This window comes from Anser cygnoides, chromosome 1 (genome assembly GCF_040182565.1).
Source record: "Anser cygnoides isolate HZ-2024a breed goose chromosome 1, Taihu_goose_T2T_genome, whole genome shotgun sequence".
Lineage (NCBI taxonomy): Eukaryota > Metazoa > Chordata > Aves > Anseriformes > Anatidae > Anser > Anser cygnoides.
The window spans coordinates 153565599-153709777 of NC_089873.1; the positions used below are offsets into that span (position 1 = coordinate 153565599).

Here is a 144179-nt window from a genome sequence, read left to right on the forward strand (position 1 = left end):
GCTGTCTCATACAAATACAGGGGATTTTGTCTCATCATTCCTCCCCTGTCAGAAACATAGGTCTTGTTCTCCTTTGTGCTCAGTCAAATCCCAAGATCATCTACAACTGTGTTCAATCGATACTGCTGCAACATTACTAGTGCAAACCCTGTAGAACGGGAGGCTGAAGGCTTATATGACTCCCAAATGACTGTTTAAGTGTGGAGCTGGAGACATCTTAAGGAACACATTCCAAGAAATGGGACCTCTGTCAGGTTCAGAACAGTCATTCAAAGCTGAGGCTGCTTAAATAACAAGTCTTTTTTTGCATTATATACATCCAATTCAACTTTTTTCTTTATTTGAAGAGACACTTGGTATATATTATAGTCTATACAATATATGGAAAAATAATATAAGTTATAGTAGGTCAATGTCCAAGGACCTCTCAACAGAAACACCAAGGGCTCTGAGCTTTTTCAAAATCACCTGCAACTGATTGCATACAAGACAAATATCTTTTGGTCTTAATCTCCCAAAAAAGCATTTGTTAGATAGAAAAAAGGACATTTTCATCTCAAACGCATCCTTACAACATCACTATACTTAATAAGCTTGCACATATGCAATTAACAGAAGAACTTGGTCCATTGCCTTCTGCCAATTTTAATGACGATCCTTGACCTGTAACAATCCTAATAAAACTAGCACACAAATTATGTAAAGATATTCCCGAGAACAAAACAGTAAAACATTGTTAGACATACTTTATTGTATGTTATAAAATGAGTGAGAAAGAATTTACTAAACTACTGCAGCTCATCATAATCTTATCTGCTTAGAGAGACAGCTGGCAATGCTTTCCCTTACCAACAGCAATGAAAAGCAGCAAGGAGTACAAAGATAAATTCTTCCTCGGATGCTTTGCTTTATAAATCTATATTAAGCTCAAAATTTTGAAACCTGGATATCTGAAGTCAAGGATCCACATCAATATGTAAACACCCTTGAAAAAGCAACCTGTTTTTCAATTAATGTTGAACACCCACTGGATTCTCTGAGCAAAATTTAGGCACTTACCACTGATTTTGTTGCAAGGTGCCTATGTTAAACATATCTGAAAATCAGACCACTTATAACGAAATGTATAAACTGTTGGTTTGAGATAACATATCATTTACAGGAAATAATTCACAGTTTTATAGTATCATTTCCATCACATTGCTAAAAGTCTGTAGAGCATGGATGGTGATGTTAGAAGCCTCCCACTGTTAAGGACATTCCCCTATTTTTTGTCCTCATAATTTGTCCTATAACTACTTCACAAAGCTAACCCTTTTTTTTTTGTTTGCTTTGTTTTGTTTTTCCCCTGGACCTAATTCCAAGATATTTCTTGTATGGAAGATATCATCATCCTTTTGCTATGATACCTGTTGTGTTTGGGGATTTACTTACATTTTTAATGGAAATTAAATATCTCAACATCTGAGACAGAAATGCAAAAATGAACACAACAATCCATAAATAAATAAATAAATAAATAATATCCTGGTAAAGAACTCCAAAAGTTTTGTTTTCAGCACTGAAAAATTATGATTTTCTTACATGTCCCTTTCTTTTTCTCTACCAAATTCCTCCTGACTGTACATTTCCCACACAAAGCTGTGCTAGTGCTTTCTGGATCTTGTATTCCCAGCAGCCAGGAGGACAGCTTATTACCTTTACCAAAAGCATTCTTATTGAACTCAAGAAAAATATAAATAAAAAATAGACAATGTCATTCCTGGTCAAGCTCAGCTGTTTCCACTTCTTTTTTTTGCAATGGTGTCCCTTTACATAGCTAAAACATAAAACCCTAAAGTATAGGAAAATACTTTCTCTTAGGGGAAGTGCCAGCATATTTATTTTCAGAGCTCACATTTTCTCTCCCTCTAAAAGAAGCCTGGGCAGCATTCTTGTCAAAGCATTTTCCTGTTCTGGTTTTCTGATCCACCCTTTTTTTTTTTTTTTTTTTTTTTTTTTTTTGCAACTTCTACAGGGCTAATTGTCTCTGTCTCAGAAAGCTTTCAAGGTGTCAGTACTGAAGTTTTTATCTTTCTGCCCATAAGCCTTAGAACTTGTGATCCTAATAAATCATCCTGAAATGTGCTACAGTACTCTCACAATGTTGTATACAGTTTTTTTGAAACTTCCAGGACAATTTTTAAGACAAGTGCATTGTACTGAATTGTTTAATAACCAGTTTGAATTTTACACTATACCCTTGAAATAATGAGCCTAAATGATATTTTTAAATATTCTCCTGAATGAGTTACCAACCTATTACAAAAACACCAGGGACTTCCTATGAAGCACAGAGCAATGTAGAGTCAGCAAACACATATTCTTCAATGCATTGGAAAACATCCATTTCTATACGATGCTGCAGGTAAATCTTCTTTAATTCAGGAAGATCTGCAACAGTCCTGAACCAAGAACAAACAGAATTCTCAAAGTATTTCATTCTCCATTTTATCTACTGTTATTTTATTTATTAAAACAATTAGCAGTTGCAGCTTGTATCATTTATTTACAGCAAGAGTGAAATATTTTTGCTTTTTTCTTTAGGTGAAAATAGGAGGTATGCTTTGAGTTTCTGACCAGTTTCCACAGAATCCCCTGCTATTTTTACCCATGTGGTCCAAAAAATGTTGTTAAGCTTGGAAATATTTGAGACTTTTCTGCTGGTCATTCATTTAGAATAACTCTCCTAAGCTTTTACACAATTAGATCATTTTTCATTTCCAGCTTAAGACATTCAAAATCATTCCTAGGAATTAATATTAAATGTGTCTTACTTTCTTCAAATTCCTTTTTCATATCTCTTGAATTTTACTATTAACAGTTATTTTTAAAATATTGGGTCCACTGCAAGAGGACTCATGCACATATTTCTAATTTAATGAAGTAGAATTTTTTGAAGTCTACAAGTCTTGGAGACAGTATTCAGCAGTTTGCACAATAAGAATTTTGAGGGCTTATACTCTTTTTCTTCTCTAGATCTTCTTCACTTCTCTTGTCACCTATTAATAGTTTAAAAACTAACCCATGATGAAACTACAAAAGTGAAAACAAGAACCAAAACAGTTGATGTTGATCAAAACAGTTTTAGTTGATCACTAAAATTATTCAAATCTAATTGCACTGTTCTTCTGTTGCTAAAAATATTTACCATTCAACTCCTGGCACTAAGTGGCACACAGTGATGAAAATCACTAGTAACTTTTAAAAATATGCTGATCACATAAATAAATAGATATTTCCATACATAATGCAAGATGGATGTTCAAACAGCAACAATTAGAAACATTAATTTATTTAGGTAACAGATCTGAAATTTCTGGCTGTAAGTCTAAAAAAAAATTTTTAAAAATATTATTAAATTAAGACAGGGAGAGGAAGGAGGAATAACATAGGGAAAAAAAGAAAAAAAAAGAAAAAAAAACACTCAAGCAGTTGATAGAGTGAAACCTTTTATCTGAAAGAAAGACCGTAATTATCCTCCTGCAAGGACAGGGACAGGGTTGTGCAGAGCCTGTGCTCAGGCTGATATGTCTGTGCCTTCTGGGGACTCTGTGGCCTCTTGGGTCACATTTGGAGGTGTCAAATCCCACCAGGCCTTTGTGTGGGACCTCTGCACTACAGCATTGCCCAGCAATGTGGGACAGGACAGGAGAAGCCTAGGGGAACTTGGCGTGAGGAGCTAGCTCCAGCAGTAGATGGCGATGGGCAGGGGACGCATACACCATTCTGCAGCTTGCTGTCACAAATGGACACATCAGACATTTCTGAAAGAATCTTTAAATTGCACATAGCACCCTTTATGGTTCTTAACTGTGAGGAAAGTCAAGCATCATTTTTTCATGGAGCACTGATTAGACTATATGTAAGCTGGTTTGGAAAGAAGCAAATGCATCAATCAACACAGATTCCCACTTTGTGCCAAAAGGACAAAAATTCATGTCTATGAATTAGCACAGTCTTAGCCTACTAAAATCCAGTATTGTAGTTCGTTTTGATTCCTGGTCTTGCATAATCTTTCTATTATCTCTAGATAATACAAGAGTGTTCTGGCACTCATGCCTTGAAATTTGCTTACGTCATATCTGGTGTGATCAAAAGATGTTTGCATATGACTCAGTGCAACACACTGGCTTTCCCATAAAACTTCTTCCTCCACGCTCTTCTCCAGAACTGAATGCACAGATCCTCCTTAAATAAGAAAGAGGACTACAGCCATTTAAATAATTAATTCTAGTACATAAAAAGAGGTTATAGTAGTAAATAGGTGTTAACTTTATAATACTTTTGCGAAAGTACATTCGATTTCAAATAAAGGACACAAAGGCTGAAGACTAACATTTAATGTACTATTAGTACATCCAAACCTGGTTTTCCTAAACACACTGATGCATAATGGAGAGATAAAGGTATTGCCACATTGAAGCTCTCCCAGTTTCACTTCAGAGCTCAAGGAGACCAGGAGTAATACCATGTGACAGTTGTAATCCTGTATGCAACCTCAAAACACTGAAAAAAAAAATGCTTTATATCACCCTCTACAGTAGACTGTCTGTGTCTAAACTGAGTCCATAGGACTGATAGGACACTCTGCCTCCTTGCTTAGGCTGCGTACCTCAAGTTATAGTACCCTAAATTAGAAAGTGTAAACCTATCCTTGAGTTTCAAGAGAGAAGGGTTTCACAGTGCCCACTCAGAAATTACACAGAGAAAGTAAAGCATAAATTTGAAACTTCATTTCACAAAATTATTCAATACTTCCTCTTATTACTTGTTCCTCTCATGGATGCATCCAAAAAGAAATAAATTTTGGAGCAAATTTCTGCTGTTCACTTTAAGGGTACGTCATCAAGCTAATCATTACACGAGTTCCAGCAATACTGCCTACACTGTACAATTCTAATTTCGTCAACTGTTAACTCTATAAAATCTAAAAGGGATAAAGTTCAAGATAATCATTGATAAATGAGTACTACATCGTGAAATAAAAGAGTCCAGTAGCTACTGTTCATTGGAATCTAGAGAATTTAGGGGTCAGAACTGCCCAAAGTTTACATTCTCAGATACATTATAAGCATTGCCTTTGAGCCAAATAAAACTCTCAAGGACTGTATCAGTTTGTACCACTCTCAGTTGTGAGTAGTTAAAGAGCATACGAGAATCTTAATTGAGCCTCCCTGCACCTCAGGTAGTTACGAGTACCACACCCCAGTGCCCTCCTCACAAAGTGCTTTAAATGAACTGTGTAAAACGAAGAGTCCATCCTTATTTGTTGTCACAGCATGCCTTTCATTCCCATGGGATCTGGAGCTCGATGTATCAGCCACAGGGATGGGAACTAACATTTTGTTACGTGGATTTTCTTTGACCCCTGCGACACCTGGGTCAGAGCAAGAAAGGAGGAGACAGGCTGTGGATTCCAGGATAATTGTGGTGCAGGGTGCTCATCTGGTTGCAGGCACATTGGTACGCTTCAAGAGGAACTAATGAGCAGGCTGCAATATTGCAGTATTACCAAATGAGTAAGAAGGGAAGAAGGTCAGTGTTGTATAAGGCTTACATGAGATGATCTGGAGCCTCTAGGGAAATCGTCCTTCTACCTATTGACCACAGTCTTTAACTGAGAAGTTGCTATGTCAGAAGTAAGCTTCAAAGCATCTTCAAAATGAGAACGCAGACTTCGGGTTAGATTTGGGATTTTACAGAGCGCTATACACTACAGAGCATCTGATTTGTTCTGATTTGCTGATGAGTCAGGACTCCAGGTTTTTATTAAGATGGGGTGAGCAACAGCCACAGTATATTTCAGAAACATCTCTCTTCTTTAGAGGGCCTTAACACGTCAAAGGCCTTCCTTCAACTTTCTTGACTTTTAACCCTGAACCCAGATGCTCAGACAGTAGTTTTAAGCAATAAGACAGATATCTCTCTGTACTTCAGCTCTGATTCTCCTTTAATCCTTGTAGTTTTTTATCAGCACAATAAGGACCCCTGGCTGTAACTGATGCCTATCAAACACTCCTTGGTAGCCAGTACAGAGGTCTGTTGCCCCTGCAAATTATAAATGTACTCATCTGGGTATAGTGAATATTAACTTGCCTTGAGTATGAAGGTAAGCACTGAAATAGCATAACTGGAAACAGCACGTCTTTTGTAACATGGTGATGGCATAGCCAGACATAAGGCGCAATGATTTTACCTTAAATACACAAGCAATGAGATCAACAAAAGGACAATGAAAGATGGGTGTTGCTGTAAGTAAGATGAATATAAGTGACAAAAAGCTGCTAGATAAAAGGCAAGAAAAGCCCAAGGGGCTGCAACTGGCAGGACATCCTCCCAGACACACAAGATGGATGACTGGCAAAATCCAAGCCACTAAGTGCTAAGCCACCATCCATCATATTTGAGAAGTTGTGGCAGTCCAGTGCAGTTCTCATTGACTGGAAGAGGGGAAACATAACCTCCATTTTTAAAAAGGGAAAAAAGGAAGACCCATGGAACTACAAGGATTGGATGGACAAGGATTAATGGTTTTAAACCTAAAAAGGGTAGATTTAGATTAAATATAAGGAAGAAATTCATTACTCAAAGAGTGGTGAGGCACTGGAACAGGTTGCCCAGAGAAGCTGTGAATGCCTCATCCCTGGAAGTGTTCAAGGCCAGGATGGATGGGGCTCTGGGCAACCGGGTCTGGTGGGAGGTGTCCCTGCCCATGGTATGGGGCGGGGGGGGGGGGGGGGGGTTGGAGCTGGATGGTCTTTAAGGCCCCTTCCAACCCAAACCATTCTATGACACTATGACTCTATGATTCTATGAAAGTCAAAACCATGATAAACAGAATCAGGAGCAGAGAAAACCACTTTCTGGAGTGAGGAATGGGGACAACAGCAGAAAGACAAATAAATAAATAAATAAGGAAAAAAAAAAAAAAAAACATAAGCAGGATAAATTGTAGAAAGCAAGCTCATTTCAGTCCTGACCTTTCTCATGGACAAGCTTTCAAGCTTGATCATTTCAGCCTAGGTGACAAAGGAACATCAGCAAACATAGGTACCTATGCTGACTATTCAGCATCAGCTCCAAGGTTCTGCATACTCACAGCAGATTCAGGATAGGTGTTAAAGACTAACAGGCTGGTATATGCAATGTAGATGATTAATATTGTGTAAGATTTAGCCATTATCAAGAAGTGTGCTGTTAATGAATGAATTTAGTAAAGATAAATTTTAAGGTTTAAAGGTGCCCTGATGTTTCTAAACAGTCCTAATAAAATGACCTTTAATTCTCTATGGATATATGTTCATTTACTATGTTATCTTTGCCTTTGGCTTTGTCCTATTCCATGAAGTAGGCAGGAGTGTTACCATTAAATTAAAAGGAAGCAGATCCAGAGATTGCTCTCTTGGATATTAAGCAATATCCACTTGATATCCACTTTTTCCTCACTTTAGCAGTCTTCTTCCTCTCTCTCTCTCTCTCTCTCTCTTATATATGAAAGATTTCTCATGCTTTTTTCTTCTCATTTTTAAAATGGATGTGCTTTTTCCCCTACTCAACCAAAAAGAATCTCAATTTGTATCTTTTGGGGGGGGGGGGTCTTTTTTTTTTTTTTGAGGGGGGGGGTCTTTATTCTGCATGAAAGTCTGCAGAGGAGCCATGCCATATACATGGGCTGTGTCTTTTATTTAGCCACAGATCCCATAAGGAACAGGCAGGTGGAGGACAAGCCCCAGTCAGGGTGTTTAAAACAGCTGAGATAATCACACTGTGAAGGTGGCTATTTCTCTTCATTAACTGGAAAGGTAATCCAGTCATTTAACTTTGAGGTGGTTCAAGTTAGTGGAGGTGATTCAAGTTAGTGAAACAAGCACTGCTGAGAGAAAAGGACTGATGAACACTGTGTCATAATGCTGCCTGGAGTTCAAAGTTCTTGCTTAAGTGCAGAATAATGCAGGGACTGGACTGAGTTGTATAGGCTCATGATAGATCTCTTCATTTCCTCCCCAAGCTTCTTGCCAAGAAATGCTGGAGACTTGAGCTTTGAAGTCCTGACTTAATTGGTGTTGGAAAATATGAGACACAGAGATTGTAGATTGCACGGTACTGAAGATGATAGATAGCAGGAATGAAAATTATTTCTTGCTGGGTGAAAATGCATTGATATCTTTCTTTTTTATTATTTTTATTTTATGTGACAAAAACTGACTGGGCCATACAATCTTTCTTTCACTGCTACAGAAACTTACTTGAATAGCTTTGAGATTCCTCTGCTTTTATTACAAACAGATTTGTCTACTGTAACAGAAAGGTGTTTCTTTGTAGCAGAAGGATACAAACTTCCCAGTAGGGTTGCCTATTGCCTCTTCTAATTTTATTTGTGTAGCTTTCTGCAAGCCCACATTTCACCTGAACTGAGAAACTAGGATGTTTCCATAAGATTCAACCCTTCATTTCTTCTAAAGATATAGAAACATATACCTAGCTCAGAAAAGCAGTGAACAGTACAACATTTGTGTACCCGATAAACAATAAGTAGGTGAACTAATCTTTCTTGTTCTCCTTCAGCAGTGTAATGACATAGCAATTTTGGTAGATGTTTTCCACTGAAATGCTAAACCATCTCATATTTCATGATCCTCAGTTCTGCATGAATTATGCTCTATAAAGCAAGCTTTTGCTGATATACATATCTGGAAATGCAACAAAATGAATTTCTACACTATGTTCGGTTCTCTCCTAAGGAAAATGACAAATGTTAGTCACTTCTTTTAATGCATTAAGGAACAACACTGGAATGGTACAACATTTATTTAGTTAAAGCAGACTCAGACAGAACAGAAAAGCTACATGCATGCTTTCCTCAGCCAAAAAGAAGACAGAAGCAAATAGCTTTGGGGACTGATAAAAAGTGCCTAGAGCAATAAGAATTGTTGCAACGTACATATTCTGCAAAATGAGAAGTCAGCTACAGAGATTCATCCTCACTCGATTTTCCAGCACCTACAATTTACACCTGAGCTGATCATGCCAACTGTCTAATTAGTGGATGTATTTTCAGACATGTTTTGTCTGACCTATGTTTGACATCTCAGTGAGGATGAGATGAGTTGCAGCCTGGACATGCTTGTACTTCTCTGTTGGATAGATAAGGAAGAAGACTCAAGGAACCCAGAGGTAGATGTCTTCAGGGTACACATGCATCCTGAAGATACCTGATCCCATTATGTAGGTGAGTTTAAAATAATCTGCACATTCTAATTTGTCATTCTTGCCTTCTCACACAAAGTATTCTTGAAAAAATTCATATCACAGAGAGAGTGGCAATTTGGGAAGACATTGTGTCTTGGATCATAGGTGATAATTTGCCAGTGATATAGTCTATCAGTGCAGAGTGTTTGTAGGGTCACGGATCTAATGTTTATATATATAGCTCTCCAAGGACAGTGGAGGACCTGAAGCTCAATGTCTCTTGCCATATGTTCATTTACTGTAAAGTTCAGAATAACCATAAAACTATCCATCTCTCTTAGGTATTACCACAGTGCTGAAATTAGTGCCGAGATTTGTCTTCTTAACAAACATGTAAATATTTATACACGCTTCATCAGCATTTTTATCACAGTGAAATTTTCTCTAAATGGCTTTTAGGTGACTTTTAAATACGATGTTGCATTTCAAGAGCTGTCTCATATTAGAAACACATTAGCAAGCCATCTCAATGATGTCTGTTTCACTGGTACTAGGTGAGATTTGATTTATTAATACACAATCCATGAAGCCCAATTTGACTTTTAATTTGCCTTGTTCTTTAACAGGTAGGAGAGGAGCACTCTGGAAGTGCCCGTTAATTGAAGTATTTTTTGCTCACTGACAAAAACAAGAGTGCATATTAACGAGAGATTTTTTGGTCTCTATAATCATTGCCAATACTTCAGAGTTTCTGAGATCTGACTGAGAGTAACCACTCTCATTTCACAGACCTGAAACTCATGATTTACTTCCATCCTTGTAGCCAAAAAACACAGGAAACCAGCAGAGACAACAACTGCACTACATTGGATCATCGAGCTGCAAGTTTAGTGGCATTTTGCAAGGGCAGGCCTCGACAGGACTCTAGGAAGGGTCTGCGGATCATATGGTGTTGCTAAATCTGAAGAGAGGCAGTGGAGAAGATAATGAAGAGATGTTTGTGTGTACCTGGCTGGTATTTTGTCTGAGAAAATGTCTTTTTTTTTTCTCAAGGTGCTGTCCATATAGCTTGTCTTTTGGGGGGGTTGGCATCAAACTAAAGCCTATGACAAGAAAGTGTGGCTTGCTGGTATGAAATTGGAGACTTCAAGCATGGAACAGAGGCAGTGGGAAGAATTCCTCAGCAGTCACTATCTCTTCCTTTTTTTTTTTTTTTTTTTAACGAGGAGACTATGAACCAAATCTTCTCTCTGTATTTTGCATAAGTTACCATGTCTAAAGTCCCAAGAGAAAACAGAGTGCCAAAAGTTAATTTATGTGAGTTCATTGGCCCAAGGTTTCTTCCTCTCTTTTATGGACTGGACTGACCTTTCCCTGAGCTGGCTTGATGCCTGCCTGGCCTGCTGTCACTACCTCCTTGATTTTCTAGTTTTTCATGTTGCAGCTGTATTTTTCGCTATCTTTCTTGTTCCAACAGCAAGCTCACCCCCTGCATTAAATTCACAAGCAGTATCTTAGCACTCAGAAGGGTAAACCATGAACATCAGGTAGTCAAGTCAAGTCAATAAATGCTTGCAGTTCAGCAGCAAAGGTCGGCCATGTGGGCAGTCTGTAAGGTCTCCCTAACTTCCTTCATTCTGGAGTCACACCAGGTGAAGGCAAGGCTCTGCCCCCAAAACACTGCAGTCACAAAGAGGGTTGGCATGGGGTTTTCTTTCTCAGGAGGCAGTGGTAAAGGAACATTAGTTTGTGTGTGCCTCTTAACCACTGTGCAATCAGAATATAACCATAATGCACATTCAAACTAGCCAGTGATATCAGATAATTTAAAAAGATTTTGAGTTAAGGACAGCAATGTGATCAAAGTGCTTAAATACCTGAAGGGAGGGTGCAAACAGGACAGAACCAGGCTCTTTCCAGTGGTGCCCACTGCCAGGACAAGAGGCAATGGGCACAAACTGGAACACCAGAAGTTCCCTCTGGACATCTGGCAGCAGTTCCTGCTGTGTGTGTGACAGAGCATGGGCACAGGGTGCCCAGAGAGGCTGTGGGGTCTCCTTCTTGGAGATCTTTGATGGCCACCTGGACATGGTTCTGGGCAGCAATGGGATTTTCCGAGAATCCATACTGAAAGTTTCCACAGTTGAATAGATAGGAAAAAAACATGCAGAACAAGACCCTTTGGCAAAAGTAAACTGTTTTAAAAAATGAGGACACTGTGCGGTAAGAATGTTTTTTTCTTCACACTCCATTCTCTCTTTCACACCAACTTCTTACACATGCTTATCAATTTATGTCTAAAATTATATAGCAAATACTGTATATCATGAATTCCCTTGCTGTTAAGTACCTGTCACTCTTCTAGGTGTTGAATACAAATGTCAGTAGTTAGAAATAATTTTGTGTAACTGATAATAAGTAGGTGAACAAATATCTATTATTCTCTTTTTACTGAAATATACATGTTTAAATATTTGATTATTCTTTAATTAGAGCAATCAGCAAAAAGCTATTTCAGTTTCTACCAAACTGAGGTTTAGCATCCATAATTTTGAGTAGAAATGTCTGCACATCTATTTTATATTTCAGGTTATTTATATGCATTAATAAAAAAACCTTTATAAAATAATTCAAAACACTGAACAATTTCACAAGTAATGGTAAGGTGTTTCCTAGTGATAATATATAAACTGCATCAAAATTAATAAGGAAGGAAATTATTAATATATAGTTGTAAACAGATGTATACATCAAAGTTAACAGCTGATATACTAGAAATTATTGAATATCTAAAATTAAAATGCCAAAGCTGGATCAGCTAAATAATGAGAAACTGATTGCCTCAATTACCTCAGAGGAAATGAGTTCAGCAGTATAGAAATAAGCAACTGGGTCAATGGGTATCAAATAGAATATTTTATAGATTTTTTTTTTGAGAGAGCAGCCTTTCCGATGAGGAGTATATTGCAGAGCACTGCATGGCCAATGAGATGAACACCTACAGCTGTGTTTCCTGAGATGAGTAAGCTAGAACTTCATTCAGAGTGATGTTTGTCCCATTTAATTAATTAATTGTACTTCAAAATCTTATCAGGTAGCTTAAAACGGGTCACAGACAAACTAATTCATAGAGATCAGGTTGATTTCCTCCATGGCCAATTTATGGCTGATAATTTGAGTAAATTATCTAATTTAATACGGCAAGTAAATAAATTAAACATCTCCCCTACAGCAATGCCTGTTGATGCACAGAAAGTCTTTAAAAGGCAATTTACTCACATTCCCCAATGAACTGATTTCCCAAGATCTCTTACTAATATTTTACTACAGTATTTTAATGTCACTGCATCTCCTTTTTCTAGCATTTGCCTATGCATATGGAATAGGTGGGAGAAGAGTATTTGACCCTCCATCCTTAGACATTCATCTTGCATATAGATGGGATCAGCACTGACAGAAGCAGTCCTTCTCCCCTGTAGCAACTCTTTATTCTCTGTGTAGTTAATGGGGATCATTAGATGCTTCTTAAAGCCTTACCAATGCTGGCTGCTTAGCCTGAGATACCTCAGATTACCCTGCCTTTTGTGAGTGGAGTTTGAAAGCTCTGCAATGACTGCTGCTCATTATTTCACACACAGCAGTGTTGCTGGGGATGGAGCCATCCAACGCGCCAATCCTTGTCAAAACAAGCCAGCAAAACAATAGCCCTGAAAAATGTGCTGTCATCCTGACATTTGCTCTCTGGAGGAAAAAAAGGAAAAGGAAATGAAAACAAAGGGCTGGACTCACAGCCTACTGAAGGAGAGGGCACGCTTTCTGCCCAGCAGCTCAGCAGCTACAGGACCCACGCACAGACTGTGTGGGTCCCACGTGAGGGACTGGCAGGAGAGCTTCCTAACAAGCAAGCCTCTGACCATTCTTGATAGGGTCATAATCCCTCGTGTTGGGGCCTCTTTGCTTTTTGTAATATTCTGATGCTCAAAGCAGATCAAGAACGACTGTATTACTGGATACTCGGTAAGAGGGAAACTCAAACCCCAATCCCCTCTCTAAACCAGGTCTTTCTTGGCTGATATGTACAAAGGTACCAGCATCAGCAGAACAGGCTGAGGCAACACTGTCAGATGGTCTTTGTGTTTATCCCACATTCCTGGGAAAGAAGAGAAGTGATAACTTTTAGGTACTGGAAGAAGGTGAACATTTGTCTGCAGCAACCTGAGTGAGGCAGAGATGCAGAGAGGCCAGCCCTGCCTCTAGTGAGCTAATGTCTGCTCTGAGGCAGCAGGTGAATAAAAACAAAACAGTGACAGAGAGAAACAGCGCTAAATGGCAAGATAAAATACCTTCAGTACTTAAGGGGGCTTATAAAAAAAAAAAAAAGATGGAAAGCACCTTTTTACTAGTGCAGATAATGATAGGACAAGGGAGAATGGTTTAGACTAAAAGAGGGAAGATTTAGATTAGATGTTAGGAGGAAATTCTTTACTCAGAAGGTAGTGAGGCACTGGCATAGGTTGCCCAGAGAAGCTGCGGATGCCCCATCCCTGGAGGTGTTCAAGGCCAGGCTGGATGGGGCTTTGGGCAACCTGGTCTGGTGGGAGGTTGATCTTCAATCAGCTGATCTCCTCATCTAGTGGCAGGTGTCCCTGCCCATGACAGGGGGGTTGGGACTGGATGATCTTTAAGGTGCCTCCCAATCCAAAACATTCTGCGATTCTACGATCCTATGTACCACAGCCTTGGTGTACCAGCCAACTGAAAGACTAGGAGGCTTCTAATGAGGATCTGAAGGAGGATAAAGAGAATAAGGCTGAATGACTAGAAGAAGGCAAGCTGCAGATGTGTGAGAAGAAGAGGCAGCACATTTTTTCTTCTCTGGCAGTGGTGACTGTCCCTTTTTGCTCCTGTCAATATGGGAACCCCACACAGTCAACAAGTGTGAGGAACAACCATTTTGAAAATGTCTGACTAAACTCCTTTGCCTTTCCTTTATAGCTTGCTGTCACTTTTACATAACCCAGTCTTTTGGCAAAACTGAGACAAGTATCATGAATTATTTTCAGCCACCTTGAAACTGTAGGGCTTTTTGTAAATACGTTATTCAGAGAAAAACACTTTGCCTGAGTCTAATCAGAAACTAATTAGAATCAGCATATGCTTTTCTGCACAGTTACTGTGTCATCTGCAGCAGCTAGATATACAAACCCCAATCTAATCAAACTGAGATGCTTTGCATTAGGAGCATTATCAGCTGAAGAGTCTTCTACTGTTGACAGAAGAAGAAATAACAGCATGATTCAACTTACCTAGTATCTGAACCACCCTTTAAAATGATTATTGCTCCCCCTTGATTATAGAGGGGGGTCTCAGAGTGTGATTTAGCTGCCTGAGCACTGGTAGCCAGTGCTATTTTAGGTACCCCAGAGTACCCACCTGGCCTCCACCTGCCCATTTGGAAGAGCACAGATCTCTCTTAAGTCCTGTGGTATTCCTGCCAGGAATGTGCAGGTGTCTCAGGTGCCTTACAGAGTCCCAAACGGCACCAGACACCTATGAGCTACACCTAACAACTTCTGCATGATTCAGGTAGGGCCTGAAGTCATTAAAGGTGAGTCTGGGCCCCTGGGGCACTGCCATAGCCATGAGTGAAGGGTAGCAGAAGTGACAAAACTAAGGCCATGATGAGGCTGAAATAGAGCTAAACAGTGAGGGAGCTATCACAAAGTGAGCCGTGAGAGCGGCTTTTCTGATCCTGAATGAGGATACTATACTATTAGGAGGTAATTGCTCAGATATTATGGTTATGTGTCAAATTTGCCTGAAATTACTCCCAATATATATAAAGACATAATGCCATCACACAAAAACAGTTCTCTTCAGCATTTTTTTTCAGATTTATTCATATTGATAGTTATACAAATTACACTTAATGGGAGGCATGCAACCAAAGCACAAGTCAGCATCTGCAAAACTGGAGTTTTTAGTCACCATAAAATTCCTTTCCCAAATTTTCCTGCCTATCTGATGAACTTCCCACTTGTAATTTTGGTGTTTTCTTGTGGATAGAGCTAAATGTTTTCCTGTAGCATAAAAAATTCTTCAGTTTTATCATTCATCATAGAACTAAGACATTCATATGAAACAATTCATTTTATGTCAACACACAAGGCTTTTAAAAAGAGGTGTGAGAGGTTTTTCATCTTATGAGGATCAATGTCGTTGTACAACCAAGAGCAATTTTAGTCCATTTTTCAAACTATCTGAAGCCCCATGTATTGAAGAAAAATCATTCAGCAAATATAGTTTCAACTCAAGCGGTAATTTATGATTCTATCTGACTGCAATGACATTTGTAACAGTGGCCACCAAAGTTTATCACCAAGACTTTGCCAAGAAAAATGCAACAATCTGCCATTCTAATTGCAGGCTTTCATTTAAACAAATGTGCAAGATTAGACAGATTATTTTCATGACTGAAAACTGTTACACTTTTAGAGTAGAAAATAACATATCATTAAACATGTTTAACAACTGAATAACTTTGAATAATACAGTGAACTGTCCTATTCTGCTGTAACAAAATCCAGCTTAAGGAACACAACGCAGGTTCCTGAGCTGTAAACCAAGGCTGCCTGCACAGAGAAGCAGCCTCTTAAGTCTTTCTGGACTGCCTATGCTGATCCCTAACTTAGGCACTTACATTAAATATCTAGTTAGATCGTGGTGTAACCTCTACTATCTGTAATTTTGAGGCTGAGAGGGAGGTGGATGGAGGTGTTGATATTGAAAGAGATGTAGGAAATATCTGGAGGGCTACAAATAAGTAAGGATAACAATAATTTGAAATTATATACTATGTCGCTTAAGGATGCCAAATTACAAAATCCCAAGATGCAGAGAGATGTGCTGATAACATTCAAACCTTTTTTCAAGACAAACTATGACTGACTGGGAAATAAGCAGACAGACAGAGAAGACTATCATTCATTTACCTCATACAAATATACTACCATTTCTGTGTTCCATGTTTGGCAATGCCAAAACAGCACCCAGGTATTACATGCAAATCAGCTCAATTAATCAACAAGTGCTCCAGCATGTTCTACTTGCTATGGCCAGTACACATCTGATGAAGGTGAGTGTGCTTTCTTTGCAAGGTGCATGAAAGATCATTTGTGCATGGTATTAAGGAAGTGGAAGAAATATTGTGTTTGTTCAGGTCGTGTTTTCACTCAGCTGGACAGCTGAGGTACACCACAACCATTCTCTCACTCCCCCTGGCTCAGCTCTGGCCAGCAGTGGGTCCCTTTTCAAGTCAGCTGGAGCTGTCTCTGATCTGACATGGGGCAGCTGCTGGGCTCTGATCACAGAGGCCACCCCTGCAGCTCCCCCCCCCCAAAAAAACCTTGCTGTGTAACCCAATACAGCCTGATATTGAACAGGCACAATCTGAGGAATCAGCCAAAGAACAATGGGTCTGTAGAGGTCTGGTCACACCCATCAGCATGTGATAAGAGAAACAACAGCAGTGCATGACTGGTCTTAAACAGCAGAGACACTCCTGATAGGGCTAAGAAAGAGTGTCACCCTTGATAAGGATGAGGGAGAGAGATACTGCTGAGAAGTTTCAGAAAAAGCAGCACTGTTGGAGGCCAAAAAGGAAGGGGTTTTGATGATGAACATGTTGCTGGATGTGCATCAACAGATCATCCAAGCGTGTTGGACAGAAGCCCAGTTCCACAACCAAGGGCCTTGGCTGTCCACCAAGCAGCACTGTGGACAACCAGGTCAGGTTAACTGCTGAGACTAAGAGAAAGTATGAGTGAATGCATAATTATCTGCTCACAAAGAAATTTCAGCTAATGAGAACACTGATGCTCTTCCCCTTGTAACAGACACACCTAAAAAAAGACAAACTAAATAGTAATAACTAACATGTTGATATATACATATATATAACTGTATAACATACCTTAATTCTCCTGAAGTGGAATATTTGTGCACCATGAATGAGATAGTCTGAGTAGATTTAGTTTTGCCTTTATAAATGTTTATACAGTTATTCTAAAACTTGCCCCTTAAACAAACAGAAACTTAAGGGGAAGAAAGCAAGGTCAATCCAAAGCTAACAAGAGCAGGAAAAAGAAATTCCTTTGACTAGACCTTGAAGTTGAATGATATGTTAGAGCTACTTACCAGTGAGATATGCGGTGCCTGCACTTGATGGCAATAATAATGCTGCTATCAACGTGGAAATGCTGGATTTAAACTTAATCTTTTCCCTGATAAACTCTCCAGCCCAAGGATTTATAGCCTAGACATCTAAAAGCATTTCAGACTCAAACTTGGGGCTAAATTGTGCATCTGTTTGTCCCAATTTCTGTAGGGATTGGAAGACAAAACATTTTAATGTAAATACTTAAATTCCAGAAGCTAGGAGCAGAGCCAAAGGAGCTGAGGAGGCCTCCTGGGAGCCGCACTGTCTGTGTGAACCAAGCACAGCGGCTGGGCTGAAATCAGGCCCAGGGCTGAGCAGGAAGCTCGGGCTAAAGGAGCAGCAAAGGTAGGTGTAACAGCATCCACCTGGCTGCAGCAAAATAAGGGAAATAAAAGTAATGAACAGATACTTGGTGCTCTCACAATATCTATAAAATTGTAAGGAAAAGTAAAGCCCTTGGGTAACAATTCCAAAAATAGAGGTTTGTTTGTGTTTGGTTTTTTTTAGAAATATGAGTTTAACTTCTTCCCAATCCCCTCAGATTAACATTAATTTTGAAAATCATGGATAACATGGATATATTTATGTTTCAAATGTTTACAGTGTTGGGGACACTTTGGTTAAAGAATCAATAATTACTGTAAACAGTTATAGAAAGGATATTTTGGTTTTGGTGGTACAGGATGCATTCAAAACAGCTGAAATCAAAAGTGTGATTTTTGTACACATCATTTTCAGGAGCTTTTCCATTATTTCAGAGTATTTTCCTGTGCTTACCAAAGTGACAGACTCTTGTGACCAAAAACAGTGATTGGCATGGTGTGACAAAAGCCTCAGAGGTAAGCCAGAGCTATGGCAGAAGACACAAGGACAGAGAAAACTCTGCTTTCAGATGGAGAGTCAGTGATCAAAGAATCAGTTAACCTCATGCAATGGCCATCGAGGCCTCACTATATGCTTTGCACATGAGGATAGAGCAAAATTCATATTTGGATGGTAAGAGCCAAAAGTGAAAATGGTCACTTGGGTTTTGTTGTTGATTTGGCAGTAGTAACATCTGGGTTGCAACATGGAGCTTTATGATACAATAAACTTTATTTCATATAATATCTTTTATTAAAAACTGCCTTCCAAGTTGCTTTACTAAGTAACGGACAAGTCTCAGTTAAACAATAAATACAGTAGCAGGAGTGGAGAGCAGTTCAGAGCTTTAGGCAAAAAAAACAGTATTTCAATGCAGTTTGAGCACAAGGGAGGGTTTTTACCCTTCATATATTATAAGTGAGGTCTCCTTTCAGTGCATTTGTGCCCATTGGCAAGCAATTAGAATGCGTTCATAGGAATAAAAAGAGTTTTCCAAGGAGAATTTTGCTCTCTGTGACATGTAATTTGCTTTGTCTCAAAACAGCAGATGTCATGTGTCACCTTCCACATAACTCAGTGCAGCAGAGGCCAAGGGAATCGAGAAGGAATTCGGACCCCCCCAGCAGAGGACAGCAAACCCTAGCCTTCACATCACCTGCCCAGAGTCCACAGGCAACAGGGCAAAGGGGAAGGATTGGTGCCCTCATTTCATAGTGCTGTTTAGTGCTCTCATCATGTGTACAAGATCTGGGATATCTGGCTTTCAGGCCAAAGTGTTCAGATTTATATCTTCCCTGTTCTTCTACCCAAAAGTGGAAAAGCTGGTCATTATCCCACATTCATGCTTACGGAGAGAGCACTTTGTAGGAAGAGAGCATAAGTAATGCCATGTCTCTTTAAAAAAGTCCCCTGAAGCACACGGTATAAATCTATATAAATAAAAAGTATTAAAAAGTCTCATGGAGCTTTTATGCAGAGGTCAACAGATGTATCCAGTCCCATATAAACCAAAGAGACTTTCACTGCTACTCTCAAATTTGTCAGTATACAGTGCCTCCAGATATACACACAAAATGTTCCCTATGCATTTTCATATATATGTAAAATATTCACTACGCATTTTCAATTTCAGACAGAATCCCTGCTGCATCCAGTGCCAGCCATCTCAGTACTAATTGCTGTTATGCTGAGGCAGAAAACATCACATTTCCTTCTGCTTATGTGCGTAAGAAACACACACAAGAAGAGAGTCATTGCCACTAGGAGCTCTCCATCAAGGTAGTGAAAAGACAAAGGAGATCTCCATCAAAGCAACAAATAGGTGGGACCAAGAAGCCCAGCCAAAGAGGCCCTCTTTTGATAAGTGTAATGCTCTGCACCTAGAGTCTTAGAGTGACAATTTTTGCTCCAAAACCCCCAGCTGTCCAGGCGCTCTTCCTCTCCACATTCTCCCTCAGGCAAAGGAGACCTTCCCCCCCTGCCTGTGCTTCCTTCTGAGGGCTCCCAGCCACGCACATGCTTGTAGCATGTTCTCCGAAGAGATTTGGCATCGAGGGCATTTTAAAAGGTAACCTTCACAAGCAAAAAGAGGCAGCATGGGAGAAAAAGAAGTTTCTTAATGTCATGTTTGTCACAAAATGATACATTTTTAATAAGATTAGAAAAATATGGGCAAAGTCTCCATTCAAACTGATTCTATTTAAGAGGTTGTAATATTTTTTTGTTGCTGTTGTTGGTTGGTTGGTTTTCTCCCTGGGGACACAGCCAAGACAAAATTTAATAGAGCATAGTTTAATTTTATTTGCAGTGTGTAGTCTTAACAGAAGCCGATAACAAACATTTCTTGTTTCAGTTCCTCTTATGGGAATACCCTTGACACGCCCCATAGCAGCATGTTAAAAACAAACTAGGTAATCAATATATATGTCATCAACAGAGCACTGTTTCCACTTTATAAAACATCAAGGAATTCTTTATGACAAGACTCGATATTTGAAACTGTTTATAAGGGTTCCTCACTTTTCCCTTTTTATTAAAAAATAATATATTTTAATGCATACTTTGGGACTGCTAAGGTGAATAAAATTAAGCATTTGCGCAAACAGTCAAAGAAAGCAAGACCTCAGACTGTGAAATCCTTGGACACATGCTGAGCTCTGGAAAGTCCAAAATTAGTGACTATCAAGTGGCTCATGGTGCTCCCGCTAAAGCTAGCCTTCGTTTTCTGATGCCAACTACAGAAAAATAAGAACTTATAAATGGCTAACTCTGGAGGATAGATTAATAGCTCTGTGGCACTTTGAAGTCTAGATCCAGGAGTGAAAATAAAGTGCAGTTAAACTCTGAGTATCATGGAAGTCACCAAACATAATTCTTTCCCAGTTCTCTTCAAAAGCAAGTTTAAAAGTTGAAATGGGGAATTAGCTTCAGACTGGAAGTCTGTATTTAGACCTAGCAAGAAATCACTGAAAAGAAAGAATGGCAACCCTGAGACACAAATGAAATGAACTGCCAAGCAGATTTTTCACAGTCATGATAATTATTTTTGAAATCTCGCAGCTTGCTTTTCTCCAAGCATAAAGCAATTCTCCTCACCATTCTCTTTCATGACAACTTGGGCATCAGCTCTCTCAAAACTTATTTTCACTTGCAGTGGTATTGTTAATTATTATAATGAGGTATGTAAGAATCTAAGGCTTTAAAAAAAAAAAAACATACGGTGCCTTATTATCTATTTAATTAGAACACAATAAAGTGTAGAATTTATTCTTTTAAATGTTTTGCAGGCAATTTTCACACATGTAGTAAGTCTGTTCAAATTTTCATGCATAGTTAGCTTTAAAGCTTCCCTGATGTTTGTCAGATACAGCTGAAGCAGTGATTTTGTGTTGTAGATATAATTAGGTGGCATATTGCCATAAGCTTCCTTTTTTTCACTCTTGTTTTCACAACTCAGATGTCAAAGCAAATTATTGATCAACTGTGAGATGTGAGGGGCCCAACTATAGGAAAGAAAAGTAAGGTTAAATTTTCTTCTGTTTTGCATTGAAACTTGAAAGTTTCTAAATTATATTCTTATCTAGATGGACTGTGTCCCCTACACTGCCCTTGCTGCTCTCTATTTCTAAGGCAGCCTGTCATTGAAATGTCCTCACCTGTGAAATACTACTTGTTTCCATCAAGTTCTCAGTGACCGTGTGTCCTCCTCACAAGAACTATCACCCTGGTTGGGCTGTTTGGATTCTCTCAACAACAGAAAAGCCAAGAATTAAAAGAACAAGAAATATGCCTGTATCATTTTTGTGAGCTGGCCCACAACCACACTTTACAAAGAGCCAAAGTCCTTGCAGACAGAAGCTGAAGGGCACCCCGGTGAGGAGGACAGACCCACCTGGGGATAGCTCAGCACCACGTCTCTGCCACGCAGAGGAGCTGCCTGCCATCTGTGGGCCAGAGAGCCAAGTGGACCAAGATTTTGGGCAGGCCAAGGAGTACCTCATGCTAGCAAATGCTCTCACAGCCACTCATCAGAGATTGCGTGGACCTGACTGGAGAAATTATCACAGCATCACAGGATGGCTGAGGCTGGAATGCACCTCCGGAGGCCATCTGGTCAAACCCCTGCTCAAGCAGGGCCACCCAGAGCAGGCTGCCCAGGGCCATGTCCAGGTATCTTTTGAAGGTCTCCGAGGAGGAGACCCCACAGCCTCTCTGGGAAACCTGTGCCAGTGCTCCAATACCCACACAGCGCAGAAGTGCTGCCTGAAAAATTAAATTGCCCTTTCTTCCCTTCTACATAGCTTTTAAAATCCAAGGGCAAGAGAAAGTGGTAGGGTACTGGGAGAAATGTTGCACTTTCCTTTCCAACTGTGCCCACTGTGTGGGGACTCAGAAAACAGAAAGAATGGGTTCACTTGAGCTTGCTGCATCAATTCCCTTTGCTGTCGAGCAAAAGAAGCAGACACCTCTAGAACATGGTTCCCCTCATCCATAGGTGGACATTTATCACAGGACGGGTGAAACACATTTCCAAGCACCTATTTTAAGGAGCTCAGGAAGTCTGCTAGATAGCAGACAATGTAGAAAATGATAAGATAAGTGTCTGAAACTAAGCAAGATAAATCCCAGTCCAGGTTCCATAGATAGTGACCTAACCCTTTCCTGCACACACCATGCAAGTGTTTTGGGAAAAATACATTCATCAGAGCATCCCATAATGGCAGACATAAAATGGAAGTGAAAGATAATCTACCCTTGCTCTTGTTTTAAAATTTTAAAGGTTTTAAACCCTTTTCTTGTGCTGTTTAAATCTTTGGTTCTTTCATGAAGAAGATGAATTCCCCGATTGTATAACCAGTGTAATTCTTTAAACTGTAATTAACACGGGAATTTGGTATTTCTTTCAATGCCTAAATCTGAACATTTAAATGCTTCTTAACATCTAAATGATATTGCATCCTATAAAATATATATATTCCTATATTAAGATAATTACATATATAATGCTAAATAATAAAAATTCACTTAATAATATGTACATTTCCAATTCCCTGCTCAGAGAACAAATCCTTAAACTATTCTTGTTGCACCTCAGTTGCTTGGACAGTTCCAGTATGCATAATCGGAAGGTTTCAGCTGGGTTAAATCAAGCCCTCAGAACCCTGAGACTTGTCTAAAAAAGTAAAACAGTGGCTCTTCTCGTTTCCTGTATTTGAGCATATTGACTTGGACTTGAGCTGTTTCAAGGTGCACTGCACCAGACTAATCCTAATGTCCTTGCAGTAACCTATCTCCTGGTGTAACAACATCATCCAAATGTTATGCTCATTTCTGCAAGGTGAAGAGCAGTGTTGAATAAATCCTACAGGAAAATCTAATCACTAAGTTATGTGATGTTTAAGCAGTTGCAGTGTGACAACACCACCTCCCCAGGCCACAGCTATTATTCCCTGCTCTGAACACGAACAGGGTAATGATTTTTCTCTTTACCTATTTCTTCATACATCTGCGGCTTGCCAGTGAATCCCGTAACGTTTCTAATATTACAACCTTCTTGCTCTCAGTCTCCTGCTGAACAACATGTCAGTAAGTGGCAGGCCATGGCTCATTAAGGCAGTTCTGTGGTGCTAAATTCATAGCAGAGTCTGGATTTACAGCTTTTTCTGTGGACAATTCATTATTTTAATGCCTTTTTCCTCTGTCTGTTATACTGGGAATGATGGAGACTAGCAGTAATGTGTCTAAATCCAAATTTTACTGCAAATTGCCCAACTTTGTTCTCTAAACTGTGGCCCACAGTCAGACAGTGTTATTTACTGTGTACAATGTGCAGTAAAAGATAGGCTGTAGCATCTGCCATGGAGAAGTGAGAACAGCAGTCCAGAATACAGCCCTCAGCAATTTTTTAACAAAACAAGCAGGAATATTTATTCCGTTTGTTTGGTTCTGAGAAAATAAAGCAAAAGATGAAATTCCCTTGTGACCTTTTAATTCCAAGAGAGGAGCTTTCAGAAGCACGCCCAAAATTGTGCGTATTGCAACCAAATTTCCAGTAGCTAGAAACAAGCCCTGCTAATTGCCCACCCTCTGTGACTTAAGCAGACACAACACCATAAGCAACCAGAGAAAATGTCTCCATTGCCCACACCAGATGAGTAAACCTGGGAAGAGAGCTTATACCAGAGCAAGGAGCTAAGCACAACATAAGAACATGAATAATTGCAAGTTATGTGTCTGTCTGCACCCTCTTTCTGGGTCTTTGTACACTCACTGCCACATGGCTGAACCTTGTCAAGGTGAGGGGGGTGGGAATGAAGTGTCCTAACTGATGGTTAGCTCAGGTGTAACAGCTGTTCATTTGGGGGCGGTTTTGTTTTGATTTAATAGCAAATAAAATTGTTACTGTTAAAGATAAGAATGGGCAAATTGCAGTAGAGTATTGCCACATTTCTCAGCTCATGGAAGAAACAAGTTCCAGCAGAGCAAGATCCAAATGCAAAAGAGCATTTGGTGGCTGAGAAAAGGCCCAGAGCCTCAGAATAGCCCCAGCAGGAAGGTGAAAAGGGGAGAAAGTGGAGTCTGTCAGTGTGTCCTGGCAGGTCTGTCCTGCAGAAAAGGAGCCAGCCTTGGAGGGCAGAAGCACTTTTCCTTCTCTTGGTTTGTACAGAGCTGCTCTGACAGAAAGTCAGGACAGTCCTTCCACCTCTGCACGAAGCACAGAAACAAGGCCATTCTTACCACAGAAGCACGCTGGCAAAGACCATTGCAATGTTCCTGCATTTTCTGGCAGTGCTTCAAGCATCTGCAGCAGCCATCGGATCAGGCTCACCTGTTCTGACAAGAAAAGGACTTCACACAGCCCTGTGTCACTGACGTGCCTGTCACCTGGAGCTGAGCTGAGCTCTGACTATGACCTCTCCTAGAGAACAGTGAGACCCCCCACAACCTGCCTGTGTTTCAAGGTTATCCTGGTGGAGACAACGTACTCCCAGAAAGTTAGAAAGGAATAAAAAGAAACTACAAATCAAGTTCCACAGGACTGAGCCTACTAAAGGGGAAGAGAAAGCCAGAGACTGAGTTGTTCCTTTGAAAGGAACCTGACATGAAGGAGCTAAGAAAGGACTTACTGACACTGTAGGCATGGATTGAAACATCCAGCTTGCACTCTCTTATGTCTTATGACCCATAATAGCTCAAGCTTTTTGCCAAACTGGACTCATGGGTGTATACAAAGATGACTTATTCTAATCTGCTCGTCCTTATCAGTTAAAGATTGGGTAGAAGTTACAGCTACCATGTCATTAAGATCTGTACTGGCAGAAAATGCAGGGAGAACATGAGCAGATTGAAGATACATATGAACAGGTCTTGGTTATTGCTTTCAGATGTGCTACCATGGTGAACATGGGTCCACGTGAAACAGGAGGTGCCACTCACAGTTGCAGAGAGTGAGACACATTATAGGCTACTCAGGACAATCTAAGAGGGAAGGCAGCTTACACCACAGCTGTGTCAGATAACACACTCAAACATATGGCAACAGGTCAAGACGTGGTTCTGCAAAAACAGAGGGAGGGTGTACATCATAGAGCTCAACAGGAAAATAACATTTGACTTATTGGAAAACAGAGGCAGGAATGCAGAAGCTTGTTCAAAATCACTGTCAGTTACAAATAATTAGCAAAGCTGAGCTCCAGGTACGTCAGTCTGCATTCGGTCCTGCTTCTCTTAGAGAAGATGATGTGGTGTTAGAGACAGACTGATGGATAATGTCTTTAAGGTGCCAGGTGTCCTGTCTGAAGCATGGCTGCTTTTTATAGAGGTGTCAGCCACACTTTCTAATCAGCAGCTAGAGAGGTGATTTTCCAAATTACACTGGAGGTCAGAATGAAATGTTAACTGTTCTAAAAAAATTCCCTTTAAGAATTTGTTCTACAGTGATTCCCTTGCAGTGAACCCCTGGAAACTACATTCTCTTCCTCCAAAATCCTGTTCTCTTTCTGATATTCAAGTTGTTTGGTAGAAAAAGGATACAAAACACTCTGAAAAAAAAAAAAAAAAAAAAAAAAAAAAAAAAACGAGTTGCCTGATGAGTTAAGTGCATGACTTTCATGTTCTCTCTGGAGAGGAGTGAAGGAGGCTCCTAAATACTAGGCAGGGGCACCAGCACCCTCTTCTCAGGACTCTCTCAAGTGCATGGTGTTGTCTTTCTGCTGCACCTGATGGCTTCTTTGTCCCTTTTTCTCCAGGTCTGTCCTGGAGACCCAAGTACAGCATGCAGGCTCAGCCCTCCGACTTCATCCAGCCCAGCCTCCTTTTCCTGACAGCCCTCCAAGCAAACCTGGTGTCACTGCCCTCTGCTTGTCTCCGATGGGCATCAAACATAGGTTCACACAGTGGAAGGAAAATTGCAGCCCCCAAATAGGTTCCCACACTTGACTTTCAAAGGAACAAACTCGGAAGACTAGTAAATCAGATCAAACTTCAAAGTCAGCATTTAAACCTCTCCAGTTCCTGCCAGCTGGAAGCAGCAGAGCACATACCTTGACCCTCATGTAGTGTCCTTTGTACCAGCCTCTCCCTTCTGTCTATAATCCTGTCAGGACAAGCATTGTGGCAGGCAGGAATTTAGTAACTCCTTTGTGCCAAAGGATCCTTATGGGTTATGGTGCCATTGCCCAGCAGTGCTATCAACCAGGAGCTCATTCCCGTGCTTTTCCATTTTCCCCTGATGTCTTCTCGGGCATTTTTACACTACCTTTTGTACATGATGGGACACATGCAATGAACTGTCCTGGAATAGCATTTCTCTATGCTCCTTCAAACTCTAGCTCAGTATTCAATTCTAACAATGTATTGATCTCATTTACATGCATAGGAAAAATGAAATATGTCAATATTAATGTACTAACAGCTCCTTAGTTGAGGAAGACATACTGTAGGAGTCCATGAAGACACCAAACAACCCTAGCAGATAACTTCGGCCTTAAAAACATGTGGCCTACATGGCAATAGTCTTAAGGGAGTGGTCAACAGGACACTCACAAAAGCCCCATTCACAATAAATCTGAGCATATCTAACTGGAAACAAAGAGGCTTAGCCACTTTTTGGACATTCTCTCAACAGGCAATGCACCACCTGAAATGGAAATATTAAAATCATAAGCTCTTTCCAAATTCATGGCCTCTTTGTTGAGATATGCTGTGATGCAGACATAAAACAAGCGGCTGCAGAACAGTCACAGACAGATTACGTGCCTACCCCAGGTACATCGTAGGGCTGTTGTTTGCTGTGTGAGCCCATTACAAGTGTGATTCACACTGGCTGTAGGCAGGCTAAGTATCTGTGCAGACAGATGAATCAACAGGTGTCAATTGTAGGATTTAGTTGTCTTTTACCTTAACCCACAACATGCTCATCTTCCAAGTGTATTAGCCACACTTGTATTATTGTTATTTCTCTTTATTAAGCTGGATTGCTATGACCTCCCTCAGGAAAAGATGAGGGACTGTGGCTTCTCTCCGAAACGCAGCACTTTTGTGACCTTTCCTTCCATTGGTTTGCCCACACGCCTAATTTACGACAAGCCAGTTCCCAGTGGATGAGGTAGATTGCTTCAAGCCACCTCCCTCATGCTGCTAATTGCCCAGCTCATGGTGCTCATCACTGGGCACGACTGTCACCTAAAGGTGAGTACTTCTGTACCAGCAAGGTGTCAGCCCTCACTCACTCCTACTTTCTTCTGCACAGTTCAAAGGAGACAGAGGAAGAGAATCCCCCCAGAGCTAAATTACAAAAGGATGCTGAGGCGACCAGGCTTGTAGCTTAGGCAGGCAGATGTTTTAGCAAATGTAGATCAGTAGATGTAGATGTAGGTAGGTCCCTCTGCATTTTTTCCTCACTTGTACTTTTCATATGCTATATATCTTTATCTGAAGGCTTTTTTTTGAGGCAAATCTGTGTCTTCCTGTGAAAGAGCTCCAAGGAGCAGCTATTAGAGTACAAGAAACAGGATGTTTCATAAGCACTCTGGTACAAGAACTTAACAGATTCTGCATCTTATAAAAAGTTTTTACATTCTCCACTTCTTATGCACCATTTGAAGTCAGGGACAGAGCTACTCCTGAGCATGAGCATATGCTAAAGTGCTTTGCTGCAGGAAAGCACTTTGTGTATCACCGCCAAAATTTCAGCATTCCTGAGCTGGCTCTAAGCTGGCTGGCTCAACTGCTGATGGCAGAACTGCTGCTGCAGCAGGGAGCTCAGGGCAGGATGAAGGCCAGAAAGTCTAACTACCTTTTCAGATAGGTTTTGCAGCCTTCCCAGGCGCCCCTGTTATGCGTGCAGCAGGTAACAAGGTTAAGTTAAGGCAGTTCAGTGACAGCATAGCTATAGCCAGTTACTGTCTTCCTAATGCATCGGTGATCAAGAGTAACAAAAGCTGCTTTTGTGTCTTGCCCCAGGAGCCTGGGTGCAGCAGGGCTTGCTGTGGGCTGAGCATGTCAGATGCCTGCTGAAGGGTACATACTGCACTTTACTGTCTGCAGAGGACAGAGAAGGACAAATGTGAAATTTCAGGGAATCCCCCCCAAAAAACAGTAATCTACATTTCCTACATCTTCAAGCATAGGTCTTCCAAAGAGAAAGGTGGCCAGCTAATAGAAGCAGAGGCTTCAGACAGCGGTTGCAATGAGGTGGAAATATTTATTGATAGGAAATTTCCTTCTCTATGCAAAGATGAGGGAATGGACACTAGCACAGACCCTTCTCTACAGAGCAAAATCACTACAGCACAAAGGGAAGTGGACTCCTACACTATTTGCTCAAAATAAACCCTAAAATATGCACAGTATTTTTTTAAGTGCCAAAATATGTCACGTTTTGCAGTAGGATTTTATTGTTTTTATCCCACTGATTTCACATCGTAAACATACAAAATCCCAGAACACTCGATCTCCAAACCCTTTCCTTGTCCGTCGATAATAGCTCTCTCCTTTTTGCAGAGCTACAGTGACCTCCAGTGGCCACCGTGAGCTTTTCACGTTTCTAAACTAGGGAAAAACTGCCCCGGATTATTATCTACATGTGACAGATGGGTCTGGAAATGAAGACAGAAATTGAATCCATCTACTCCTGGGTCAAAGCTGAAGACTAAATATGTTATCCCGAATTAAGTAGCAAGAAAGAAGTAAAAAAAATAAATAAACATCTAGCCATTTCTTTAGCAGGTATGCCTTTAATTAAACAATGTATATATTGTCATAAACCTTATATATTGTTATTATATTGTTATAAATTCTTCCGGCAGCATATCTTCACTTAGAGTTTAGTGACATATTTCATGTCCCTTATCAAAGATGAAAAACATCAAAAATGTTTTAAAATCATCGAATTGTAAAATACGGAAAAGCAAAATCCAAGTTGAAGAATGTGCAGCTAATACATGGCAGAAGAATAATGCAGAAATGTGTACACTAAGCATCTTAAGATGCTTTATGATACTACAATTTAAAAAGTGTTTTGTGTTTCAGATTCTGATAAGTGCAACAGCTTTGTTCAGGTAATGAACCTTTTCCATGATATATTGAAGAGTTTTTTGTGGGAGAAGGAATCTAACTGTGTAGTCCATTATATAGACTGCTATGACAACCTTATTCTGTTAAGAGCCCCTGCCTTTTAGAGTCACATAGGTGCACACACACCACAAAGCCAGTAGGTTCAACTTCCTCAGGTTTGGCTTGAGATGGGAGCTATCATCTTACATAACACACATTTTTTGAGGTGGCACTCACGACGGTTTCCAAGCTACTCAAATGCTATCATCAAGATAATGGTTTTCAAGATATATTGACACAGTCAGAAATCTGATTGTTGACAGGCATAAATGAAAAAAAAATGTGGTTTTAAGAAAAGATCGAGTCATAGATCACAATGTTCTTCTCTTTTGCTGTATCTGTAGGGACCTACACAGGCTCTCACTCCCCTCCACAAAACTGCATGCAGTCATAAAAGATTTGTTTCATGACCTTCCATCTCAATCCCAGATTTCCAGGAAAGCCTTCTAGGCCTTACCAGGACAGATAGGACAACTTGCAGGGTACCTACAGACAACACATCGTTAAAAGGGGTAAATATTCTTTCTTTCTGCTTCAAGAGCTGGCCTACAGGATCTTTCACTGTGCAGGTGACTGCCAGCAGAGCACACACCTGAAGATGAGGGAGTTCCTGGCTGAATAAAGCACTGAAGGACAAATGTGACAGAGGCAGCATCAAACTGGAAAGTTTCAGCAATATCACAAAGCTCCAGGTAGCAGCCTGTAAATACCCAAAAGGCAGGTACTAAAGTTGCCCAGACTCTGACAGAGCCCACTGTTCAGTGCATTGGTTCCCTGCGCGGACAGAGAAGCCTGCCTTCTGGGGGGGAAGGACTACAGACACCGCGGTGTTGCTGTGCGTCTCTGTTGACACAAGGCGGCCCCGAACATGCAAAAGATGGCCCAATTCCCATTTCTTACTTCCTTACACTTCAGCATATTCACATGAGGATTGTATTTCATTGGAGATCAGAGGCCATTAGTGGGTTTGAAGTAAATTTCTGGCTGAAGAGAGAGGCACCTGCCACTGTCAACCTGGATGGCAAGGAGCAGCAGAAGAGAGACATGAAGTCCAAATAGACAAGATCAAGTGAGACTTCTTTCACACCAAGGCAGGCATTGCCCTTGTGTTGTAGAGAGGTTCTCAGAAGAATCCATAGAGTAAAATGAGAATGGGGGAGAGAGTCTGGGATTCAGCAGAGACTCAAATGGCACTGTGCAACCCCAAGATACTACATCAAGTGTTGCATTTGTCTGTGATAATTAGTTCTTAGGCATTGCACTCCAAAAAGTGTATCACAGAGGATTCTGTTGTCAGAAAGGAGAAAAGAAGATAGTGTTAACAGCTCTTGATATGTTAAAGTGCTTACTTGGATTGAGATTACTTGTTGCTTAGGCAACACACCAGTTTGAGTGCCTGTGGGAACTTCATCATTTCGGGAAGACAAGGATAAGGAAACCTGAAAAAAAAAAATAAAACAAAACAAAAAAGATGGTCGAGGGATCAGGACAGCTGAAGTGAAATAAGGATGTCTGGAGAGATAAACATTGAGAGAAAGTTTTCTGTGGAGCACACACCTCCTTTGTGTGAAAATTAAATGAGTCGCTTCCTGAAAAAAAAGGAGTGGTTAGCTTCACACTTTCCCTTGAAGACCTGAAGTATCCAGCTAAGAAAATTTCTTAAGTATCACAGTAGGAGAAAATATGCAGACTGAAGTTACTGTCTGCATCTAATGGAGCTTGCAGCCCTGCATGTGATAGTAAGTTAATCAGCAGTTGCCATATAACCAAAGCCTATATGTTATGCAGTGAAAGTCTCACAAACATTGCTTAGTAGTCAAAACACTTGTCTGTATGCTAGGGAAAAAAAAAAAAAAAAAAAAAAAACAGAGCTGTGTTGATATCGGGAGCATCAGCTGCCAAATGTATGTCAGGTTTAAAGGATGCTTTAACAACAGAGTTTTTGATATCTGCATCTTTCTAGAACAGCCACAGCTCATAAGCATAAGCATAAGGAATTTGCATCTCCCGTGGTGGTCTGGTACTTGGCCAACCAACCCCAGCAGACTGAACTCTCTCTGATACCAGAGGCTTGTCTGAGAAGTGCTGCACTGCCTGGAGATAAATCCTCTGGAAATAAATGCTAATTATCAAAACTGACCTGTGCAATAAATTCTTCTAAGGACGAAAAGAGATCTAACAGAAACATATATATGTATAAGAAGTTCAGTTCTCCTATTTTAAATGCTTGACTTAGGCATTACCTCCTTGAAATATTAGGTGCTTGCCTGAAGGAGCAAGCATAAATCCAGACCCTTCAGTATTATTACTGAGACACCCCAGACAATTAACAGAAAGGCAATGCCTCCAGCAATCTGCTGAATCTTCAGAAGCACTTAACATCAGTGCCTCCATCTCTTCATTTATATTACACAAAACTTCCACACCTCAGCAATGATCTAGTCTGCTTAAATTAGGTATCTGCTTCTCCCTCTGAAAGTAATGGAAAAATGTCTCTTGATTCAGACTGGAAGTGGTGGTGCACAATTTTAAGTAAGTGCCTATCAGCTGCAGCACTTATTTGGGAAGATGGAGACTCAAGTTCAAGTTCTCATCCTGGAGCTAGGAGGGAACAATTTCCATTTTGTTTTTGAGGTTGAACTGTTCCATATCCAGAAACAAAAGAGGCACAGGGCAGACCCCAAAGACCCAGGAATAAGCTTAACCCTGAATAGATTAAGACAAAGTGGTTTCAGATGGGAAGACACAGCAAAGAGTTTCCAGACCACTCTTCAAGAGCATAAGCATTTTATATTATAAGACAGAGTAAAATGGATGATGCCATATTCATGAAAAAGAATCACAGACTTATTCTTTACTCCTCTTTCTATACTCTGTTGTCCCTATTCCCCAACCACTACAGCTTGTGATAAAGAAATTAAATAAATAAATAAATAAAAAGACAATTCGTCTGTGGAGAAATGGTAGAAACATAATTTCTGTGTTTGGTGTTGATGTGAGAGCAACAATTACAGAACGTTGTACCAGATTGTTGTTCTTCCTGACAAAACTGCAGATACATCACAGATAACCTATATCTTTTCCATATAGGTAGTGTTGAGATTACAAATGGGGATCCTTATACACTCATTAAAGGGCAGATTTCTCTTCACAGGCTGTGTTAGACACTTTTTTTTATATGATTTTTTTCCTACCTGTATTATTCAACTGCTATGGCTACTATAAGGACTACCTATTAGGAGCTCACTGAAAAATGGACACTAGACTGAAAAAAGCAGTGAATACTGCTGAGCTATTTTACATCATTCAGCCATAATTTCCATATAGTTTCTTATTTCTGCATGCTTTTGCACAGCTTGTCCAACACATTTCTTCACACTGCATTTTCCTAATTAGAATTAGCTGGGAATCTTCTGACAAAGCTGGCTTGCCATAAAGAATACCACTTTTGCAGAATGTCTCAGTTTCAGTGAATGCACTTTGAATGAAATTACTCATTTACCCATTGTGCTGCTAGGAAAAACATATTCCAAAAGTTAAAGAGTACACCATGTCCAAAGTTTATCAGGTATCCGTGGTACAGTACTGGGTATCACCCATCATGGAAGACAGGACAGGGCTCCTCAGACATTCACTGTCGTCACCCAAATCCCAAATGACTAAATGAACATGTGAGGCTTTTCATCTTAATTCAGACTAAAACACTTCCCAGAAGCTTCCTTCCTTTGATGAAGGACCCCAGTCTGGAAGGGAGCAGACTGTCCTTATGGCATGTAGTCTGGAATATTTTAAAGTCATCTATATCAGGCAGAAATGGACAAGGAACTACTCCTTAAGATTACAGTCATTGTGGTCCTCTACATCAGATTTGCCATCTACCTCCTTCTGTGTCCTCAATATGTAAATCAAAGCAGCACTGTCCAAGATTCAATAAACTGGCATGGAACCATGCAATTTTCTCACCTTTTAAAGCAGCAGGATTTCACTCTCAGGCATCAGGAGCATTTTCTGTGATTGCTCACTATTGTTCCCCAATTGGGGAACACTGCTAATATTTTTCTTTTGAGAGATCAGTAAAAGAAATCATGAGAAATCATGTGTTCCTAATAAAGATGGTCTCATCCAGTGTCCATTCAGTAACCCAGATGTTGTCCATATACTTTTTCCAATTAATACAAGAGTGTTAACGCTACTATAAGCCGATGGACTGCTGGCAGGAACACAGCCAATATCTAAAGATCATTTTACTCCACTGCAAAGGCTGAGCACCTCAGAAAGAAACAGTCACTGCCACACACATGGGTGTAATAATCACAGGCATAAAGAAAGCAACAGCCTTGTAAGTTTTCATGAACAATCTTCCAAACTGAAAGAAATGTGAGCAGAGTCAGTTGCACAAAGGACAGACGACCAATAGCTGATTAATAATAATAATAACAAACTTATAATACACAATCTGGATAATCCAATAATGCAATAATCTAACACTAGAGATTAATCACTTTCAACAATCAGTGAGTAATGTTCTGTAGAAAAGCCCTGTAGTTATGGACCTCTCAGACCATGAGAGCACAGGATTTCAGTGTGCTCAGACCTTATGTCTGGGTAGCTCCTAACAGTATGCAGGATCTCTTGTCTTGATTCACTTGTCTCTTAATTTCAATTACTATTCTTCCCCAGAGACAGTAATTGAGTCATTCTGGCATATTTTAGAGCCTTTTCTTCCAGATAAACAGCACAAATGCAGTGTGGTGGTCAACGGGTCTTTAGGAAAGGCAGGAAGAGAGGACAAGCGAATAGTCTCAGTGTATGTGAAGAACAGACCCAACACCCTTCTAGGCTGAGAGTGCTGGGTTTGTTCAGCCTGAAGGGGAGATTAGGGGTGCATCTAAAGGCTATCCTGTACTACATAACAAGAATGTTATAGAGAAGGAGCCAGAGGTGCACTGCAAAATGATCAGAGACAGCTGCCCAGCTGGAGTAGGAGTAATTCCAGTTATATATATATATATATACATATAGGAAGGAAGGAAGGAAGGAAGGAAGGAAGGAAGGAAGGAAGGAAGGAAGGAAGGAAGGAAGGAAGGAAGGAAGGAAGGAAGGAAGGAAGGAAGGAAGGAAGGAAGGAAGGAAGGAAGGAAGGAAGGAAGGAAGGAAGGAGGGAAGGAAGGAAGGAAGGAAGGAAGGAAGGAAGGAAGGAAGGAAGGAAGGAAGGAAGGAAGGAAGGAAGGAAGGAAGGAAGGAAGGAAGGAAGGAAGGAAGGAAGGAAGGAAGGAAGGAAGGAAGGAAGGAAGGAAGGAAGGAAGGAAGGAAGGAAGGAAGGAAGGAAGGAAGGAAGGAAGGAGGGAAGGAAGGAAGGAAGGAAGGAAGGAAGGAAGGAAGGAAGGAAGGAAGGAAGGAAGGAAGGAAGGAAGGAAGGAAGGAAGGAAGGAAGGAAGGAAGGAAGGAAGGAAGGAAGGAAGGAAGGAAGGAAGGAAGGAGGGAAGGAAGGAAGGAAGGAAGGAAGGAAGGAAGGAATCATCCAACCTGGATGATTCTGGAATTCCACTGTAACCACTACAGTCTGCGTTTGGTATTGTTGGTTGGCATAACTACATGAAAGGGAAATCTGAAATTTTCTATTAGCTTATTGCTGAGTGTTTATACTCACAGGGTTTTTTATTATTTATTTACAGAGTGGCATGGATATAATTTTTCAAGAAATAATAAAATGAATTTAAATTTGCTTTCACGTGAGTAAATCCTAACAAGAAAATAGCAAAAGAAATATTATTTTCACTGTGAAAAAATTTTTTGTCCTCTACTCTTCACTGTGACTGTGGTTAAATTACTTGACATTTAGCTCACTTCTCTCTTTGCTCTACACCTGTGTAGCAGTATTTCCCTTACGTCACAGAGCTATTATAAGAATGAACATATCAGTTTCTGAAGTACATCTATGGAGCAATGACATCCTGACAGCCTCTATCTTCCTTTCTCACTGAACTTATTTCAGATCACCTCATAGTTACCAAGGTAATATCAGTGGCTATGAGTAGGGAAAAATATCCCGTGCCTTTCAGGTCTCCAAAGTTTGAAGGGTGTTAGCTGAATCTGGGTTTCTAAACCCATCCAGTTTTCAGGATCCTGCGTTGTTTGGTTACCCAATGCAGTATTTCTTCAGATGATTATGTCACATCTGCTGACATACTCAGCTGATCTTTAATACTGACCACTATTAAGGAGGACACCCATGGAAGCCACAGTCTTCTTTGCTCACCTAACACTGACCAGTGATTGTAAAATAATTAATGAAAACAGTTCTTCAGTCAACTGCCAGTTAACCCATGGGTAGTTATTTGAATATTATTTGGTAGTTGTATTTCTTAGGCTGGGTCTCTATTACTGCTTCAAAATGAAAGCAGGATTTTCCCTGCCGATCTACACTGTCACCTGAATGCTTTTTCTAATGCTTTTTGTGTTGTTTTTTTTTTCAGTGTCTATAGCTTTTTCTTACAGCTATTGTAAGAGGCAGAAGCCCAGATCAGTGGGTTTAATAATAAAAATGCAACTCAGAGCTGAAACATCACAATTCAACATGACAGAGGCAAAAACTCATGGAAAAAAAAAATGTATGGAAAAAATACAGTGTTGAAGATGTTTACTGCTTTAATGTTGAGAAGCAAAAGGCAGCGATTTGTAAGAGACCTTGATGGAGATGTTATATAATAAGCAGCAAAATAAATCTCTTTAATGTTTGTTTGTTTGTTGGTGTGTAAATAAAAACACCGGTATGTGAAATTTGTAGAGTTAGCATATCATTTGTGGAAAACTTAACAAATACTATCAAGTGGATGAAAAGTAGTTTTAAATGCATTTTTGGTATTGTTGCTCAATAAGTTACTGGTAGGTTGGAGTATGGAAAATCTGAGGAATTGATTGAACCCATTCAGTGCATCCCAATTTATATCTTCAATTAACATAATTACAACAACATTCTGTAATATACTGTAAAAGTGTCAGTTTACACAGCCTCTCTAGCATTCCTCATAGGTGGAGCTTTGACTCACAAATTTAACCATCTTGTTTTTTCATCAGTTTTTTCAGATGCAAATACCACCTGCATTAGCAACATAATGCACTGAATGACAGCTTAATTCATTTGAAATATTAGAACAAAGAGAAAATGATTATTAAAATTGTGACTGACTTCAGGAATCTGTAATACTTGACATTCAACCGAGAGCCCTGTTCTCAAAAAGCAGAAAAAACCTCCCCAGGCAAATGCCACGTATAACCTCTACCACCCATTGGTCATGGCTAATAACCTGCCCATCATAACAGAGGACAAAAGGCCTCCACACAATAGAGCAGCCAGGCTCTAAAGCTTTCCCAGGAAGCCTCATGCAGCGTTGCTAGACAGACTTGTGAGAAAGAGGAGTAGCGTTAGGTTACACTAAATATCACCACGCTGTTGGGCCTAAAGAGCCCAGTTCTGAATCTGCTTTACAAACACAGCCCCTGTTGGCTTCAGCAGGAGCTCAGCAGGGGACAACCTGCAGACCAAAGAGAAGGGCTCATTGGCAGAACAGCTCTTCAAAAAGTGATCTCTTTACTACTTTGCTGGAATCTCTCTTTTCCTCTTGGCCTGCATTGCTTTGTAGTTCACAAGCTATTTTCACCAGTGGATTTTAGTGCATGCAGAGTCTTCTTACTCCATTCAATCCTTATCCATTCAACCCTAGTGCCAAAACATTTATCTATGAAATATTTGTAAACAGAGATGCCTTTTCGGATGCAAGGATTATAGTTTCAATTGCAGTGGATTTGATGGTTGCAAGTGAGTTGGGAGGGAGGGGTTTGGAGAAGAAATCTTGAAAAGGCTCATGTTTGCTCATTATTCATGTAAACTCTGAACTATTGGTGTTACCCAAAGTATGAAAAATATTATTTCTGTACTGTAATTGTGTTCTTCTACAGCTATAATGAACTAAGGACATAAGCAGAATAACATTTGTAAGTACAGGCAATACCTTATACCAGTTGATGTCATCTAATTTTCTAGCTATACTGGTTAATCTAATAAAAATTCTGCCTCTACCTACAAACCTTGTCACATGAAATTAACAGAAAGGGACTGAAAAATTTCCATTAATAATTTCCAAGCCAAAATCTCAAACATGGTCTCCAAGAAGAAGAGCCAGAAAGTCAATGTTCTTTGCTTCCTTTCTTCTCGGTCTGCTGTCCTGTGCTCAGACACACTGATTGCTCCAGTACTATTGCAGAGTCATCCTCTGCTGGCTCACAGAGGATGCCCCCTTAGAGTCAGTGGGCCCAAACTTTTTGAAGTCAGTCTCACTGTTGCAACCTATTCTCTTTCTCTTTGTGCATCTCACCTTCTTCCTACAGCTACCTTTTCTCCTCAGTTGTCCCTCCACCTCCAGATCCCTCCCACCACTTTCTCTTCACCACCTCCTTTCAGATGTAGGATCCTCAGCTCCCACTGGGGCTATCTTGGAAGCTCAGACTCTCCTTTTTGTACCACCTCATGTCCAACAGTGGGAACCTTTGTCCCCAAAATCCAAATGTTAGGCTGGGAGTAAGAGCACATTCCAGTTGTCACTCATTTATCACAGTTCTGCCCAATACTTTTCTCCAGGCTGCAAAGTAAATAAATGACAAGTATCGGTCACAGGAAGAGTTACAAATGCTAGTATGTTCTGGAAGCCACCATTAAGAAATGCTCACATTTAATATTAAAACACCTCAGGAGGAAGTACAAGGGGAGATAAAAAGGTAGACTGACCGCACACAGAGCCCTCATACTGCTGAAAGAATTGCTTGTTGCAGCAGAGGTGGTAAAGCTCTGCATGGACATTACCACGCAAGCTGGGTTTGCCTCTCTAGCCAGCAAGGGACTTGAAGTTTTTTCACAGACAAACTGAATCTGAAATTTTATGATGTCCAAAGAATCATTTTATCAATCTTCCCAAAAGAAAGTTATCTGTCTGGCTTCAAGCACATTAATCTGACCACTAAAAGCAGGAACACACAGTACTGAGTGGTGAGGAGAAAATATTTTGTTTGACCTGACAAAAACCCCAAGTCTGCCTATGTCTCAGCCACACCATGTCAGGCTGGTTTGGTTTTCTACCTCTACTCACCACCAGCCAGCACTGCAAAACACTTCTCTTGATGGCCACTGTCGTTTTTCCATTGTTCGCTGAGCTCCAGATAATGGTCTATTTTTGGAGGGGCACACCTCCAAGAATTTCAGATGCTTGCAAAGGGGAGCTGTGGATACGACATACTATTGTTATTCAATACCTTTTTGCAAGCAACAAAACATTTAACTCCCTTTTGCCTCATGTGTGCAGCTGTCTGTTGAATAATCCCTGAATCTAAATATAAAGTGGAAGGGGAGGAAAGCATAATCATTAAATCAGAGTAACCAATATATTCTCTCGTTTTATTATGACAGTATTTCTCCCATTTTTCCTTTCAGTTAACTTAATGTCCTGTAAAGGCTCTTTAAAGGAAGGATTTACACACTATAGTGGGAGTGAGGAAAGATGAGATTTAACACCACAACTTTTAAATACAAAACTTAAGACTGTGGTAAATCTTCAAATGATTGGTTGATCTTGTAAGACACCATTCAAAGCTGCAATTGAAAGACTTTGGAAATATTCATTACACATCCCACAGATATAATAGTGAGACTTGTGACAGTTATTACTGCTGACAATTTAGCACATAAAAGTCAAGAAAGCATCAGAAATACATTTCTTCTGTGTATAAAACTAACAAGATGAATTTAGCAATTCTTTAGGGATGAAATCTGATATTTTAACTTTCTCTAAAAATATCATTCATACAGGTACTGGCAGCTGCTAACATGGAAATTATTGAAAAGAGAACAAGCTACAGAGGAGCTGAGACTGTTGCCCCTATGTATCTCTTTTTCAGACAGACAGTTTGGAAGGTCTGACTTTCATCCTGCCTTTCCTCATTGCCTTATACAAGGTAATGTTCAAACTAGGAAAATTAGAAAGCACCTCTAAGTCAAACAGTGTCTGAAATCTGCCCACAAATTGGTTCTCCTTGTCCAACCTAAATTTCATAGCCCACAGAATAACAGTGTCATTCTTGCACAAGTGATCAAAAGTTAGCAGGAGCTCATCCAGGAAGGGATGATGGTAAACTACGTCAGCAGCCATAATGTAGTCAAAGTGACACGAAGCTCTGGGAAAGTTCTTTTCCAGATCAATGCCCCAAGACAACTCCTTTACACAAGGCCGGTGCTTGCTTTTCAGTTTTGTATTTTGGAGAACATTGTGCTGAAGGTTTCCCAGCAGTTCTGGCAAATCAGTGGCAGTCACAAGTGCACCTGTGAAAGGGAGAAAACAAATGCAATCTTTGAATATACTCCAAGGCTGAGTAAAAGCCCATTCTCAAAACACACAGCACGAGGAACTGATTTTAGTCGGTAGCTCTCACTGGGGGGAACAGAACACTGTAAAAGTTCCCAATAGCTCTTAGTCATCGTGTTTAAAATAAATATTTGGTTTACAGTAGTTATACTCTACAGATTACCATCTAAATGCAGCTGGCCATGGGTGTGGAGAAATCAAATACTATCTGTGCCTTGATATCATTTTGGTTAGAAGTACAGGGAGAGATTAGGGATTGAAGATTACCAGTTACTAACTCCAGAAAGTCAACATGAGATTTAGGCATTGCCTCAGGTTCTTTCCCTTCAACATATAAAGAAGCTTTCTCAGACTACTGAAAGCTAAAATTCAGTTAAAATGCAGGACTTACTGATATGGATTACTCTACAGAAAGATCAGGCTGCCATGAGAGAAAATACAACGGTGTCTGTTGCAGAAAAATCAAGGATCAGTTGCTCAAAGGAAATGTTGAACACAAATGCAAAAGAAGTGAGCTGGCATCAAAGAGATGTTTGATCAATGGAAGATGATGCATTGGTCATGCCTGCATCTGGCTTCATCCTGTTGCCTCTGACATCTTGTCAGGTCACTAATTTCTTATTTTGGTCCCCTCCTTAACATAGCTAATTGCAACATCATCTACAGGGACCTGCTTTTACTGCAACCATGAATTTACAGTTTTACAGATGAAAATAAGAGAACAGGTTTCCAAGCAACCCTGCTGGAATTCACTTTTTCTTTCTCTTAGATTTCAGACAATTGTGCTTTAGAGGAACTGAGCCCCCCGGTATTCATCTTAGAGATGTTTCCAAGAGCACAGGAGCAATGGCATATACTCACCCAATAAACTGGCTACGATGGAGACCAACCCAGTTCCAGCTCCAATTTCAATCACATTTTTGTCAACCAAATTGTATTGTTTAGAATTGGTTTCCAAAAAATAACACAGAACAAGAGCCTGCAGGGGAGGGAATCCATGAATATACTGAACAAATAAATGAAATAAAAACCTTCGATAAATATGCATAGTAATTTATAAGCATGCAAAAAATGTTTTGTAATTTCATGCCTGCTCAAATGAGCAATATTCATTCAAACCTTGTCCTGAAAGGATCACGACTCACTATGATCTTTGAGCTCTATCAGCTGACAAAATAAATGCTACTACATGCTTCAGTATAGGCTTGCAAAGCATTACAGCCAGAAGGAATGACTGCAATTATCTAATCTGTCACGCTGCATAACATGAGCTGTAAAATTCCAGTCAGCAATTCCTGCTTATAAGTGCACTTACTTCTGGTTGAGTTAAAACGTGTCCTTCACAAAGACTTCTTGATATAAGTACTGCTTGTGAGAGAAAATCCACAAGTCTTGATAGACTTTTTCAATAGCTAATTATTACTAACAATAATTAATTACCATAATGATTCAAAAGGGGCCAATAGATTTAACCCTATACTTTCAGTTCAATTTCTTTTCAGTTTTAATGTGTGCCTTGTTAAGCATAGCAAACCTTTCTAGCAAACAAAACCACATAGCTCTCTACAACTGATTCCTTACATATGCATTCATAAACTGTGACTAAGAAGCTTCTCCAGCTTTTCTGTCCTGTCTCACACTGACCAGTGTAGAAATACCAATCACTACTTTCATTCCTCCCTCAAAGATAGTTTCCAGCTTCTCCCCCTTATTGTTTCCCACACTTAGAAAATTTCATAGTCTCCATTGACAAATATGTATTTTGGTTGCCACATCATCTGGCAATACAGATGACCACTTGGGAAGACGACTATTAGTGGTTCAGTTTGGCACTGCAAAATTAACCTCTTGGTTTTACTTTAACAGATTAAGAAATAGAAGGAAAGGAGCAGAAGGAATATTGATTCAGTAAGTGGCAGAAATTCAAACTTTTTGCTTTCTACCTCAACTCAGACCAAAAATCAATGTCTTTTATATGAACTTGCAGATCTCTCGTAACCAGCAAAGCTTTCAAATAGAAATAAGCTTGTGAGTACCAAGTTCCTAAAAATTGTGTCTGATATTTGCCTTTCTAAAACACATGCTATTAAGATTTCTTGTTAGTTCCATATATTAGGAATATCATTTCTTCTCTCAGTTTCTTGCCATATTCTGCTGTTACAGAACCTTTGTAACCCAGCTTCCTTTCCGTGAATCATGCAGAAGCTTTATTTTCCTTAAAGTTTCTGCCTTCTTGACAAATCTGGTTGACATTTTTCAGATTTCAAATAGTTCAGGGTGGAAGAGGAAGGAAGAATTTGAAGAGACACAGAGGGATTGCCTTCCTTCCACAGCAAAACTAACTAAACTTTCACAGAAAACAAAAAAAAAAACAAAAACAAACAAAAAAAACATGCTTTTTAGAACAGCCCTTGATTTTGTGAGAATATTTGACAGTCAGCCAACCTTGCCTTGAAGACATGCACTGAGGCTGCTAATAGATACTGTGTAAATGACTTGTCCAGTTCTGCTAAGAGAAGTGTTTGGAATTCAAAGCAGCAGGTTTTGTTAACTCTCCTTGGATGACTTATGGTCATACTTCTCAAAAATAGTACAGTGTCAGAGGCTGATACTGTAGAGACAGCAATGAAGCCTCTTGGGTTTTAGTCCCTTCCATCCTATAGGAGCTTCCAGAGATCATTCCCATTTCAGAGAAGTTCTGTGACTGATACAAGTGTCAATAGTACATCATGGCACCTCCCTGACTGCAACAGTTTTTTTCACTCTTACTTAATTCTTTCAAATTAGCTATTCAAAGACTATTAGCTGCATTGCACACGTTCAAGACCTTAAAGAATGTTCTTTCTATGGTGGATATGTTGATAGTTCATATATCTTTAAGGTCCCCTCCAAACTAAATCATTCTACGATTCTATGATATCAAGAGTCAAGAGCCTGAAAACAAGGGTTCGCTCCCACACAGATGTCTTGCTGTTTATGAAACTGGAAGCTCTGAGTGGATCTCTTCCCATGGCCGCCTATTTACAAGGTAAATTTGTTTCTCACATGAGTAGGTTGAATAGCTTCTGTGAGTGTCAATGCCTTGTGAGCTCACATTGCAACTGTGTCTGCAACCTAGATCTGCTTGCTCTATAGCCAAATATTTAAGAAACGTTCAGAAATGTAATTATTTCAGGACCACCATATTTCCTTCAAACTTTGCTTCTAATTGTCCAGTGGGATCAAAGGTTTTTGGCAGAAGAGGGAAGGGACATCAGAGCACACATCTAATGTGACAGAGGCACAACCAAGAAATACCATTTAAGCTCTGAGAACCTAGAATACATAGGAAACCAGGAATACATAGGAAACAAGGCTAAATTCAGGTTTGGGGGTTGTAGAATGGAGACAGAGAAAGCTTAGAATCTTTTCCTTGGTTTCACGACATGCAACAAAACATTTATCACGAAAAACAAATTAAAAGTACTAGAATACTCCAAAACTGAAAAATAACAATACAATGTAAATTTTGTACCGATGGCCAGACAACTGCGCCATAACAGTCAGTGGCTTCTGTAATCCTTATCTCGTGGCCAGCAAAGTGAAAGCCTTCCCAAGCCTTATGAGTTATAACGGTAGGAAAAAAACGTCTTCTCATGATTTCTGCAACTATCTGTTCATCTTCTTTTTCCCCTGGAAGCACAAATACAAAAGGTCAAATGGACTGAGAGGGCTGATAATGAAACTACCAATTTATATTGAAAAGCTGATCTGGAAGCAGGAATTTGAATTATGTTTGTGAATAAAAATGTATTTTACCATTAATGTTTAACATGATACATGGGAAGTCTCCTGAATTCCAATTGAAGTTTACAGTTTATGACTACATAAAGCAATTTTTTTTCCGTTTTGCTGAAGAAGCCAAGTTCAGAAAAAAGTGACGAAAAGAAGTGGAATGTTACCATATATTGTTTTCCAATTCAGCAATCCAACAGAAATTCTTTTAACTTTTTTCCACTTTAAGAATAGTTGCCTTAATATTTATTCTCATGGTCTCATGTGCCTGGATTTTTTTTTTTATTATTATTATCCAGATCCTTTCATTGTTCATTTTCCCCACATTATGGTTCTTTTTGACAGTAAACAAAAGGAACCGCAATATCATTTAAAAGTCTGTCACAAGATCCTAGCAACACAAATTATGACAGACAGGAGAGAAAGCACTACTGTTGTCAGGAAAGCTTATCCGCCCACCCCAAACGGAGCCTTGTAAAAGGGATTCTTTCCAGTTGGCTTGAAATCCTGAATGCCATCCTTGTTGCTATGTGAAGGATATTTATGATAGCTAACATAATCCAGGACAACTCTTTTACAGGAGAGGATTCATTCGTTTTTAGCTAAATACCAAGCCAGCTTCAGTTTTGCCATCATCCCACAAAGCTGCACCACCACAATGTTGCAAATAACATGTAAATGAAGCTCTCCAAAGCATTTTCTTAGCAAACTATAGAATCATTCCAAGTTTTTATAGTAAACTTGCTTTCACAGCCAAATAAGATCTCTTGGTAAATTAGCTAAAGCAAAACATGTTTACAAGCTGCACCTCCTAGAAAGCACACTAGAGATTTGATAACTGGGTTACCATCTTTTCCAAAGCAGAGTTCCTTCATCAAGCCCCCAGTTACCATCCAAATCACAGATATCAACATCTGGATAACACAGCACAGAAACAGCAGACCCACTGGCTATTAAAATGAAAACATTTGATTTATCATCAGCATAAAAAACATTGGTCTGCCATCCTTCAGAAAATTTACAGAAACCACTCAGTATGGCAAGTATGGCAAATCACTGTAGTCACAAGACATAATGCCCTTCAGTGCTGTCATTTGCTCTGCCATATGCTTTGGTATCTTTATTGCCATAACCACTGAAGAGAGACAACTCTCACTCTCACCCCTTTCCCTGGAAGTTTTGGGGGGTTTCGTGTTTTTTTTGTTTGTTTGTTTGTTTTAATAAATAAATAAAGTGATGGTATTCCAAGAAATGACTGTGAAAAAATACCAGTCATGGGATACAGCAAAATTTAATATAAGATTATATCTATACTACTGGAAAGAAAGTTATACAATATAATTTTTGAAAAGGTAACATAAATAGTCTTAACATTGAAACTATGATATTTTAAGATGTCAGGAGCTAAGTAGGATGTGGCCAGCACATTACATCTTCTGCAAGCCTTTAATGTTGAGAGAAAGTGCATATGTCATTGTGCCTGCCAGCAGGAAACTATACAAACATGAGTGAAGTGCCAGAGAAATGCTGCTCTGGGGCCAAATTCATCTTTTCTTACGAAAAAATAATATGAGGTTTTATTATTACAAATATCATAAGTGTATTTAATTTACCATCCTGTGTCCAGGCATACTAGATCTAGACTGCTTTTAATCTTCTCTGACTGCTTAGAGCAGCCTGATCTTGTTCTGCGATCAGCACTAGCTGTGAAAGTAAAAAGCTATTTCTTCTCTTACCTCTCAATTTTATTTTATTTTTTTTATTCTTCTTCCTTCACATCTGTTTTGGATTCAGTTTTGTTGAGAAGCCCTAACTTATTAAGCCTCAACTTACAAAGATTCTGCCAAAAGATCTATAAAACTTTAGAATTATTACAGCTACCCCTCCAGTGTTCAATAAATATTTCCCATCTATTTTTTTTATACTGTCAGTAATCTTTCTACTTAAGGTTTGCACAGCACCTACACTATTAAGAGTTTGTAAGCCACTGCTCCCTACCCGGGATAGGCTGTCCACACTCCCAAAAGAAGACTCCCAAATCCACAAATTAATAGCACCACTTAAATCTTTGGTCATTTTATTCCTTTGGTATTTCCACAGGTGGGATATCTGGAAAAGTTTATGTAACAGTCACAATTCCTTCTCCCCTATTCCCCTTCTGCCCCCCCCCCATCCCTGTCCTCCCCCCCCCCCCCCTTTTTTTTTATTCCTTTCCTTCAGGAAGATATTAGAAGAATGGCTGGAAGGAGGACCCAGGAAATTATAGGCCTGTCAGTCTGACCTCAGTGCCAGGGAAGCTCATGGAGCAGATTATCCTGAATGCCATCATGCGGCACTTCCAGGACAACCAGGTAATCAGGCCCAGTCAGCATGGGTTTATCAAAAGCAGATCCTGCTTGTTGAACCTAATCTCCTTCTGTGACAAGGTGATGTCTCAGTGGATGAGGGAAAGGCTGTGGATATGGTCTACCTTGACTTCAGTAAGGCTTTTGACACCGTTTCCCACAGCATTCTCCCGAAGAAGCTGGCTGCTCATGGCTTGGACCGGCATACACTTCAATTGGGTTAAAAAGTGGCTGGGTGGCCGGGCCCAAGGAGTTGTAGCGAATGGAATTAAATCCAGTTGGAAGACAGTCACCAGTGGTGTCCCCCGCACTCATGTTTGAACCAGTTCTCTTCAATATCTTTATCAATGATCTGGACGAGGGGATCGAGTGCACCCTCAATAAGCTTGCACATGACACCAAGTTAGGCACACATGTTGATCTGCTTGAGGATAGAAGGGCTCTGCAGAGGGTCTGGATGGGCTGGACTGATTGGCTGAGGTCAACTGCATGAGGTTCAATAAGGCCAAGTGCTGGGTCCTGCACTTGGGGCACAACAACCCCAGGCAATGATGCAGGCTGGGGGTAGAGTGGCTGTAAAGCTGCCCAGCAGAAAGGGAGCCTGGGGGTAATTGGTCGACAGTCAGATGAGTATGAGCCAGCAGTGTGCTCAGGTGGCCAAGAAGGCCAATAGCATCCTGGCTTGTATCAGAAATAGCATGGCCAGAAAGACTATTGACCAGCTGATGTCATCTACCTGGACTTCTCTAAGGCCTTTGACACGGTCCCACATGGCATCCTGGTCTCCAGATTGGAGAGAGATGGATTTGATGGGTGGACCATTCAGTGGATAAGGAATTGTCTTGAAGGTCACACACAGAGAGTGGTGATCGATGGCTTTATGTCCAAGTGGAGGCTGGTGATGAGTGGTGGCCCTCAGGGGTCTGTCCTGGGACCAGTACTGCTTAGTATGTTTATCAGTGACATAGACAGCAGGATTGAGTGCACCCTCAGCAAGTTTGCAGATGACACCAAGCTGAGTGGTGTGGTTGATACAGTAGAAGGAAGGGATGCCATCCAAAGGGACCTGGGAAAGCTTGAGAATTAGGCCCACGTGAACTTAATGAGGTTCAACAAGTCTAAATGAAGGGTGCTGCACCTGGGCCAGGGCAATCCCAGACATGAGTACAGACTGGAGAAGAGCTCACTGAGAGCAGCCCTGCAGAGAAGGACTTGGGGGTGCTGGTGGATGAAAAGCTCAACATGAGTTGGCAGTGCATGCTTGCAGCCCAGAAGGCCAGTTGCACCCTGGGCTGCATCAACAGAGGAGTGGCCAGCAGGGCGTAGTAGTGATTGTTCCCCTCTACTCTGCCCTTGTGAGGCCCCACTTGGGAATACTGTGTCCAGGCCTGGAGGCCCCAGCACAAGAAGGACGTGTAGCTGTTAGAACGGGTCCAGAGAAGGGCCACAAAGATGATCAAGAGGCTGGAGCACCTCTCCTGTGAAGAAAGGCTGAGAGAGCTGGTGACGTGCAACCTACAGGAGAGAAGGCTCTGGGGTGACCTCATTGCAGCTTTTCAGTACTTAAAGGGAACTTTAAAAAAAAAAAAAAGGAGAGCAACTCTTTGCTCAATCAGCTAGTGACAGGACAAGGGGGAATGGTTTTAAACTAAAAGAAGGGAGATTTAGATTAAAGGTTAGGAGGAAATGGACTGATGGGCTGAGGCCAACTGTATGAGGTTCAACAAAGCCAAGCGCCGGGTCCTGCACCTAGGGCACAACAACCCCAAGCAGTGCTACAGGCTGGGAGATGAGTGGTTAGAAAGCTGCCTGGCAGAGAAGGACCTGGGAGTATTGGTTGACAGTCAGCTGAATATGAGCCAGCAGTGTGCTCAGGTGGCCAAGAAGGCCAACAGCATCCTGGCTTCCATAAGAAACAGTGTGGCCAGCAGGGCTAGGGAAGTGATTGTCCCCCTGTACTCGGCTCTGGTGAGGCCACACCTCGAGTACTGTGTTCAGTTTTGGGCCCCTTACTACAAGAAGGACATCGAGGCGCTCGAGTGAGGACAAATAAGGCCAATGAAGCTGGTGAGGGGTCTGGAGAACAAGTCTTACGAGGAGCAGCTGAGGGAGCTGGAATTGTTCAGTCTGGAAAAGAGGAGGCTCAGGGATGACCTTATCGCTCTCTACAGGTACCTTAAAGGAGGCTGTAGCAAGGTGGGGGTTGGTCTGTTCTCCCACGTGCCTGGTGACAGGATGAGGGGGAATGTTGCGCCAGAGGGAGGTTTAGGTTGCATCAGAGGAGGTTTAGGTTGGATATTAGGAAGAACTTCTTTACTGAAAGGGTTGTTAGGCATTGGAATGGGCTGCCCAGGGAGGTGGTTGAGTCACCATCCCTGGAGGTCTTCAAAAGACGTTTAGATGTAGAGCTTAGTGGTATGGTTTAGTGGAGGACTTCTTAGTGTTAGGTCAGAGGTTGGACTAGGTGATCTTGGAGGTCTCTTCCAACCTAGATGATTCTGTAATTCTGTGAAATTCTTCACTGTGAGGGTGATGAGGCACTGCAACAGGTTGCCCAGAGAAGTCGTGGATGTCCCATCCCTAGAGATGTTCAGAACCAGGTTAGAAGAGGCCCTGAGCAACTTGATCTAGTAGGTGGCATCCCTGCTTATGGCAGGAGGGTTGGAACTAGATGATCTTTAAGGTCCCTTCCAACCTGAGCCATTCTATGATTCTATGATGAGGGAAATGATTGTCCCCTGTACTCGGCTCTGGTGAGGCCTTACCTCAAATACTGTGTTTAGTTTTGGGCCCCTCACTATGAGAAGCACATCGAGGTGTGGGAGCGCATCTAAAGAAGGGCAACAAGGCTGGTGAAATGTCTGGAGAACATGTCTTATGAGGAGTGGCTGAGGGAGCTGGAGTTGTTTAGCTTGGATAAGAGAAGGCTCAGGGGAGACATTATTGTACTCTACAGCTACCTTAAATGAAGTTGTAGAGAGGTGGGGACTGGGCTCTTCTCCCAAGCACCAAGTGATAAAATGAGAAGCAATGTCTTCGAGTTGCACCAGGGAAGGTTTAGGTCAGATATTAGGAAAAATTTCTGTACTGAAATGGTTGTTGGGCATTGGAATAGGCTGCCCCAGGAAGGTCTTCAAGAAACTTAGATTTAGAACTTAGTGGCATGGTTTAGTGGTGGGGTTTCGTACTAGGTTAAAGGTTGGACTACATGATCTTAGAGGCCTTTTCCAACCTGAATGATTCTACAGTACTATTCTGGAAAATAAGAGTATTTGTTTCATCAGAAACATATGGAAGACAGGCCCTCATGAGAAATTTAATCTAAGACTAATTACAAAATACATACTCTAAACCTTTAGTCAGATTTGGTTACTTCCACATAAGTCTCCCTTCACACTCCAAAAAGAACTCTTCTATTTTCTGCATTTTTTGTATAAGTGTTTGCACAGCAGTCACAACAGAAAAATAACAAACTAGCAGAACATGTTTTGTGCAAGAAGAAAATTGTTATCAGTGTAAGCAAAATCCAACTGAAATGAAGTCTTTTAATACCTGTAAACATTGAGAAAGTTCTGCTGGTTCTACTTGAATCAAACTTGATACCAGATGTAAATAGCAGATAGGAAGTTACTCTCCTGGAATTGTTCATCTGTGTTAGTCCCTATTCACTTGTTCAGGAAGGTAACTAGCTGGAGTTATGACTCAATGATTTTAAATGATGTTTAAAGATTGCAAGAGCTGAGTCATCAGTAGAAAAAGGTCAGATGAGACGAGGAACCTTCTCTGACCTGTCTCTCAATTCTTGTACATAATGGGCATTTCCAGCAATATTACTCAAGCACCCATAACAAAATATTGGAACATAAAAGTCAGCTAGGACTGGTTCCTTCCTTCTTCATTTACCTGGATTTGAGTGGATTTCCCTCACTCTTCCTTTGTGATTTTGAAAGGCATGAATGTCTCTCTATAAACATAGAATGATTTTCTTCAGTCTATTTATCTCTTTGCTTATGAATGTAAGCTCAGAAACCACTGGAATTTCAAGTACTAGAACCTATTTATATTTAGAAGAGACAGTTTGACCCTATTAATTTAACGTAGGCAGACTGAGGTAATTTTTGTTAATGAAACAAATAGCACACCTCCGGCCTTGAATTGTTTAATTGTTCTTGTTCACAGAGAAATTCCTGCTTGTTCACAGAGAAATTCCTGTCTACAGATGCCCCAAATCCTTCTTGAAACAGTATCTGAACTAAGTAGTTTCATAAGACTTTCTGCCTAATAGGTTAATGACTTAGAGTCCTTTGAAATATTTCAGGTATGTTTATCATAAAAGTCTAATGTCTTTGGAGCATGTTCTTTGAACTCCCTTGATTTTCAGTTGATATGAGGGCAGAAGGAGAGTCTCGTACTGTTGACATACAATCTTGCGCTACATCAAAGACACCATTAAGAAAACAGTGTAAACATTCTCAAAGGCAAAGCAATCATCATTATTATAACTGAAATGTGAACATAGTTTTCCAAAGAGACATAATAAATCATGTGGAAGACAGGAGTTCTGAAGTTAGTGGCAGGTTCGTTACAGAAATGCGTGACAAGCCTCAGAATCTCGTGTAGGGAACTAAAGAATTTTGCTGACGCATTCAAATGTCAAACAAAATGTTTCATACTTGCAGAAAACCTAAAGAAAGAAAAGGACATGAATTTTGCTGAGACTGAGATGGAGAAGTGGGGAAGGGAATGCAGAGAGAGATAACAAAAGTGTAGTCTAGGTCAGAATGAAATGAGCTGCAAATTACAGCGTCTTTTTCTTTATCAATGAAGGAAATTACAAGAATGGGCCTTAGGCTAACTTTATCTGCATACTGTTTGCTTGGAATGAGTTGAAATAGTACTTGTTTAGAAATATGCTACATAATCATCTATTCTGTTTACACCACTTTTACATAAAAATTGTACTTGGGTAGTACACAGCTCCATTAGGAAACAGTAATCTTAAAATTCAGTTTACAGATGGTACCCTCCATCAATTATTAGCATACGTTAAATCTCTGCATAAAGAATGATACTCCCTGCATTAATGCATTCTGCACTGAATAAAAAGAAAGCAAAGACAACACCATTAAATGGTACTTAAAATGCAGGAAAAGCAAAGACAAAGGGGCTGAATTAAAATTAAATATATATTGATACCATTTGTCTAGATATTTGAATTACAATGTGGTTTTAAAACAAATGGAAGTAAAATGACATTTAAATATGGAAGCTGTGAAGACTATACTAGCAGTCAATATCTCCATTTTCCAACTCACAGATAGCACATAGAGTAACAAAACATCCTCTGAGTACTTTGTTAATGGATTAGGACAGCATTAATCTGTAAAAGAATAGTTTCGCCCAGTGATTCACCAAAAACAATTTACAGAGGGGAAAAATCATAGATTAGTTTCTTTCAAGTGCTGGCCTGACCCTATTTACTTTCTTAAGGTCAAATGGTGTCACAGCCCAAGGTGGTAAGTGTGTATGCAAAGGAAATAAGACCCAACCATCTTCTGCTTCTCTCCTGCTTTGATGGATCTTCTCCAACTGGCAAAAGGAATGAAATCCAAGCCTTCAGCATGAACTTGACCTGACAAAGTTCAGCCCAACGGCAACACATTCTCCCCTTCTTCAGAAGCAATATACTCTCACCTGTAAAGTTTAGATTTAAGATTTACCATTTTGATCTGTATTTACAAGTATCTTGACAACCTTGTATCAACACCTGTGAAGATGTGGTTACTCTAAGACTTCTCAGCAATTGTCTCTGAGTTTGATAAACACAGGAGGATACCTGCACTGACATACCTGGTACAAAGTACCAGGAATTCATGGTAGCCGGGCCTCCTCAGAACTCTCCAGTATAGACACACATAGCTGGAGACATCCAACATAAAAATTCCAGATGTATTTTATATATGTAGCATATACATTACGTGTGTGTGTGTACATATATTGTTTATATAAATATATAAAATAGCTATCTGTATATCCCAGTGCCAAGAAGACACCCACAGAAAGATCAGTAAGAGCAGATCTGCAACTAGTTCCACAACTGTAAGAGATGACTGGAGAAGAGCAACCTCATTATAGTGATGGGAAACCTCAAACTGTAGCTCTGTGAATTCATTTGGGTATTTCCAATGGCTCAGAAGAATTTTACCCCAAATCTACATTAGCTCCCACATCTAAGGGGCTCTGAAGCCTCATATATTTTACTGAGCTACTGATGTCTCAGGATCAAAGCCCTGGTCTCATAAACATTACAGATAGCTCCACGGAAACATACACAGTCCTGAATCACAGAACAGTCCCCAAATTCCAGGTGACATCATTTTACTATCTTCATTTCCTTCCATCTATTTCACTCCATTCCATTGAAGCCTAAGGACCCTTAAAGGAAAGGGACAGGAGGGAAATTTAACCATGCCCTTGACTTTTCATAAGTCAGATGTAACCTTGACCTTTCTAAGAACATAAAGCAAAGTACTGTTCCAGAAGATTCACTTGTCTAAACTACATCATTTTTTTCCTGTTTTCATCCCTACTTACAAAGACAGAGATGATCAGGTATAGGCACTCCAGTACATTCATTCCACGCTCAACCTGCTGAAGTGATGGCAATGACAAGGTATGTTATATCGATTAATCTGAGGTATTACGTCAGTGTAATATAATGCTTGAAACTTCATACTTTGAAATGCAGAAATACAAAACTGCCACCCACGGACAGCCTCATCTCAGCCAAGAGAGAAAATGCACTTTGCACAAGGAGACAAGAACTGAAGAGGGGTATACTCTCTAGTAACCAGTCTATGTATTTATCCATGTTTGAGAGGTGCCTTTTCAACATGAAATTTACACCACTGATATCCCAGCCTCATGTAAGTCACAGGACATCTAAAGCCATTAGAAGGCTGAAAATAGAAGTACTGTAGGCAGACTCGTGAACACATAATTAATTCAAATGTGCTGAGTACTTCCCATATTACTTAACCATGTTTGTCCATCATTGAAAACATCTTCAGGTCTATGCTCAGCAGCTATTTAATTGCTAAAGATAAGTAAATGATTTCCCTTTGACTACAAAAGCAGGCTGTTAAGTTGCATGGTTTAACATGTATTATAAAAGGCTGACAATTTCCTAATAGGTAGGAAGGATCTGGATGAGTAATTTAGATACCACAAACTGTTGTCTAGCCTAACCTTCCACATACCTTACCTTGCCTTTTCAAAAGGGCTTTGTGCAATTGAAGTTCCTATTTTCTTCTGAAAACATGCCAGAAGACTCCACATACCATGGCCAGTGGAAGAGAAAGGACTCCAACAAAATGCCTGCCAATTTTCCCCAGCAATAACTTTGGGTTTCTAAAAAATTCTTTTAAGAAAGGACCTAAAAGTAACCTAAAAACACCAATCCATGAAAACATATGACCTTTTTGTGAGGTAGTTGAGAAATATTTCATTTATTGTTGATACGCAACTACTATAAAGGGGAAAGATGTGAAAACCAAAGAGGGGCACATGGCTGAGAGGGAAAGAATACATTACAGACTTCTCTAAATAGTTAATTCATGCTTTGATTACTTGAGTGTTGCCACCAACTTCTGTTCTACCCACAGACATGAAAGTTTCTGTTCAAGTTTACTAACGCCTTCATTAAAAGCTGGTTTACTTGCTGGGGGGAAGAAAACGAACAGAGAAGTTTTAAATCAAATTACTACAGCTCATGTTTACTGTACTATGTGAATGCTGCTACTTTCAGACAAAAGAACTTAGAGCCAAGTTTCTGCAAGATAGCAAAAGTGTGAATTTAGTGAAAAGGTATTTTAACATCATAGAATTATTTAATATCCCAAGTTGGAAGGGACCCACACGGATCATTGAGTCCAACTCCTGAGTCCCCAGAGGACCACCCAAAAAATCAGAGCATGTGTCTGAAAGCATTGTCCAGACACCTGTTGAACTCTGGCAGGCTTGGTGCTGTGACCACTGCCCTGGAAAGCCTGTTTCAGTGCCCAACCACCCTCTTCGTGAAGAACCTTTTCTGATATACAGCTTGACCCTCCCCTGTCCCAGCTCCATGCCGTTCCCTCGGGTCCTGTCGCTGTCCCCAGAGAGCAGAGCTCAGCGCCTGCCCCTCCGCTCCCCTCGTGAGGGAGCTGCAGGCCGCCATGAGGCCTCCCCTTGGCCTGCTCTGCTCTGGGCTGAACGAACCAAGGGACTTCAGCTGCTCCTCATATGCCTTGCCCTCTAGACCCTTCACCATCTTTGTAGACCTCCTTTGGACACTCTCTAACAGTTTTATGTCTTTCTTATACCGGGGCACGCAAAACTGCACACCGTACTTGAGGTGAGACCACACCAGCACAGAGCAGAGAGGGACAATTCCTTCCCTTGACAGGCTAGCAAAGCTGTGCTTGATGCACCCCAGGATGTGGCTGGCCCTCCTGGCTGCCAGGGCACTCTGCTGTCTCATGTTCAGACTATTCTGATTTTCTGTGATGGTGCAATTTAACTCTAGTCACTTCTTATGTGGGTTATCCTCAAGTCTTACTTCACATTACCTCTTTTCATCTTTATTTGTTTGGAGATAGCTTGTCACCTAATAGGAGTAAAATTTGAGTTCTGATATTTCAGGTCAACCCTGCACTGAAAATAAAAAAAAAAATGTTAACTAATGGTGTTACTTCCAAACATATTACTCATATATATATATATATATATACACACACACGCGTGTATGTATATATATTTAAATGTTTTTTGATATTAGAATTAGAGTATTTGTTTGTTTGTTCAATACAGATATATAATTCAAAGCTAAAAAAGAGGAAGATGAAAGAAGGGAGGCAGGTGGTAGTAAAAGAGTCCTTAAACAAAATATAAATAGGTTGACTTTTTAACCAGCACTGTTAATTGCAAAGTCCTCCATATAAAGAATAGTTTGGCATTTTAAACACTCAAAAAAAAAACAGAGAAATTGAATTTTGGGCCTTCTTCAGAAGGATTCGAATTCACACCTGGCTACCCTGCAGAATCAGGTGGATTCCCTTCCTTCCGCCACCATTAAAGGTGGGCCATAGGGAAAAGAAGACTGCAAGATTCATGGCCAGAAGGACAACAAATAAGGAAAAGCCCAGCTACAAACTGGACACTCAGCTGTGAAAAAGCAGGTTTGGGCTCTGTGCTCTGGTCTCAGGATGTTTTTTCCTATTTCATAGCAAAGTCTTTGAAGTCAGCGGAAAATGGTCAGCAAAAGGGGAAGAGAAAGTTAAGAAGTGTCCTTAGAAGTAACCCAGGAAATGGGAACAAGACACTAAGTCACTCCGTCTTCCCAGCTGAATATCTTACCTTCTAAGTTACAGGGTTAGGCTGCTTCTCACTTGCCTCAATTCCAACCACGTCCCATTTAGGGCATCTTTCTGGACTTCACCCAGAGACTTGAACTGATGGCAGGAATTGCCATCAATGAGGACATCTGTCAAGCAGGAGGAGGAGAAGGAGCATGTCTTTTATAAAACGCTGGAAGATATGTGAAGGTTACCAGGTCAGCATTTTCTCAGATATTTATGGATTAAAAACTGGGCCCCAGCCAAGTGAATTGAGACCAAGCGTCAAGGACAAGTACGCCTTGCAAACTCTCTCTCCTCCTTTTGTCTCAGAGATAAAATTATTCTGGGGTGAATGCAAATAATACAACTGTTGCAAAGTAATTCATGTTCCCAAGAAATGAGGAAGGCAGTGGTAGAATCTGATCTCAGAAAAGTTTAGCCAAGGAGAGTAAAAGCTAGTGATCTCAAGAGAAATCATGAAAGGAAAGAAAAGAGATATCTAATGATGTAGGTGTGGTGGAGAACAGACTGGATAAAGGCACCAGGAAAGATCAGACTGGGTGAGGACCTACCTGTAAATTGGGAACTGGTAGTAATGGGAACCATATGCAGGAATAAGGAATTTTAACCTAAAAAACTTGTGATGAGCCAATTGAGATAACAGGACATGGCTTGGGAAGGGCAGTGAATAAAAAGGTGGCGGGGGCAGGGATGTAGCAAATGCAAAGAGCTCAGACTCTTAACATGCAGAGAAACTGAACAAGAATCACAAAAAACAGAGATTGAGACTGGATGGTGAAGTTTATAAAACGGAAATGGAGAACGTGGAAGAGGAAAAGGATGAAAACAAGGAAGGCACAGGCTGAAGGATTGAACAGGTAAGTGTCCATGTAGCAGGTTCAACACACTTCCCTCCAACACCTGGAATAGATTTTAATATGCCAAAGCCTGCTGTCATATTGAATTGTGAAACTGAAAAGATGTCCCATTTTCCACTGATGTCTCCTCATCTTCTTAAACTTTTGTTAAACAAAGAAGAGAACAACCTGCTATTGCTATCAACAGTTAATGATGGCTGAACAGAATATATTTTTGCATTTGATCTAAAGATTCTGCGCTACCAACTAATTTTGCGTACATTGATCTGATATCCCATAACTCAAGTTATTTTAATAATTCAACAGCTTAAGAAATGACATGCAGACTCACTCCTCCCTGTCCTAAATCCTGCATGAAGGAAGTATCAATACTACAATTCTGAAAGCCAAGCATGCAGAAGCATAGCAATACCTGTGCAACTTTAACTCAGCCTCTTGTGTACTATAGAATACGTAATGGCAGTCATCAATAATTCAGTCTTTAGTAGTTTGGCCTTAAATATTTATATCTCTAGATATTTATTCCCCCAACAATCATGCCTCATTGCATAGGATCAACTTGAGCATTTTGTTCAAGTCAGGATTACACAATAGTAAGGGGAATTGCATTAAAAACTTCTCCAGAGTAAGGCACTTGAACAAGGCTTTGTGTAACTGCAATCCATACCAAACCCTATCAGCCACCTTCTTGTGTGATGTCAGCTTTCCAGAGAAGGTCACAATCAGGGGACTTAATTTTCTTAGCACTTCAGTCGTAAGATGTGTAAAGACTCAGGAAAAAGCAAACAAAAAGCCCTCCAGACAGCAACAGAAACTTTCTGGAAGAAAGGACTTCCCCCCCTGTGTACGTGAAATAGTTGTTCTGGAAAAAGTAACATTTTTAGAGCTTTTTTTTTTAATTGCAAATCAGTTCAATCAACTCTCTTCTACTATTTTTTTTAATTATTTCAAGAATTACAGCACAAGGCAGCTACACTTCCTAAATACAATGGGCTTATGCAGAGTATATGCATTAAATTCAAATTTGCCTCTTAACTAGGCCAACATTATAGGAATTCCAAATTAGGATAATATTCATTCCCTATATTTTTTCTTTAGAAGCATGAATTTCATCTTTATCTGCATTATTTTCTCAGGTCTCCAATGACATACTGCTCTGATAAAAAATTAATTTAATTTTGTTTACAAGTCAACAGGATCAATGTTTTCATTTTTCAAAGCTTAGTTTTCCCTCTTTTACAAGCATATTAACCATTATGAAATAAGGAAATCTCTTAACATGCAATTTTGTGTTTCATTCCATTCAATTCAGAATATATTCATTTTTTAGTACTTTTATTATTCAAAAGTAAATACGTCTAGGTAAACTAGAATTCATGTGTTGCTCTTCAAAAAACAAACTAACTTTAGTTTCAGTAAGCAAATAACTGGTTCTAAGCACCGCAGTTATGCCCCAAATTTCTTTTTTCTCTGCCTGAAGGAAATTATATATATACACACACACACACACATATATATATATATATGAATAGAAGTCCTCTTTCAAGGAATCAACACTTTTCAAAAAATTTTACAACTCTTTCTTAATGTTTGAAGACCAAAGAGCAAAAGCCAGATCACTCAGCTCTAGAAAGTGCAACTTTTTTGTTGGCAGGGGAGATGAGGAGTGTCACAGAGGAGAGAGTGAGGGCCATCACTGCGGCACTGTCTCTTAAGAAGGCCCCCAGGGCCACCTTGCTTCACAGGATAGCTGAGCCCCAAAAGTTTAGCTCTACTTGACCAGGAGACAGCTGAGATTTTAATAATAATAAAAAAGAACAAATAAACCCTTCTTTTGCGTTCAGCTGTAACATAACTAGATCCCATCCCAAAACAATACAATCTTGCCCTAAATGTTTTCTAATCCTGGTCACCCCTAAGGATGCGATTACTTGTGATGCTTCTGCATCTTCAAAATGTGCAGCCATGAACTCACTTAAGAAAAAAGCTGCCAACTGTCCCTGAAGTTATTTGAAGATTAAGCTTGAGGCTGTCGAGACAGAAACCAAACTTGTAATAACTGATTCTGCCTAACTGCCACTCCACACACAAACCTCTTCTGAATAGCCTGATCGTAGCCACAGCTTCATTCCCTGGAACCAGTCATAGGCAAATAGCTGGGGCAAGTTGCCAGTCACTGGTAGGAAACTGCCAGGACCAAAGTATGCTGGCATAGCAGATATTTACTACATAGCTAGAATACTACAACAGCGCTATCTATTGCATTTTCTGTACAAGTGCCATAAACACAATTCTTCAGGAAAAATGAATGAGAAGATAGCTTGTCAGCAAGACACCTTGTTCCTTCTACTTAGCTAAGTATACCAAGAAAATATAGTGAAATAATAATGATTTTACCTGCTTGTCTTTCTAATTTTCTTATTAGCTCATTACGTAGAAGATTATGTTGCGATGATGTCAAATCCATACTATGCCGCAAGACATAGGACAGAAAAACACAAGCCTGTCTACCTGGTAAAAATGAATAAAAATATTTTACTTCTTTTTCCCCGCGTAACACTTCACACACACACACAAAGTTTACATTTGTTATGCTATAATTTGCTTATATTAAGACATTTAGAAACACAAATATCAGTATTCAAAGCATAAAAGAGCCAGAAATTACAAACAAATTTAACTGCTCTACCCTTAGAGAGGGGAAAAAGCGAGTAAATTCAGAGGGGGATTGCACGCTTTGATAAAACCGCTTTATGAGATTTTAACATTAGAATTAATTTAAGTCAAGTTAGGCTTATAATTGTTTGAATGGGAAGGTAGCAACAAATACCTGAAGGAGAAGAAAAATTACACCGATCTTGAATTAACTAGCCTGGAAGGGAAGGAAACAACCAGTTAGTAAAAGTGGCACATGAAAATAAGTAGGAAGCAGGAGCTGTTAGCAACATGCAAAACAGAATGCATATGTGCTTGTGTATAAATAGACACAGGATTTACATACTCAGTAGAAAAAAAAGTAACAGGGAAAGAATGTCAGAAGGCAAAACTTAAACAAGAAGTTGCAATACATTATGATAGCAAAAAAGAACAATGTAATTTTCATCATCTGCAGAAAAGCAGAAAACAAATAGCCTCAAATTCTTGACATTTTACTACCAGAAAAACAGTTTACAGAAAAACAACAACAACAACAACAGGTGCTCTGACAATTTTTAAGTCCTACACTCTAATATGGAAATTTGACTGATTTTTGCAGGAATGGTTACAGGGAGCATACAGTTAATACTGCAAAGATACAAGTAAATAAGACAAGGGGTCAATGATTATATATATAATAAATAATAAATAAATCAATAAATTTTCCTGCATACATATATTAAGGAAATAAAATAGTAAAAACATAGGCTGGATATCAAGGACGCTTTCTCGCAGTGCAAAGCCTTAGATAGCCCTACCTCTCAAATCACGGGATGAAAGTGAACAGTAGAGAACAACACTATCTTGTTAGGGAGGATACACGATACTCTGCTGACTTTACCCTACAAAAGGCATCCAGGTTTCACCTTATCACTGTGGTGCCAGCAGCCATTAACCTATCTGAAGGTGAAAAAATAACTTACCTAGCTTCTACGCATTACTATAGCATGTAAAACAAACACACTCCTATTGTATTTAAGTCCATCTATGAACTTAACAACAGCAACAATATTATGCGGGAAACAGAGACAGATTCAGCAGAATTCAAAATCCTTGTATCTCTATTCAGAATAGCAAATAGCATTAGAAACCAGTGGAACATAGAGCAGTAAATGTTACAGACATTCATCAGCTTGTCATCTACCTCAGCACCATATAAAATCAAATTTTCTTCCCATTAGAAGATAAAAGTAATAGGATAATAATCAGTCCCGCAATGTTGCACTATAAAATCACCTTTAAAGGGAACACCTTTGTTCTTCATGGGTTCTATAGATGTTTGGTTTTTTTCCTTCTAAAATTACCCTTTAAGGTACACAACCTGTCTGCCTTCGCATATTAATTCAGGAATACTGCAGCAACTAAAAGCTCACAGGTACAGAACAGCTCAGTAACTGACTTACACAAAGGTAAAATGTTACAAAGTAATTTAGAGTAAAAGGCACAGGCCAGTCACATCTACTGTATTTCAGTCAACATTACCTGAATCTCTTCTTCTAGTTTTCCAATTATGGCACTCAAAACAAACAAACAAACAAAAAAATCCTTACTTGCCAGGTAGTTTCCTTCCCAGTTAGCTGCCAGGCAGTCCCTGATAGAAAAGCTCTAAAGCGTGTGTTACATATTGCCAATATCCCCACACCAGCAGCAGTAATAAATCCTGACAGCTGCAGCAGGAACACAAAGTGGGCACAGGGCACCATGGCTCTCTTACGTAAGGGAAGATTTCATAACAGCAGCAGGTATCTAGTCAAGGGAACTCCAACCAGTAAAGTAACCAACTTCCACATGAATTTTCTTGTGAAAACAAGACAGTAGCACAAAGTTAGTAACCTCTCATTGCCACTAAAAAGCAACTGAAGAGCAAACAGTAATTCTTCAGAGACAAAGGCTTCTTGCAACCACAAAAGGGCAACTTACCAACCAGCCGGTGGGAATCTGTGGATACCTAAACAGGCACTCTCAGAAGAATGTGAAACTGTAACAAGGTATAAAACCTGAGAAGTTGTAGTCCACTTTAAAGCCAAATATTCGATCAATAGACAGCTGTCAATGTACATAAATACACATGCATCTCTCCTCTTGTATATACAAGACGTAGATTTTCTCAACAGATTGCGACCAGTTACTGCCACTAGAACAAAGAGAGGTGTCCTTAAGACTTCTCTTACTTTAGAATGTCGTATCAGCACAGGACAGGAACTCTTACTTTACCCATTTTTTTTTTTTTTTTTTTAGTAAAATTGGACTCCGACCTCAACTGGGGTTTCTAGGTACAATTGAAAAATAATTATTGTACAAGAATACTGAACAAGTCTTACAGAGAACTGAAGGTCTCTGTATTTTATCACACTCACCAAAAGAAAATAATGGGAGCTCTTCCACATTTAGAAGCTATCAAACAAACCGCCAACGCCTGTTCTACCCTTTAAAGTAACATTCAGCAATACTTGAGTGATCTGCAAAACAATGCTGTAAACTAGTTGTCCAGACAAAGAATACACTTAAAACATGATAATTTTTTTTTTAAAGTACTATCTAAAAGGGTATTTTGGATAAAAGGGATATTCTGGGCCTAACAAATTGTTTCTCTCACAAATGAATCCGATGTGAGTGCTGCAGCCAGCGGATCTGTATGCCGGGTTCTTGAAGCACTAGCAAGATGAATGTTTCCCAGGAAGCAGCCCCCTCACTGTTATTACAAACCTCCTCTCTGATGAAACTGAAGCGAGGGTGGGCAGGGAAGGAAAGTTGACAGTGTCAGGGCAGACTGGCGGAATCCAGCTGCATGGAGACGCAAAGTGAACAAAGAAAAAAATCTGGCTTTCACTCAGACAGTGACGCAGAAGACCAACAGAAAGAGCAACTGATATGACAAAGGGGTTAAGCAGGAAAGCAAAATGAAAAAGAGATCATTTCACAGATTATGCCCAGTGATGAATGCTCTAAGGTGAAATCTGAAGGACTTAAAAACTTCCATACTATCTCTGAGCATCACTTTTGGAAACAAATTCTGTCTTTGGACATCCCCATGTAACCAAGTTTCGAAACATGTCATTTACATTCAGAACATAAGCAATTATTGTTATAATTATAGATTATAAGAATTTACTCTGCTATTTTCCAAGATGTATTATGAGGGTTTACGCTGTATTATGAGTGATTCAACAAGCAACATTACTTTGAGCACAAAACTTTCAAGGCAGGCATGATGAAGGGAATAAGGAAAACAAAACTAGTTGAACTGATTTTCCTTTTCTTAATATCTAGAAATAAAAACTAAGTCACGTGCAAAATTTCCTTGGAGTTTGAAATTCAGGAAGCAACAGATTGCATGGGATTTTAACAGCTGTCACACCTCAGATAGAAGGAATAGATGCAGAGGAATAGATATTAATTTTCATCTTAATTCTATAATCTCAAAACAGAAAACATATCAAGTCCAGCCTCAGTGATCGTGCTGAAAGAATTATTTTTTCCCGTTGTTTAAAATCCCTGCTATTTAAATTCTGGACACAAAACAATGCATGATAAATGCAGATGAATAATTTATTTTTTTTTATATACAAATTCATTAGAATACTTACAGAGTTTAAGTCATAAAAAACCCATACCCAATCTATCTTTAAGACTTTTTTTCTTTAAGGATTTTTCTTTTTTTTTCCTCTCTTATTCTGTGGTTTCTGTTTTCTGCCCTCAAACACAGATTTGGCAGTCACCATGATCAGGTTTCCCAGTTCTTCATCCTCACCACTTGAGCTACTGTACCCCTTTTTATGGTCTGCTTTCTCTACATTAGAAGCAATTTTCCTCCTTTTGCTCTCATCTAAATCTCTGCTTTCCACTTCCTCTGCTGAGGAGTCACTAGAAGTTTCTGAGAGATGCAAATTCCCAACAAAACCGCCTCCATATAAAGGTTCCTTTCTGAAATCTGAATGCTTCCTTCTTTTTCCACTTTGGATTTCTGTTGCCATGGCTTGATGATTTGAGCAGTCTGAAGTACTTCCCCCTTTCCTTTTCTCATGTTGTTTAAGTTCTTTCTCCATAACAGCAGTAGCTTCCCGAATTTCATCAGCTTCTTCTTTTTCCTTTCTCTTCAGACAAGTCACAGCTCTGCGTAGTCTCTGACTTTTAATAGCTTGTTTTTCATGCTGTGCTAGTCTGAAGAATGAATCAATTCGAAGCTGAGTCTACCAAAAATAAAACAGTGAAACAGCTTTGGATGTTTTGTGACAGGAATTCAGTTGTTATCTAAGATATACTGTAAAGCATCATAAACTAAAGCAGGACGAATGACTAATGAAATCAGTATGCATATGGGTAAGATGTATTATTACAGTAATACCTGTACTTTTATAATAAATTATGCAGTAAGAACCTTCATAGAAACTAAGGGCAAACTCCAGTTAATAAAAATTTCACATTGTGTATGTGATTATGGTTAGATATACATTGCTATTTTCAACCCTAATACAGAGAACCTTTGCAGTGTTAAGTACGTCCTTGCAAACATGTCCTTAGCTGCACGCCGTTAAAACAATAGAACATTTACTAACAAATACTGCTAACAACACTTCACACCTGCATATGCCAGTGCAACAAAATGCTGCCATTGAACTTGAGCTCAAACACATGCTGCTACAGTAGAGAGATTGAGAGTAGGACTAGAAGCAGTTGCACACAATGGATCTGTTACTCAACTATAGCCAGGCTTGCTGTATAGACTATACTAGTCCTCTCCGGTCTCCCTAAAATCAGCTAAGGAGACAGACACTTCCAAAGGCTGTTCCAGTCAACCTGAAAGTGTATGGATCTAATGACAGTTTTGTGGTACCTTTCAAGCCTTTGACTAGAGACAGCCTAGGGGAATGGTGCAGGCTACGTCTTGCTGGTAGCAAAAGGAGAAAAGAATCCTAGCTTAGGTAATCCGTTCTGCAAATAACTTTTAGAGTAGCTCAGCACACAACACTATTCACTTTTAAGTTGTATGAAAGCTGACAGTATGTTTATTTGTAAAGCTGAGTAATATTATAAATGGGCTCTTGGTCAATGGTTCAGTCTGTACTCCTTAAAGGATTGGTATGGTACCCAATAGTCCGTTTCACTTTACCAAAGTCTTAGGGGCATTTTTATAAATCATTTTAAGAGACAAAACACAGTCTTTTAAAAGCACAAAAGGTACTTGAGGTACTTGTAGTTCCAGCTACATCTGGAGCAAACAGCAACTTGGACTTGAGATAGCTGCTTGATAGATTACCAGTTTGTAAACCAACTACTGAAATTACAACCTTTGAAATTACATAGAGTGCCTCACAGTACACCCAAATCATAAAGAAACAAAGTCTAGAGAACTGTTTACTGACATATATATATAATTTGTATTTATTTATATATATTTATAAAAAAGATAAAAATATGGTCGAATTCTAGCTTCCAATAAATATATTTTTAGATTAAAGCCTCGCTGTTCATTTTAAAATGGATCTTTTACAATTTTCCAGCTAGGCTTAAGTTTTACACAGTTCTATACTTTACCTGCTGCAAGTTCAGCTGTTTCATCACAGGCAAAAGGACTTCATCTATCTTTGTCCTTGTCCAGCCAAAATGATCCTTACAGAATGTGCAGAAAGTTAAGGAACATTAAAAATGGTTATTGCTACTATTTTGTAAACACAAAATAAAAATTCCTCAAATAACCGATGTCCTGAGGAAGGCTACTCTATGTCAACATTTTTACTACTACAAAAACAAACAAAATGCCTCAAGTTATTAAACCCAACTTATGTGGATGATTCTAATATTATTTGATGTGTGTTCATCATGCCATCACATCTGTTTGTTACAGAACTTCTCTAATACCAGCACTACCCAAAGTGTGCTTCCAGGAAGAAAAAGCTCATTTTGGCTATACAGTACTGCCGTAAAATGCAATACCTGTAAATAAATTACTTTTACATTTGCACACCCTGAAATTTTCATTTACTGTTTAAAACATTATTAGTTCTGCACGCATTGCCATCTACTTTTCAACAACTCACTGCAGCTCAAGCTGCAACCGGTGCAAGAAATAGACATTACTGAAAGGAATGCAGTAAATAAATAGCTTTTGAAACTCACATGTGAAAGACAGAACAGTTACAGAAGCATAACGTCACAACAAGCTGCTCAGTCCAGCTATGAGACCAGATTCAAAGTGAAGCAGGAGGGCAGCACAGCCTCAAATGCCATATGTGCATAGCTACATTCTTTTCAATTCCAGAGCTGGTATCAGCGTAGGAGAGCGCACACAGCTGGGGCAAGGAGGCCCCTCACACCAATGAGACGTTAAGAATTTGGCACACTGCTACCGAGTCACTACCTAGCCTTACGAACTTTAATCTGGATACTTTTAGCTAACAACTCCTGTCTTATAGTAAAAGGATATTCTCTGATCTGTTCTACATCAGGCTTCCCCCAGGTGAACGAACCCCTTGTTTCATCCACCACAGGCTTCAGGTACGCTTCTGCTACCGCTGGATTCGGGAAACCTGAAGAAAGCTGCAGCTCCCGCAACTTCTTCTTGACTTTGGTATCATGTGGATTAGGTCTCATTTTCTTATTTTTCTGAGCCTCCTGCCACCACTCACTGAAAAACAGAGGAAAGCATTCATTTGTCCCCATAAAATGTAACTTGGAATGTCAAGAGCATCCATGCTAACTTAAATGGCTTTAATCAGACTCCCTACTTCAGTTGCTGCATGACATGAGGTAGGAAATTTTCAAATAAAAATGGCCAAAGGGACGTATAACCTGAAAGCAGAAAGGACGAAACATATACAGTCAATACAGCTATTGCCAGCCAAGGTACCAAACGTCACCTGGATTCCCCCTAAGCAGCTAAACAGAAGGCCTTAAATTCAGTCTTATTTGGGAAGGACATACCACATGTAACAATCATTTTTGGAGGGTTTTTTTTTGAAAAGGAAAAATTAAAAAGGACTTCTAACCATCCTCATGATTGCCAATACAGCTGGCATGGCATTCTTCAAACCTTGTTCTTCCCCACAGCCTACCTGTCTGTCTCTTTCCAGGTCATCCATTCCTCACTCATCAAGTCTCTTTTCTCTATGAGCAAGCTACAGGACCTTCTCACATACTCAGGGAGAAACAACCTCCACTCCACTAGGGATCCAGCTCTGCAATGAACTCAGAGGCAGTTGCGCAGTTCTAAAGCTGTTCTATTATCTTCATTAGTCTCGTGGTAATTGCTGTATCAACATATTTTATTTACCTGCCATTTCAAATACCGATACAACGAGTCACATATTTTATAGTTAACTCAGAGTCCTTAACGATGCTCATATGTTTTGTTGAATGCTTAAGCAGCAGCAAAGTGTATTTACTAACATTCATATTATAGAAAGACATGAAAAAGATACAACAAAGCATACGCGAATTTTATGAGAGGTTCCAGTCCACGCCCAGGAAATTCATTTAAGATCTCCATCGCTGTTACAAAGCCAACATTTGGGATGCCCTCGGTGTAGTCACTTCCAAGCAAGTATGCCAGATTGATTAACTTGCTTCGATCCAACCCTGTGAAAGACAGTAAACCAAATATAACCAGTGCATTCTGCATCTGTTCTCTTCCAGAAAATTTAATATTTTTAATTCGTAAGACAAACGACAAAAGAAATACAGATGCATTAACATCAGAATTTGCTAAATTATATTCTGGAGCAGTGTCAATATGCTACTGCTAGCTCAAGCACCATAGTTGTATTTGCTAGCTTAGCATAGTTTAGCACATCTTGCCAAAATTAATGCATTACAGTGCAGAAATCCAGATTTCCCCTATGGTCTTCAAGAGCTAAGAGATAATATTTTACATATATTTCTCCAGTTACTGTCCTGTTCTCATCTAATGCCAACCTGAATTTAGCAATTCCTGAATCAGCAATAAAAATATTCAAATCCTCAGTTTTGAATTCTAGTCTACAATATCAACACCTCTGCTTTTTGAAAGTGCTCCCAAACTGGAAGTCATTTGCTCTGTGCTAGTGCAGTTACTCCAATAGACCAAAAGAGCCCCAAAAACAGCTAGAAAGAAGAAAGAACTCAGTTGACCTCTTCTTCTGGGTACATTATAAGATCTGAGACAACCAGACTGATTTGCAGTGACTAACTTCAGGAGTTTACATCAAAAATAAATATTCCTGTGGAGAAAAGAAGGAACGTGTGTCTAAGCCCCCATCAGAATGCCAGTCAGGATACTCACTAACTGTCAGGCAAGAAGAAGAACTGTTTAATGCATAGAAAGGGAGTAGCAGTAAAAGACTGCAGAGGAATGTGACATGAAGACAGATGATGACTATTTTTCAATAAATAAATAACATCTCTGGTTTATTGCATTAGTAGCAGCTAAAAATCATGTGTGCTTTTGCAGAACTTCTTTACAAGTAAACTACAGTGGCATACCTAAAATAAGTAGGGAAAGTTTCATTCAGCTTGCTGGGAAAATAAATCAAAAACATTTTTCACCACATAAAAAATGTGTAATTTTACATGCTGAAGGACTAGAATATTATTTCAAAGACCATATCCCAAAAATGTCAAAGCTGAATTTAACTGAGTTCTGCCATTACATTTATGTTCAAGACAAAAAAAATTGTAAAAATTGGCTCATATTTTCCTTAATACACTTCAGACAACACTGAAGCTTAACAGTTCAATATAATTAGCAACAATTTGATCAGATAGGTACAAGAACAATCAGAAGAAAAAACTGTCAATACTAACTAAAAAAAAAACAAAAAACTTTTCACAGAGCATATAAGTACACTGGATCCATTTTTAATCATTATGTGTCATTATGTCCAAAATAAACTTCCATTTCCAGAATGTTACAAATCTGATGACATCAGAATACAGTTTTCCCACATTAGAAAAGTCATACTGACATTTACCCAGAACCTGGCACTGTAGTTCATGCCTCCAGCCTTTACTGATCATCACACTAACTCACTGCATTAAATGCAGGTGTACCAGGCAGCTGCAAATTCAGAGGGGTCAACTGAATTTGCATCATGCATTAAAAACAGCAACCCAATTGAATTTCTTTAGAGACTTTCCAAATAACAGACATTTTATACACCTGTTATGTAGGAATCCTGTAGGGAATTCAACTTCAAAAAGATATGTGGCAAAGCTGTCCTATCAAAGACTGTATCTAACAGATCAGTTGCTGAGCCTTACCTAGCTGGTTTTGAAAATCAATGTATTGATAATATTCCACATATTTGTTTTGACTGAAGAAATTTTTATAAACATGCCGTGCACCAAATAACCAAACATCGCTATCATCAGTGATTGTCCCAGAGGTCTGGTCAGTGAGGTCCAGTATAGCACACTGTGCCTCCGCTTCCATTGGAGCTTCGATGTATGGAATGCCAAACAGACGGAGGAGCTCCTGTAAGAGACAAAGCAGTTAATATTTCATCTGAAAAATGAAATTTTAATGTTTTTCTACATGACTCAAAACTGCTAGATTCACACTTGGGAGGTATTTAATATTTCACAGCAAATCTTAATTTCAACAAGAGAGCACTATGTACAGTTAAGTCAAAGCAGAAATCCCACTTACTCATCTCAAGAAGATAGTGCACCACTTGATCACACTATTGCTGCAGAGTTTGAGAATCTCCTGTATTAATCACACAAACAAGCTCAAGTTTTGTACTTTCTACAGCCACTACTTTACCATGGAGAAAAGTCCATGCATTATAGTTATGTGGACTCCACGAAGAAAGAAAGATGGAGGTTAAAAAAAAATAAAATAAAATTAGTCATCACCTTAGCTCAGAAAATAGCTAGAATGCCTATGAGAAATATGTGTATCTGCTAACTAACAGCAAGCAGACTAGCCATCCTCTGGATGGTGGTTTGATACACATGTATTTCGATACATTTTACACGATCTGCTTTTACAGAATACATTGCTTAACCTCAGTTAAGTATCTCATACACAAGAGGTTTACATACAAGTGTTACACAATTCTGGATTGCTTCATCTCCAGGAATCATACTTTCCATTTACACTCCTGCACCCAATAGAATGTCTATAGAACATATCTAGATATAACAATCTAGAATATATATAATCTGAAGATATTGTATATGTTATAATATTATATTATATACAATCTGGATTTATAATAATCACTGCAAAAGCTAAAGGTATAAATTTTATTAAATATATATTTAATATGCATATATGTAGTGTATATGTTGTGCAGTACCATTATATGGCACATGATATTACAGAAGCACAATCTCCTGGCCTTCAAAAAAATCATCTGAAGAAACAAGTATGAGCAAATATTTAACATAAGAAAGAAAAATTTCGATCACTTTACAGCCACCCTAATTATTCCTTTTACACACACAAAAAAAAAATACAAACTTACATGTATGTCTCAGAATTTGTTGGCATAATTTTACTGCATCATAGATGCCATCACTACTGTACTATATTACAGTTGCATTAACTTACACTGTATTTCAAGTAGTCCTTCCATTTGACTGGATTATCCTTTCAATGTTAATATTCTAACAGCAGTTACAGGTTTACGCAGGTATTACTGGTGAGATTCCTTAAAAAGATCAAGCTGGCACAACCTTAAAAGGCTGATGCTTTAAAAATATTAATTTACTCATAATTTTAATATCATTTTATGGTGTTATAGCATTTATTTGAAATTGTTGGGATTGAAGGTTAATCTCAATTATGTTCAATATTTAAAATCAAGCAGACTGAAGAAAACAAGCTTCTAAGAGGAAGAAAAGGTGACCCATAACTAAAGAAAATAACAAACAGCTTTTAAGAAAATGTTCAACTACGAGGGTGGGGGGACACATCTTACCCTACATCATATCAAAATGATTCAAAAAATACTACCTGGCTTTCCAAGAACATCTGTCCTGTTACAGAAGAAGCAACACGCTCCTGCTGCTGTTTTTGAGCCTGAAGCACATCCTGCTCAACAGAAAGGTCATCTTCTAATTCTTCTAGTTCTTCCTGAAAAACAAAACAAGATTTTGGTCATTTCAACAATTTAGTACTTTACTACGTACTTTGCCTAAGGACACCTAAGTCTACAATTATCATTATTCTAATAGTATATGCTCCATTAATTCATGCTAAGAAGTTGTCATAGTTTCTCTAAAGCAGTAAGTTACAAGACCATAGATAAGGCTTCTTACCAGAGTGCTAAAACCTTACATTTTCCCTCCAATTTCAGAGAGATTATGGTTAACTGTAATCTTTAAGGAAAAATCAGCCCCCATAAAATTAAAATGAATATATGAAAACAATGAAATGGTAAAGAGCTGCCCAATGGTTTTCCTTAAAAAGTATTTGGGGACAGAGCACTTCATTACCAGCTCAGAACAAATAACAAGGAGTTACCAAACTGATGTCTTGCCACTCATCTGCTGCGTCTTTACCATCATTTTCTTGTTCAGCATTCTGACTGTTTGTCAGCTGCGCTCCATCAGACTGCTTCTGCAAGTCCTGCGTGACAACATCTTGTCTGTCCTTCTCCATTTCTGAAAGTGCTGGTTTTTCAACCAGTCTCTCATCATATTTAGTAGGTGAATCACCCTCATTACTGATTTCAGCATCCACTTCAATAAAGCTTCCTATAAAAGGAAAATAAACTCCTTAGTTTTGTCTTGCTAAATGCAAAAAAACAGAAATAAGGATTGTGAAACTACAGAAACCAAGTAGTTGACCATTCCATACACCAGTTAATCACGTTCAAGGTACAGAACAGCATGCTGTCCTCCTCCATATCGTATACCCAGGTTTCAACAAAACAGCATAAGCCCAAGGGGAAAATATAGCTCAGATTTTTTTCCCAATCCATACGTATGCAGGAATGGATGTGTTTTAAAGCATTTCTTAAAAGAGAAGGTTAAATTGACTTCAAATAAAACAAGGCCATATTTTCTTATCTTTTTATATGATTAAAAAACACATACCATCAGAATCACTGTCTTCAGACTGTGTTATGCCTTCTCTTTCCTCCTTAGGACCTTCTGCTGGTGGAAAAAAAATAATTTCCTTTTGTACCTCAGATACATTCTCTTCTGTTTGTAAAATTACTTCCTCTATATTTTTAGAAGTTTTCAAGTTTTCCTCAGTTTCAGAAAGGTCTGCTGCTTCACTGTGAAGCAAAGACTCTATACTAGTTTCTGCAGGGGAATAGCTTGGCTTCTGAATGCACAAGTTTGTATCCTTGTTTTCCAAAGAATTTGAGTTCATTTTTGAATCATTTTCTTCTTTATCATCATCTTCTTTTTCTTTTCTAGCATCATCAACACAAGAATAATTTTCAGCTGTGGATATACTGGTGCCCTTGGGTGTAATTTGATTTTTTTCCAACTCCTGACTCTTTTGTCCAAATTCAGAGTCTTGCATAATCACTTGGTTTGATGAATGAATTGCAGACGTAGGTATTTTTTTATCCTCCCGTACTTCAGGAACATGATCTTCCTCATCTGAGCTACTAAGCAGAAAATCCTTCACTTCTGACCTTTCTGTTAGCACTCTATCAGTTCTAACAGTAACAACTTCCTCCTCTTCATCATCATCATCGTCGTCATTCAGAGCTCGCTGAATTGCCCATAATGTTCTCGGAGACACGCTGCCTTCCTCTGTTATAGATGGGACAACGTTCAAGCGTCCTTCATCTTTGTACCCCAATTCTTCTTCCGAGCTGCTTTCCGCCATAGCTGCCTGGATAGCAAGCAAAGTCTGGGGAGAGGGTGGTGCTGTTACTACATTTTTATCTTTCTCTGTCTGCAACTTGTCAGATGCAACTACTCCTGCATTCGCAGGAGATTCATTCATGTTATTCAACTTCGTAAATTCAGTCGTTTTCGATGAGGGTCCTGCAGTAGCTTCCAAGTCTCTACTAGTAGCTTCTTTTGCTTGAATACCTGAAAAGAAACATTTCAGTAAAAGACCGTTTTATACTAGCATTCCATCTTACATGAGGAAAAAGTTCATTTGAAAGTTAATAAACCAGTTTTCTACATTTGCTGATCATAATTAATTATAGCTAACAGCACTGCAAAATTCATACATACACCTGTAAACAATATTCAATGCTTTTCTTAAAATTAATGGCTGCAGACTGCACACACGAAATAAGACATTTTATAAAATGGAGAGCTGACATACCTTTTATTAAGATATAGTGAGAAGTGTCTTCAGAAATTACCCTTCTAGATTCCACTTCTTTCACAAAACCACCTTCATTTTCGTACTGTTCTTGGATTGGACCTGAGTGTTGTTGATTCAATTCTTTTTCTACGTTTTCTATGCACCGATTGAGGTTGCTTTTCTTAAGCAAACCCCTAAGCTGGTACTGGGAAAAGTCACTGGACTCCTTAAAAAAAATAATAGTCCAAGTAAATTTAAATAAAATGCCACCAGCTGTACCTTTATGCAAGTGCACTTACCACGCTCATGAGAGCCTTTTAATAGAAATATTTTCCTATTTCCTTTAAGCAGATAACATTTGTCTTTTGTTGACTGCTGCACTCCCAAGCAAAAGTGCTATTAGCATCGTAACGCACATTAGAAGTCTAACAGGTAAATAGTTTTGAATGCTGGCTAAACACAATGAGACGTAAGTGACATGACCAACAAAGGTTAGCTGGCTAATGGGCCTGGTCCCCATCTTAAAAGCAACACCATTTTCACAGAATCCATATGTGGGTGGTTTTAAGATGTTGCCCACCACTAGATGCTCCTTAGCGTACACTCTGGCACAAGCTATCATTTCATCTGACAGATACTGCACTTTAAAAAAATCTAACCGTGCTTTGAATAGCTGATCTAGAAGTAAGCACTGTAGGGTTCTCTGTTTGTCTCTGAACGGCTTTAGTATCACATCTGCCTGAGTTACAGCTATGAAGGTCTTTTCCCAGCTGCCAGCTTCCCTAACAACCTGAGGGTTTGGAATTCAAGCTGTGTTCATTCTGCCTGATTTATCCACATTAGTGATACATTCTTGCAATTGGAACCTTGGGCATAATGCTGCTGAGGCATGAGGCACAGCGTGATTTATTCGTTCTTGCCAAACTGAATTAGCTCTGCCAATTTTAGTAGAAATCAAGAGATAGGACACTGAATGCACACATGGGAAGGATCTGTTAAGAGTTATTACCTCGTTGTTTTTCTTTCCCCCTCAACATAACATCTCTCATTAAATAGGCTTGGGAGTAAAGCTCTGCAGATGTGATACCCTTATGTAGTCTTCATCTGCATTAATGGCAATAGCTCCATTCTAATGACTTAAAACTATTCTAAAAATATTCTAAAAAGTATTACCTCTGGCATTGCTTCAAACAATGTTCTTTTTCGTTTTGTAAATTCTTTCATATCAGTCAAGATCTCATGTTTTATTTCTGGAGGCAGCTTGTTAAAATCTTCTGACTCAATATCTATAGAATGAGGGTTTTCAAATAATTCTTCCTATAAAAATGGAAAAAGAAACATTTATTTTGTATTAACACCCATCAATAACTATGAAGTATTTCCATTATTATTTCAAATTGAAAAAAACACCTACAAAACCATGGTTGCTATTTCCTATACTGTGAAAAAAAAAAACAGTAAAGAAAAAACTAGAGCACCAAATACTTACCTAATTATTGACATACACTCCATAGGCTATAACTTAAAAACTTGGTTTTGTTCTTTTTATAAAAAGACATTTAGTATGAATCACATAAACAAGTTTTACAGCCTCAGCAAGTCTGATTTTATCACTCAAATGAGGTTTTTTTTTGCAAACTACTTCAAACATTAACTATACTTGCAAAAGAATTTTTTATTTTTGTTTTTCATTTGCATGAAAAAACAATAATGTCACTGTTGAATATGTATTCTGCTTAAATGATGTATTTATTTTCTCCTCTTCTCCTGAGATGAACGCATCAGAAAAGAATACAGAATTTATCTGTGAAAACTCAAAGACCAGTGTTTCAACATCAATTCTTATCTGGAGAAGTATGCAAATTCTGCTAAGGATGCTGTCTTATTTCGTTTGCACACATCTCATGAAATGCACACATTCCATTTTTGCCATTACAAAAAAGAATTCTTCACTTATCCAGAAAAAATATTTAAAAATCCTATTTTGCTGTATTCTAGAGAAGAAAATTTCATTTGCATTTTCTGGTTAGTAGGAAAACAAGGCATCCTTAAAATTAACTTGTGTGCTTTATCAATAATGCTTTAATAAGACCTATAACCGCAAACCCAAACACTGTTGTTTGTTTTTTTTTTTTAAACAGAACATGTAAATACAGGATAGCTCTCAATAACAAGGGAATTAGAATGCATTTACCTGCAGTATCTTTTTTTGGCTCATTCTCACTTCCCATTCTTTTTCATCTTCCTCCTCTGAGCTAAAAATCACAAGAGAAAAAAGATGTAGATATTTCCCTGGGTAAATGAAATACCTATAAAAGGCCATTAGTCTTCCCTTCACTGATACATAGAAAAATTCACACACAACAGCAAACTACACACACGCAAACAAATATAAATAAAATTCAAAAAGGTATGAACAGAAGGCAAGAAGGCAGACTTCTCTGAGTTAAACTGAGATGAACATAATTTTTGCTTTTTAAATAATTAACTGATTCTTATTCGGTCAGCATTTAAATTATATGAAAGTATATAAAGTATACATAAACTGTGCAAAGAGTAATCTAATGGATACGTTTCCACTTAGACTTATTTAAGATATCACAAATTTGACAAGTACATACAAAGTCTACTTTTGCTCAACACATCTACACTACTAAATGAAGGGACACAAACCAGAATCAGGCTACCACACACGAGCTACCCCAACTTGAACAGTCGGGTTCATTTAGTCACATAGATGTAGTCACAGAAAGTGAGATAGCACTTTCAGCCCTGAACATGAATTCAGAGTAGAATACTAATCTGTGGGCTGAAAGCTTGTTCTGTTATTTTCCAATAAATAATTAGAAGACTTCTGAATCCAGAGTTAGAATCCTATCTGTCCAAAAAGAAACTGAAATAAAACATAAATATACTTCACATATTATGGAGTCACATGGGTCAAAAGTCTTTCAGCAACACTTTTATACTCTTATCTGAGTTTATTTTAGCCATTTTATCTATTTTTCTTAATTCTACCTACCTGTTCTTCTCTTCATTCTCTAAAGAAGGCAATACATATATATCATCAATTTCTTCTCTTCGAACTTGTGTTATACTGGGCAAAACTTCACTGCTTAGGGGGAAAAAAAGCGATTAATAGATACATAAAATTTACCTGCCACTTGTAAATAAGAGGAAAAAAATGTCTGGGAGAGGGAAACATAACCCCCATTTTTAAAAGGGAAAAAAGGAATACCTGGGGAACTACAGGCTAGTTGGTCTCACCTCTGTGCCCAGCAAGATCATGGCGGAGATCCTCCTAGAAACTAAACTAAGGCACACGGAAAATAAGGAGGTGATTGGTAACAGCCAACATGGCTTCACTAAGGGCAGATCGTGCCTGACAAATCTGGTGGCCTTCTACGACAGGGTTACAGCATTGGCGGATAGGGGAAGAGCACGTGACATCATCTACCTGGCCCTGTGCAAAGCATTTGACACTGTCCCCCATGATGCCCTTGCCCCTAAATCAGAGACATGGATTTGACAGATGGATCACTCGGTGGGTAAGGAATTGGCTGGATAGCTGCACTCAAGGAGTTGTGGTCAACAGCTCAATGTCCAAGTGGAGATCAGTGACGAGTGGTGTTCGTCAGGGGTCGGTGTTGGGTCCAGCGCTGTTTAACATCTTTGTTGTGGACATGTATATGGGATCAAGTGTACCCTCGGCAAGTTTGCCTCCGACACCAAGCTGAGTGGTGTGGTCGACAAGCTGGAGGGAAGGGATGCCATCCAGAGGGACACAGACAAGCTTGAGAGGTGGGCCTGTGTGGACATCATGAGGTTCAACAAGGCCAAGTGCAAGGTCCTGCATCTGGGCCAGGGCAATCCCAAGCACAAATACAGACTAGATGGAGAATGGATTGAGAGCAGCCCTGAGGAGAAGGACCTGGAGTGCTGGTTGACGAGAAGCTTGACATGAGCCAGCAATAAGCCCTTGCAGCCCAGAAAGCCAATCGTACTCCGGGCTCTCCTCTTGTGAGACCCCACCTCGAGCCCTGCGTTCATCTCAGGGGCCCCAGCACAAGAAGGACAGGGAAGTATAGAATGAGCCCAGAGGAAGGACACAAAGATAATCATAGGGCTAGAGCATCTCTCCTAGAAAGACACGTTGAGGAAGTTGGGGTTGTTCAGCCTGGAGACGAGAAGGCTCCAGGGAGACCTTACAGTGACCTTCCAGTACCTAACAGGGGCTACAGGAAAGCTGGGGAGGGACTGTTTGTCAGGGAGTGCAGTGATGGGACAAGTGGGAATGGCTTTAAACTAAAAGAGGGTAGATTTAGATTACATATAAGGAAGAAATTCCTTTCTATGAGGGTGGCAAGGCACTAGAACAGGTTGCCCAGAGAAGCTGTAGACGTCCCAGCCCTGGAAGTGTTCAAGGTCAGGTTGGATAGGGTTTTGGGCAACCTGGTCCGGTGGGAGGTGTCCCTGCCCACGGCAGGGGGTTGGAATTAGATGATCTTTAAGGCCCTTTCCAACCCAAACCGTTCTGTGAATTTTTATTCCTACCTTCTGCCTGTAAGAGCAGTTTTGATTGCTTGTCTCTTCAAAAATGTTTTCAAGAGTTTCTCTGTAGTTGTCCTGGAATCACGCACGGCCACGTCCTTCCTGTGTCTTCGCTTAGCCTGTGAACATGAAATCAACAACAACAAAATTTTGCTCAATGCCGAAGACCAAATTACTCTAAAAATTCTGTGTGCTAAGCCTAAGAGCAACTCCTAACTCACTCTACACCAGTGGAGACACAGCCTTCAGATCCTATAAATCCTTCTGGGTTGGTGTCCTCTGTGGGACTCAGGAGTAGTTTTCAGCTTCTGAGTATAAATGCTTTTAAGATCAGGTCCATTCTGAAGCAACACCCAGGCTTACGCCATGATCTACTTCTCTGCAATCTGATTTCTATGCAAATCAAACCTGAATAAGTATCTATCAAAAAGGAGCAGCTGCAAGCTCCACGAGATGACCAAAACTGGGACTGCAAAGAACATCTGCACAGCAGTGTCATTCAAGCCTTCCATCCTCATGGCTCAGAAGCACAAGCAGAACTCAAGGAATTTGAAAATTCTACTCATTAGCAACAGACATACATCCTATTTTGCATTGCAATGACCCTGCACAGGTACATACCAAAGTCTGTCTCTTCAGAAGCGGTGCCTCTCCATCAAAAACAAAGACAGGCCGAATTCGGAAAAACAGTAACTTGCAGAGTCGATTAAACAGAGTGAGGAGGTGAGCATTTTGTATGGAATTCCCACGACGATCTCTGGCTCCCTTTATTGCTTGGTTTAACCAAATACTAATATCTTAAAGAATGGTTAAGAAGAAATAATGTGCAATCCTACACATATATCATATTAACTGTTTCTATAAAGCGCACATACTTGACTGAGTGGCTTTTGCTCGCTGTTCCAGGCTTGGCCTATTGAAGCCCTGGTTATCCAAACACTCATGAACTTTGGAAAAAAATAAATTCTTCCCTCTGCCACTCTACACAAAGAGCAAAGTTGAAACTACCCCACAGCAAGTAGTATCTATCTCCTCAGTTACGTTTACAAATAAATGAAAAGTAACTTCATCTGCATCTTTCTAACATATTTCCAGCATGTAATCAATGGAAGCTTACACAAAAGGATTTTAATTTTGTTCATCTTCCAGTCCTAACTAGTGTCACATTTATTTATAAAAAAAACAAAAACCTGCAGCCTAACATTTGTGTTAAAAGACTTGTTGAAAAGTCTTACTTTTAAAAAAATATAAACAAGCATAAAGGTCTTAGTATCCACATATTATAAAACATAAAAACTACTCATCAAAATATTGTCACAATTTAATATGAAAATTTTAAAAAGCCGAACGCAATAGATCACGTAGAAGTAAGAGAAATAGTTAAAATAACCTCCCTCACAAATTTGGCTCCTCAGCCTTACTTTTAAAGGATACCAACAGCAAGAATTTTTCCTTCTAGTGTTTCTGGGTTTATAGGTCTTCCGGTACATTCAAGCAGTTTCCAAAGTCCTTGAACTCCCATTGTTCTTTCTTAGCTACTTTGAGAGAGAAGAATCTAGGAGGAATAAATAAAAGTATAATTGAAAGGTTGTCTGAACCATTTATGCTTTATTAATGAAAACCCAGACCATTATTACTACAATTAGAAATAATAAACAAACAAAAACAAACATCCCACATCAAGAGCATCAAGACTAAAGAGGGGCTTTATTAAAAACCATCTACTGAATAACTTGCCAGTCACATAATGGCAAGTCAAGGTCTCTGCTGAAATTATCTCACATTCAAATGTGAGATTTAAAATAACAGAAGTCTGATTTGTTGTGCTACAAAGCGAGAAATGTGGTAAAATATATTCCCTTCCGAACAGGTCAAATTTAAATCACAGAATCATAGAATCATTAGGGTTGGGAGAGACCTCCAAGATCACCTGGTCCAACCATCTCCCTACCACCAATGTCACCCACTAAACCATGTCCCTAAGCACCACGTCCAACCTTTCCTTGAACACCCCCAGGGACGGTGACACCACCACCTCCCTGGGCAACCCATCCCAATGCCTGACTGCGCTTTCTGAGAAGAGATGCCTCAGAGTTCACGGTTGTAGAAAACTACTCGCATCTCAAAAAAAGCTAAAGGCAGACAATCTTTCATATTCAACAGGTGTATAAGGGTTATAAAGAGAAGAAAAAAACAAAACAAGAATAAACAAACAACCAAGAGATGATGAGTATAAACTGAGTTAGGTAAAATATCGCCCTTGCTGAACTAGCTTACGAAATCTGTTGGGCAAGAAGGGGTTCTTTCCTGCCTTTGCCTGCCAAGTAAAGGCGAACAAGCAGCATTCAATCGTTGTGGTAGAAGAGAAGCGCTGCCAGCAGATGCCCCCTGTACCACGGTCTGCTACGGGGGGTACGCCGCCCCCAGCCGGCCACCCTTCCCCCGAAGCCGCCCCACCGAAGTCCGTCAGGGTTCCGAGGACCCCCCTGGGGTAGAGGCAAACGCCCCCACCCCCTCAGCCGGTCACGCGCACCCTGACGGCCGCCCCCCGGCCCCTCAGCGCCCCCGGTGCAGCGATGACCGTTGGGGCGGGGGCGACCGCCAGGGGCGCGCGCAGGGCTCACCTGAGGGGAGGGGGAGGAGAGGGAAGCGGCCGCGTCACGCCGAGATCGCCCTCGCGGTGCGAGGTGCGCATGCGCGCCCACCGCGTCGCCCGCCGGGAAGTGTGGTTCGCGGAGCGGGGCCCGGCGCCATGATGGGAGGGGCGGCGCGGGGCGGGGCGGAGCACAAAATGGCGGAGGCAGCGGGGGCCCCCTGGTGGGCAAGGGGCGGGCGGCGGGGCTCCACGTTCAAAGTCAAGAGATTCAAGTCCTCAGCTTGCAGAAGTAAGTATTTAAAATTGCTCATCTGAAAAGTATCATCTTCAAAAGCCGCGGGGGTTTGCTAAGCAGGGGTTGCAAACATGATCCCTCATTTACCCATTTTCCTAAAGAAATCTTCTAGTAACTGTAGGGCCACCACTCCAGGAACAAACAAAAGACAAAGTAGAAAACAAATTTTATTGAATGAGCAAAAGTCTGAAAGTATCCCGTTTTTGGTTTAACAAAAGCAGCAACCTACAAAAACCCTGCGTTCCATGAGAAATCAGTTTATGTCGAAAAAATGAATCCTTGAGCAGGTACAAACGTTCACACACACAAAGGTACAACTGCTGAGATGCGTTTGGGCAAACACCTGAATGAACCCCAAACCGGGGAGGGAAAAAACAAAGGGACTGCACGCAGACACCTGGAAAAACCTGAATCGTTTGCTGGCCCTCTAGAGGTGTCAAAGAATGACAGAATGTTAGGGATTGGAAGGGACCTTGGAAGATCACCTAGTCCAATCCCCCTGCCAGAGCAGGAACACCTAGATCAGGTCACACAGGAACACATCCAGGCAGGTTTCGAAAGTCTCCAGAGAAGGAGACTCCACAACCCCCCCGGGCAGCCTGTTCCAGTGCTCTGTCACCCTCACTGTAAAGAAGTTTTGTCTCATATTTAAGCAGAATCTCCTATGTTCCAGCTTGCACCCATTGCCCCTTATCCTCTCATTGGGTATCACTGAGAAGAGCCTGGCTCCATCCTCCTGACACTCACCCTTTACATATTTATAAATGTTAATAAGGTCACCCCTCAGTCTTCTCCAAGCTAGAGACCCAGCTCCCTCAGCCTTGCCTTGTAAGGGAGATGCTCCACTCCCTTAATCATCCTCGTGGCTCTGCACAGGGCTCTCTCAAGCAGTTCCCTGTCCTTCTTGAACTGAAAGGCCCAGAACTGGATGCAATATTCTAGATGTGGTCTCACCAGGGCAGAGTAGAGGGGGAGGAGAACCTCTCTCGACCTACTAACCACACCCCTCCCGATACACCCTAGGGTGCCATTGGCCTTCTCGGCCACAAGGGCACAGTGCTGGCTCACAGTCATCCCACTGTCCACCAGGACCCCCAGTATATCATAAGGACTGCCAGCAGTTTTCGGCACTTGCATTACCATCATACAAAATTAAAAGAGCAGCACAAAAACAAGTTTTAAGATTGAACAAGGAAAAGAACTGCCAAGAGAACCCTGTGTTCAGCCAGCTCGTTGGGCTAATGGGAAATGCAGCTTTATAAAACTGAATTTCCCAAGCTTGTGTTAAGCGAGTCAGTGCTCTCAAGCTCCCAGGATAAGAAATCAGCTACTGTACCCACAGAGCAAAAGCAGCAAAGAATGTCCCCCCATCCCCAAACCTTCCCTGCCACCAGTGATTCCCCTCAGCCTAAAACAGGCATCCAGAAAAGGGAAAAGGAACTGGGAACTACTTGACAGAATATGATTATCTGACTGACAGAACTCTAGTGGGAACTAGACTGAGAACATACATTCACTTTGTAAATCTGACAAGGTGTTTTTCCCAACCTTCGTGATTTTTCTTTGCACTGCGTATGAGCAGCTTTAATAAAATGGACCGTTGAAAAGAAAGGCAATTATTTACTTTTATCCTCACACCATATGCAGAATAACCCTTTTTATGAAGTCATATTACATTTTCATGCTTTTGAGTATTAAGTATTTTCAATTAAGTCTGATTATTACATTGACTAATTTCAATCTGCTCTTTTGTCTTCACAGTTCAGGATATAGTACAATTATTTCAAAATAAGTGATTGGTTTTTGCTGTCATATTTGCTTTTGATTACAAAAGTACAACAATCTGTGCTTATATGTCAGTTTATGTATCAGATCTCATCCATTGCAACCATATAATCAGATTTATTCAATAATTATGAAGCTGTATCTTAAACAATAATTTTTATTCGTACATAACCTAGGACTAATAAATCCCTACCATATCTTGATTAAAACTAACTTTGATATATCAACTCTATTATCTAAAGTTAATTTTAATCATTTCCATCATAATCATTATAGCTCTGATACCCGCTGTTCCTCCTCTCATGAAGATTAGATTTTTTCCACGTAGATTCCTGATGGAAACCGGCACTGAAAGATCGACCCAGTCGTCCATGTTGTTTTTTAGAGATATTGTCTTCACTCTCAGATTTGGCGATACCTTGTCCTTGTGTTTGGGATTGTTTATCCTGTCTGACATTTCCAAACGGAAAATTCCAAGGACCAAATCTTTGCCAGTTAAGTCTCTGAAAGGCAATGATGCAATGAAGATTTCCTCCAACCTAATCGAAGTAAAAAGGTTATTCATTAAATGCACATAGGCACTTTTGTAACATAAGTAGATATTTGAAACAAAGATCCTTCCAGGTAACAGAATTCTTAAAACAGAAAAAAAAAAAAAAAAAACCCTACAACCACACCACCACCGTACCCACAAACTAAAAAACCTCTATTCAATCAATTTTGATCAATTTCTAGATTCAGCTACTGTCTCTCTCATCTTTTTAAGTTATCTATTTTATCTTTCATGGGCTAGTATAACCTATCTTCTGCTAGTCTTTTCACCCTCCAGCTATTTTCATGCAAATTATTTGTTCCAGTCCATTCTCATGTTGCTGACACGATCTTCCATAGTGTCTCCACATTTGAAATCATCTCTTCAGCCTCATAGACTGAAGATCTGGATTTCTCATAGACTTTTAATCTGGAAATTAGATACAACCCCCACCCACAATATATGGCCCTAGCTATTGGAAAGACAACTGTATGTATTATCAGTAAGTACAAAGAGCAGATGCCCATGGGTTCTAGGTTTGATGCAACCCTACTGTATTTTCTTTCCAGATTACGCACAGCTGGAAGGTTGTGCATCAAGAGGATGAGTCCATAATTTATCTGTAGAATACTGCTATACTTGCTGCAGCTATATTTTAAGCCGAGAAGGTTAAATATTGTGACCAAATATATGGTATACACAGACATCCTGGTTTACCCTAGCATATGTCAGGCTACTGCTGTATCATATCTTGTCCTGCAAGTAAATATAAATGACTGGTATTTGACTATCCACATTTGACTTGTCTTCTGCATTACTTATTTTTTTAGTAAAGTTATCTTACACTGCTTAAGTATGAATAGGTTTGCCAAACTCTACCATGAATTTTCCTCCCACCTTAATAAGTTTACCTTACCTTCTTTGTTTTTCGATGCTGCAATCCTCTCTCTAGGTGTCGAATATCTAGATATTCTGGATTTTGGGTATTTAGGTCAGTGACAATATCCGTCCACCTGCAGAATAAGATTATTACTACTTGGCTGACAATATGAAGCCTCACCACCACTAAGACACCTGTACACACGTGTAAATAGAGATCTGAACCTTTAAGTAGTCTTTAACAGTGATTTAAAGATAAACAACTGTATAAAGATATGTAAAAAAAGTCTCAGTATTGGAGATATCAAGCTAGATATAAAAGCTTCACTTTTAATCAAAGCATTTGGGTGATTATTGCTGCTCTTGGCAAACAGCTTCCAAAATGAGTAAGAGTATCGTGAGTCATTAGTTGCGTTGCTTACCAAATCATCAGTTTGTAAAAGAGAGAAGCAAAGCGTTTTAGGCAAGGAGAAACATTCCTTTTACTGTATTTAATCCTCTTGCTGTTTTATAGTGTTTCATTTGAACCCTTGTTTTGCTCATCCGCTAACTGTGTTCACCAGACAGCTCTCACTGTAACTCACTTTCCATTCTATTCAAGTCCCATTTGTAATAAACTACCCTGTTTACTCAGCTCTTCAAGCTTTCGTAGCTCCTTCTAGCCTGAAACAAATATCCCCACATTCTACACATCTTTAAGCCTGCACATCACCTTTCCAGTTCTTTCAATGTCTAATTACTTGTTTCTTTTTAACATAACCTTCCAAGTTCAGAAAATAGATTTTCACCCCAACCTTTTTGCCCTCGTACCTGAAACATAGAACTTTTGCTAGCTCTTGGTGGGACTAAGGCAGGAAGACAAATGTCTCTATGATCAAAAATAATATTACAGAGTTTGTATTCTATATTCAAAAAGCTTTTGCTGTGCCATCTGTAGCTCAAACACCACAGGACAAATGTCTGTTAGCAGGATGCATAGTATTCTGTTTTTTCAACACAGCAACCACATGCATAATATGTTTCTTATTTTGTTGCACTCAATCTCAGTAGTCCAAAATACGCAGGTATTTACTGCTGTGAATATAGTCACATCACCAAAGAAAATCAAGTTTTAGGTACTGGGATCGATCTGACTGACTATCAAACCATCAGATCAGCACTTTCAAAAATTTTTTCAACACAACTAGGAAAATAAAGAGGAAACAAAGAAAATTTTGTGTGGTTCTTCTCTTTCCAAACAGCTCTTTTCCCAATGTAGCAACAACAAAAAAAAATCACTCCAGCGTTAACTTGTGTGCATAGCAAAGAATTTATTTGGTAAAACTGGAACTGGTTTCCTGAGAAATACAATTCTTTTGTACTGTTCCCTCCTTCCAGGAATTAAGCATTATGAACCAGCATGTCAAGTAAAGCTGAGAAAACTGTTCAACTCATTTATCATGACAAATATAACTAATCAATGAGACTTCCATATAGAACCCTCTAGCTCTGTAGCTCTGTACGTGTGTCTAATTTAGTCATCAACTTCTTAGGAAACAGAGTTCACCACGAACATAAGTGAACAATGCAGCAGATTACAGGCTGTACCTATGCCTACGCTAGGAGATGTTGAGATATCCAGTGCATTCCCAAAACGCAGTCTAGTACTTCATGAATTGCAGCATAAACTCATCCAAGGTTCGCATGGCCTATAAATCACAATTGGCATGATTGCAGGCACCCTGCGTGTCTTTTCGGCCTGACTAATACAAGCTCTGTCACACTCGAGAGAAACAGGCTTTGGCTTTCAGCAACCAACACACATCCTGCCACATGATCTACAACCGCAGAGCCAGCCTTAAGGTCAACAAGAAGTTTCTCATTAAAGCACCTGTTTCTCTTAAAACTACGTTATATTTGTTCTTTTGAACAAATAAGTCAGTCAGTAGCTCCAAGTAGATATATACAAACTGTTCTTAAAGAAAAAGCATTTAGAATTCTTACCAAGTAACATACCTTTTACAGTGTATCGTTGGATGTTTTCTGCTCGGCTCTCCAATTAAGATCCAATACTCTACTTCTTGCTGCAAGACACGACCTCTGTTCAATAGAGGACACAATCCTAGTAAGATTTATTGTGCATACTAAAGAAAAAATAGATTAACATTCTATACATACACATATTCATTTTTTAAGGATTTTCTAATTTATTTTTTTTCTCAGCCAAACTAAAACCAGCTCCTATAGCGTTTGCAATTGCCTACAGAGAAGCTTTCTGTTTCACAAAGCTTGAAAGCAAGATAGAAGTGCTATTGCTTATTGCTCGGGAGAAAGACAAATCTTCTTCAAAAACAGTGTTACTCAGTAAGACGGTCTAATATAATACTAAACATATGCAAAAAAAAAAAATCAAATAAGAGTTGTGGAAAGCCACATGAGGGTGGAACAAACTTCTTCCCCAGTTTTGACTTCTGCCAGAGCTATGGAAGAGCCCCTTCCACTCTTTTCAAACTACACCCCACTTAACAGCTATTACTAAAAGCCACAGGGTAACCTGTATGAAAATAACTGGTAACTTCAACCGCTTCCTCCTAAGCATCCAACACAGTAAAAAACAAACAAAATCCTCAACTGATACAGATTCAAGTTAATTAATTTCAGGAAACTTAAAGCCTGTAGTAGCTGGTTCAGGGAAAATTTGTGACAGACCTAAGGGCAGACTGATGAGATACACAGGCTTGTTCTGTGACTTCCTGTGTGTAATTATCCTGTGAAAAACTAATTTATTTTCAACCGTGACAAAACCTAAGAATTTTCTGCGGTAGTAATTAGACAGCATACATATGGCCTTACCGCTTGCAACAATTCGTTTACTTATTCTTATAATTCCCTGTAAAATAACAATGTATGCCATCATTCTACAAGACACGGGATAGATTAATTGACTTACCTAAAGTCACACTGGAAGTCTGTGGTTGAACTGGGAACTGAACCCAGGTCTCCCGAGTCCAAATCCAGCAACCTAAGATCATACAGGAAGTCTGTGGGTGACCTAAGAACTGTCTACTAAGCTCAGCTGAGCAGCCTATCTACCCATTTCTTTTTAACCTTAAATATTCTTAGTTTTATTTTCAAATAAAAGCTTTTTCTTATAACTAGAATGCAAAAACAGGTAAACAAGAACTGCTGCAGAATCTATCGACTGTGCTTCTGGAGTCTAAACATAATTATTCCCAGTAAGATATCAGAAGATACAAAGAGAACAGGATGCTTCCCTAGTTTGAACTCAAGCCTAAAAGAAGAGTGTAAAAGCTCCTTGAACTCATTTCTTCATGTTACATTTTTAGGAGAGAAAGCCTTTTGTTAGGGGAAAGAAAAAAAATCCAATACTGTCTTAAAAATAACATCACAAGTGACTGACAATACATTTCCACCATAGGTAAAGTATTCAAATCCTTGCTCTTGTTCATTTCTAACCAATATAAATTCAAACTAGATATATAAGGCATCTTAAGTTTCCACACATTGGACCACACTACTACTTTAACTGCACTTTCAATCTAGTATATATATGTATTTTTTTTTAAACTCCTTTTCTCTCCCAGTGCACATTCTTAGTAAGTGATGGAGTAAGCAAGTCATGAACCTTTTGGTAAACTTAAGCAGATTGATGTGTTGGATGTCTATTTGGGGCACATTTTCTTAACTCTTGTCACTCAAATGGCATGTCAATGAATGGAATTGTAATTAAAAAACCCACACCTTCTGTATTCTTTTGTTCATATACTAAAAGCTTAATTAACCCCTTGGTCACAGCCTCACACTGGGAACAAATGAGATTCATATGATTAAGCTTTATTGCCTCCACATAAATACCACTCTGAACTTTAGAAGCAGAGCTAGCATTCTTCATTCCTTGGTGTGACACTACAGCTTTCAACACAGCAAAACACACACTGCTTGGTAAGAAAAATGCAAGAATGAGACTCACCTTGCATCAGCAACTATTCTCTTCATTGGTTAGTACTCCATGCTATCAGTATCTGCTAATTTTGTCAGAGATTTTCTTATGCTTATTGATAATACTACTAAATATCGACCAACAGGTGAACCCTGAGAGTGCAACACAAACCTGCAGTACATACTGTGCTTGCAAGCACTTTGAGACAGGAAAAACAACTTAATTGAATATGATTCTGTGAATGATGCAAACCAAACTACACTCAGCATAGCAGCAAGTAAAATGCCTTACAAAACCTCAGATAAAATTTGCTAAGGCTGAAAATTTTCATAATCTTGAGGCAATTTGTGTTTGTTTTTGTTTTTTAAATCAAGGGTATCCCCTAAATTCAGTATGAATACCAATGATATTACCCTCATTTTAAACCTGTATTTAATTGAAATCTGTATCAACTATCCCATTATTTTATCCTGAGTAATGTCACCCTGACAAATCTGAAATTATTCAAGTTGTCATATTTTCATTCTAAAACAACTGGCAAATCAAGTTTCTCCTGGTCTTTCAAAAGTACTTCATCATTTCAAGAGTTGTTTAAAAAAGACAAACATCCTATGATAGTTCAGAGATCCCTTCAAGCTTCTACCCCTCCCTCTTTTCAAGATTCTTGGTAACAAATTATTCAATTAGTTACTTTCCTAAGCCTTAAATTCCAGTTTTAACATTCTATCATCTTTCTTAGTCAACACTGGAAAAAAAAAAAGTACATGATCACCATACTGCTGGCTGTACTACAAGATCCTGTTCTCCCCATCCACAAACACTTGTTTCTGCAGTTACAGATTTTATATTTACTTCACAATGGATTAATATCACTGCTAGGCTTTTTGCTTCTCATTTATAAAGAAAGTCACAAACACACTCACCTGCAGTCACCTTACTTTTTTTGGTATACGGGGTTGTATTTTTCAGGCTAGCTTTCTTCATTTGCCCTTCAGGTAGATAACTACCCTACTTACATACACATCTTTTAGCATCTTCTTAGTACCATTATGGTTTTCTGTTTAAGTTCTCTCAATCTAGCTTGCTCAGTTGTGTTTAGTTTTGTTAAGTCAATCCTTTCAAACTACAGTAGTGTTTTGCTATTTCAAACATAAATGCTTTTACAACATAACATGAAACGTTATTTTGGGGAAAAAAGTGGTATCAACTTGCAGGAATTTCTTTTTGTACATTTCTCCACTAAGATAAGCATAAGCATATCATCTTACCTATATGCTTTACTAGCCTTTACTGGGGTTGCTTCAAATCCAATTGGACAAAAATAATGGTTCTGGCAATGGTAGATGTAGGCCATTGATTCCTCTTTCAGTCCACGTGTTAGCTTTGCGAGGGCTCCCAAGGCTACAAAAGAAAGTTAATGTTACAGTCCACAGTGCTTTAATCCTGCACATCATATTTAGGAAAAAAAAAAAAGAGAGAGAGAGACTTATTTCCTAATATAAAATAGTTACACCTGTTTTTTTGTTGTTGGGTATTTTGTTCGTTAGTTTTCCAATTAGAGGATGTGATCTAACAGCACACACAAAATACAGTGTTCATTTAAAACTTGTAACCTAGTTTGTTTCCTGCCTGGTACAAAAAAAGTTAACATTTGCCCCATAGACTTTTCTAGAGAAATGGAATATACAGTATGCATTAGATGTAGATCAAAAACATTAAAAATTACTTTTTCTGCAAAAAAGAAGCAAAAGTATCTCAATTTAGGAAATAGACATTGCAACATAAAGCAATCCCACTGCTCTAGTCAGATGAAGTGAAGTCATGCAGCAATGACACTACCAAAACACCTGAAAGCTTTTCAAACACTTAGATATCATGAGCTTCTTAATAGTCCTAGGATCACCTCCCATATTTGAGGATACCATATTCTGTAACGTAACTACAGTGCTCAGTTTCAGGGAATGTGAGAAAAGACGCTGAAATGTGGTATCCCGCTTGAGAATTTCAAAAAATAGCTGAACATACAATTGATAAGTGAAGAACAGTTTGCTGGGATACCCATTTCAATAATCTGTCCCATAACTTTTCATCATGGTTTTATCCTTTTAAACTACCCTTCCAGTTAGAAGACAAGTAACCAGACTGAGCCAAAGGCTAATAAACTGTATATAAAACCGTAACTTCTCTTTAGATAGCTCACTTAAAAGTATGCATAAAAACGCAGCTTCAGCAGCAAGTTGAAAGTAATCACCTAACATTTAGAGTCAGATGTTAGCTAATGGCAGGTATAACAAATGAGTGCACTAACTTAAAAATATATTTTAGAAGTACAAAACATATAATAAAGGTATTACAATAATACTTTGGTGCTACATTCTGAATTTTTATAAAGAGATTTCCAAAATGTTGAAATAAAAATGTGCTGCTCCCCCAGTATTACAGTAAATACCTCTTCCAGGAAACCTGGATACCTTAAAATTCCATCTTTGTGATTGAAACCACACAGAATCAGAGAATGCATCTTATTTTTTAAACATTACAGATGAAAGTATTAGCAAAATAAGGGAGAAAGTAAAATTAGAAAAATCAGACAATTTGGAGTTATTTGATACCTTATCTGAAACTTGAAACAATACTAATTATTTGTCCTGTCAAATGCTGCACGTTGTGGGACTTTTTCACTTTATATACTGTAAGATGAATGCTTTAGGATTAGCTGCTTACCAGTTTCTCCAGCTGTCTTGTTCTTCCCATGAGGTTTATACAGAACATATGAGCATCCCTTGATATGGAAGTGATCATTTATTTGCCTAAACCATCTGAAACAATAAGCTTAAAGACTGTAGTAACCCAATAGTTATTAAATTCAATTTTCTTTTCTCACACTTCTCTCTGCTTAGCAGTTTAGAAAAGAAGCCTCAGTGTGCTACTAAGCACCTACCACACTAGCATACAAATTGCAGATGACCAGGGTACATAACGCAAACAGATCATTCTAAGAATGTAAATAAATATTCAAAACCTTTCCTTTCACTTTGCTTTTCCAGAGGTGATATAGAACCACAATAAACAGAGGGCTAGGTTTAGAAATGTTGGTCCTATTCTGTTCAGTTCAGGCACATCTAACTTTCAACTACTCAGCCTTTAAAAAGACACTCAAATTCTGAAGTGCCAAACTTCAGCCGTGATTTGTAAGGTATACAACAGAAATTTTCTAAGACATTAGAAGGCAGGAGACTTCAGTGGGACATTCTGCATCGGGTATCAATTTTACATTCCCAAAGCATCACGGAAGTCCAGTACCAGAACTCCTCACAGCAGAAAGTGACAGCAGGTCTGCCAAGAGGATTTTGTCTCAGATATTTACTTCAGAGCATTACAAGATTCAAATTTACCTCCCCCAAGGTAGTATACCTCAATCATAAAACTATGTTAGGATGGGTTTGTCTCTCAGCCCTCCTGTTTTACAGTCTGCCAAATGCTTAAAGCGGTTTGAACAGCAAGAAAAACAAACAGATAAACAAAGGTAACTTTTCTGCAGCACGTAGGGCACTCACTGGGGAACAGGAGGAAGGATGCCAGGTTTTACTTTTTGCTGTACAGACTGTTGCCATAAAGAGACAGAATATTCTGTCAGCTTGTTCTATAACGGCTGACGTACTCCTAAGAGATGCAAAATCTGGATCTGAGTCTTCTAAGGCACGGAAGAAGTTTTCATGACAGTCTACAATGATCTAGACAGTATGCTACTATTTAAGAACAGACTGCTCCCACATTTTCAAATCCAGTGCCCACATTCTGTGCCAAAACATATATATTGCATTCAAAAAATACTAACTAGATCAAACGTGATTCACAAGGCTTGTAAGAAACAGCAAAATTTTTGAATCTCATAAACGGGTAATGCATCAAAGCCTTTTTAAGATGTTCAAACCTCGAGGCCCTGTTTAATTCTAAAAGTTTTTATGAGTTTAGTAAAACAAAGAATGGACAAAGATTTTAGACCTAACTCCTCAAGATCAGGAAGCAACAGAGCAGAAAGGAAAGAATTTGAAAGTTCAAGCCTTCTGTGACTCCAGCCCCATCTTCACCTACGCACCTCATCCTGAATAGCTCCTTTGTGCAAAGGTGCAATGAACTCATTATTTCATTTTTTTTTTTTTTTTTTTTTTACATAAAGCTACTAATGTATCAAGAGTCATTTCAGGCTATCTTAATGACATTAACATGCATTTAACAATGACAGGAAAATAAGGGTAAAGAACAGAATGAGGGTAAAGAACAGATTTCCTAACCAGGAGATGGATTCATTCGTACAACCATTAATCAAACTGAAACAAAAAATTTAATACAATTTCACGTTCTCATGATCTAACAACACCTGCACCATACATAATGGCTAGTGTAAAAACCCTTTGAAAAGTTGTTGGACACCGTCAGAGCACCCAGATATGCTCTGTTATTTTAAAACTTAAGATGACTAGTTGTTTTTAGTTTTTTTTTTTTTTTAAATAAATGAATTACTACCGTGTCTTTAGAGATTGTATGATCTAGTTTTTATCATGACAGTTTTGCATCTATTAACTATTTGGCTGCATCAAAAGAATCAAGCATACCTCATTAAAGTTGTGTTTCCAGTGAATGGACCAAACCTAATGTCTTCAAATGGGGGTTGAAAACCCAGTATGTGTAAAGCTTCTTCTTGAGTAATAGGTGGCAAACTGAAAAAAAAAAAAAAAAAAAAGAAATTGTTTAATAAAGAAATTAACACCACATTTTAAACTCTTTAGAGGCAAAAGGGTATGTAAGTGTGACTTACCTGCCAGCTCCCAGCGTACTATATAAGAAATTCCAGCAAGATACTAGTGAAGAAATTCCACAAGAAGTCTTATACTGAGGTCGGCTAATACAATACCTAAAACAACAAAAACAACAAACACATCAGTAAGAATTCTTGATTTGGTTACTTGAGCAACCTGAACTTCTTTTCTTTGTGTCATGCCCCTGAAGTGCCAAGCTCTACTACAAGTTTTCACTCTTATTGTATAAAAGAATGTATACTTCAACAACAACAACAAAAAAAAGGAGCAAACATACTAATACATTTCTTTATGCTTGTCAGATATCACTACTCACTATCATACAAACAGGTCAAATTTCTAACAGCATCATAGGGGTTCTGTAAAAATGATCCTGTAGGAAAAACGGTTCTATGCTAATACAACATAGTTTGATCCTGTCTCTTCTAACATACGAACTTTCAGTAAACTGCATTTGTGACAATCTAACAAAGAATGCTGTCTGGGCTGCAGATTCTCCAGTCTAACTTCCTTATGTCATAGACATACAATAAGAACCAGAGGAGTTCATTGAACTGAGTGAACTATGCTCATATGATATACATTCACAGAACTGACGGGTTCTGATCTAGTATTTCCAACTGAAAAGAAAAATCAGGAGCAATATACATCAGCTCTACACTTAATTTTTGCAAGACCATGCTAGTGAACTTGCAACTTTTTTTAAACACTGAACCCTCACATTTTTTTTCCATACTGAAAGAAGTTCTTTAAAAACAAAAATGTTCTTAGAATTTCAGCTGATGGGAGGGAAGATCTCATTCTTTCTCTTACTTTAGAAAGTACAAGATTTAGTGTGCATATGTTTAACAAACGCATACAGTAGTTGTATTGTATTGTACGATTAAGATGTAACTAAGGAGTCTTAAATAAAATAACCAGCAGTGGTGTCTACCCATAAATTTTATGGGGATAACCTGAAATGCATTTCATAAATACTACCATCTCCGGAGGTCCAACACTTTCCTCTCCTTCACATCCTCAAGAGCAGAGCGCTGAGGACACTCCCTGTATTGTTTGCTTTTTTTTTCCACAGATTTTTTCTTTGTCCCTTGTTTCTTCATATTGCCTGCAAAGCAGATTTCAGAAACAAATGAATGCCTTGCTTACCTTTTATATCTTTCTCCATAAATATTTTTAGTAATAGCATGCACCTCAAATAACAGATGACGGCTGTGTTAGTGCTCGCAAACTGGGACTAAATATTAATTGAAGGATAAAATAACCAATCAAGATTTTCAACAGGTCTGTAAAATCCCAAAGCACCCGTTAGGTACATAAACAACATCATGTTTTTCTGAAAAGAATTAATGATGATCTCCTCAACTGTTCAGAGAAAGCAGTCAATCTGAAAACTTCCTGATGAGTTTTATCAGCTGTCCCAGAAACACATTCTTTGAAGATCCTAAAAGGCTGAAAATATGCTGCCAGACTAGAGACCAACATGAACCTCCCATCACAGAACATTAAATGCACAGAAAAACATAATTGAACATTTGCTTTTCAAAGCTAAGCTGTGTAATCAGCTACTTTCTGACAAAAACTTATACATCAATTCAGCAAGAGTAACACACCCCTAAGGTCTTCTCATTTTTAAGCCACTGAGGCAATGGAAAAACAAAAAGAATTGGACCATGTGTTAGAGTGTTTGTCCAATTTTGAAGCCATCATATCCAAATAAAATATAACACATATATTTTAGAAAAGCTGACCATCCTGTAAGATGTTATCATTCCTTCTTATATTTAAGGACACTGCCCATACACATGAAAAAAACAATGGCAATTTTCCAAACTCCTATTTAAGTTTTGCTAAACTGGTCTCACAATAAGAGATATAAAACTGCAATTTGACTAGCTAGCCAACACGTTAAGAAAAAAAAAAAGCTACAGACAGCTGTAGATAAGTAAAGAATTACAAAACAAAACCATGCGTGTATGTGAGCGCAATTCACAGCAGCAATCTGAGAAAGCACATAGGAGGCAGCAAAGCCAGCTGTAATGAAATGGGCCTCCTAACACTGTAAACATACAGCAAATGAATATATACAACTTCATTACAGAAACCAACTGCTCTTCTAGATAACTAATGATTTCACTTGTTATCATGAATAAAGCACACCTTTATTTTCAAAACACATCTATGAAGTACCCTCAAACACTTCTGCAAGTGACAGAACTGTACTTAACAGGTAGAAATAATCACTGCATAATGCATCGGGTTCTACTACAGAAAAGTTTTTAAAAGCCACCAAAAACAAAACCCACACAGTAAAGTACAAAACAACCCACATAGTAAAGTACAAGCCAGTCTTGTTTTAGAGCCACTTATCCCGGCAGCTACATTTTGCTTTCACTCCTCCTACCTCACTCTCCCCTTTGCTGATGAGGAAGTTGTTTGAAATGATGTGCAGGCTCTCCTACAGCACTCAAGCAACATGAGCGCTGACCTTCCCTCTCCAAAAGCAAGCTCTGAAATAAGCTTTCTCTAACACAACATCCAATGTTCACCACCTCACCTGCTTTGTTCTTATGGTTTGTGGTCATGCTGTTGAACTCTGACTTGTCAATTTCCCATGCCAGCGGAAGCTTTCCAAGACTGCCAGACAAGTCTTCCAAGTTAGCATCTTCACCGTAGATTATGTCTGAAGCACCAGTTTGAACGCCCAGCAAGCTAGGTGTGTTATTTCCAACATTTAAGGCAGCACTGCTCGACAGGCAGGCACTAACTGAAGCACTTGGGCTTTTACAAATAGATGTTACTCTGTTTAAAAAAGCATAGTCTGAGCAAATGGTATAAAATTTCTCTCGTGTATGAGTCACTGGACATCCCCATGGGTAATGCCCATCTCCCCTAGACACCAGCGACGCAGTGGAGGTATCTGACATGCAGTATGGCTTTACAGGATCATGAAGAGAAGCTTCCGGGGATTCTTTTCCATGTTTCTTTCCAGTGTTTCCATTGTTTCCAGACCCATTCTCCTTTTCCTCTTCTGAAATGTTAGGCATTGAATTGTACTGAAAGAGTATTGTACAGCCAGGAATATTTTGGTTTATGTTGTGATTACCACACAGTTTGCACCATTGCCTCCATTGCCACAGCAAGCTATTGATGAGGTACCTGAAAGGAAACGATTAGTTAGTACAGGCATCTTAGTCAACCTAAAAATACACACAAAGCTTATTTCTGAGCTCACATCCTAATACACTGAAAGACCTTTCAAAACATATCAAAACACACACATAAGCGTCTCTAGAATTCTACAAACGGCACTTTTTATTATTTCTGAAGTGCCAACCACCATAGTGATACTGCGATGGAAACATCATGAGTAAACACCCTCATAAACCTGCATAGGAGCTCAACACGGATTGTAACAGCTTCCTACACTTATGTAATTGTAGCTGATTACTCCTGCCCCCTTAAGGTCACAATACCTTGCGTAGATAAAGCATAAAATAATTTATACAAATTAACAGACCGCTAAATCGCTTAATTTTGAAGCAGCCTGCACACTTCTGCTGCAGGCGAAGTTCAAGCTGACAGAAAATGGCAGTAACTCTTATCTCTGCTCACTGTAAATCCACAGTGTTACATTCAGTCTGTTTCACCGCTTTCCTTAAGAGGCGGTCGGGGGTTCCCTCATATTTTTGCGTGCCTCTTATTCTACAAAATGGGTGGGGGGAAAAAAAAAGAGAGAGAGAGAGAGCAGCGCCCGGCAGCAGCCCCGCGGTCCGGCCGGCCACCCTCCACTAAGGCCCCTCACAGGCGGCGGGGGGGGAGGGGGGGGTTAAGGGCTCCGCTCCGCCGCCCCCGTCCCCTGCCCGTTACCTGCCCGCGCTGCGCGGCGCCTCCCCGCGGCGGCGGAGCGGGAACGAGCGCGCGCCGGAAACGGACGCGGCGCGCGATGGCGGGCGGAGGGAGGGGGGCGCCTCGCTTCTCTGCTGCTCCTCGGTGTCTCCCCCCCGCTGCTCCCTCATGGTCTCGTCCGGCGGGCCGGGCCTTGCGGGGGGATGTGGGGGAAGGCGGGAGGGAAAGGCAACGGGGAACCGGCGGGGGGGGGGAGAAGGGTGGCGGTACCTGCATGGTGGCTGCGTGTGTGGAGAGGCGGGGCTGTGTGGGAAGCGAGCGGGCTCGTAAACCAGGCGCGGGGAGCCGGGCTTCTCTGGGTGCCTGTGGGGCCGCAGGGAGAGCAGCGCAGCGCAAGCGTAGCGACGGTGCTTCAGGAAAACTGTACGAGGAGACAAAAGATTATTTCAGAAAAGAGCATCTAGAGGCGCAGGAAATGTTTTCCGCCTCATCCTTGCAGTTATATTTTCAACATCAGCAAATAACGGTGACTGAAGACATGAGTGGGGTGCTTTGGGCACTGCCACAATTATTTAAAATCTATTTATATTAAAATAATCCGATTTGTAACATTAAATAATCATTTATATGGCTCACTGTAGTTATTCTAGAATTCAAAAAAAAAAAAAAGGTCAAAAACTTAAAATGTCCTGCTGACAGAAGATTCAGCACCAGTACAGCGTAGTGCCCTCAAACCCCTGCCCTCAAACGCATGCTCTAATCCGAGCAAGTTTCTGTGAACAGTGCTTCAAACAATGGAAAGAAAAATTAAATCTCTTTAAATCTCTCCTCAAATGCCGGAGTTGGTTGGTAGTTTTCAGTGACTAGCTTGAGCAAAGCGGCAAAGGTCCTTCAGTGCTTGTTGGCAGGGCCAAGTTTGCCATGGCGTGGATATAAATACGACGAGCCCTATATCAAGTTCAGGATTTTATGTGGCTTCCTCCTAACGCACCCTTCCTCTCGGATGGAGCACAGAACCCCTCCTGACTCTGCCAGCTGGAAGTCTGTTGAGCCTTAGTCGGCCAACAGCCTTTGAAGTAATTAAACAATTCTGCCTCCAAAGCATTTTTCGCTGAGCCAAATTACAAGCATTAGGATAGCAACAATGTTGGCTTTGCCAGCCAGAACTAAAATTAGGTTGCGTGATTTATTTTACAGCTTGTTTGGGTGCTGACAAACAGTGCCAAATTTGTACACAGACTCCCCGAGCTGTATTTATGTGGGGGAAGAAAAACTGGAGGAGAAAGACAGGAGGGTAGAAGTGTGTCACCTTTATTTCATCGCTGCTGCATTTTCCTTCATATGTCGGTGCCCCCCTACCAGGAAGAGCTAGTACACACATGGATTTCTACAGCTATGAAGTTTATTTTTAAACAGAAACATCTTTAAAGTTCTATTAAAGGAGACTAGCTTGTTTCAAACAGCAAAGCATAAGCTGAGAAGGAGTGTGATTTCACTCTGTAAAATACATCCAGAAAGTAAAGATGGGGGAGAGAGAGGAGCTAAAGGATCACAGATATAAAATATGGCCTGCATAAATTTTTAGATTGGAAATTGGAAGTCTTCTAACTTCCATACTAGTGGAATGCAGTCCTGAAAAATCATGCCAATAAGAACAGCAGGAGGAAAAAAATACATTTTAAAAAGTTGGAACTTGACAATTTTTTAAGGCATTTTGTGATGAGGTTGCTCATTGGAAAAGATTAAATTTATGGACAGATTTGGCCCTTGCTCAGCCTGCGATTTTCTGAAAGCAATTGATTTATTGTGTGCTTTTTATAAATACATTTGCAGTATTTCAAAATGCAAAGTCTCTTCAAAATTCAAGATTCCTTGATAATGATGTTCAATGTTTCTGTATTGTTTGCCTTAACAAGAGAAAAACAATAAAGAGGAAAAATGGAAGTATCTCGTGGAATTGAAGTTCTCCCACAAAGAAGCTTTGAGAAGGTTTCCATAGCTATATGACAAAGAATAGCTATATGACATATATATCATAGCTATATGACAAAGAAAAGCTTTTGGATCACCCGGGGAACTATAGGCCTGTCAGTTTGACCTCAGTGCCAGGGAAGCTCATGGAGCAGATTATCTTGAGGGTCATCACGCGGCACTTGCAGGGCAAGCAGGCGATCAGGCCCAGTCAGCATGGGTTTATGAAAGGCAGGTCCTGCTTGACGAACCTGATCTCCTTCTATGACCCAGTGACGTGCTTGGTGGATGAGGGAAAGGCTGTGGATGTGGTTTACCTTGACCTCAGTAAGGCTTTTGACACAGTTCCCCACAACATTCTCCTCAAGAAACTGGCTGCTCGGGGCTTGGACTGGCGTACGCTTCGCTGGGTTAGAAACTGGCTGGATGGCCGGGCCCAGAGAGTTGTGGTGAATGGAGTCAAATCTGGTTGGAGGCCGGTCACTAGTGGTGTCCCCCAGGGCTCGGTACTGGGGCCGGTCCTCTTTAATATCTTTATCGATGATCTGGATGAGGGCGTCCAGTGCACCCTCAGTAAGTTTGCAGATGACACCAAGCTAAGTGCGTGTGTCGATCTGCTCGAGGGCAGGAATGCTCTGCAGGAGGATCTGGATAGGCTGGAGCGATGGGCTGAGGTCAACTGCATGAAGTTCAACAAGGCCAAGTGCCAGGTCCTGCACCTGGGGCGCAACAACCCCAAGCAGAGCTACAGGCTGGGAGGTGAGTGGCTGGAAAGCTGCCTGGCCGAGAGGGACCTGGGAGTATTGGTTGATAGTCGGCTGAATATGAGCCAGCAGTGTGCCCAGGTGGCCAAGAAGGCCAACAGCATCCTGGCCTGTATAAGAAGCAGTGTGGCCAGTAGGGCTAGGGAAGTGATTGTGCCCCTGTACTCGGCTCTGGTGAGGCCGCACCTCGAGTACTGTGTTCAGTTTTGGGCCCCTCGCTACAGGAAGGACATGGACGTGCTCGAGCGAGTCCAGAGAAGGGCGACCAAGCTGGTGAGGGGTCTGGAGAACAAGTCTTACGAGGAGCGGCTGAGGGAGCTGGGCTTGTTCAGCCTGGAGAAGAGGAGGCTCAGGGGCGACCTTATCGCTCTCTACAGTTACCTTAAAGGAGGCTGTAGAGAGGTGGGGGTTGGTCTGTTCTCCTACGTGCCTGGTGACAGGACGAGGGGGAATGGGCGAAAGTTGCGACAGGGGAGTTTTAGGTTGGATGTTAGGAAGTACTTCTTTACCGAAAGGGTTATTAAGCATTGGAATGGGCTGCCCAGGGAGGTGGTGGAGTCACCATCCCTGGAGGTCTTTAAAAGACGTTTAGATGTAGAGCTTAGCGATATGGTTTAGTGGAGTACTTAGTGTTAGGTCGGAGGTTGGACTCGATGATCTTGAGGTCTCTTCCAACCTAGAAATCTGTGATACTGTGACTGTGGATATGTGTACATACACATCTAAGAACAGCGTCAGTGTCTGACGCTCCTTCTGCCTTTGCTCTTCTGTGTGACAGGAGTTGCACTGCTTTCAGTCTGGTAATAGCCATGATCAGTTTCAAGAAACTGAAGGTTCCTTTTAAACCTCTGTCCCTCAAGCCTCATTTCAAGTCTTTAAAAAAAAAAAAAATCTGTGATTGATAGGCTAAATACTCTGGTATTTTCCATGCTGTCTTCCTAATTTGGAAATCCAGATGTTCAATGTTTCTTAAGAAATTTTCATAAGAAAACTCCTGATGCTATCAGATGAGGGGAATATGTCAAGTCCTCTCCATTTAGCTCTTAGGAAACCTGTGGATCCAGGTCCTAGGAGGATGTAATCAGCAGCCAGGTAAGCAGTACACACTACACCCACAATGCTGATGAAACCCAAGCAGTTGTGCAGGAGCCACCGGGATCTCATTTGTTCCAGACACACCTGCTGCATTGCCTGTGCCTCATTACTGCGTTATGAAGCACAGGGCAGCTGCCGAGGACTTTCCCTAGCACGGCTGTCCTTGTCCACGCTGGACGTACATAGGTCCCATGCCTGGACGTTTGGTGCCTCACCAGCACTCGCAGCTCTGCAGTGCCATCCCACCAACGCACATCTTGTGTAGTGCACCAGCTCGTCCACCCAGAGTATTTTCTATTTCTTCGCTGAAGTTCGGGGTCTTCGGTGGTCTTTGAACTTCCTTGAAGCCAATCCTGAAGGTTTCTGGTGCAAGAGGGGCTCTGGGATTTGCACAGAGCTGCAAAAACAACTCTTCAATCTGGACTTCTTTCCACCTCCACTGTGTGTTATATCCCCATTCAGAAAAGGTGATTCGCTCTAGTTTTCACGATTTCATCCCACTTTTAAAAAACAAACAACAACAACAAAACAGATTTATATATATATATAATCATTCAGAAAAGCAGAACTTTATAGCAAAAAGCAAACATTGTCAAAAAAAAATATCTAGAAACACATAGATGCATAATTGCCATTTGTCCAACTTAAATTACCTTGTCTTGCTTGTTTCTTGATAACCTAGAAATTCCAGAGTTTCTGGAGTGAACACTGAAATATGGAAACACTGGATGGTTAGTAGGAGCAAAGCATAGTAGCAGCATATTTATGGTGTGAGCTGCTTCAGTAAACCTCGTGTCTTTTAACCCTTTTTATCTGCTCACTAGGTCTGGGGACTTGGACTGTTTTATGGGTGAAGACCCGAATGTACAGAAGGGGGGACTGATTGTATAGTGGGCACGGAGCCTCCCTCAGGATCGCGGCGATGAAGGTGGCATCCCAAATGGCGACGCTTCTGGAGAAATTCAGGACCATGACCTCAGTCACAGGACTTTGTGTGGGGAGGATTTTACACACTTATTTTCCTGACCATAAACTCAATTCTCACACCGCTGTTACACAGACGGCGCCAAGCACTGAGGGGACTTCGACTCGTGACATGGCTGCTCCATAAAAAAACACAAAAAATACATGGACCAAGCCGGCTTTGCGGACTTTCTTTCCACTGAGGTGGTCTCGGGGACTGAGGGGCTTTGGGCCAACGGCCGCCAACGGCCGCCAACGGCCGCCAACGGCCGCCAACGGCCGCCAACGGCCGCCAACGGCCGCCAACGGCCGCCAACGGCCGCCAACGGCCGCCAACGGCCGCCAACGGCCGCGCCAACGGCCGCCAACGGCCGCCAACGGCCGCCAACGGCCATGGCTGAGGGGACTACATCTCCCAGCAGCGCCGCGCCCGCGGGAAGTGCGGCACCGCCCGCCCCTCGGGCAGCCGCCGGTGCCCGCTCCGCTCCGCTCGCCCCGGTCGCTGCGGGGATGGCGCGGTGAGGGGCCGAGGAAGGTCCCGGCGGCTCTGTCCCGGTCGCGGCTGAGCCGCCGCCGCCTTGCCGGGCGGTCCCTCCGGCGGCTGCCCGGCGGTGTCCCCCCGCGGGGGGAGGCGCCGTCAATGCGTAGCCTGTGGCTGCTCGGCTTCGCGCTGGGGGTCGCCGCGGCGGGCGGCGCGGCGGGCGGCGGGGGCCGGGTGAGCGCGGAGCGCAGCGCCGTGTGGGGGCCCGGGCTGCGGGCGGCCGCCGTCCTGCCCGCCCGCTACTTCTACGTGCAGGCCCTGGACGCGCAGGGCCGCAGGTAAGGACGGCGGCGGCCCCCTCCCGCACTTCGCAGGGCGAGGGGCGGTGAAAGGCGGTGGTCTTGGTCTCCGTGCGATGCCCGCCTCCCCGCTCCCGGTAGGGAGGACGACGTGAGTTGCTCTGAGGGAAACGGAGCTTTCTGCTTGCCCTTCGCCAGGGTTTGTCCCCCCAGAACAGACGTGGGGGTGTGGGCTTGCCTCCAGTTAGGCAGGTTCTTTAGGATTTGCTGAACTACCTCCACCTTTCAGCAAGCAACTTACTCGGAGTTTCTTGTAGAAAGGGAAATTGCTGGTGCTGAAGGCTCCCTGTGTGGCTTTCTTGTACATCACTTAGGAGAAGCCAGTTAGTCTCTTTAGAGGTATCAAATTCCGTGCAATGGGATGAGAGAAGAAAATGAAGAATCCAAAAACGACAAACAGTAAAGCATGTATTGGTCTAATCAACAGCGTATGATTTCTTCTGCTTTGTCAAATACTTAACAGTAACTATATTTAATTTATAATATATCTGTTTGAACATCCTGCTTGTTTCTGCTGTCAGGAATATCAGCATTTCAAACAGGTAGGCACCAGATCAAAAGAGTCATTTAGGGTGTACTCTGTAGACTTTTAGGTAAATTTTGTAGGAATTAAATAGGTAAACTTAATTTTTACAAGAAACTCATGGCTTTTGATGTCATCAGCATGGCTTCTCATTTCTTCCCTAAGCAGGTTTATGTGGCTTTATTCAGGTATCCTTACAGGAATGGACTCCATGTTATCCATTATTCATATCCTGTGGTGATTTTTCCAGGGTTAGGGAGCATTTCCCACTTCCTAGGTCCAGGTAGATGCCTCAGCCACATCTCAACCCAGTGTTAGGGTGCAACAGGGTTCTCAACATCTCTTCTGCGGTTTTCTACAGGAAAGAAATCCTGACCTTACAACTAGTTAGGATGTGCTTGCAGTGCTCCAACCAGGTTGATTAGATGTACTGTGGCACATGCACGTCTGGCAGTTGCCAGTTCAGCTTATCTTGGGCAGTAAATATTTCCTGTATTTTCTGACAGCTCTCAAGTATGACTGGACAAGTATACATTGAATTACATGATCCTACTATAATATTTTTTCCCTACCAAAACACAAGCATATGTAATAACTTTTTTTTTTTCCTCTGTATGAGCTACCATAAAGATTAAGGACTGCAAAAATTATTAGAAGGTTAACTTCATTCTTCACTGTCCTAAGTAGTACCTGGGAAACAAAGTAAACTGGAAATATTTTGCTTCCATATATGTAAAATAACGTTATTATTAAGCTTGTCAGATGAAGCCTGTTATGTTTTGTTGTTGTTGTTGTTGTTTATATATATATATATATCCACCAACATCCAGTTATTTGCATGCTCTCTACCTCCCCATCACTACACTTGGGAGCTCCAAGTGTAAATAACCAAAAGCCCCACTTGATTTTTAAAGGTGCTCTGCTCCCAAATAGTCGAAGCAAAGACTCTAAAACACTGTTCAACATATAGGACACCGAGTAATTTCCAAGGTGTGTTCATGGATATATGGGTTGAAATGCCTTGATACCTCGTGCCTTTAAGAGCATGAGACATTTTAGGTAACCTGACAAAATTACATTTGGGAATGTCATGCCTGCCTTGTGAACGTTAGGATGTGTTCATAAGGACCTAGCATGGCTTAGTGAAGTCACTGGAAATCTGTTACATTTCAAACGAATGGATAAAATGAAGAGAACTTTTTTGTGTTTACTTTTTAACTCAGCTCCCATTCTCTGGGTAGGTTCACTTCATCACCGGGTGAAAACACATTCCAGGTGAAGATCACTGCTCCTGATGAACAGTTCACTCGGGTTGGTGTGCAAGTATTAGACAGGAAAGATGGCTCCTTCATTGTGAGATACAGGATGTATGCAAGCTACAAAAGCCTGAAGATAGAAGTCAAAACCAGAGATAAACATGTTGCAAAGTCTCCATATATTTTAAAAGGTAAGAAGCAGCACTGTGCACGAAACTCATATCGTGGCTTTTTGTCAGAAAGCATATCCTACAGTGTTTTCAGGGAGTAGCGTAGGATTCTGCAGGACCTCAGTACTTATCTGGAAATGCTGAGGACCTTCAAATCCCATGGCATTACAGACTATTTATAAGTGTCCCGCAGTACTATTCAATATAGTAAAAAGGAGTTAAGCGCTATGAAGCTAATGCCAAGCGAGTACATGTAAAGAGTTTGCACAGAAGCTGATGTAGCTTGGCATGATGCCATTGGACTCAAAAAAAAAAAAAATACCACCACCAAAAAAACCCTTATCTGGTTAGAGTTGCTGGAGGTTTGGCCCTAGACAGTGAATGCTCAGTGCCTGACCCTCTTTTCTGATCTCAGTGGCTTGATAGTGTGACTCATTATAATAACGATTGCATTCCTCATAGGACCGGTTTACCATGAAAACTGTGACTGCCCTCAGGAGGAGAGCAGCGCATGGCTGGAAGAGATGAACTGCCCTCAGGTCATTCCACAGATTCAAAGAGACCTAGCAAATTTTCCCATTGTTGATCCAGATAAGATTGCAAAAGAAATCCCACAGAGGTTTGGACAAAGACAGAGTTTGTGTCATTACACCATCAAAGATAACGAGGTATAGTATGGGTTGATCTGAAGTCCATATGGAGATTTGGTAGCGGGTGACAGAATTTGGCCTCTTGGCTATTCCAGCTGAAAGGCTTGTTGTTGTCTGTTCTTTGAGAAACTTCTTTGGCTGGCTTCTGTCCTTGAAATTGAGTACTTTGCAGTTTGTGTATGAGCTCAGTAATATCTGTCTTGCTTTGTAAACTGCTTTTCGTCCATGTTACAACTGAAGCAGTTGCAGCACAGTGAAGGCACATTACTTTCCAAGCAATCAATATGAGTGCTGGGAACAGAATCCAGCCTCCTAAATGCTTGCTCAGTTTTCTGTTCTCTGAGTAGTACTGCTGTGGAGTGTCACGATCTTCTAATTGTGACATGCATCAGTGGAACTACATTGTGCCTAAGGCCAAGGTGAAAAAATACCACTTAGCTCCACTGAGATCAGAGCAATAATTCTCTGCAATAAAACTGTAGTGACTTCAGTAGAGTTTCATATGGAAATGAGAACAATGGAACACAATAGAAAGAGGCAAACAATTTCTGTTTCCATGAGACAGATCTAAAATGTCTACAAATGCAAGCAAAGCTTGTTTCCCCCCACCCCTTTCCTATCATGAATGAGAGATTTCTAAAGCTTCCCAACTGATTCATAAATCTATAGATAAAAGCCGTACAATTTGACTAGTTACTGAGTTATTAAAAAACTTGAAATTGTGCCAGCCATTCTCAGTTATGGAAACGCCAGACTAAACACTAAACTATTTGGGTTATTTTCAGGTTTATATAAAGACGTATGGGGAACACGTTGGCTTCAGAATTTTCATGGACGCTATACTTCTTTCTTTGACAAGAAAAGTGAGTACATGCGTGTATTCATTTATTCTGTATGTCCTAATTTATAGAAGCCTGGACTTAACAAATATGCCTCAGTGTGTTTGTTGCTATTTCTGTTAAAAAGCTGTTCTTGTTCTTTCATTCGTAATGGAAAGACGAGGTGGATTTTTCTTGTTCAAAGTTGGGATGTTCTGGAATGCTATCTGATGTGTGTATGGAGTGTCACTGTTTACCAGGCCTTTGCAGGAGAGCTTGATAGAGTTGGACAGAGTGTGTTTTATTATTATTTTTTTTCTGAAGGCTAAATAAATCATCCTGTAGCAACTAATAGGCAATTCTGTCTCTGCTGAAAAAAAATGGGGAATTTATATCTTTCTTTATTAAATTCCGTATGTTGAAAACAAGATGCAAAGGATTGAGAAAGCACCAGAAGCCCAACAGGTGGCTTTTGAGGGAACTGTCTGGATGTACAAGCAAAAAGCACTGCACAGACTTCTAGGGGACCGCTGGAAAAAAAAAAAAAAGACATTATGCACATAGTGACAGAATATAGCAGAGCTGAAGTTTCAGCACACAGAAGTGTGATTATTATGTAAAGAGAGTAGCAGCAGAGATACTAAGATATCCAAATTAGGCAATATCTATTTTTTACTGTAAAAAGACAAAACTTATAGCATCACAAATTTAAAATGAGTCAATGGTGGCATGCTGTTGGAAAAAAAAAATGCATTAACAGAATAAACACATGAAAGAAAAGTGAAGTAACTTTTCCACTATACCCAGGATCAGTAATGGCTCAGTTATGCTACTGTGTCTAGCTTTGGGCATCATGCTTCAAAAAGGATTGTTCAATTATTGACATTATATGGGAAAATGGTAAGAGGGGCCAGGCATACAGTCATATAAGTGGGGGTTATTTCATGTAACAGAGTCTAAGGGAAGACATAAATGTAGCTATAGTTATATTAAAGGTTGCTCTATGGAAGTTGGAAGTAAGCCTTTCTCTCTCAGCAGCACTGGACAAGAAATAACGGAATAAATTCTATCAGAGGGATTTAGATTAAGTGTTAGATCTGCTAGTTACAAAGGCAGAATCCGTTTGCAGTTTTAGAAAACACAATTAGCCTCATCCTCATTAAGAATCCTCACAGGAATTTCTGTTAGATAGTGTAAATGAGAGACAATAGATCTGTTGGGTTGGCTGTCACTGCAGATGTAGATAAAATACACTGTATAGCTTTCCTATGTCCATTATAACCATTAGATGGCACTCTACTAATAATGTTAAGTGCTGAAGATCAGAAGGTGTAGCCGAACCCCCTTTGAAAAGTGACACAATGAAACCTTTTCTGTCAGTGTGTATACTGAAAACAAAAAGTGCTGCTCTGGGTCTCTTTAGAATATCTGGATGTCTCTGCCAAAAGTTTTCCTAAATCATCAGGTTAGAGAAAAATAACTTCAACCGTTTAGGAGAGTGTTTTGATTTTCAGCAAATGATTAATGTCTATCTTTGTCCATAAATTAAATTAGAAACTTAATGAAAATCTCTTTGGGCCACAGAAGAATCCTGACCAACCATTCAGATTTGAAGAGTAAGGGGGTTTGAGAGGAGAAATGCTTATATATGGTGGGGACTCAGCAATAGGCTTTAAATATTTTTACATGTATATGCATATTTTGAGAACTATTAACATATTCAGAAGTGTACTTTCTTCAGAGAAGGTAATTTTCCATACAGTCAACAAGGTGGTCCAACTTACCTTGGAATTAGATAGTTGCTTACTTAGGGCCCAGTGCTAGCCTGGAACAAGGACTGTATGGCCAATCATCTAAAGTATAATAAGCTGGGAGCGAGACCTCCTAGGTGATTTTGTGACATTCTTATAAATAAATAAATAATCTTACAGAGTAAGAGTATTTTTAACATGTTTCTAACTTTATGTATTACAGGTACATCGAGTATTACTACAGAACAGGCTATTTTTTTTTTTCTCTTAGTGACATTTTCTCAAATTGCAAGTTTCCACCAAAAGAATGCTGCTTCATATTGAAATGCATTTGTGCCTCCTTTGCTTCTGTTCAGGTGAAAATGCCAGATGTAGAATTCTTTGTTAACTTGGGGGACTGGCCTCTGGAGAAGAAGAAACCTCCACAGAACCTGCACCCTATCTTCTCATGGTGTGGGTCCAGTGAGTCAAAAGACATCGTCATGCCAACATATGACTTAACAGACTCGGTTCTGGAGACTATGGGACGGTAAGAGATCTCTTATTTTTTTCACAAAGTTCATAGTAAGTGTTCTTCCAAAAAGGTACTTATGTTATCAGTACATTAACTTTTATTTATTCATTGAGACATTGGCACACTATAGGTAGGCAGTAATTATGTAATTGGTATTTTAGCATGAACCGATTTGTACATCCTGTAACATCTATGTTACATGTATGAAAACATACTCCACTGTTTTATTTAAAAAATCAAAATTTATCTAAGTGCAGTCAGGTCACTGAAAACAGCACATGGGAGTGAATGCTACGAGGGTAGGTGTTTTGTTTGTGCTTTGCTTCATCCCAATGAACGTGTTGACAGCTGGCCAGGACTCTCTCTTCCTGAGTTTCCTAGAACATTTAAAGGCCTTTGGAGCCAGAGTGCTCAGCTGAGGAGCTACCATCTCCCACTTTGATTACTGGTACCTGGCCTTGGTAACAGCCCTGCTGCTATCTGGGAACACCACAAATTCAGCTTCTAAGATATCTTCATTACTCATTTCGAACCCATATATCATTTCACTGCATTACGTTCACGTTTCTAGCCTTTATTATCAAGACGTTTCCTAAATTTGCTCCTCTTACCCACAGTTACTTGCTTTAATATAGCAGGTTTTTGAGGAAGTAAATTATGCTCTGTTAAGCCACTTACATTCCAACCTTGCTTTGGACTATTCATGGCTGCCTCATCACCATTATCAATTATTCCTTTACCCTGCATCACCCATGGCAACCATACCCACTTTTAGCTGCTTTTTACACGACAACTGACAGATCCTCTTTCCACACACAATGCTGTCTTGCCACAGGTCTGTGGATTTGACATTCCCTATCTCTTTTTATCGTTGTAAAAATACTGATACAATACGTATACGGGTATAATCATGACTCACCTTCATCTTTGATATTTTCCTATTAGTACTGTAAATTATTTCAAGTAACTGCACTTAAATAAATCCAAATCACATGTAAAAAAAAAAATCCACTGGGCATCACAATTAAATCACTTTCTTCTCCTGCAGGGTTAGTCTGGATATGATGTCAGTTCAAGCAAATACTGGCCCATCGTGGGAAGACAAGAATACCACGGCGTTCTGGAGAGGACGTGACAGCCGCAAAGAGAGGCTTGAACTTGTAAAGCTCAGTAGAAAATATCCGGAGATCATAGATGCTGCTTTCACAAACTTTTTTTTTTTTAAACACGATGAAAGCCTTTATGGCCCCATTGTTAAGCACATTTCGTTTTTTGATTTTTTTAAGGTAAGCCACTAGTCATTTATATTTTGTGGAACTAGGTTCTCAGTGTTTTCCATTATCAAATAACTTTGTATATATTATTTATAATGAAGTGATTTTGGTTTTCCAGCACAGCAACGACAAGCATGAGTAGGCTTCTCTCCGCTGGGACTAACTGCTGTGTAGCTCTTAGATTGAGAATAATGATGTCTGATTTACATCTAACGGTTCTGCAGAACCTGGTGTAATCTAGTAACTCCAAGTTCCTTTTTATTTCTTTTTCCTGGTTCAGTGATCAGGACTACTAACATAACTAACATAGTGGGAAATCAGTGGATGAAGTGGCACATCAACCCTCACATCCCAGGATGAGCGTCTAAGAATTTCCAGAGAACTTAATTGATGAAGAGGGCATCTGTGTACCCTGCACTGTGATGAATTCCAAACTAAATAACAAAAGCTACTTAAAAATTGATGCTTGCCTAGCCAATCCGACATTTCTCAGTATCGGCAAGTCAGTAATACCGGTGCCCTCAGAATAACACGAGCTAACCAGGCTACTTGGGTCTTGTTTGTTAATAACCTCTGGTCGTTTTCTTCCCCAGTATAAATATCAAATTAACATTGATGGCACAGTGGCAGCATATAGATTGCCTTATCTACTAGCAGGAAACAGCGTCGTGCTAAAGCAAGACTCCATCTACTATGAGCATTTTTATAATGAGCTGCAGCCGTGGAAACACTATATTCCATTTAAAAGTGACCTGAGCGATCTACTAGAAAAAATACAGTGGGCCAAAGAGCACGATGAAGAGGTAAATACACATTTGGCAATGTTTCTTGAAAAATAAGGGAGCAAAAAGTACGTTTCTTTAAAATAAAATCTGTTGTTTCCTTCTGGAAAGACTTCAGAATGAGCATCATCAACTTCATAAACAGAAGCAGTTTTTACGAGTACATAATGCTGCCCTTTGCTTGGAAATTAATAGGAATTTTGGAGACTGTTTTCATAAGAATGCCTTACTTTTACAATTAGTAATGCTTAAATTCCTAATCCCTTCCATGTATCAGTAAGAGATTTATGTTACTGTTTTATGGACAATTCAGTGTGGGGGCATGTAAACACTAGATAAAAATAAATGATGAATTATCCTAAACTATCAACACTCTAGAATCAATAGTAGCATCCTGAAATAGCTACCATTTTTAGAGAGTTAAAAAAAAAAAAACCTTTTTTTCTTTGACAGGCCAAAAATATTGCAAAATCTGGACAAGAATTTGCAAGAAACAATCTCATGGGAGATCACATTTTTTGTTACTACTTCAAACTTTTCAAGGTTAGTGTATTTTTAACTTCTACTCCCACAGAAACAGAAATCCCATAGAGAGAATTCAGGGCAACACAGCTGCTGGAAATTGGCCAATCCAGCACTTGAAGCTGGAAAGCAAGTGGCAGCAATTAGGAAATTCAGTTGGTTTATAAACACCACATGCTGTTGTTTCCTGTGAAACCCCTTAAGACTCTGAGGGCGGTTTGAGAGAAGTGATCAGATCCCATAGATCTTAACTTAATCTGCAAGAATACGTTGCTTACAATGATCAAAGAACTCCCCATCAGACACACACCCTGTGAACCACAGCTGAAAATATCTCTGCATTAGCACCAAGATATCGAAACTCCAGTGAGGCACCCGAAGGGGCTCCTGTCAACAGTTGGGTATCTGCTTACCCTTTCTGTGGCACAGCATGGATGGAGTAGCAGACTGTATAGCCCCAGAGTTCTTACAGAATTATTCAGCTGAGCTGTTGCAGTATTTACAACATAACGAGTTTATGAATTAACACCACCTTCCTTTTTTAAAACAAGGAATATGCCAGTTTGCAAGTGAGCGAGCCAAAAATCAGAGATGGCATGGAGAAAGTGCAGCAGCCTGATGATGACCTCTTTCCGTGTACTTGCCATAGAAAAAAGGTACAATATATACGGTGTTACATGTAACGTGCTGAATGTCTGCAGTTTGTACTCAACCAAATTGGAACAACCATTGCTCAACACCACATGTTCTGTCACCAGACTACTAGTGGCTTAAAATCATTTCTTAGTGTGTGTGCAGGACTAGACTATTGAAAATTGAGTTTCCAATTAACTGAAAAATGTTTCTTCTTTCTCGATTACAGACCAAAGATGAACTTTGACAGAAAGAAATAAAATCATTTTTTTGAATATTTACCTACATTCAGAATCACTTCTTCGGGACAGAAGGAAACCTTGAATTAAACGGTTATTTTGAAGTTTATCATGATCTACACATGGAAGACAACCAACCATCGCCTGTTTTCCTTTTTATCATGGAGCAGTCACAGAGCCTTGTTCAACACACATTTTATAACTTTTTTTAAAATAAAAAACATGTTTATATCAGTTATTTGTTACTGTCCTGAGATACTTCTCAAATGCAGATACTTCTTACGCACACAAGATGCTTGGGATACTGAGTCTAGCATGTTCTGCAAAAACGGCCAGATAAGAATTATAAACCTGCTCCCCGGCATGCCTGTCAAAAGCAATCATTCTCAGACCATAATTTTGTTCCTTCTGAGACAGTCAATATTCTCAAAGACAATGATGTGGGGTTTGTATTCTTTAACCTGAAGGAAAAATACAACTCTATTGGACACTTATCTTAGATAAAAACTGATTTTTCACAGATGCTTTGTCTGTGAAACTCAGTCCCTTCAGAAATATTAAAAAAAATAAAGTGGCACTGAGCAGTGACTATTGAAAATAAAGCAATCATTCTTTTACAATTTGATTCTGCTCTTAAAATACCTATTTTCCACTGGTATTAAGTAACTCAGCTGCTACTTTCTGAACATATCAACATCATCACAAAATGCTACACCGGTGGACGTAAAGTTGAGTCTAAATTCATCACATTCTAAAGTCTGAACACACCTCCCCAGTCAAAAGTGAGGATTTATTTTCTCTGTAAAACAGTCAACTTAAAGTCTGTGTGGCTATTTTCTTTACATGCCTTTTGAAATTGGCTGTGAGCATCTAGATGCATCCCATGCTTATTAAACAACATTACTGATAAGTGATAAACACTCTTGAGGCACCTTGTATGAAAAGACAGAATATTATATCTGATTTATAACTTTCATCTGCCTATTGATTATTTTTGCTATGGTAAAAGCAAGCCTAAAGAATAGTTTGTTCGATCACTTGAAAAGCAGTATAATTTAACTGCAATAACCTACTCATAATTTTTTTTTTTTACAGTAATCACCTGACCTTTTACACTACAGCACCAAAACAAAGCTAGCAGATGCAATCACCTGACCAAATCCTCAGAGAAATCCTCTGAGCTCACCACAGCTGACTCAGTGCATGTAAGCAGCTCTGCGCTGCCACACACATCAGTCACTCCCAAGAACCACCTCCAGACTAGAACGGGGAACTGATTGCGCTGCAGCAGCGAGCTGCAAGCCATAACGATGCAGAACAACCAGAGGAAGCTGTAGGGAACTCTTGGCAGCAGAGATGATCCCAGTGTCTCAGAAGACAACATCAAGGTGTTTGTCTCAGGACCAGCCGGCCATTTCAACTCAGGTCATCACTCAGCCGACACGTGCTGATCATAGGCTGAAGGCAGTTAGCCCTTTGCTACAACCTAGTTATACTCACAGGTCAAACAGTCCATAATGGGGAAGACAACACCTGCAGGCACCTATGAAGTATTTAGAATCATAGAATTATTAAGGTTGGCGGAGACCTTCAAGGTCATCTGGTCCAATCTTATCCAATCTACTTCCATCACAGTTCATGCAGCACAGCAGAATGCCCCAATAGGGCACCAAGGTACCAGCAGTAAAACCCTCACTGTCCAGCCTTGGGGGATATGCGCACAGAATTCTACAGATCAGTAGGTTTTAAGTTCAAACAAGGATAGCATCAGTAACAGACTCAGAAATAAAAATGCATCTGAAGATTTGGTGTCCAAATAATATTTGAAGTAATATACTGAAAAAAAAAGTCAAAAACCATTTACTTGGTAATGCAGAGCATTAAGTATCGCATATAGTTTTTGCATAGAAATACTAAAAACAATGCTGTCCAGACACTGAATATTTGATGTTTCCCATCTTTCTTTTCAAATGTTTCTTATTATATTGCATATTTTTTTCCATTCATAAAAAAAAAAGTTTTATTTACATTTACCCTTAGACTTCTAAAATACTTGTTTTCAAAAACGCATGTCTCAAACTGATTTATTGCATTTAGGAAAAACCTGATTGAAGATACTACACTTAACCACTGCAAGTCACTTGTGCTCCACTTCGATGTTCTCTCTAAGCCAGGAAAAAACTTGTGTGTTTATTTCTTCCATGACATCATCTTCTGCTCGTCCTTTAACAGCCATCCCATGGTTTGCTTTATCAATCCAATGGATTTTTTTAGGGGCTTTCATTTTGCTTGCCACACCTTCTAACAATTGCTACGGAGAAAATAAGAGTATGAAAGTTAGAGAATTAGCTACTACAAGTTGTAGAACACACACTCTCACTTTGCCTATGCGACACATAATAGGAAGCTTTTAAAAACAAAATGGATCGGCACTTATATTAAAAAGACAGTGACAGAAAAGATGTGATGATTCTATATTCAGTAATAGGATTTGCTTAAAGGCTAGCCTTTATGGTCAGTCACTCACTCAAACACTGACAGTAGAAATGTAGAACTTCACAACCTTGTGAAGGCTCCTTCCCCACACAAAGACGGAACGTGCTCCTATTGCCAGAGGGGGGTACAGCAATGAAATGGCAGAACTTAACTCAGGTGTGTTTACAGTGCTCGAGTATCAGCACAACCCCCCAGAGACTAGCTCTCTGTTCAGCTGTCTCAGAAATGGAACCAGCTCAGAAGGGCTTAAAGATTTTCCCCCATTAGGAGGGCACTCCAAGTATTTGCTGGTTGCTAACCACACTAATTTCAGCGACAACTCCTCATGAAAGTGTTCTGACTCCTTAGAAACTGTCCAAGCATGGAAAATTTTAATTGCGTACCATCCCAAACTGAAGCCAAACTGTTCAAGAACAACAGATAACTGCTTTGCAAGAAAACAAAGTAGAAAAACATTGTATTCTGATCACTGCACACCTGTTCTTCATGTCAACAAAAATGCTGCTATCACAAAAGTTTAACTTCTGGGTAGAACTGCTTTGCTAGAAGAATGTCATGAAAATTTGACAAATGAGGACTAGTAGCATAGCAGTGCTTAGGTTTTATAACTTGAGCTGGTGAAAACAGAACAGCAAATAACTTGCTCCTTCTACATGCCACTTAATTTGTAAAATGTATCCTATCAAAAAAAGAGAAAAAAATACATTAAAATCTGGATTATTTATTTGCCAAAAGACGAGTTTCCTAAAGCAGATGATCAAACAGGATCCAGGCATGTGAAAAAGCAAAAGAAATCAACTCAGGTTTCCCTAAATCTGATGAAGTTTCCTACCCAAGTCTTCCTTCAGAAGTTTTATACTCATATTTATATTTACATTCATATTTAGAGAAGGCTGTTAATCAAAGTCACTGCTGTGGATACCGGTACAAACACCACTCAGACTCATTCCTACTCCTCCATGCTGCCCTTTGAAAGAAGGATTTACGAAGATACTCACTTTTTCACACATTTCATCTGCTGATCCTGAGACAAACAGTACCGGACACCTGATAAATAATAAATCTTCATCCCGGAGCTTGGACTGCAGTTTTGGTCGATGCAGCGGGTAAGATAAACACACTAGACCTTGAATGAAGCCATCATCGTCATCATCCTGGCTGAGCTGACGTATCACAGAGGCAGCAGCTCGTGAGCCCATGGAACGGCCTTTCTCCCATGTTAAAATAAAGGAAAAAAGTATATCCACAATCACCTCACCTGCATTCTTAGCGTGCTCAACTCCTAAATACGTTCATATGGCTTGTTTTTAAGGGTACAAGTAGTACAAAATGCTAGGTATACTTTTACTTATCCACTCCATGAAAATTATGAATTACAATTTTAACATTTTTCTGCTAAGATAATTGTATGGTTATAGTATGTTTCAAAATACCCAGTTAAAAAAAGAAAAAAGAGAAACTGACAAGGATCGTTTGCAATACTGGAAGGACCAAGAGCTCATCCTATTGGGGGGGTTGAGGGAGGGGGAGAGAGGACAGGTCCTGCACTACAGATCCCTGCAATTCCAAACAGACCTTTAGAATTTGAAACAACGCAATTAACTTGTATCTGTTCTTTCATGCAGCCTTAATCTGCTCATAGTAAAAAACTACATTTTAAGCTCCTTGCTCCCCAAACAAATCCAGCAAGTGTTTATGTACTTGTCAAATTTCAGCTTAAAAGTAGAAGGGGAAAAAAATAAAAATAGAGTCAACATGCAGCATGAGGTTGGTTAGTAACAGTGAGGGGATATCAAAACGCCTCCTCAAAGAAGCAGCATATGAGCTGTCAATGCTCTATAATTGAGTGTTAGAAGTAGTTGATTCCAGGGGGATTAACTTGCCTCAGGGCAGATCTGGTTTCGCTTAGTCGGACAACATTTTAAGTTTCCAGTATCAAGTTGTTCTTAGTTACCCCCATCCATTTCCCTTTTCACACAATGTAATTGATTTTCTATCTGCCACTAGGCTTATGTACCAAAACCTGCTTAGGCAAAATGGCTGTTTGCCAGAAACCAGAATTCAAGACTTTTAGTTAAAAAGTACAAAAGGACTATCACAGAACTTGTGCCCTGTCACAAGCCAAGCAATTTCTCCCAAAGTCAGACCCAAAACATGGTCTATTGCTCTTTCCTTCATCCTTCTAAAAGATCTACAGCACCAAGAGGACAACGAATAGATCCAGATGCTTCCAAAATAATTCTGTGAACATGCCAGGCTAGTTATTCTGACTTGCGATCCAAGAAGCAGAGCTGAGCTATACGCCCACCTGGTTCATCCCCCAGCTACACAGCTTGTAGGATTCAGCTCCGGGTTGGGACACCCAAATGCAGATCTGTAAATGAGCTTGGCACCCACGTTCTCATTACAATCCGTGGGCTTCTAGTCAATTTATGAAGATTAGAGACCATTCAACACTCTGGAAAGAAGACCCTCCTAGCCTATAGCTGAAATGCTCTCACGAAGCAGTAATGACCAGTGTGATTTTTTCAGCTTGTTTCCACACAGGACAGTGAGCTTTTAGTGTGTACCACCAACTGAAACCTGTCATCCACATCCAGTCTTTCACTTCTTACCAAAGCAGGACAGACTTCAAAAAATGGAGCAATTACAGATTGTTATCATTATAGCCAGAATAAGAGAGAAAACTATAAATAATAAAAACAGTACCTGCAAGGAAGACACCTGAAAGTTTATAATCACCAGAAAACTTTAAGTATTCCTAAAGAAATAAGAAAAGAGAGAAACACTGCAAGTCAGAATTGAGACAGCTGAGAGGCTGAGGATTTTTTTTTTGTCTGCTAATCACAAAAATGGGAAGCTCTTACAGCACTGCAGATTAAACAAAGACCACATATAAGAGTTGTTTTTTTCCCCACACAAATCAGCTCATCATATTTTGCAGCAAAAATGTAATAAAGAAACAATTTCACATTAGTTCTCAGCACATCTAAAATTTCAGACACACCATCAATTTATTAAAATGTTAAGTGATTACTGTGTATCAACTTAGTTATAGTAACAGACCACGCACACACTCAGCCCATCAAAATACTAAGTTAGTACAAATATCCTTCACTGAGATTTGAGGTCACGTATTTCCAACAAAAAAACTTTAAGACACAGCCAGTTATGTCTGACAGAACAGATAAAATTAAGCAACAACTTCTTCAGTTTTAGGAGGTAACTAATTAGATGCTATCTTAATATAGGCCTTTAAATCACCTTTACACAGCAGCACATTAATGTAAGCTCACTGACAACACTGTGTTTCTTCAGAAAAGAATGGAAAACAGACCCACGTTGAAGCTACCAAAGCCTGACTTAAAAGTAACATGCATATAATAAAACCACAGTATCGTGCATATGAATTCCTTAAGACCTCGGCCTGATGCAAAGTGCTCAAGCTACCTTTTCCATTTCCATTCCTTCCTGTGCATTCCAGAACAAAAAGAGACTAAGCGGACATTACCATAGCAAAACATTGTTCATTTTAACAAAATCTAGGTATAGAGGAACATTTTAAATACTGTAGCAGCAGAAATATACAAACACAAACATATAACAAAGTGATTTTGAAATCAAAGCCTATTTCTATGCTCTAAGGCTCTCCTATACTACACCCAATCTCTTTTGCCTCAGATCTTCCTGCATCCCAGTCCCCTATACTCTCCCTAAGGTCTTGTTCTCTTGGCCCCCAAATTTGACATTCAGCACAATTCCCACCTCAGCTTCCTTCCTCTGAAAACACCTCCCAAAGACATATCCCTTATTCCCCTTCTCCTCACCAAGCCTTCCCAGAACACCGACCTCTCATTTCCACCCCAACTGAATTCTTTCATTTTTCCCAGCTATAAATTTCCTGGCAGAACATCCATGCTCTCTTCAAATCCTTTTCTCAAGCTTTTCTTTCTCTCCCTGAATTCAGAGCGACCCATTTACTGCAACTGTTCTAGCTATTGCCTATAGAAGAATTGTTCCTGCTCTTTTTGCATATGGACACCACTCCATTTAGCTAACCATCATGTCTAATCTCATTACTGCTTGACTGATCTCTGCTGGTAATATAGGAAATCCAGAAGCAGACAGAAGATAAATATATATGTTAAATCCTGCACATCCATGGATATAAGCTTTGGCAAAATTTGGTCTCTTCTTACCACAACTGCTTTGTAAGCTTTAGTCCTATACGCAATGTTAAGACCTTTACAAGTAAACCGCAGACACAGAATTCCATAGGATGCAAGATAGGTTGCCAAAGAAACTAAGTGAGGGAAATTCATATCTCCTCCGGCTCCATGGGTAAGAATCATTCCGTATCTTAACTTCTTCTGTGGAACAGAAAAGATGGCGTCAAGGTATTTGTTCCCAAAAGGTATTTTCACTCGAACCTAGAAATGAAACAGAAAAAAAACAATAATACGACAAAATTTTCCAGGCTGCACATTATGATGAGGAAAAAAAAAATTACAAGTCCCATTCTATTCCGTTTGTTTAAGAGTACTAAGTGAGTAATTACCTCTGGCTCAAAGATCTTCCATGCAGTAATGAGCAAGTTACCTTACCACTCCTTATTTTCTCCATTAGAAAAGAAGCATCCCTAGCTTCAAATGATGCTTCAAGGCACAAAGTGAACTGCTTCTTACATTCTCTATATGCCTAATTTGAGAGCTAACTGCTGTAATATATTTGAATATTAAGTCTTTCACAATAAGAAACGCTAACTTTTCTACAAGAAGAACTACAAATAAACGAGATTAACTGTTTAACTGAAAGATATATAGGGCTAAGAGAACTCTGCCCCAGCAGCAACTGTTTAATCCTGTAGACGTAGTATCCATGTACAAACATGATTACACAGGGAAAAGGCTGAAAGAGTATTATGAAAAATAGTTTTGAATACACTAGTTTTACATATTACAGGCAACTATAAGAAAATAACACAGGAGTGATTTTTTTCATTAAGTATTCAGTAATAACTGGTGATGAGTATCACAGTACTTAATACATTTTTATAATCGACGTTCTAAGATGAACCTAGGCACTTACACTACACCTTGACTAGCAGCCAAATCCACATTAGTACAAAACACGAAGACACATCCCAGCAAGTGTTTCCAAATTACATGTCAGTAACCGTTCACCAGAGTGGTGGCATACCTATTGAATTTTCCCCAGGAACAGGAGAAACAGCACAGACGCAAGACAAAATCAGCATCGCATTGGCAGAAGGCCCCCAGTCATGACAGACACTTGCACAAGCTGAATGAGACACGAGGGCAGCTGATGTTGAGCTGAATAAAAGGAGTCTGGAGTGTGTGTGTGCCACCATATATGCTCAAGCTCTTGAAAGCAAAGGAAAACAACCCAGGGCTGGGAGAGAAGGTCTGTTCCACACCACCACATCTCAAGGAACATGCTGAGTCAGGCAGAATTTGACTGGTCACCACCCACACTTCAAATTTCACCTACAAAGGCAGAGGTAGCAGCACAGATCTCAGAGCTTAGGAGGCTCTTAAGAAGGGAAATGCAGTTGCCATGGACTGTACAGCCTTCAATTTCTACATGTAAAATAGGAACATAAACCAAAATAGGTTGTTGCTATGCCTTCAGCCACAGCTGTTAAATCACAATGAGCACTCTGCAACCTTCCTAATGAAATTACATTGCCTCCTTGGAGTATGAAGATGCCACCGCCCCCATGGGGAACTCAGGCACATGCAGACTAGGTGACTTTTCCACCAATACACGGTAAGGCTGTGCCTACAGAGCTGAAACTAGACCTTACAAGTGCTTAGCTGGCCTACTACAGAGGACAGCTAACAACTTTTTTGGTTTCCTTCGAAGTCAGCAATAAGTAAAAATAAATAAAATTTTGGACTCCAGTGCAAGTGTAAAAGCGTTTTCCAATGCTTGCATGAATGCAAAGATGCCATGTAGCAAACACAGTGTTGTCTGAAATACTTTCTCTCCTGTAAATATCTGCTGAACTTAAAATTATGAACCAAATCTTGCCAGGAATTGCTCTGAGTTTCTTCTCAAGCCAACACCGTGTGGTTAAGGGATGGCATCTTGAAAAAACGACGACAAATCCCCAAACTGCTGCACGCCCTCACAGCTCTTGCACTACAGACAGCTCAACCGCTGGCAAAGCTTTCTCCCCTCCTTTCAAAGGGCCACAAACCAGACCCACCGCCGCCGGCCGAGGACTTCCCGGCGCCGGAGCGAAGGAAGATGAGGAGGAAGGAGGCCGGCCATACCTCTGCGTGCCCGCTCATTGCCCCCCAGGGGCGGCGGCCCCGGGCTGCAGGCAGAGGCTCACTAACCCCGGAGAAGCGCCCGAGCCGGAGGTGGGGAGAGAAGGGGGAAGCTCCGTCCCCTCAGCCGCCGCCCCGTGCCGCTACCTCAGCCCAACGGCCGGGCGCGCACAGCCCAACGGCCGCACACCTCAGGGGAACGCTGTCTGGCGCCAGCTGCGCATGCGCGCGCGAGGCAGTCCCCTGACTGATCCCGCCCCCCCCCCCCGGGACTCTGGGTGAGTGACAGCCCCTCTGCCCCATCGCCGTCCAGGCGCGCGGCTCTGCGCTGCTCGATTGGCCCGCACCTGGGCAAGGCCCCGCCCTGCAGCGCTGGTACCGGCACGGAGCCTTGCGCCGGGCTCTGGTTTGTCCTGTGACTAAAACCAAACCAAACCAAACCAAACCAGTTACTTAAAATAATCACAGCTTTTGGCTGGTGGACCATAAGCACGGATATTCTAGCACAATGTTTGCAGCATTTATATGTTGGATGTTTCATAGGTCATAGAATCACAGAATCATTAAGGCTGGAAGAGACCTCCAAGATCGCCTGATCCAACCATCCCCCCCCACCAATGTCACCCACTAAGCCATGTCCCCAAGCACCACGTCCAACCTCTCCTTGAACACCCCCAGGGACGGTGACGCCACCACCTCCCTGGACAACCCGTCCCAATGCCTGACTGCTCTTTCTGAGAAGAAATGTCTCCTCATTTCCAACCTGAACCTCCCCTGGCGCAACTTGAGGCCATTCCCTCTAGTCCTATCACTAGTTACCTGCGAGAAGAGGCTGAACCCCAGCTCCCAGATATGCTCCAAAATGTTTTCTCATATTCTCTGTCAAGTCAGCAACCATCGATCTGTTTGCTGCTATTACCAGTGTATAAAATGCATACTATCAGTGTATAAAATGCAGGGAAGTTAGGACACCCTATTGCTCGCTGATTCAAGGCGCCATCCCAAACGGAACAGGGCTTCTTCCACATTCAAGTTCTGGAAGACCAAATGTGCTCTGCCCTGTGTGCTGAGTGTGTCACTGTCACACTGCTGGCTGGATTTCATCCAACACCGATCCAAACCTTCAGGTCCTATGAGAAGTTCAGCTGTCATCAAGCTGGGAAAGGCAGGGAGCCTTAGTCACCTAAACTTCTACCCGAGAAGTGCCTAAAATGCAAAGCAAGAACAAGATGTGGAAGCATAAAACTGAAAGAAAGCTTTTGGAGCAGCCTACAAGGGTTGTCTGCCATTGGAGACAGTGGGAGGCAAAGCACAGACAGTGCTGAGGCAGCCGCTGTTTGGGCCACCACTTGCATTGCATTCAGGGCCTCCAGCAGACTGGGGGAAACGCCATGCCTCCAAGTAGCACCAAAGTTACTCATCTTGGTTGGGGATCATGCTGTTCCCACTGATACTTAGCACCAGGGAAAAGTTCATAAATGAGATACTTAGCTAAAACTGGGATTGGGAAGCTCTGTTCTGAAGCAGCTACAATTCAACTCTCAATCCACATCAAAGGAATGCAAGAAAAAAGAAAGAGCTGAAGAAAAGTGTTTGCATTTTCCAGTTTTTTTTTTTTCTTCTTCATTGCTTTCCTTGCTGCACTTAATGGATGCTTGTATTCTCTAGTATAGTTTATACTTTTTGGCATTTTGTTTTAATTCGTTCTTGATCTGATTTTTGCTTTTTTTTTTTCCTCACTCTTCGGTCTACCTACCAGCCGTCTCATGCTTTTGGTTATTTGCATACTGTTTTAAAAACAGTCCATGTTTAACCCTTTCCCCCGGAAAACTATTTTCTTATGCTTTTCACATACACTAGTAGGTGCTACCAGTTCATTTCTTATTTTCTCTATTCACTTTCTTAGCCCCATCTTCCTTACAATACTTAAAACTCTTCTCTGTATAAACACAGAGGTAGGCTAGCTATCCAGTACAGTCTCGAGCCATCAAAATGAGCTTGTGAATGTACTGAGGAAGGAGAGACATTGCTGTAGACTCTGGTCCATGGAAATACAGTCAACCTAATTGGGTTACGGTTGGGTTAATAATGTGATCAGCCTAATTGGGTTTTGCTGCACTTTTCCTGCAATTGCTTTCCTTCTGGGGGATAAGGTTCCTTTACTGTGACACACGTATTGCAAATATTTGAAACACTAGGAACTTTAATTAGAAGTATATTTATTAGATTCAAACTCATGGATATATTTTTACTTGGATATATTTTTACTCATGGATGTAGTTTTTATATATTTTTACATGGGTATATTTTTTATGATGGATACATTCATTTTTATGAAATTCTGCATATGTAATGAAATATGTGGATTAGAATTACGTTTAAATATAAGGAATTCAGGATTTTATTTTTTTTTAGTTTTGTGACATAATGCAACTCTGTAATATCTAGCTACTCAAAATCAGGTTTCAGTGTTTTTAGGAGGCCATGTAAGTACACTGGGGTTGATTTTGAAGTGTGCTGAGTAGCCCCTCTGAAATCCAAAAGTGTTCACTGCCATGGGTCTTTAAAATCAGACTATTTTTCTTTGCATGCTTAAATATGAATTAAGAGTCTAACTGTAAGCTCCCACATTTGAAAATGTTGATTATATATATTTTCTGAACTGCTGAAATAATGTTTTTAATTAAACTTCTAAGAAAATATGGTTTGCATCATTTCATAACTTTAACCTTACATCAGTCCTGGAAATAGAAGTTTATTCTCAAAATAATACATGATACATAATAATCTAAATTTATCACCAATTATGAAAATTATGAAAGATATGTGATTTGACATGTCTCGTGGAGAATGTATATTGTGTGTTATAAAAACCTGTACGCTGCTGTAGGCACCTCTGACAGATCTGATATGCCAAAGCCTTCTGAATTTGAAGTGGCTGTTTATCAAAGAATGACATTATCCACAATCTAATTTTTGCTGGTGCATCAGACAATCCCTGCTCTTTTCCTAGGACTGTAAATACAGCTTTTCATGCCAGACTCAGATTTATATACAATAGGAACAACAGAGATGATCTCATGATCTCCCACGTTTTCTGAATAGACTTGTCTAGAAAAAGTGTATAATATTTGTTTGTTTGTTTGTATGTTTTCAGTGCAAAATAACTAAAGCTTGGAGGGCATGGTGTGTGTGCATGTCCTCAGAAACAGACCATTTGTGTCTGTTTAAAAAAAAAGAGCTCCTTGTTTTTATGGTTTGGTTTGGACCATCAAAATGAATTTTTTGGCTTGGTTTGGTTTAGGCTGAAGCCATATGTATATTTTTTAAATCTTCTGTTCTCATTCTAAATTACTGGGCATACAGTAAGAAGAACCATTATAACGTGAACCCAAACAAAACAAACAAACAAAAAAAGATTTTGGTGTGGCCTGTGTAAAGCCTCATTTCTTTACAGAATCCAGAGAACTTGGCCTCTTGTACTGAGTGACTTTCTCTGGGAAGGTGAAAGACCAAGACAGATGCTCAGATGCTGTAGACACTGATGTCAGCCAGCAAGGTCAGCCAGCCGGCTTCGTGGTTAGAGCTGCATTTGGGAGCTGATACTAATCAGAAGGTGAATTGCTTCCAGCTGAACTCCAGCCTTTTCCACCACTGTAATTCCGTCTCATAATCTGTTGTGTTTACTGGATGGTTTGTTCATTTGACAGTGATAACAATGTCAGTTTTATTGTTCTAGTTTTCGCTGTGATCTCATTTTATGAAACCATGACATGCAAAGGGAACCAGTTTCTTTTGTAATGTTACTTTGGTCACAAACTCCAAGAGCACAGATAATGCCAGGTAACAAAAGTGCAATGCACAAAACCTTTCTCTCCCTTTCAAACTGCACAAGACTCATTGGAAAGATTTTTTGCAGTTGCAGTGCTAAATGGAAGTTCCATGCTTTAATTAAGGAAGGTGTCATCATAATGCGTGCCTCTGGATGGTGACTTTTGGATGCTATGCATTTCTCCCAGTCTTTGTCAGGGATTTTGTATTCCCTCATTGTTTTTGATAAATGCAACCACTTCATTTCCAAGGAGCAGCTGCTACAATTCATTACTATTCTGTGCTGGGGACTGTTGGCAGGAGGGAGTTGTGGCTATTCTCTCCCCTTGGCTGTCAGTGAAGTGACCTGGCTGGGAGCTAGTGGAACAAAGCTTTGTGCTCCCACTGCTGCACCAGAAGAATTAATACTTTTGGCATGCTTGGATAATCTGTGAATGCTAAACTCAGTTCCATATATGTTTTTGCTCTGAAGTTTCACTCCATTTCTATCTATTGCTTCTTCATCAGACAGATAAGCATGTTTAGGGATGGTAACCAGCACTGCTGTCACTGCTAGGATTACCTTTATTTGAACTAAGAACATTGTGCAAAGATATGAGACCCTTTAACATTTAATTCTCAGTCCAAAAAACTGATACCCTCTGCAGACATGTCATCAGTCATCCAAGTGCATTACTTATCTGGAGATTATTGCTATTTATAATTACAAACACCATGTTACAGCCCCTAAACATGAGAACTCAGTACATTTTGCTTCTCATCGCAAGTTCCTAGGCCATTTTCATTTCCACTAATAAATTGTTTTTCGGCGTCTAGATAAATCTAAGATGCAGAAAACGACGTTGCACCTCTTTACCTTTAACTCACACAAAATCCCACTGATGAGAAAATGAAGTCCTTTATTTATTCATAAATTCATATTTATTCATAAATTGCCAGAGCACAGGCAACTGCCATGTAATCTGGCAATTAAAAAAAAATGACTCTACAGATGTCCATTGTATCTTCCTTATCATTTCTCCAGGTCATTTATTTCACTTATGAAAACCTTTGCCTTCTAACCCTGTTCTCTGAAGTACTCTAGCAGTCCGTCTCAGTATCTAAGTGTCACGTCACCTGTGCATTTAAGAACTACATTATCTACTCCATAATCCAGGATATTTCTAAATGTAGTGAGTTCCAGATAAGAGACCACAAAACCCTGATTGTTTTATTCCTCTGTTCCGATAGAATATCACTCATATCACTGAAAAGTATTTTCTGGCTTCACATGCGTGCTGTTGGGAGTTTAATCTATATTATGATTCTCTAGTCTGATAGAAAGAAATAGCATCAAATTTTCCTAAAGTAAACATTTGCTGCTTTTCACAAAATCTGCTACATGGGTAGAAGAAAAAACAGTTTTGTTTAATACAACTTAGCAAATACAGTCTGGATATTAAGCATTTTTAAGTAGATTTAAGAATACACAAAGAGTGTGTATTTGCTTTAGTACTGTCTAGGTACTGAAGTTAAAGCAAAAGGTCTAAATATGGCTTCTCCTTATTCTCCCTGTTTAACTTACACAGTGTCATAAATTGACATACGGAACAGGATCTAGTTTGCTACCAGCTGCATACTTCTGAGTATAAGCATCTACATTCATACATACTTGCATACGCACTAAAAGCATCATCAAGCAAGGAAACAAGCCTGTAAATATCTGAAAACTGATTGACAGATGAAGCTATGGACGGCCCCAAACATAATTTTTAAAAATTCTGGTACTTCCAAGATCCTTCTAGCTTGCAGTGTGCCCAAATGACAGTTCAGTCATGACCTAACTATATGTAACAAGTCTTAGGCTGCATATCTTTGAGGCTGATTAAAGAGAAGTTCTTAGAGCCTGTAGTAGACTCCTTCTGTGTGCAGGCAGCAACAAGGATAAAAGAGAACTTGCTCCAGTAGCGGACTTCACAGTGGTGAAAGACTGTGGGTAAAAGAAATCTGGGGTCTCGTGATGCTGCCCTCAAAATGCTTGCAGGCCTGTCCACCATACGTCTAGTGGTCAATGAAGTATGCAAAACACAGTGAACTGGTGAATTCCCTGCTGGGGGAATGCTTACATGACTAGCAAGAAGTTAGAAGAGGAGAGGGCAGGGGACAGACGAGCAGGTAGAGCATGATCGAAGTCTGCCTGCTTCAGCACTCCTTAGAGCCATGAAACACAGGATCACTCGGGCTGGAAGCAACCCAGGAGGGCTCTACTCCAACCTCCTGCTCAGAGCAGGGCCAGCTGAGAGACCAGGCCGGGTCGTTCAGGGCTTTGTCCAGTCAGGTCTCAAAAAACCCACAGGGATGGAGCCGGCACAACCTCCCTGGCCATACTGTCCCAATGCTTGATTACTCTCACCGTGAAATTTTCTCCCCTTACATTTGCAGCCCCATAACCCAGCAATTACGCTGTGGTTTCTTCTTGTATTGGGTCACAGGCTGTGTGTTAATTTACCAGCATAGGCCTCAAGACCTGTCAGGGCTTTGTATGGACTTGTCTTGACCTACCTAGACATCTGTTTTAGCTGGTAGCACCAAGCTAAATCTAATCTAATGAAAGCTAAATCTATCTGATGAGTGCGTGATTACTAATCTGCTTTGTTTCATCTTTTGTTTAGCTTCAGACACTTGTGTGGTGTAAATTTATTGTTATTACATTTTGGTACTAATACAGCAATAACAAGCAGTCTTTTTGCATAGGATGAGCTATGACCCTTCATTGAAGTGCAGCATCCAGGAGTACGGACCTGGCAGCAGGGCCCTTGAGAGTGCAGGCAGGACGATGCTGGCGGTGCCAGGGCTATAAACCACTCGCCCATTGCAATTACTGGTCATCAGAGGAATGCTGCTGGCTACAACCCCATTCAGAGATAACAAAGGCAGCAAAGGCATGTATAAAACACACTGTAAATGGAAAATTTAGGCATACTATGCAGTAACAGACCTACGAAGAAAAAGTTTACAGTGTGTTAGCAGACATATAAAAATAACCTTGAGTGGATCCTACCATGAGGAAGAAGAAGCCATCAACATCCTTCTGAAAGATTTGGGATAGTGACATCTCATGGTACCTGTCTTGACTGAGTCAATGTTTTCACTTAAAAAACAAACATTGCCTCTTTTTAGGATTTATACACTCCTGTTTGCTGGCACAAGTTCGGTTTGCGGCCCTATCTCATAACAATAAATATTTTATATCTCTGTTGTATTAAATGACTTCTGTAGGCTTTTTTTAATGCTAAAGTTGATCACACAGAACAGCAGCAAAAATATGCCATGCAAAACTGTTCCGTCAGCTTCCAGAGTGTTAGTCTCATGTTGTTTCACAGCCGCTGTATGCCTGCTTACAAAATTCAAAATGGCACAAACTTCCTAGGAAACTGTCCACTGCCCACCCCCATGTGATTGCTGGCATTAGAGGTTTTCCAATATCCCTATGCCCATGAGTATCCTTTTGGGACCAATTTTTCATCTTGGATCTCATATTGTTGGTTTTAGGCCATTTTACTATGCTTTCTGAGTCCTCTTTAGCATTTCCTACTGTGCATTCTTTTTTTTCCCCTATGTTCTCCAGCTCAGCAAACCACAGACATAAACCACAGATGTATTGTTGTCCACATCTCCCAGGTTAGCAGAGGTTTTAGATAAAGCTGAGCCTCAAAGTAGTTTCTCTGATACACCATTGAATGTGCCCTGACCTATTTCTTTTCTGAGCTTATTGCTATGTGAGGTTAATCATGTCAGGTATTCTGACATCTACTTTAACTTATGGGATGCCTGTCACAAAATCTGCCTTCCTTTTACAAGAACTCGCGTAGTGCCAAGTGGAAAATCTTCCACGGGATGCTGCGGGGGCAAAAAATTACTGGAGTCCACATGACAGCTTTTAGCCTCAGACGTGTCTGGCACTTGTTTTCCTCAGCACTTGTAAATCAATAGATTATACGACATGAATGTTTAGAAGAAAGATGAAACACGGGACTTCATCCACAGTGAGTACTTCGAAGATCCTGTAGCATCACACGACTTTTATTTATGAGGAACCAGTTTTAACCTCTGAACTTTTGGACTTGCGGCCTTGCCTTGATCACCTGGTTACGTTAGCAAGCAAAGCCCAGTCGTTTACTTTGGAGATTGTGTCCAAGATCACAGGTTCCTCACATGTCTGTTCTGCAATTAATCCCAATTAATTCCCAAAAAAAGTTCATTGCACTTTAGCCTTCTGGGAAAACGCTAAGGATAGTAACATTACCCTTAGAAGTTAAGAGAACACACTGCCATGGGGAATTCGTAAGTCTTTGCCAATGGCAGCAAATCAGAGGATGTCTGAGCAGTGACATCAGGCACACTGTGCCTGGAGTCAAGAGGCAAGCCGGAGATAAAATCAGAAGGAGGCAGGCTTGGCAAACCGCATCATGCATGAGCCAGCTTGGTCCGGTGCACGCAGCAAGGTTTTGACCTTGTGCTTGATAGCATGATGGACAGGAGTAGAACTAATGAAAGGGGTGCTGAAAAGGGGACCTGGGGAAAGACCATCTGCAGGTTGGAATTTATGGTGCTATTTGTTTTGTGGTTTAATTGCTGCTTTCAGTCATTCCAATTTTATACACTCCAAAGAGAGTATTTTCTCCTTTTTTTTTTCTTTTTCCTCATTTTCCAAAATGAATAACTGAAAGGTTTCTGAGCAGTTAGTTTATAATGTTGCTTCTGAAGAATTGAATCACTTCCAGATTAAGGGATATCTATTAGCCCTCAGTTTGGATCAGGATCAGAGTTAGTCCAGTGTTGTACTGTGGCAAAGTCAGTTTTAGGATCCAGTGGCAGACTATGCTTGTAAACTTGTCATTCTCTTGAATACTAGGTTCTCCTTGAGCTCTTGGTCCCATCCAGATGCTGGGCTAAGATTACAGACCCCCACAGTCTGTGCCCTGTCTGAATCAGAAGACGGGTATGAATTTGTGTCAGCACAGAGGGAGGTCAGGTCAGTCAATTGGTGAGATCAGTCAGTTGAGTTGTCAAAGAAGAGCTGAAAAAACTAGTGCTTTTGCATCAATTTTGCATCAATGCACCAATATATTAAAATTTTTAGTATTTTTCTTTCAATCTGTTTTAGCGGAATCCAACAGAAGGAGATGCAGAAAAAATGTATCTCAGCAGGTGCTTTGACATCACGGCAGCTAAGTATGTTGTAGGTGGTAGGGCATTTTCCTAGGACCACAGAGTCAGAAGCCAGGTAGGTCATCTAGTCCTATCCCTGCAAGTGCAGCATTGGCCTGTTTCAGGTCTGAATATTTCAAAGCCTAGTACTTCCAGCACTAAGTTTGTAAATTTTATTTGTAAATGTCACTTCTACAGCACATTTCCAGATTTTGCTTGTGGTAATCCGGTTGACCTGCCTTGGCCATGCCTCTCCTTTGCTGCAGTGTGCTGCTGGCATCTGCGTTTTTCAAAGATGACCAAAATTGCACTTTCCACAGTGCAAGAGCTCTTGTCGGAGAGCTGTGACATTATTAGCTGTGAATAACCTGCAGACTACACATTGTCTAAATCCTAAATACGAATGCTTGTTTTCACCCAGCGCTAAACATAACAGCATATCAGATGTGGCACATTCCACGACTGTTTCCTTTGTACCATTCACTCTTTCCCATAGTCAAACTGGGCTCTGCACTTCTCTCTGGAAAGTATTTGCATGCCCCTCTTTGTGACTTTCCTGGGCAGCAAAGGCCTGCCAGAATTTGCTGCACAGATGTGTGTGGCACTGGGGAGAGGTGAGTGCAGAGAATCACCTTTGTGCAGTGCAAGCAAGAATGCAGCGAGGACCCCAGGAGAAAAGCAGAGAGACCATGGCCTTTTATATCAGAGAATAGTGTCAGGCATCAACCCTCCATGCATTCTAGCTGCATCCATTGTGAATTTCCTGTGTTATGAAGACTGACAGGAGCTGTCTCCTTCTTCCTCGGGCAGAAGATCACAAATGCTGATCAACTCCTTACCAGGACAGAGTATAACCCTCTCTCCTACTAGCAGGATCAGTTGGTGTCACAGCACATTTCTTAAACTGAAGGAAAGTTTGAGGCTCCACACAAACTTCAAACCATGCTGTATCATGGCATGCTTGTTCACTCCTGCACTGATCAAATCCACTTGCTATTTTTGCAGTGGACAATGAGAACATGTGCTGTAAGTATATGTAGCTGTAGAGTCATAAACATAACATTTCCCAAATACAGTCAGCACAGAATTGCATCTCCTTTTAAATGAAACAGACAAATAATTAAATGTTACGGCTCTGACCATAGCACATTGTGTCAATGTACCACAGAGAATTTTAATCACAGAAATCCATGCAATAGCTCTGTTAAAATAACTCCCTATATCCTGGGCTGTATCTTTATCAGTAAATAAGACAGTACCAGGGCATACCCTCAGGCTGACTATCATCCATACTATTTAACTGTTGGTGTGCTCCCTAGTTCAGTTTTAGCTGATGCCAAGTAACCTTCTCCCAGCCATACCCTGGGGATGAGGTTACCTTGTTTTTTTGCAGAGAAAAAGAGATGAATGCCATGCTTGCTGTCCATACCATGACACTTGTCTTTTGAACCAAAGCACAAGTGCAAACAAGCCTTTTGTTTACGAGAATGGACATAATTACTGATGAGATCATTTCTATTCTGTTCATGTGTGGCATTCACTCTAGTAGCTGTGGAGAACAAGACTACATGATGACAGCACTCATCGTGTTTGCAGAAGCACGGCCCCAGATAGGGGAAGGAAAAGGCTGTGCCAGTACAAACACAGTAGGTAATCTGTTAAGTCCTTCCAACCCTCTCCCACCCAGTAAGCTTATACCTATATTAAAGAATATCGTTAACATGATGTTTGTTCTCTCAGCCTGTGCCAAGAGGAAATGTGCAGCTCTCTTTCTTCTTTTGAAATGGATTGGTCATTTCTAGTTGCACACACAGTGCAAATAAATATGTATTTATTTTCAGGTTTGTATGATAAAGTATTTGTATGTGCCAAGTCCCATTAACAGGGCTTTCCTGTATAATACCAAATAATGTCTCATAATGTGCAGTGCTGACCTGCACTTACAGTTATGTACTGTGTTTATTCAGCTATTCCCAAGAACATTTCTACTTTTGGCAGGGCAAGCAAACTTTCTGCAGGCTGATCCAGGCGATGGGCACACCAAGTAGCTTGGGCTGAGCAGACTGTGCTGAGTGGGCACCAAGCAGGATTCTCAGGTAAACTGATCAAAAAGAAGTTGGAGGATGTCACGTGCCATGTTGGGGCCTTCTCTTTCCAGGGCTGACCTCTCTCTGCCCCTCTGTCTATCCTCTTTCTGATTTGTTTCATTGGAGGACTGTAGAGAATAATTTGTTTTCTGCAACTATACAATTCTTTGACTCTTGCAGACCCATCTCCACATCTTGGGGAGGCAGAGGGGACAGAAATCCCTCAAAAATGTCCCAAGGAAACCAATCGCAGTCAAACAATGAGCAACCAAGTCTCTCTTCTGACAGCCTGCTTTCCTGGATACACCGACAACTGTGTGGAACTGAGCAGTGACTTGTAGACCTTGCTGAGAGGTCTCACCAGCCTGTTGGCCAAACAACCCAAGACTATGGGAAACCTGAAGATGGAGATTTCACAGTTTCATGAAGATTTGCTCCTTTAAGTTAATGTGCTTATTATTATTTATTATTATTAAAGGTGGCTGTTCTGGGTTCCTTTTATAAGTTTTCTACATTATTGTTTGAGTCTGATAATACTTCAAATATATCATTATCTCAAATACTGCTTTTTCTCTTCTAGCAGCTACATCTCTTTCTTCACCTTTCCAAGGACGCTTCCCAAATCTTCCCTTCTTCCTTTCTTCCTGTTCTTCTCAGGGAGCCTTAAATCATCCAATGACAGTTGTATTTTTTGTTATCTCGAGGGAGGTTTACTCGTATTAATTAGGTTAACAGTCTCTCATACTAACTGCAGGCAATTTGGGAAGTACTTGCACATATCGCAGGGTAATGGTTCAGCAATAGGAACACAGAAGCCACCGAAGTGATAGCCATGCTCCTGAAGCTAATAAATGTTACAGTTTCAGTGTTCAACTGCTCATAAAAACAAGGGAAGAAAATCACAGTAATATTAACTAAAAAAGGTCTTCTCTTTCCCCCCTCCTTTTGCCAATTTAAAAGGAGCTGTAAAAATAAGACCACATATTTGGGAGAAACATGTACATTTATTACACCTTTTATATGACAGCAGGTCTCTCAATAATCTTCAGGGAACTGCTGAAAGGATTTTCCAAGCCACAAGGAGTGGTTAGATCATCCCAAGCAGCATCACAGCACTACAGAAATCACTGGTAATGTTTTCTATCCTGTGCAGTGTGATACAGATGGAGACTTACAATACATACGCATTGATGGGCACTATGTTTGCAGTCACCAAGCTCCCCATTCCTCGTTTACAGTGCTAATGTCCTGCTTATTGAAGACAATAAAATCTAGCAGGAAACAAACAAACAAACAAAAACAAACAGCCCTTCTCATGCTTACATTTATACCACTTAAACTTTGGCCAAAAACTTCATGGGGTGGATTTTTAAGTACCAGCACATGGGGATACACACAAATATATGCACATACACTTATATAAAAAAAAATATATATTTTTTTCTTGTACAACACCTGCTTTCATGTTCATCCATGTTAAGCCTGTGGGATGAAATTAACTTCCCTTTGGAAAGTCTAGCACAAACTCAGCCTTTAAGCCTCGTTAAAGCCCTATTTTGAGAGCTTAAATAGTATTAAATTTTGCAGGAGCCTCATGCCACGTCTGTGCAAGGGGGTCAGGCAGAGTTTGTTCACTGTGAAGTAATGTTTGTGTTAATAGTTACAGGTGGGGTGACTGGGAATCCATGCCTGGAAAGCCTGTGATCTTGCTGATTTCGGTGCCCTCTCTGGAATGCTGTGAAAAATCTCACATGACGGCTTTGAGGGTTGCTGGATCTCTCACCGGTCAGCTGCCCATTTTAGAAAATTATTCTCTGGATATTCCCTGGATGGCAGAAAACCCCATCACAACAGCATTTAGAAGGGGAAGAGCAGAGGAGCTGCAAAACCTGACAAAGGTATGTCTATAGTGCCTTCATTTCAGATAAACCCATCAAAAAACACTTTTAGGCTAGTAGTATAAAAACACTAAAACATTGGGGCATGAAGCTCAGCTTGTGCTGTTTCTTTCGTTTGTTTCTGGAACAGGTTTTGAAGTCCAAACTGAACCCATGCTCCCATGGGTAGTTAGCGAACAGTGCTTAGCATAATGAGCTTAAAGGTGTGTCTATAGGGCAGAAACACATATCTAATATCTACCTGACATCCTGGTCCTTTGGGATCAATCAGTCAGCAATATATATATATATATATATACACATAAGTCTTTGTGCAAGGGATACTGCATTTACAAAAGGCATCTAAGTGTGAGACCTAGGTAAAACATGTGTAAATGTGACCACAGAGGATCCCCTCATGCACTGCAAAGTTTCGAAGTAACCTCAGAAAATGCCTGCATCTTGTCAGGGCTGCATGTGTCAGCAGTGGTGTCCTAGCTTTGAGCATTCAGAAGATGCAAAGTAATTCAGAAGACAAAGTAATGTCCCCAGGGAACATGTTTTTTTAGAGGTACCCCTCAGACCATGCTTAATATACAGTGTCAGTAGGCAGTCATGCGACAGCTTGAGGTAGGACGAGCAAGGGCTAGGCAGAGCAAAGAGCTTGCTGTCTTGATTTGAGACCATGTCCGAGGCCGTATTTGAGGTAAGAGCTGCCTAGGTGTAGCACAACGCTCTTCTGTGCCCTCAAGGCCCACTTTTCCCTAACTGCTTGCAATGTGTATCTGCGGAGGAGCCTCCCACACTATCGTCCCAATGTCCCAAACTGTAATTTGAGGGTGCCTGGCCCAGTAGAGTGGTTGACTTCAAAATAATGCCAGAATATGATCAAGAAATTACAGAAGGGGGAAGAAAAGCAGTGCTGGGTGTGGCTGTGAAGGAGAGGGCCGAGAGCGTGAGGTGACCTCGCTCTGAGCTGTCCACAGGCCGCAGAGAGGGATCCGCAGAAGCCCGCCTGAATCATGTCCCATAGCCCCGGTTCCCTGGCTGCACTCTCCTTCCCTGGGCAATTGAGCACCCACCGTCATGTTCACATCAGCCCCAAATGCTGTTACCAGCAGGCCAGGAGCCTAGAGAGGCCTTTGTCACTTGGCAGGTAATTCTAATGATCACTCCGGCACCTGCCCCTTCTTTCTTTTTCCTTTCTAATGTGTTTGGACAAAGTTCTTTGTTGTGTCTGAATGGGGTCAGAGGGCTTCCAGATGGCCCCTGCAATCGAGCTTTTTCTTAATCACAGGAAGGTTTCTGCAAAACTTTGTGCTTCTGTAGAGATCTGACAGGGCAGGGCTGGACTCCCACTGATGAAACAATCCTTCAGAAGTTCATTTTCCTTCTATTTTCCTCTGACTTCCAGAAGCACAAAGCATGTGTTTCAGCTGAGACGAGATGTGCATGTCACACTGGAAGGTGAAAATGTGAAGTGATAATCCTTCAGCTTGCCTGCCAATCTAAATGTCTGCCTGGGCCTCCTCCCACTTTCTTCTTATTTCTTAAATCACAGAATCACAGAATCATCTAGGTTGGAAGAGACCTCCAAGATCACCCAGTCCAGCCTCTGACCTAACACTAACAGTCCTCCACTAAACCATATCACTAAGCTATATCACTAATGTGTTGCTTTAAGATGTTTCTGTACAAAGTTTTGCTGAATTCAGGGAACTGAATGGGCAAAAAGCTAGAAAAAAGTACATATATATTTTTGCCTCTGTAGGTCAAGTTTTCTGCCCCCTCTGTTTTCTGCATCAGCTTGCTGTGGGGTCACAGGAGCAGGAGGGAGCAGTGGGAGCAGCCTGACCTCTCACATGGCAGTAAACTTTGTTGCCAAAACTTAGTGAGTCACAGATGTTGAACAAGACAGTTTTAGCTTTTGATAGTGCTAGGCACTTTAATTTCCCCATTCTCATCCATTAGCAAAATCTTTCTGTGCATAATGCCCCTTGTACTTTGGAAGAATATCTGCATTTTAAAAGAACCCCTTGTTTTCACTTTAATGGAAACACATCTCACAGTAATTTCATTTATATCATAGTTGACAAAAAGAACCCCTCTCCCAGGAACAAAAGTCTGTCAGGATAACAGGAGGGCAGCATTCATTTTTCCCTTGGTAGCAAAGCTCATTTTTTCCTGTAATTGGATGTTAGCACCTCTGACACTATGACAGATATCACAGACGATGTCCTGGCACCATCCCAACTGATCCACAGTGCAGGCTACGGCAGTGCTGTAACTTGCGCTCCTAACTTCAGGTTTCAGTTTCCCAAGGAAGGACCATGCCAGAGTATTTCCTCTTTCCTCTGAGGTGTGGAGAGAAGAATCAGAGGAGTGTTGGCCTGATGGTCTCTGGCTGAGTCAGGTGGCCTTTGCATATTTCCCAGTGCCATAGGGATCCTGCTAAAGACTTAGAGATCCACATCACTTTGGGGCTGCCTGAAGCTTGAATATTCACCTGCATTTGAAAATCACTGCACATTTTGGGTGTATGACAATTGCTTTTCAGTGTTTTTGTTTGTTTTAAAGAAATGTGTGTCTGCATGCACATATGTATGTAGAGTCCATGTACACACATATGCATATACATATTTCAACCTAAACTTAACTTCTCTTAGGCATATGTATAGACAAAAAGGTTGACTGGGATATTGGGGCTACTCCAGGAGGATGATAAACCTTAAATGCATTAGCACAATGAAGATTAACCCCAGTGTTTTGGGATCCTTCTGTACTGTAAAGTCAAAAGATTTTAGAAAAAGCTGCTCAGGAAGGCAGGAATAATTGGTAGATGTAAACTTGTAAAGAGCTTCAACCTCTGACAGAAATAAACATTCCCAGGTTCTTTTAAAATTAGAAGTAATCATAAATGTGGAGTGCCCCCTAACAACACCTGCAGCTAGTAAACAGCTGCTTTCTGGGTGATACTGACCTGAAGAAGGGATTTCTTAGAACTAGATCACATCCACATCAGATCTCAAGGAGTTTGCTTCTGGGGATCAAGGTCAAACATAAGCTCTTAAGCACTTCCATCACTTCAGCATGCCATGTGTTATTTGATGCTTACAGCTACACATTCTCAAGTGATAAGCCACATCTATGACACCATGAACTTCACTGAATTAAAATTTGGGGCACTGCACTAGTGAAATAAAAACAATTAACTTAGTAGGCCCAGTTTGTATAGTAAACTTTTTTTTTTTTCCTAGCAGGATTGTGTTTCCATTCCGACATGATTGGGTCCCTTTACACTGGCCTGCTTTGAATCAGAAAGATTATGCTGCCTGTATATTAAATTCTGGCATTCAAAGGATTTATCACCTCTCTATTCTCCTTCCCTCTTTCTGAAGGGGGAGATGAAATCCCTATCCTGATGGGACATCTGCAACCGCATGGGACGAAAAGACACCCTGTGGGCCTTCCTGGCACAAAGGACCCTCCCATCACAGTGACACTTGTCCTAATGTTTTCTGGAGTAGGGGGAAAACACAGCAACAGCTCAATGAACATGCTCAGTACAGTTTCTATATGTCCGTTTCTGGGTAGCAGGTATCAGAAGTGAAACTGGAGCTTTTACCCTGTCTGAGGGGGTGAGGTGGAGTACCTGATTTTTACCTAAACAGCTGCCCAGAGCTGGGGTTAGGCAGATTCCCTGTGCTGCACCAGCACAAGATCCTGTGCAGGTGGAGGCAGGTGGAGCCTGTAAAGCTTCCTTAAGGTAACAGCTGCAGCTGTGAATTATGGCTGGGATTGCTATCATGGTATAATAGCATAACTGATTTTTTTTTTTTGGCTGTCCAGTGCCTAAGAACAATACCATATTGTTTTGTTACCTGCTTTTGTTCATAGATCATGCACAGCGAGTTGTTTTATCAAGTTTTGTTGGAGTGGTTTCAGCATCTGATATGTTGGTGGTCTCCAGCCCTTGGTTCACATCCAGACTGCTGTACACAATGCCTTCTGACACTGCTTGTGAGGACAGAGGTGGAAAAAAATAAAACCAGAGCCAACTGGGGAGTGTTCAGAGTACCACTTGTTACTGATACTATGAACCATGGAAAGATTGTTATGCTAAGTGCTTTACAGGCAAATGGATATGGCTGAATCAACAGTAGACTTGAGTCAAAAAGAGAAAGTAACTGAGTAGAAAGATAAAAATAAATAAAGCAATTGCTATGTACCAATTCAGCAGGCTTGGAAGGCCCAGAGTCCCTCATCTGCTGAAGCCATGCTGCACTGCACATGCAGCAAGTAGTGCACCTGGGCACCTCTTATACATATTTAAGTTAAATTTTGGCTCATTCTTGGTTGTGACTTTTCAGACTGACTCCCTGTTCAATGTAGGCAACTGATCATGGTGGCTGCACTCTCAAAATGCCCGACACAGGTGCCTGGGTTAGGTGTTGTGACTGCATCTCTCCATGGGTTGTATGAGAAGCCTTGGTGCAGCAGTCCAGCAGGAAGAGCAACTTGAGTTATTTACTGCTTTTTTGAACTAAAAATGCAGTAATAGCCGTGATAAGTAACGAGGCACTTAATCAGAGGTCTAAATGCAGGTCTTTAAAGCAGGGAGAGGAGAAGATTAGAAAATCTCCTGTTTCTTTGAATGGAGTGTTTACTGGAATAGAAGTACACCATCAGACTTTTGCAGCCAAGAAGTGAGGAGAGTGTCCTGGAAACACAACCGGGGAGGGGAGGATGAGGAAAAATGGGTGAAGGAGAACACTTCCCAACATCTCTATTGCTCCCTCATGTGAATAACCTGGATCCAGGTCCTCCTAAATCTGCTTGGAGAAGGAGGTGCTGCAGCACTCCTGCAGAAGACAAATGAGGCCCTCAAAACCCAGGCTTCAGTCCCAGTGCACAAGTACCCCACTGAGTTGATTTAAACGAGTCAGCTGCAGGACTCTCGGCAGGACTGGAGCCTGCGTGTCGGCACAGGGCGGTGAATGGTTGTGGGAAATGGTAGGGGAGATGTGGCTCCTCTTCTTCCTCCTTTATTTCTGCTCCCCTTCCCTCTGCTCCCCACCGCACGGTCCTGCTGTCTTGTGCTCTCACTCAGGTGCTGCTGGCCACCGATGCACGTGCAAAACTTTCTCCTTCTGTGGTGCTCCATGAAGGATTTAGTGGGTCAGATCTAGGATCGAGTGGTTGAAGCTGCACTGTTGGACTCGGGAGGATCTCAGGGTTCAGTCAGGACTAGGCCTGAGCTCATTAGGCCTTGAAGACTGCAGGCCAGAAATACCTTGTCCAGCTCCGGGTGATGGGCCCTGAGACCAGGGTCAGAAAAACTCACTTATCCTGATTCTGTGCTTTGGCAGCTGCTCACCGGTCACAGGATGCTAAATTTGAGCTAGCCTGCTCAAAACCCATCCAGGTATCTCCCTGTCTGACCCCCGCTTGTCTGCGGAGAGATGTCAGAGAAAGGATTTTGGCTTTGCCAAAAGGCCTGGACTCCTGCCACTGTTTCTTCTGGGTGATAACCAGAGCAGGTTCTCCTGGCACACACTGGGCACCCTTTGGTTTAACCCCACGTGCTGAGCCAAGTTCAGCTCTGGAAACAAGGCCGGGGCATGTGAGGGTCCTCATGTTCTCCTTCTTCTCACCAGTGGGAACACAGAGCTGGGCAGCTCCTGGCCCACTTCTGTGCTGCCTTTGATCAGTTCTGCAGAACCCAGGTTGTAAAGAAGGGACTTTTCTGGAGACAGGTGACACTGAACATTTAAATGCTTCCAATAAATCAGTAAGAATTGGTAGTCGTAATGGAAAAATTGAATACCGTATTGGTATTCAGAGACTGGAGAAATGGAACAAGCACAGAAACTCTCTTCTTCAACAGCACATCAGCCCAATGTTGTAATTAGTATTACATACAACATATAAAATACCTTATAATATACATAGTACAATATACCATATAAATAAATATTATATATCACTATTATGTTTTATTATTAAAATATTATTATTTCCCTCTTATATTTACCAGGTAGTTTCTGATTTTTCCTCTTCTGGATGAGGCAGACTGTTGCTATCATGCTATCTTTATGATTTCTAACTTGGCTTCTGCAAATGAAACCAAAAACCAGTCCTCACTTCGCAAACATGTGGTCATGCTTCTTAAATGAAACAGTGTGATGCTCAGAGTATTAAGGCTGTAATTCAAGTTGCTGATCACAAAGTGCCCAAGTCATTTTTCTTTCAGGATATTGCCTTGCACTGAACTTGAAGATTGACTTACAATTTGTTGGGCCATCCAGGATATCTGTTACTGTTAGGAAGAGTGATTAGGAAACACTGGCAAGGCATCCTCCTAAGTAATGTGTCACTATCGGTAATTTTAAATAAAAAGATATTACAAGCGACCAACTTAGCTGTATGCATGTTTTTCCTCTGCTGTTTATTAACTATTGCTTAGTAGCAAATGAGAATTTTGATGTTTTGTTAGCTGTAATTTAAGACCAACAAATCAAAGAACCTGGTTCAAGGAGCTTCTGAGCACTGAAGCAAGTTTTCTCCTCTTCAGAGCAGTACAGGCAGATGTTAAATTAGACGTGCAGAAGTAAACATTTAAAACTCTGTGACTTAAGTAGTATGTTTGCAGAAACTGACCCCTTCAACAGAGGCTATTTTTATTTCATCAATCATTAAAGAAAAAAATTAAAGTGGTGTATTTTGGAAAGGGCTTCGTGCTGCTTTTGCTACTTCCAGTTGACTCTGGTAGCCTCACCAATTGCCATCCTGGTCCCAGATAGCAGATGGCTGAAGAGAGCTGTGCTACAACGCTCAAAACAGTCGTGCCAGCATTGCTTTTTGAAGATGCATTTTATCACCAAGAACTAAGTGAGTGACTAACTGGTCCCAGATTCTCCTGTCAGTAGAGCAGCAGGGAAACATTTTTCTGGTCAGATGACATAAACCAGTGATATGGAGATGGGGTCTCAGTGGCCAGAGAATGCTCTCAGAGGAGCTGTTTTTTCTTTTACAAGTGTACTACAACAGATCCAACCCATTAGATGGTAGCCTTTAGAAAAGGGCACTTTGTGGTTCAGTGTTGAAGGGAAGGGCTTGAAATGATGGAAAACTTGAATGTGCCTAGGAGAGTTGATGAGAGGGAGTAGAGGCAACCTAACTCTTATTAGCAACTTCTTAAACCACAGAGAATGTCCTTTCTCATGTTTCCTGCGCAGATGCTGAAGATAATTCTGAGTCTATAAAACTTTGCTAGATATAGCACTGTTTGCAGGGGCTCATTCCAAGCTGAGGAGTGAGCACATTCTTTTCCGGTCTTCAGAGTGCTGCAGTTTGGAAAAAACACTACATGCCAAAGCAAAGTTTCCCTCCATGTTGTCCTCGGTCAGCGTGGATGTCTGCAACAGTGGGTGACATAAACACTTCTTAGTTTAGAAATAGATTACTGTTTTGAAACACAGAGGGAGATGGGACAAGGGTAGTGTATCTGTTTACCAATGTTATTTGTCCCATTTAAATGAATATTTTTAATTTAATATTGCTAAGAATCACAATTTAGTGCAGAGAACACTTAACACTTACTATCCACTGTGAAACTTGTTGGCTTATAAAGTGTTGGAACTACTTGCCATATAATTTTGGGTCTGGCAAGGCACCCAGTGATGTGGTAAGGTGACAAGTTATCCCAGCTCGTGATCAAACGCATCTGCAGTTGTTGTCATTCAGCAGGGCGTTTACGTATATTTTTTCAGTTTAATCCTGTTGAATTTAATGAGATTTGGAATACCCTTAATTACTATGCTACACTTGAGTGATCTGATGTAGAGCTTCATCCGGAGGCTATGCGACACCCTGCAAATCTGATCTGACCCTGGCACCCAGGTCCTGCACCTGTAATCCACTTTTTATTGTAGACCTCAGTAAAATGAAGAGTGAATCCCATTGGTGGTCCTGAAGGGCAGGTTAGACAAACCTCTGCCAGGAACGGTTTAGGTATGGTTGCTTCTGCCTTGGTCTGGAAGAGCGTCCTTCTACAGGCAATTGCAGCCCAATTTTCTGTGGCTTCTAGGAAATCATGTCAGATAATGATTAGACTGTTACATGAACGATAAATACAGCTACTAGCTAGTAGTCATAATTAAAAACAATGACATTTATTATGAAGATTTTTCTGTAGCTCTTCCAAAGTTTACCTAGATATCTTCACAAAGAGAACACTGGAGGCAAGAGAATGGTTTCGTGTTAGAAAGAAAGTCCTTTGTAACTTACTGATTGAGAGAACATCTTTCCATACAATTTTACCTGTTATTTCTCCCACGTGAGACAGAAGAATGTCTAAATGACAAATGGCCATTTTAAGTCCCACTTGGGTAGCTAAATCCAAACCATTCAACCTGTAAATTGTACTCCAAACCACCGCTTGACTCTGGCAAAATCCACCCTCTAACTCTGTTTCCATGTGTAAATATGTCTGTCTCATCGGTTGCTGGTCATAGTTACAATTAGTCAAATACAAATGCTTCTGTCCAGAGACATGACTCAGCGGTTTTCCTAGGAAAATGTTTTTTTTTTTTTTCTTTTCTATTTCACGTTTAAAGTTGAAGACTTAAGTTTAAATCTACCCCTCTTTATGTCATTGTTGCTGACTGCCTGGCTGAAGGCAGCTCACAGGGGATGCTCAAGCAGGGTTCAGTTACTACAGGACAGAGTGTGAAAAGCTGACTTAAAAATAAACAAAACGAAAAATAAAAATAATCAACATGAAAGCTGGACCACTGTTTTGGGAGATACGGAAAGATGGTCCAGAGGCAGCTGCACTCATAAATCTTCTAAGTGTGCGTAAAAAGGAGCTTTCAGCGCCACAGCTCTCATGATCTTGTCTGTGAGATCTACTGCAGGGGGTTAAGCTATCTTCCCTAAAAATTACCTTAAATCTCTCTTAAATTGTAGCTGTTATTATGATTAGTGGACATTGGTTGACACAGTCAAGGGAGCCTGGAGAATGACTCAGATGCCCTACCAGCACGGATGGTCATCGGTTCTCCTAACATTGGCTCCTTGGTGCTATTTGATACTCCAGGGTAGACGAGACATCTACACAGGGTGGCAGATATGATGCAAGGTAAAGGAAGCCCATGTTCTTTTTGGTGCAGCAACAGGATGCCAACCGGGGTAACTCCACGACACCTAAAATAGCATCAGACATCTGCTTTTAGGCAACTGAATCATGGTTTTAGGAATGGTTCCTAGCTGAATTGGTTATGCAGAATGTATCTTCATGGACTAGAGCGAAGCTAAACCCCTCAAATTCAGGTGTTCTCAGCTGGAATTGAATCTTGTCCCTAGAAGAATTGAGTGGCCTAAATACAGTACCTGGTGTAAGGCTGCTGGGTGCCAGCCACTGCTGCAGGAGGCTGTGGGTCAGCACACTTCATGTCAGGGCAGCCCAAATGTCTCCGGGATGGGAAGAAGGACTCTGATGATGTACTGAAGTACTGCTTTTGTGCAGAAGTATTTTGTGACACCTGTCTCTCCATGACAATTTTGTACTGTAAACACCACTTTCTGTCTTAAAAAGCATATTGACGCTGAAATTTCCCTTTTCCATTGTACAGTTCCTTGTCCTGGTGATTGTGATCAAGTAACGTTATCAACTGCAACAGCAAGAACCCAGGATTTAACATTCATATGTAGCTGGAGAGAGAGATCTCAGGTCCCCTTTTCAGTCAAACAGCACAAATTTGTGTATTTTACTTTGTGATATATTCAGTGTTTTGAGATTCTGTTTTGATATCAGCATAGACTTTACAGAGCAGCACTACGTGCCCCGATAACTGAGTAACTCCAATAAAATTTGTCATTCAAGAACTCGTCTCTTTCTGCTGGGCTTTTTGGGTGAGAGCAAACTTCGGCTCCTGTGCACAGCAGTAATGGGGCAGGGAGAGCAGGCAGCAAGAGGGATCCTGCCCTGCACCGGGGCTACGCTAACCAACATAATAGGGTCCCCCTAGGAGAGGGGGGAGAGCGTGAATGTCTCACCACAGGTAACTGCTATTTACGGTGTCTTTGCCAACTTTGCGATGAGATTTACTTGGCAAATACACAGAGTTATCTTTGCATGTAAGTGCTCTTATATACTCTTGCTTGTGAGTTTGTCTTTCCATTGTGAGATAGTAACTCACATAGCTCTGATCTCTTATTTTGTCTCACTGAGCAGGTGTGAGGATGACAAACTCACTTCCAGCAAACCCTTAATGTCGCGCTGCCATTTCACGTCAGGCAAGGAGTAGCAGGGATAAAAGGTGATCTCGGCGCTGAGATGATGAAAACTTTCCATTGTCAGTTCCAAGCACAACCATGTGAGCAATACAGGGTTGTAAAGACAACAGCTAAAGTCAGACTGGTTTGGGCAAAGCTGTTATTTGAGACCCCTGAGCCCCATCCCAGCTGTTTCAAAAATGGAAGCTTTCAATTAACAATTCACACTGTGACAGGCAGCAGACACGTCAAGTATTTTCCTGTTTGCAGATAAAAGTGAACCTATCTTTTGTATCATGAAAATAATCATTTAAGTTAAAGGAATAGATTCCACCACCTTTCGATTGCAACACACCATATTTAAGCCAGGGACTCTGTAACATCAAAATTCAGAAGCATCATTTTAAAAGAAAAAAAAGAAGAAGAGGAGCAGTTTTAGTGCAAATCAGGAGGCTACAACTACAAAAACACCCTGCACATATGCAGGGTTTCTGTTTACAGCAGGTTGTTCTTCCCTTGTACTTGGTTCAGTTAAACCAAACCAAAAGTTATCACCAGCACAGGGAATAAATAAGTACCAACCCCTTTGGAAAAAAATTCCTTAATTCGGTGTCTCAGAAAATTTTTGCAGCTATAGTGGGATTCTTGTAAAGGATCCCTCCCGCTTCAAGTCACAGAAGCGAGACTGGGGACTGAAGGGTTTACACGTGGCTCGCCTAGGGTGGGACTGCTTCCCAAAGCTGGGCCATATTAATTACTGCTGTGGGTGCTTCTTTTACTCAGAAAGAAAGCTGTTAGCTCATCAACGCTGATCCTGTTTTCTCCCTGTGGGCCAGATCACATTTTGGCCAGGCTTTGCTGAACATGGAGCTGCTGAAGTGCAACAACTGCCTGGAGTGGCTGAAATGTTCGATCCTGGACGTGGGATGAAAGAGACACATCATCATAGACGAGTCACGCAATGCAAACCTCAGTTTTTGTTTGCTTGTTTTTAAAGTCCTTGTAGGTGGCAAGTGTTGCAGGGAAAACCTCAGCTGAGATGGTGCAACTGCTACTCAGTCTTTAGAAGAGATGCACTGCTGAACAGGCGGCAATTAAAACCGACACAAAACTATCACTCTCCAATCAAACTTCATAACTTGTGTGTGGATTACTGCAGGGGAAGGAATTTTTTGGCTGTGCCAGGGCACAAAGGCAGGCATCCCACCTGCAGTGGCAAGCTCTGGGGTAGAGGCAGCGTGAGGACGGGACACACAAGCAGGTTGGTTTGCAGCACCGGGTGGCATCTCCTGGCATTGCCGTTACTGTAGCACTGGATAAGCCCATGCTCTATTCATAGAATCATTAAGGTTGGAAAAGAACTTCAAGAACATCTGGTCCAACCATCCCCCTACCACCAATGTCACCCACTAAGCCATGTCCCTAAGCACCACGTCCAACCTTTCCTTGAACACCCCCAGGGACGGTGACTCCTCCACCTCCCTGGGCAACCCGTCCCAATGCCTGACTGCTCTTTCTGAGAAGAAATGTCTCCTCATTTCCAACCTAAACCTCCCCTGGCGCAACTTGAGGCCATTCCCTCTAGTCCTATCCCTAGTTACCTGTTGAGAAGAGGCCGACCCCCAGCTCCCCACACCTTCCTTTCAGGTACCTGTAGAGAGCAATAAGGTCTCCCCCGAGCCTCCTCTTCTCCAGACTAAACAACCCCAGTGCCCTCAGCCGCCCCCCATAGGACTTGTGTTCCAGGCCCTTCACCAGCGTCGTAGCCCTTCTCTGGACACGCTCCAGGGCCTCGATGTCCTTCTTGTAGTGAGGGGCCCAAAGCTGAACACAGTACTCGAGGTGCGGCCTCACCAGAGCAGAGTACAGGGGGATGATCACCTCCCTGGCCCTGCTGGCTGCACTATTCCTGATACAAGCCAGGATGCCGTTGGCCTTCTTGGCCACCTGGGCACACTGCTGGCTCAGGCAAGCATCGACCAACACCCCAAGAT

At 40.5% G+C, this 144179-nt stretch overlaps 5 protein-coding genes across 20 annotated transcripts; 1 reads left to right on the top strand and 4 right to left on the bottom strand.

Annotated features, from left to right (window-relative positions):
* Window positions 1-38857: 38857 nt before the first annotated feature.
* LOC106031827 (putative methyltransferase-like protein 21E) lies at window positions 38858-62304 on the bottom strand. 6 transcript variants are annotated; one of them, XM_066986076.1, is made up of 7 exons: window positions 59670-60252; window positions 59045-59086; window positions 58612-58725; window positions 51509-51653; window positions 43355-43512; window positions 40702-40819; window positions 38858-39797 (listed from the first exon to the last, which is right to left on the bottom strand). In XM_066986076.1, exons 5-7 carry the CDS (start codon window positions 43475-43477, stop codon window positions 39373-39375), a joined length of 666 nt encoding a protein of 221 aa, XP_066842177.1. In that variant the 5' UTR covers window positions 43478-43512; window positions 51509-51653; window positions 58612-58725; window positions 59045-59086; window positions 59670-60252; the 3' UTR covers window positions 38858-39372. The 6 variants fall into 6 exon arrangements, with proteins under 6 accessions (XP_066842177.1, XP_066842163.1, XP_047928632.1 ...); XM_066986062.1 differs by lacking the exons at window positions 51509-51653; window positions 59670-60252 and adding an exon at window positions 60462-62304 and having other exon boundaries at window positions 58612-58721; XM_048072675.2 differs by lacking the exons at window positions 51509-51653; window positions 59670-60252 and adding an exon at window positions 60462-62304.
* A 142-nt stretch (window positions 62305-62446) lies between these two features.
* On the bottom strand, window positions 62447-79432 carry ERCC5 (ERCC excision repair 5, endonuclease). 4 transcript variants are annotated; one of them, XM_066985976.1, is made up of 16 exons: window positions 79294-79432; window positions 78104-78224; window positions 77291-77466; window positions 76673-76788; window positions 75141-75233; window positions 74313-74373; window positions 73292-73435; window positions 72137-72344; window positions 70933-71892; window positions 70358-70590; window positions 69848-69967; window positions 68146-68359; window positions 66342-66486; window positions 65334-65536; window positions 64447-64529; window positions 62447-63101 (listed from the first exon to the last, which is right to left on the bottom strand). In XM_066985976.1, exons 2-16 carry the CDS (start codon window positions 78189-78191, stop codon window positions 62553-62555), a joined length of 3393 nt encoding a protein of 1130 aa, XP_066842077.1. In that variant the 5' UTR covers window positions 78192-78224; window positions 79294-79432; the 3' UTR covers window positions 62447-62552. The 4 variants fall into 4 exon arrangements, with proteins under 4 accessions (XP_066842077.1, XP_066842084.1, XP_066842070.1 ...); XM_066985983.1 differs by lacking the exon at window positions 79294-79432 and adding an exon at window positions 78947-79273 and having other exon boundaries at window positions 75141-75230; XM_066985969.1 differs by lacking the exon at window positions 79294-79432 and adding an exon at window positions 78947-79273.
* A 277-nt stretch (window positions 79433-79709) lies between these two features.
* BIVM (basic, immunoglobulin-like variable motif containing) lies at window positions 79710-95883 on the bottom strand. 5 transcript variants are annotated; one of them, XM_048072674.2, is made up of 11 exons: window positions 95636-95883; window positions 94074-94675; window positions 92498-92624; window positions 91516-91611; window positions 91313-91417; window positions 89421-89515; window positions 87965-88097; window positions 85686-85757; window positions 84752-84835; window positions 82794-82890; window positions 79710-81884 (listed from the first exon to the last, which is right to left on the bottom strand). In XM_048072674.2, exons 2-11 carry the CDS (start codon window positions 94561-94563, stop codon window positions 81594-81596), a joined length of 1590 nt encoding a protein of 529 aa, XP_047928631.1. In that variant the 5' UTR covers window positions 94564-94675; window positions 95636-95883; the 3' UTR covers window positions 79710-81593. The 5 variants fall into 5 exon arrangements, with proteins under 5 accessions (XP_047928631.1, XP_047928629.2, XP_013029915.2 ...); XM_048072672.2 differs by lacking the exon at window positions 95636-95883 and adding an exon at window positions 95387-95558; XM_013174461.3 differs by lacking the exon at window positions 95636-95883 and adding an exon at window positions 95132-95276.
* Window positions 95884-100319: 4436 nt separating this feature from the next.
* Window positions 100320-110364, top strand: POGLUT2 (protein O-glucosyltransferase 2). Of its 2 annotated transcripts, none has more exons than XM_048072700.2 (10): window positions 100320-100977; window positions 102763-102968; window positions 103410-103615; window positions 104383-104460; window positions 106523-106695; window positions 107729-107966; window positions 108548-108757; window positions 109190-109279; window positions 109810-109914; window positions 110121-110364. In XM_048072700.2, the coding sequence occupies exons 1-10, from the start codon at window positions 100799-100801 to the stop codon at window positions 110136-110138; spliced, it is 1503 nt and encodes a 500-aa protein (XP_047928657.1). In that variant the 5' UTR covers window positions 100320-100798; the 3' UTR covers window positions 110139-110364. The 2 variants fall into 2 exon arrangements, with proteins under 2 accessions (XP_047928657.1, XP_066842125.1); XM_066986024.1 differs by lacking the exon at window positions 100320-100977 and adding an exon at window positions 101040-101089.
* Window positions 108546-119152, bottom strand: TEX30 (testis expressed 30). Of its 3 annotated transcripts, XM_048072703.2 has the most exons (6): window positions 118926-119152; window positions 117826-117927; window positions 116826-117056; window positions 115336-115387; window positions 113625-113833; window positions 108546-112441 (listed from the first exon to the last, which is right to left on the bottom strand). In XM_048072703.2, the coding sequence occupies exons 3-6, from the start codon at window positions 116976-116978 to the stop codon at window positions 112268-112270; spliced, it is 588 nt and encodes a 195-aa protein (XP_047928660.2). In that variant the 5' UTR covers window positions 116979-117056; window positions 117826-117927; window positions 118926-119152; the 3' UTR covers window positions 108546-112267. The 3 variants fall into 3 exon arrangements, with proteins under 3 accessions (XP_047928660.2, XP_047928658.2, XP_047928661.2); XM_048072701.2 differs by lacking the exon at window positions 117826-117927; XM_048072704.2 differs by lacking the exon at window positions 117826-117927 and having other exon boundaries at window positions 118859-119152.
* Window positions 119153-144179: the final 25027 nt, after the last annotated feature.

Excerpts from the sequence above, each read along its gene's own strand:
- LOC106031827 (XM_066986062.1), bottom strand. The coding sequence starts at position 58,681 with ATGGATTTGACATCATCGCAACATAATCTTCTACGTAATGAGCTAATA. Across the intron at positions 40,820-43,354 it reads GCGCAGTTGTCTGGCCATCG|GCTCTTGTTCTGTGTTATTT; the intron begins GTACAAAATTTA and ends CCTCCCCTGCAG. Across the intron at positions 39,798-40,701 it reads CATCGTAGCCAGTTTATTGG|GTGCACTTGTGACTGCCACT; the intron begins GTGAGTATATGC and ends TCCCTTTCACAG.
- ERCC5 (XM_066985976.1), bottom strand. The coding sequence starts at position 78,191 with ATGGGAGTTCAAGGACTTTGGAAACTGCTTGAATGTACCGGAAGACCT. Across the intron at positions 70,591-70,932 it reads TGAAGACAGTGATTCTGATG|GAAGCTTTATTGAAGTGGAT; the intron begins GTATGTGTTTTT and ends TTCCTTTTATAG. Across the intron at positions 63,102-64,446 it reads AACAGCTGAACTTGCAGCAG|ACTCAGCTTCGAATTGATTC; the intron begins GTAAAGTATAGA and ends TATTTTTGGTAG.
- BIVM (XM_048072672.2), bottom strand. The coding sequence starts at position 95,535 with ATGAGGGAGCAGCGGGGGGGAGACACCGAGGAGCAGCAGAGAAGCGAG. Across the intron at positions 91,612-92,497 it reads GTGTTGGACCTCCGGAGATG|GTATTGTATTAGCCGACCTC; the intron begins GTAGTATTTATG and ends TTGTTGTTTTAG. Across the intron at positions 91,418-91,515 it reads AGTACGCTGGGAGCTGGCAG|TTTGCCACCTATTACTCAAG; the intron begins GTAAGTCACACT and ends TTTTTTTTTCAG.
- POGLUT2 (XM_048072700.2), top strand. The coding sequence starts at position 100,799 with ATGCGTAGCCTGTGGCTGCTCGGCTTCGCGCTGGGGGTCGCCGCGGCG. Across the intron at positions 100,978-102,762 it reads CTGGACGCGCAGGGCCGCAG|GTTCACTTCATCACCGGGTG; the intron begins GTAAGGACGGCG and ends TTCTCTGGGTAG. Across the intron at positions 108,758-109,189 it reads CCAAAGAGCACGATGAAGAG|GCCAAAAATATTGCAAAATC; the intron begins GTAAATACACAT and ends TTTCTTTGACAG.
- TEX30 (XM_048072701.2), bottom strand. Across the intron at positions 113,834-115,335 it reads TTCAGGTGTCTTCCTTGCAG|GCCGTTCCATGGGCTCACGA; the intron begins GTACTGTTTTTA and ends CATGGGAGAAAG. Across the intron at positions 112,442-113,624 it reads CAGATGAAATGTGTGAAAAA|CAATTGTTAGAAGGTGTGGC; the intron begins GTGAGTATCTTC and ends TTTTCTCCGTAG.